We start from the raw sequence: 144179 nt of genomic DNA, 5'->3' as shown, positions 1-144179 counted from the left end.
AAGGTTGGTAATCAAGGAGCAAATGATTTTTTTTAATAGCATTTATTAGGCTAACGATTGCCCCCGGGACTGGTGCCCAGCAAGGACTATGCCCTTCCCAAAGCTGATCAATGAATCTTGGTGATGACAATTATGATGATGATGATGTTAGGGGAGTAGCATGGCCTAATGGATAGAGCTTGGGCCTATCCAAGAGTCAGAAGGTCCTGGTTTCTCATCCTGGTTCCACCCCTTGTCTGCTGTGTGACCTTGGGCAAATTATTTCACTTCTCCTTGCCTCAGTTGCCCCATCTGTAAAATGGGATTAAGACCATGAGCCTAATGTGGAACAGTGATTGTGTCCCACCTGATTAGCTTATAGTTACCCCAGCACTTAAAACTGTGTGACACATAGTAAATGCTTAGCAAATACCATCGTCATTATTATTATGATCTCTCGACTGAAAGTTCATTGTGGGCAGGGCACGTGTCTACCGATTCTGTTAAATTGTACTCTCCCAAGTGCTTATATATTGCACTGCACACAGTAAGTGCTCAGTAAGTAAGATTGATGATGATGATGATGTGTCTGTTGTTATATTGTACTCTCCCAAGTGCCTAGTACAGTGCGTTACACACAGAAATGGTCAATAAATACAACTGAATGAATGAATGATGATGATCTCTTAACCGTAAATTTACTGTGGGCAGGGAACGTGTCTACTAACTGCTTTATTATACTCTCCCAAGCACTTAGTACAGTGCACTGCACACAGTAAATGCTCAATGAATATGATCAGCATGATGATGATGATGATGAAAACTCTTGTTATGAAAATAATGAGGATGATAACGATGAAAGGGGATGAAAAAGGCATAAATGCATTGAGCAGCAGGCAGACAAAGCACTGGCCTGCTGCAGGGGTAGCAAGCTAGAACAGTGCTAGTGCTTAGAACAGTGCTTTGCCCATAGTAAGCACTTAATAAGTGCCATCACTATTATTATTATTCCCCTCCCAGCCCCACAGGAATTTCTCAGCAGGCGGCTGGACTTGGATCAGCCCCAAGCTCCTAGGATCATCCCGACCACACCAGATGGATGGATGGACGGGTGGCCCTCGGATGGGGCTGCTTTCAGACGGGTTGGAGTCAATCTGACATTCCAGGGCGCTGAGCACATTCCTCATCGATCCCAATGCCTGAGCGACCTCGGGGAAGGAGGCCGGGCCAGCAGTAGGAGCCGAGGTGGCTGAGAAAGCTGAGTGGTGGCCTGTCGGATATAAAGGGGGACAGAGTTTCTGGACAGAGGCAGGACATAGGTGATGGGTCGGTGGGGAGAACGATGAGATCGGGGTACAATGAGTAGTTTGGCGTTAAAGGAGAGAAGTGTGCGGGCTGAGTTGTAGTAGGAGTTCAGCCCGGTAAAGTAGGAAGAAGAGAACTGATTGAGTGCCTTAAATCTGACAGGAAGGCATTTCTGTTTGTTGTGCAGGTGGAGGCATGGCGGAGTGGATAGAGCATGGGCTTGGTAGACAGAGGTCATGGGTTCTAATCCTGGCTTTGCCACTTGTCTGCTGTGTGACCTTGGGCAATTCATTTCACTTCTCTATGCCTCAGGTACCTCATCCGTAAAATGGGGATTGAAAGCTTGAGCCCCATGTGGGACAGGGACTGTGTCCAACCCGATTTGCTCGTATCCACCCCAGAGCTTAGTACGGTGCCTGGCACGCAGTAAGTGCTTAGCAAATACCACAGTTATTAATTATTAGGCTTTTTGAGGTGAAGGGATATTCATTCATTCAACTGTATTTATTGAGTGCTTTCTGTGTGCAGAGCACTGTACTAAGCGCTTGGAAAGTACAATTCGGCAACAGAAGAGACAATCCCTACCCAACAATGGGCTTGTGGACTGAATGGATTGTTAGCTAAATGATCGGGGCAGCAGAGTGAAGTATAGACTGGAGAGGGGAGAGGCTGGAGGATGCAAGAGAAGCAGCGTGGCTCAGTGGAAAGAGCACTGGCTTGGGAGTCAGAGGTCATGGGTTCTAATCCCTACTCTGCCACTTATCAGCTGTGTGACTTTGGGCAAGTCACTTAACTTCCCTGTGTCTGTTACCTCATCTGGAAAATGGGGATTGAGACTGTGAGCCCCATGTGGGTCAACCTAATGACCTTGTATCTCCCCCAGTGCTTAGAACAGTGCTTGGCATATAGTAAACACTTAACAAATACCAAAATAATAATAATAATAATAATTGTTATTATTATTATTATTATCATTATCATTTCCTACCCTTAAACAATCCAGCAGCTCTCCACCTCCTCCTTCCCTTCTCCCAAGTCCCAGGAGCAAGAAGAGGGGAACAAAGTGCAGGGCACCAAGTCAACCAGAAGGTTGGAAAACCAAACCAGATCAAAGATTGTGGCCTTGTTAAGAGAATGATTTGGGGACAAGAGAGAAGCAATTTACCCTATGGTGGAGGGGCAAAATCCAGACAAAGATTGTAAGATCCTCGAAGTACAGTCTATATTGTAAACTCCTCTCTAGATTGCAAACTCCTTGAGGGTGGGGATCATATCTAGCAACTCAGTTGTATTGTAGTCTCCTTAAGCACTTAGTACAGTTTTCTGCACAGTCAACACTTAGTAAATAACCCTGACTGTTCAACTGAGAAAGCAAAGCCAGCAGCTATGAGTGTAAGTAGGTTGGACAGGAAGGAAGGATGAAGAAGAGAGATTTAGGACACTTGGGATTGGCTTTCACCTCTCCCACAGTCTCCTCGGATGGGTCACTGTCACAGGAAACTTATTCCCACATTCTGGGATTAACTGACATTCCAGAGCACTGTGTCCATTCCCAGAGAAGCTAGCCAGTGTCCTTGACAACTAGAAGGGAGAAACCAGAAGATTTTACAAATGCTGAACTCAAAAATAATTTATAATAATAATAATAATAATTGCGGTATATATTGAGTGCTTATTATGTGCCAGCCACTGTACTACCAGTTGGGTGGATACAAGCAAGGTGGGTTGGACACAATCCCTGTCCCACGTGGGGCTCACAATCTCAATCCCCATTTTACAGATGAGATAACTGAGGCATAGAGAAGTGACTTGCCCTAGGTCACAGAGAAACAACTGATGGAGCAGGGATTAGAACCCGTGACCTTTTGACTTCCAAGCCCATGCTCTATCCACTATGCCGTGTTCCCAGCCATTTAGGCTTCATTTTCCCTGGGCGGTGGATGGCGATGAGGATTAGGGGCCAGCCAGAAGTCACTCTGTCTCCTGAGCAAGACTTCTAGGGACCATCCTGCAGAAAGACAAACGCTTTTTTATGGTATTTGTTAAGCACTTACTATGTGTCAGGCACTGTACTAAGCACTAGGGTAGATACAAGCAAATCTGGTTGGACACAGTCCCTGCCTCACATGGGGCTCACAGTCTTAATCCCCATTTTACAGATGAGGAACTGAGGGACAGAAAATTGAATTGACTTGACCAAGTGGCAAGTGGCAAGATGAAGCAGTGTGGCTCAGTGGAGAAGAGCACGGGCTTTGGAGTCAGAGGTCATGGGTTCAAACCCCGGCTCCGCCAATTGTCAGCTGTGTGACTTTGGGCAAGTCACTTCACTTCTCTGGGCCTCAGTTACCTCATCTGTAAAATGGGGATTGAGACTGTGAGCCCCACGTGGGACAATCTGATCACCTTGTAACCTCCCCAGCGCTTAGAACAGTGCTTTGCACATAGTAAGCGCTTAATAAATGCCATCATTATTATTATTATTAAGTGGCAGAGGGAGGATTAGAACACAGGTCCTTCCGATTTCCAGGCCTGTGTTCCCTCCACTAGGCCATGTTGCTCCTCTGCAGTCTCTGACGCTTAGTACAAGGCTCTGCACACAGTAAGCCCTCAATAAATTCATTCATTCAATCGTATTTATTGAGCACTTATATGATTGAATGAATGAATGACAGCCTGGCAGTCCAGGCGGTTTTGTAGCAGACAGTCCGGTTTTCAGCTGAACTGTCCCCTGACCTGAGACATGACACATGACACATTTACCCCCTACTTTTTCCCCCCACCTGCTCTCTTTGTCCTAACCCATCCCTGTTCAGACATCCCATTCATTCATTCATTCAATCATATTTATTGAGTGCTCACTCTGTGCAGAGCACTGTACTAAATGCTCGGGAAGTACAAGTTGGCAACATATAGAGACGGTCCCTACCCAACAGTGGGCTCACAGTCTAGAAGACGGAGACAGACAACAAAACAAAACATATTAACAAAATTAAATAAATAGAATAAATATGTACAAATAAAATAAATAGAGTAATAAATCTGTACAAACATACATATACACAGGTGCTGTGGGGAGGGGAAGGAGGTAAGGCAGTGGGGACCATACTGAACCTGTGTCTTTTCACCTCATCTTTCTGTTACTTTCATTTGCACCTTTTTCTGCTTTCCTTGTTATTGTCAGGCTCTCCCAAAAGCTTATTACAGTGCTTACCACTCAGCAGATGCTCCATTAATGCTATTGTTTAATTGATTGGATAGTTCTCTCCTTTGTCCTTCCATTTGTGCTTACAGCCTAATTCTAATGTTCTTGTGTCCTGTTCCCTTACTGTTTCCTCTTGTCCTCTGTCTCTCTCCCTTTTCTTCCGTCTTTTTTTCCATCATTATCATCTTGGGATTCTCATCATTCACTGTTAGTCGTATGATATTCATCACCAAGAATCATTGTGGCTTAGTGGAGAGAGCACCAATCTGTGAATCAGAAGGACCTGGATTCTAATGCTGGCTCTGTCAATTGCTTGCTGTGTGACCTTGGGCAAGTAGCTTAACATCTCTGTGATTGTTTCCTCAACTGTAAAAATGGGGATACCTGTTCTCTCCCCTACCTAGACTGTGAGCCCCAAGTGGGACAGGGACTGTGTGACCTAATTAATTTGTACCCATCCCAGCTGTTAGAACGGTGTTTGACACATAGTAAGCGCTTAACAAATACCATAAAAAATCTCTTACTAGGTGAGAAGAACTGTCCTAAGCACAGGGGTAGGTACAAAGTAATCTGATTGGTTATAGTCTCAGTCCCACCCTATCTCAGGGTTAAGGACACCAGGTATCTTAACCCATTTTACAGACGAGGAAACTGAGGCCCAGAGAGGTTATGTGACATCGGCAATTACACAGCAGGCTAAAAGTAGAGTGGGGATTAGAACCCAGGTTTCCTGACTTCCAGCCTAGAGCTTTTTCCATTAGGTCATGCGTTGGATGTTGTCAAGGCCAGAGCTGTTCCACAGGACTCTGACTTGTTGCCTGCAATGACACCTTTTGGCTTTCAGCCATCTACAGCCTGATGACACAGAGCAGCTGCTTTCTCTGCTCTTGGGTTTTCCCTGGTTTGACCCTGGGAGTTTCATGCTGTAGCGTTCTCTAAATGTGAATGCATATCCGTTCAGAGAACAGCTCTCATACTCTTCTCTGGATCTGGTGTCATCTTATCTGGCGGCAGTGAGGCAGAATTTTCTTATCCTGGTTGGAGGTCGGCCTGTCCTATGTAACATATATCCTAAAAGTAACCCTTGGACCTGCAAAGCAGAGCTTTGTGGGTTTTTGTCAAGTCAAATTCTTCATCGCGCTCCAGTTTGATACTTTGGCCATGGCCGTATGGAATCCTGCCATATCATTCCCGTATGGGCCTGAGATGAATATCTGGAGGAGTTGGAGAGGTCAGGATGTCCATGCTAAAGGATGTGCTTTTTCAAAATTATACACTTAGACCACAGGGTGGTTGTAATGATGTCCTTTTTGCTCTCTGATTATATTGTTTGTTCAAATCATAAAAATGAAGCAGTTTAAGTAAAAATAAATCATGCTAAAACTGAGCCCCAGAGGCAATGGAATGTGATATAAATAAGCAGAATGGCTGAAACAATGCCACCGGGAAGGGGTGAGAAAAGTTTAGGAAAACACCCGAGAATTTTTGCCCTTTTGTTCCTGCAATTGCTACTTATGTGGTTAAGCTACTTCTGCTTTCATCGGTGCAATTCCCAGGAAAGAGGCTCCAGTGTTGGCACCGAGGGCAGCCCGGTGAGGACCGGAAGGAATGAGCTGAGATTCTAAAAGGAAAAGTTCCTTAAAAAAATGTTTGCAGCAAAAAAAAAAACAACGAAAAGCTGAATGAAAAGCTGTTCAAGACCTGGAAAGGGTTTCACTTTCATTTGAGGTCAATCAGTGGTATTTTTTGAGCACTTACTGTGTGCACAACACTATACTAAGTGCCTGGGGGACAACAGAACAATAGAGTTGGAAGAATATGGTTCCTGTCCTCAAGGAGCGTACCATCTAGGAGGAGGAACTTATAATTTGTAGTTGGTATGATGGGCTGCCGAAGAGTTCATTCATTCAGTCATATTTATTGAACACTTAACTGTGTGCAGAGCACTGTACTAAGTGCTTGGTAAGTACAAGTTGGCAACATATAAAGACGGTCCCTACCCAACAACAGGCTCACAGTCTAGAAGGGGGAGACAGAAAACAAAACAAAACAATTGGGCAGGTGTCAAGATGTCAGAACAAATAGAATTAAAACTAAATGCACATCATTAACAAAATAAATAGAATAGTAAATATGTACAAGAAATTTGGGACACATAATAATGGTATTTACTTACTGATTACTACTACTAATAATGATTATGGTATTTGTCAAGCAATGGGCTTTTGTGAATACCATGGACTGCCCAAAACACCAACAACTGGATTTTGGAGCAAATTAAACCAAAGTGGTCTTTGAAGGGCCAAAAGACTCAACTTAGCATATTTTGGACACATAATCAGGAGGACTAATTCTCTGGAGTAGACACTAATGCTAGGAAAAGTTCAGAGGAAACGTGGAAAAGGCAGACCAGACGCGAGATGGATAGAGACCATAACAATGATAACGGAAGAACCGTTATGTTGCGGATAATGGCAGAGGACAGGACGTTCTGGAGAAACTCTATCCATGGAGTCACTATGAATCGGAAACAATTCAACAGCACTTAATAATAATAGCTAGATGTTAAGCTATTTATTAAGCCCTGAGGTAGATTCAAGATAATTAGATCTAGCACAGTCCTTGTTCCGCGTTGGACTCACAGTTTAAGGGAGAAGAAGCATTTAATCCCCATTTTACAGGTATGGATAAAGGCCCAATGATGTTAAGTGACTTGCCCAAGGTCACACAGTTTAGTATGTACTGAACCAGTGGGATAAATGTTGAGGTAGATACAAGATAATCAGATAGGACATAGTTCCGGTTCCATCCAGAGCTCTCGATCTAAGAGATAGAGAAGGGAGGTATTTTATCCTTCATTCATTCATTCATTCAATTGTATTTATTGAGCGCTTACTGTGTGAAGAGCATGGTACTAAGCGCTTGGGAAGTACAATGGGCTCACAGTCTAGAAACGGGCTCACAGTCCTAATTTCTCCAAGGAGGAAACTGAGGCCCAGAAAGATTTCATAACTGGTCCAAATCACTTAGGCCACTGGCAGAGCCAGGATTACAATCTGGACCTTTGGATCCCAAGACTCATGTTCTTTCCACTAGGCCATGCTGCACACTTTTTAAATATTTGTTGAGCACATACTATGTGCCAGGCACTGTTCTAAGTGTCGGGGTAGATACAAGATAATCAGGCTGGATACAGTCCGTGTCCCACATAGGACTCACAATCTTAATCCCCATTTTACGGATGAGGTAACTGAGGCACAGGTAAATTAAGTAATTTACCCAAGGTCACTCAGCAGACTTGTGGCATGACTGGGATTAGAACCCAGGTCCTTAATGACTCCCGGCCTGTGCTCTAGACTGTGAGCCCATTTTCGGGTAGGGACCATCTCTATATGTTGACAACTTGTACTTCCCAAGTGCTTAGTACAGTGCTCTGCACACAGTAAGCGCTCAATAAATACGATTGATTGATTGATCGATTGCTCTATCCACTCAGCCATGCTGTCTGCACATCTTTCAAAATTGGTGTTAGTGTTTGTGAAGCGCTGGTATAGTCTAAATCAATCCATCAGTCAACCAACTGATGGTGTTTTTTGAGCACTTATAAGAGCCCGGGCCTTGGAGTCAGAAGTCATGGGTTCAAATACTGGCTCCCCCGCTTGTCAGCTGTGTGATTTAGGGCAAGTCACTTAACTTCTCTGCGCCTCAGTTACCTCATCTGTAAAATAGGGATTAAGACTGTGAGTGCCCCCGTGGGTCAACCTGATCACCTTGTAACCTCCCCAGCACTTAGAACAGTGCTTTGCACATAGTAAGTGCTTAATAAATGCGATTATTATTATTATTATTATTATTATTATTATTATTATTATATGCAGAGTACTGTATGAAGTGCTCCGGCTTCACTATTTGGAGTGTGAAAATGCTTCTGTGAACATATTCTAACAAACAGCCATTTACCCTTTTACAAGCATGCTCTCAGCCTCACTTTCAACTACACACCTAGCCACCCTCTTTCTCTCATGCTTTTTTTTGTGTGTGACTTAGCCCATGTCAGGCACATCACTTTAGGAATTTTAAGGGAAGAATCTTACATTTTTTTTGGTCAATCCCACAGACTGCAAATTTGGTACTGTACAGTGAGAAGCAGTGTGGCTCAGTGGAAAGAGCACGGGCTTTGGAGTCAGAGGTCATGGGTTCAAATCCCTGCTCTGCCAATTGTCAGCTGTGTGACTTTGGGCAAGTCACTTCACTTCTCTGGGCCTCAGTTCCCTCATCTGTAAAATGTGAGCCCCCGGTGGAACAACCTGATCACGTTGTAACCTCCCCAGTGCTTAGAACAGTGCTTTGCACATAGTAAGTGCTTAATAAATGCCATCATTATTATTACCTGAAAATTAGTGGTGATTGTCCAGGGTTGACAAGGTTGCTGCTTCTGAAGCTACATTCTGCCTACCAGCTCACCCCTGGCACCCTGATGCCCATGCTTAGAACAGTGCGTCACACATTGTAAGTGCTTAACAAATGCCATCATTATTATTATATCTGCCTTGCTGCGAGATAGTGTTTCCGGCTTTTTAATCCACATATTCATCTTCATCAACCTCACCGTCTTTCTAGATGGCCTTGATATTGTCCCCTAGTGCAGTGCAGGCAGTGTAGAAGATGATTCATTGTGTGGTCTGTGGGGGAAAGAGGAGGCAGAAAGGTATCAGTATGAAGTCACCTGCACAGTTGCCCATCAGGGAGATTTTCTGGTCGATTTAAAAGACATATAGGGACATAATTAAAATAAAAATCTCTGAATGCCTCAAGGCCCTATTGTGTTCTATCAACACTTGAACTGTACTCGCCCATGCACTTAGTACAGTGCTCTGTACACAGTTCAGTAAATACCACTGATCGCCATGTTCAAACATAACCAAAAGAAACAGTGCCTATTTCTCTAAGTGTAAGGCTTCCTAATGTGGGAAAGACCAATAAGAAACCTGCTGTTGCTGGGGGCTTTTCCCCATGCAGGCACTGCTAATGTGAAAATCTCCAGTCTCTAGGCCACAAAAAATTTCTCCACCCCCTTTCTTTTCCTCATTACAAGCATCAGCCATCTTGGCTGTTTTGAGAAAGAAAGCCTAGAACCATTCTCACATACCTAGTGGATTCCCTATCAAATTATTCAGTACTCAGTGGTATTTACTGAGCACTTTCTGTTTACAGAGCAGTCTACTAGGCGCTTGGGAGAGTACAGTACAATAGAGTTAAAAGTTGGTAGAAACAATCCCTGTTTTTGAGTAATTTTCTGTCTAGTGGGGGAAACATGAAAATAAATTACAGATAGAGAGAAGTGGCAGATTGGGACATATACATAAATGCTGTGGGTCTGGAAGTGGGGCAAATATCAAAGGGCTTAAGGGGAACAGACTCAAGCACAAAGGAAATGCGAAGGAGGACAAATGACAGGGGGAGGAGGGGCAGGAAGGAAAGGGGAGATTAGTCAGGGAAGACTTCTTCAGGGAGATATGATTTTAGTAGGGTTTTGAAGATGGAGACAGTCATAGACAATCAGATATGAAAGAGAATTCCAGGCCAGAGGGTGGATGTGGGCAATAGAGACAAGATCAAAGTGCAGTATATATGTTGGTGTTAGAGGATCAAAATGTGTGAGCTGGGTTTTTCGTGGGGGAGGATCGTGATAATGATGGCATTTATTAAGCGCTTACTATGTGCAAAGCACTGTTCTAAGTGCTGGGGAGGTTACAAAGTGATCAGGTTGTCCCACGGGTGGTTCACAGTATTAATCCCCATTTTACAGATGAGGTAACAGAGGCACAGAGAAGTTAAGTGACTTGCCCAGTCACACAGCTGACAATTGGTGGAGCCGGGATTTGAACCCAAGACCTCTGACTCCAAAGGCCATGTTCTTTCCGTTGAGCCACACTGATGTGGACGTAAGCCACGTCAGCCCAGCCAGGAGGGCTTTCTCTATCCTCTGGCCCAGTTTTGGGTGGGTGGCAGAGTGTCTTTAATCTTTAATTGGCAAGGTGGCATCCCCGCTTCCTTTCACCTGCCCCAGACCAGTGCCAGCCCCCTGTGGTAATGATAATATAATAATAATCTTGGTATGTGTTAAACGCTCACTATGTGCCAATCACCGTTCCAAGCGCCAGGGTAGACACAAGGTAATCAGGTTGTCCCACGTGGGGCCCACAGTCTTCATCCCCATTTTACAGATGAGGCCACTGAGGCCCAGAGAAGTTAAGTGACTTGCCCAAAGTTGCCCAGCTGACAAGTGGCAGAGCCGGGAGCATGGTGAGGTTGGAGAGGGAAAGCTCGTCTGTCTCACCACCGACCTCTTGCCCATGTCCTACCTCTAACCTGCAATGCTCTCCCTCCTTGTACCCAGCAGACAGTTACTCTCTCCTCCTTCAAAGCCTTAAGGAAGGCACATCTCCTTCCTTAAGCAGAAGAAAAGCAGCGTGGCTCAGGAAAAGCAGTGTGGCTCAGTGGAAAGAGCCTGGGCTTTGGAGTCAGAAGTCATGGGTTCAAATCCCGGGTCTGCCAATTGTCAGCTGTGTGACTTTGGGCAAGTCACTTAACTTCTCTGTGCCTGTTACCTCAACTGTAAAATGGGGATTAAGACTGTGAGCCCCCTGTGGGACAACCTGATCACCTTGTAACCTCCCCAGCAGTGATTTGCACATAGTAAGTACTTAATAAATGCCATTATTCTGTATATATGTATATATGTTTGTACATATTTATTACTCTATTTTACTTGTACATATCTATTCTATTTATTTTATTTTGTTAGTATGTGTGGTTTTGTTGTCTGTCTCCCCCTTTTAGACTGTGAGCCCACTGTTGGGTAGGGACTGTCTCTATATGTTGCCAACTTGTACTTCCCAAGTGCTTAGTACAGTGCTCTGCACACAGTAAGCGCTCAATAAATACGATTGATTGATTGATTGATCTCCTCCAAGAGGCCTCCCTTGACTAAGCCCTCCTTTATTCTTCTCCCTCTCCCTTCTGCATCTCCCTGACTTGCTTCCTTCATCCATCCCCTCCCAGTATCACTAGACTTTTGTACATATTCATAATTTATTTATATTTATGTCTGTCTCCCCCTTTAGACTGTAAGCTTGTTGTGGGCAGGGAAAGTGTCTATTATTGTATTGTACTTTCCCAAGAGCTTAGTACCACGCTCTGCACACTGTAAGCACTCAATAATAATAATGATGGTATTTGTTAAGTGCTTACTATGTGCCAAGCACTGTTCTAAGCTCTGGGGTAGATAGAAGGTAATCAGGTTGTCCCCCAAGAGGCTCACAGTCTTAATCCCCATTTTACAGATGAGGTAACTGAGGAACAGAAACGTTAAGTGACTTGTCCAAAGTCACACAGCTGACAAGTGGTGGAGCTGGAATTAGAATCCAGGACCTCTAACTCCCAAGCCCGTGCTTGAATGAACTCATGAATTAATGAATGAAAGAGGATTGAATGCCTTAAGGCTAATTGTAAGGAGTTTCTGTTTGATATGAAGATGGATGAGCAACCATTGGAGGTTTTTGAGGAGTGGGGAGATATGCACAGAATGATTTTGAAGAATTGATCCAGGCAGCTGAGTGAAGTAAGGGCTAGAGTAGACTGTGAGCCCATTTTTGGGTAGGGACCACCTCTGTATGTTGCCAAATTGTACTTTCCAAGCACTTAGTATAGTGCTGTGCACACAGTAAGTGCTCAATAAATACGATTGAATGAATGAATGAATGAATGAGTAGGGAGAGAGACAGGAGGTAGGGAGGTCAGTAAGGAGACTGACGCAAGGCAAGATATGAAAAAGACTTAAATCGATATGATAACAATTTGGATGTAGAGGAAGGGGCAGATTCTAGAGATGTTTTGAAGGTAGACCTGAAAGAATTTGGTTTAGGCAATGTCTCAAGACATTGCCTACATTCTGTCTTGCCACTCCATCCTGATGTCTTCTTTACTTTATCCATTTTACTAGAACAATTTTGTTCATTGCTACACTCTGTTATTGCCCTTCTTCTGGCAAAAGAATTGATATTGAGAGGCAGTGTGACCTTAGGCCCTGGGAATCAGAGGAACTGGGTTCTAATCCCGGATCCACATCATTCCTGTTATATGACCTTGGACAAGTCACTAACTTCTCTGTACCTTGGTTACCTCATCTGTAAAATGGGGACTTAATATCCATTGCCTCCTACTTAGATTGTGAACCCTGTATGGGATAGGCATTGTGTCCGATGTGAATATTTTGTATCCTCCTCAGCGCTTAGAACAGTGCTTGACACATAGCAAACCCTTAACAAATACTGAAATGCTTATTATTATCATTATTATTATGGTTATTATTTCATTGGACTAACTTGTCTATTTAATCATTAATCATCACAAACATTCCTGAACATGTATCTCCCCTGAGCTCCTTGAGGACATGAGATTGCTTCACTCCATTGTTTCGTATTTCCCAAGTGCTTAGGGCATTGCACAGCACCTAGTTTTCATGTTTCTAGGCTGTAAGCCCGCTGTTGGGTAGGGAATGTCTCTATATGTTGCCAACTTGTACTTCCCAAATGCTTAGTACAGTGCTCTGCACACAGTAAGCGCTCAACAAACGGTGCTTTGCACATAGTAAGCACTTAATAAATGCCATTAAAAAAAAACAAATATGATTGAATGAATGAATGAATGTTCACTGAATATAATATCATTACCACTACAATTACTTCAGCATCTACTGCTGCTAATGTATATGCTCTCTGGGGCCGGGGCGGGGGGGGGAGTGTGTGTGTGTGTGTGTGTGTGTGTGTGTGTGTGTGTGTGTGTGTTGGGGGGAGAAGGGTGGAATGTATCACTTCCCAGCCTCCTTTCAGTCATTCAATTCAATCATACTTATTGAGTGCTTACTGTGTGCACAGTACTGTACTAAGTGCTTGGAAGAATACAACAACAAACAGTCACATTCCCTACCCACAAGGAGCTTACAGTCTAGAGGGGGAGATAGACATTAATATAGATAAATAAATAAATAAATTTCAGATATATGCATATGTGCTCTGGGGATGGGAGGGAAGAGGGATGAAGGGAGCAAGTCAGAGCAATGCAGAAGGGAGTGGGTAAAGAGTAGAAAAGGGTTTAGTCAGGGAAGCCTTCTTGGAAGAGATGTGCCTTCAATAAGGCTTTGAAGTGGGGGAGAGCAATTATCTGATATGAGGAGGGAGAGTGTCCCAGGCAAAGAGGTAAGATGTAGATGAGAGGTCATCGGCGAGATAAATAAGATCGAGGTACAGTGAGAAGGTTAGTATTAGAGGAATGAACTGTGCTGACTGGGTTGTAGCAGGAGAGTAGCAAGGTGAGGTAGGAGGGAGCAAGGTGACTGAGTGCTTCAATAAATACGATTGATTGATTGATTGCTTTAAAGCCAATGGTGAAGAGTTTTTGTTTGAGAATCTGTAGCAATTCTCAATCTCCTGCAGAGAATCCAGAGCAATGATGGTTTAGAAAGCTTTCATTTGTTTGTTTACTGTTTTTAAAACACTGTTCTAAGCACTGGGTAAGTACAAGTTAATTAGGTCACACACGGTCCCTGTCCCACACAGGGTTCACGGTCTAAGTAGGAAGGAGAACAGATATTTAATCCCTATTTTACTGTTGAAAATGAGGCACAGAGAAGAGAAGTGACTTGCCCAGGGTCACCCAGCAAGCAGTTGTCAGAGCCAAGATTACAACTCAGGCCCTCCAACTCCAAAGCCCATGCTCCTTCTACTAGGCCATGTAGCTTCTCAATAACGGTCCAAGATCCTCAAGGCCAAGAGGATAAGTCTGCCCCATTGAGGAAACTAAAAGTGCACTCATGTCTCCCCAGCTTAATCTATCCAGGTGTAAATGAAGACAGCTGTTCAGGAACTTGCAAAGAACAGGCGTGGGAGAACGTAACCTGGAAGCTTTTTGAATTTCACTGTACGTAGTTCCAGGGTTTTACACTTCAAATAATAATAATGGAAACTGTGGAATTCGTTGAGTGCTTATTTCTAGACTGTGAGCCCGTTGTTGGGTAGGAACTGTCTCTATATGTTACCGACTTGTATTTCCCAAGCGCTTAGTACAGTGCTCCGCACACAGTAAAGGCTCAATAAATACGATTGAATGAATGTGCCAAGCACTGTACTAAGTGCTGGAGCAGGTACAACGTGGGCAGATCAGGCAGAGTCTCGTGTCCCACATGAGGATCACAGTCTAAGGTGAAAGGAGAATAGTTATCTTATTCCCATGTCATAGATGAGGACACCGAGGCAAAGAGAAGTTAAGTGACTTGCCCAAAATCACACAGGAGTCAAGTGGTGAAGCCAGGATTAGAACCCAGGTCTCCTGAGTCCCAGACCTGTAGTCTTTCCAACCGAGGAACCAAGTGCTCAAAAATATCATTTCTAGATTGACATCTCCCTTGAAGGAAGTTACAGAGAAGAAAGCGGTCCACTACTGGGCAAACAGGTCTTGTATAAATTCATTGTTCAGTCGCCTTGGCCCCGATCTTTCTACGGTACATTTTTAACTGCCCAAGATGAAACTATGCTGTTGACCATTCTTCTGCCCTGGCATTTCAGAATGTGGGAGGCTCAATCCTGAGCAGCTGCTTGATCTTCTCGAAGGCATTTTTTAAGCTTGTCTTGGCACAATTTAGTCCACGAGACTGACCAAAGCACTTGGCCCCATGCTAAGCAGAAAAGAGCAACAACTGCCCTGCGTTGCTCCCAACCTATCATTTCTCACCACCCTTGGTTCAGTTGACCTCTGCTTTGATGAGCAACTGGACATAACCAGTTCTGCCAAGGGCCAAGGAGATTACCTCACCCCCAGAGCCACCCCTGAGTATCCCCTCACCCAGTCCCCATATCCCTACCCTCACCAAAATTCACTCTCAACTGTGGTTGAGTCTCTTTTGGCAGCTGGCTGAATGTCAGCTTTTTTACGGTATTTGTTAAGAGCTTACTATGTGCCAGGCATTGTTCTAAGTACTTGCAGTTGGGGAGCAGGGAGGTTGGGGTAGGAGGCAGATTCCAACTGAGGGGCTGTCTTGCATCTCCACACTCCCACTCTTCCACTGTCGAGCCATCTACTTCCTGTCATCAATGGACTGACTGTGCCTTGCCTGGGAATAACAGCAACAGCTTGTGGTCCTGTTCATTTCACTTTCTGCTTGCTCTATTTCCTTCTCCTCACTGATCTTTGGCTCCAAATCAGTCCCTTAGCCTGAAAAATGTCTGCTGGCTCCAAGGAGGGAGGAAATGGAGAGGAAAGTGAAAGGGAACAGCAGGAGCAACTGCAGCTACTCCGTGTTCCAGATTCTTTCCCTGCCAGCAGAAGGCCTTGCCTTTCCCTTGTGGAATTTGGGACATTTCCCTTCTTCCATGTGAGGGTGTTATTAATGAAAAGTTACCCCCCTACCCAATACCAGTCACATGACAACTTTTCACTGGGATTGTACTCTCCCGGGAGAGTACAACAGAGTTGGTAGACACATTCGCTATCCACAAGAAACTTACAGTCTAGAGAGGGAGACAGACATCAAAATAAATAGTGGCTAGGCACATCCGTGCAATGGGGTTGATGGTGGAATGAGTAGCAAATGCTTGAAGGGTACAAACCCAAGTGCAAAGGTGATTCAGGAGAGAGTGGAAATAGGGAAAAGATGGATCCAAGTGCATAGGATCAATTTGACCTAGCCTGACCCTCAGTTGACTGTTGGTTCATCCCTATCCACTCTGCACTTGGCCATAGGGAAACCTCAGAACCAAATAGGGGTATAGGAGACTCCCATCTCTCAGCAACCCCAGCAAGTGGTGGACTCACCATCCCTCCCACCTCATTGCACTCAGTCTGAAGATGTGGAGGAATGTGGCAGAGAGGGTAATTCAGCTGACTGCCCCAGGTAAAGAAAATTTTTGAAAAGGTTCGTATTTGAAACAAAGTCCTTTGTGAACTTGAGATGAATCTCTTCCATGTAAATTCCTAGCTTTTATTTGGGTGACTGGGATGCCTTTTGAGGAGGTTGAAGTACCATTTCAATCAACTCTTTGTAGCGGTCTTCCCTGCTATTGTATTATTGCTGTTTTGTTGGTTTTTTTTACCGTAGGTAATTTGAGCTCATCACCTCTTGTTGCTGAACAATCTCTAACCACACCAACTCTGAAATTACACTTTCAGACCACAACCTCCAGACCTGCCCCCTCTTCCACACACCCACTCCCCACACTTCTGTCCTACTCCCCCACAGAGACCTCAGTTCTTTTGACCTCCTCCAATTTTCCAATCATCATGCCCCATTTGGCCTCCATATACAACATACCTCTTGACGGGCAAAATCCAAGCACTCAACTCCGTCCTCTCCACTGAACTCAACTCCCTTACTCCTCTGCCACTTTGTCAATCTTGTACCACGACCCCACGGCCCTGAATCACATCCAAGGTATGCTTACTCCACACTTGAATACGAGCAGACACAAAGCAGACCTCATCCATCTAAACCTCATCCTCACCTGCTTTAACTCTGTCTTCTCTCTGCTCGGCAACAATACTGCTCCATCCTTGAGTCTTATGCCCATAGCCCATGAGAGCTGTTTCAGACTTTAAACTCCCTCCTCAAACACCTTGTCCTCCAGCCCCCCTCACACCGAGTTCTTGCCTCTAATAAGCTTGCCACATACTTCACTGGTAAAATTGAAATCATCAGGCATGATTTCCCTAAAATCGCCCCCATTCCTCTCCAGTCCTACCCTCGTTCTGCCCACTTTTTCTCTCCCATCCTCCCAACAGTATCTCAAGAGATGACCCACCTCCTCTCAAAATGTATGCCTCCACCTTCATCTCCTACCCCTCCCTTCACATCTTGTCACCTGCCTTTTTACTTTGCTGACTGCAATCTTCAACTGTTAACTTTCATTCATTCATTCAATTATATTTTTGAGCACTCACTGTGTGCAAAGCACTGTACTAAGCACTTGGAAAGTACAATACAGCAATAAAGACATATTCTCCAATGATTTCTTCCCTACTGGTTTCAAACATGCTCGTGTCTCCCCATCCTAAAAAAAACAACACTCTTGATCCCATGGCTTCCTCCAGTTATCATCTGCCCTCCCTCCTACCATTCATCTCCAGACTCTTTGAGTGAGTTGTCTATACCCATTGCCTCCACTTCCTCTCCTCCAATTCTCTTCTTGATCCCCCTATAATCTGGCTTTTGCCCCCTTTGATCCATTGAAACTTCCCTCTTAAAGATCACCAATGATCTCTCTTGCCAAATCCAACGTCTTTTACTCCATATTATTCCTCCTAAACCTCTCAGCTGTTTTCAACATTTTGAATCACCCTGTTCTCCTGAAAACATTATCTAACCTTGTCTTCGCTGATAATGTCCTCTCCTGGTTCTCCTCCTATTGCTCTAACTGCTCTTTCTCAGTGTCTTTCATACACGCCTCCTCTGCTTCCCATCTCCTAAGTGTGGGGTCCTTCAAGGCTCAGATCTGGGTTCCCTTCTATTGTCTGTTTACTACCATTCCCTTGGAGAACTCATTTGCTGTCATGGCTTCAACTTCCATCTCCATGCAGATGATTCCCAAATCTACCTCTCCAGCCCTGACTGCTCTCCTTCTCTACAGCCTCACATTTTCTCCTGCCTTCAGGACTTCTTGACTTGGATATCCCATGACATCTCTAGCTTAACTTGTCCAAAACAACTCCTCAAATTCCCACCCAAAACCTGTCCTTCCCCTGAATTCCCCATCACTATAGACAACTTTTTTATCCTCCTGTCTCCCAAAGCCATAATTTTGGCATTACCCCTGACTCATGTCTCTAATTCAACCCACATTGTCAATCTGGATCTCCCCCTTCATATCCTACAGACCTCCACTCTTCCCACCTTCAGAGCCCTCTTACAATCACATCTCCTCCAAGAGGTCTTCCCAGATTAAGCCCTCATTTTTTCCCATTCACTCTCATTCATTCATTCATTCATTCATTCATTCATATTTATTGCATGCTTACTGTGTGCAGAGCATTGTACTAAGCACTTGGAAAGTACAATTCAGCAATAAAAAGAGACAATCCCAGCCCACAACTGGCACACAGTCTAAAGGGGAGGAGACAGACATCAGTACAAGTAAACAGGCATTAATATAAATAAATAGAATTATAGATATATACAAATATATTTAATGGCTGTGGGGCAGGTGGGGGAAGAGCAAAGGGAGCGAGTCATGATGACACAGAAGGGAGGAGGAGCTGAGGAAAAGAGGAGCTTAGTCTGGGAAGACCTCCGGGAAGAGGTACGCCTTCAGCAGGGATTTGAAAGGGGGAAGAGTGATTGTTTTGCAGATTTGAGGAGGGAAGGTATTCCAGGACAGAGGCAGGATGTGAGCCAGGGGTTATGGTGAGACAGGTGAGATGGGAGCACAGTGAGAAGGTTAGCACCAGAAGAGCTGAGTGTGCTGGCTGGGATGTAGAAGAAGAGAAGGGAGGAGAGGAAGGAGGGGCAAGGTGATGGACAGCTTTAAGGGAGGAGGTGGTAAGGAGTTTTTGTTTGATATGGAGGTGGATAGGCAACTAACTACTGGAGGTTTTTGAGGAGGGGGGTTACATGCCCTGAACCTTTCTGAAGAAAGATAATCCGGACAGCAGAGTGAAGTATGGACTGAAGTGGGAAGAGACAGGAGATTGGGAGGTCAGAAAGGAGGCAGTTGCAGTAATCCAGTCAGGATAGGATAAATGATTTTACTAATGTGGTAGTGGTTTGAATGGAGCAGAAAGGGTGGATCTTGGTGATGTTGTGAAGGTGAGACTGACAGGTTTTGGTGACAGATTGCATATGTTGGTTGAATGAGAGAGCGGAGTCAAGGATGACAACAAGGTTATGGACTTGTGAGTTGGTAAGGATGGTTGTCCGTTTCTTTCTATTTACTTGGATCTATACCTTTAAGCAGTTGATTCTCACCCCACCTCCAGGCCTACAGCATTTATATACATATCCTTATTCCCTCTCATTTCCCCTACCTGTAATTTATTCTAATTTCTGTCTCCCCCTCTAAAGTGTAAACTCCCGGTGGAAAGGGACTGTGTCTACCAACTCTGTTGTACTGTATTCTCCCAAGCACTTAGTACAATGCTCTTAACACAATAAATACTCAATAAATACTATGGATTGATTTTTTAAAAATATCTATGTGCAAAGCACTTAGTCTCTGTTTCCTCCCTCTCTCTCTTTCTCTCCTGCTTCCTCTCCAAGATCATTTTTCCCCTCTCTGTCCCATCCCCTCCCCTAAACCTTCTCCCTCTCTCTCCCATCCCCTCTTCTGTTTCTGCTTCATCTCACTCTGTCTTACACCCTTTCTCCCACTCACTGTTCAGAAACAAACAAAAAAAACCCCTCAGGGCCTGGAATACCACCGATTGATTGATTGCAATTAAGATATTTCCCATGGCAGATGGAGTTTACAGCCTGAACACAGGCACAGGGAAGGCTTCTGTCCATAAGGCTTGGTCAGTTAGCACACTGATCCCTTCACTTTCCCCTCCCATTTTCCCACTCCTCCGAGCTGGCAAAGGGGTGATGTTGGCAGAGTTTGCCACTTCACTGACTAAATGTGTTCAAGTCGGAGAGAGGCAAAGAACTACATTGGGAGAGAGCTACTGAGATGCTCTCCTCTTTCTGGAATTCTGGGCCCTTCTATGATCAATGAATCATCAGTCGATGGTATTCTTTGAGTGCTTACTGTGTGCAGAGCACTGGGCTAAACACTTGAGAGAGTTCATTACAGTCAGTAGGCAAGATCCCTGCTCTCCAGGAGCTTGAAGTCCAACGACAGAGGACGGGCACAGTGGCTGCAAGACATTGCGCAAATTTTCCATTTACGCCTCCGTTAACCGCTGAAGTCCATATCCATTATTTATTTATTTCTATTAATGTCTGCCTCCCCTCTAGCAACAATAATAATAATGAGTGTGGTATTTGTTAAGCACTTAGTATGTGGTCTAAGCGCTGGAGTAGCTACAAGGTAATCAGCTCAGGCACTGTCCCTGTCCCACTTGGGGCTCTCAATCTTAATCCCTATCTTACAGGTGAGGTAACTGAGGCCCAGAGAATTTAAGTGACTTGCCCAAGCACAGCAGATGCGTAGTGGAGCCAGGATGATAACACACATCCACCGACTTCCAGACCTGTGCTCTTCCCACTAGGCCACATTGCTTCTTTCTGCTTCCCTCTAGACAGCAAGCTCCTTGTGGACAAGGAACATGTCTACCAACTTCATCATATTTTATTCTCCCAGGCACTTAGTACAGTGCTCTGCAATCAGTGAGCATTCAGTAAATACCATTGATCGATTGATCCCATTGTTCTTTTTCCCCCTTTTTAAGCCAGTAGAAACTGTAGTGTCCAAAGGACTCAATTCACAACGGGATCAGCGAGAGGAAGGAAATAGAGTCTAGGGTATGCGAAATAAACAGGACCGTTTGTCGTTGCTGAGATCTTTGATGTGTTCGCTTTTTTTTTTTGAAAGAGCCTTTTTTATTTTTTTCACTCGCAGGTGACACCCACACATATCCTTCATGATTGGTAGAGATGTTGGCTGAGATAACCACTGGAGTTCAAGCAGCCCAATTTCATCTTTGTGTGTCATCACCATGTAAAACCACAACTATAGGAAAACAACGCTGTTTGCTGCTCTTCTGTTTCAACTGACATTTCCACGTAACACTCACAATTCTTGTAAGTTAGGGAGTGGAGTGTTTGAACTTGACTTTGAGACAGTGCTACTCACTGTTCATGCTGCCCGGGCAGTGTGAGACACACTCATCTTCTGAGACAGACACACTTTTTACAGAGGCTATACCCTCCCCCAGACCTCTCCCTCTTCATAAATCCTCTTCATCTCTCTGCTTCTAAATGTTTACACAGCACCCCAGTGACAAAATAAGATTAATGGAGAGATGCATTTTTGAAAGCATCTTTTGGCCTTCAATTAGATTGGGCTAAAAAACAGGGTCAGCAGGAAAATGTTTAGGACTTCCTGCATCCATCCCAATAAACATCCTGAGAGCGTCCAGTATTTTTGGCACCATGCACATGCCTTGCTAATGAGGGAAGTGCAAACCGAAGACACACTCCCAAGGTCAATAATCTTCACTGGACAACAGCCCAAGTTTTCTGAACCCAGGAGCCAGTGGCCTTTGAGGTAGCAAAAGTCTCTTTGCTCCATAGTCAAGGGACACATAAGCAGGAAAGGTGGCAAAGTCTGTAAATTCAGGTCCTTTCTTGATCAACTCTCTAAATGAAAATGCGGCTCTCGGCCTGATTGTCGGCGTCGGGAATTAAAGGAATGCCGGAGCTGTGAGGATGCCACAGGTCAACAGGAAACCTCTGTTCTGAACTGCCTTTTGAGCAGCCTTGTTGAATCAGGTGCTGGGGAACATTAAACCTGGCTAGTCCCTTTGGGTTGGTAAGAAGCTGAGGGTCACTATGGCGTCTGCAAACTCTGGCCCGTCCGTCATTTCTGCTCCAGGCCTGTGAGCTGGTGACAGAAAATGAAATAAGTAAAAATCTTGCTCTCTGAAATTTCGTCATCTTATCAGCACCCGAGAAAGACGAAGGCTTACCGAGGATCATGTGTGGCATTTGTGACAGGATGGATGACGGTGGGAGGAGCGGATGCTATTATTCAGGCAGAACATCAAGCTGAGAAGCTTAAATTTTATCTCATTTTCAGCTTCGGCTTCAAAGCGCTGGAAAGTTTTTCAAGATCAGGGTTTCATTCCTTTCATTAACTCAGGAAGAAGGTATTTATAGAATAGGCTCAGTTTTTTAGCTTATTAACCCCCAGCTTGCCCTTTAAACTTGATCAACACCAACTCTCTCCTCGACCCCCTCCAGTCTGGCTTCCGTCCCCTACATTCCATGGAAACTGCCCTCTCAAAGGTCACCAATGACCTCCTGCTCGCCAAATCCAACGGCTCCTACTCTGTCCCTAATCCTCCTCGACCTCTCAACTGCCTTCGACACTGTGGACCACCCCCTTCTCCTCAACACGCTATCCAACCTTGGCTTAACAGACTCCGTCCTCTCCTGGTTCTCCTCTTATCTCTCCGGTCGTTCATTTTCAGTCTCTTTTGCAGGCTCCTCCTCCCCCTCCCATCCCCTTACTGTGGGGGTTCCCTAAGGTTCAGTTCTTGGTCCCCTTCTGTTCTTGATCTACATTCTCTCCCTTGGTGACCTCATTCGCTCCCACGTCTTCAACTATCATCTCTACGCTGATGACACCCAAATCTACATCTCTGCCCCTGCTCTCTCCCCCTCCCTCCAGGCTCGCATCTCCTCCTGCCTTCAGGACATCTCCATCTGGATGTCTGCCTGCTACCTAAAACTCAACATGTCCAAGACGGAACTCCTTGTCTTCCCTCCCAAACCCTGCCCTCTCCCTAACTTTCCCGTCACTGTTGACGGCACTACCATCCTTCCCATCTCACAAGCCCACAAACTTGGTGTCATCCTCGACTCCGCTCTCTCGTTCACCCCTCACATCCAAGCCGTCACCAAAACCTGCCGGTCTCAGCTCCACAACATCGCCAAGATCCACCCTTTCCTCTCCATCCAAACCGCTACCCTGCTCGTTCAAGCTCTCATCCTATCCCGTCTGGACTACTGCATCAGGCTTCTCTCTGATCTCCCATCCTCGTGTCTCTCCCCACTTCAATCCATACTTCATGCTGCTGCCCGGATTGTCTTTGTCCAGAAACGCTCTGGGCATGTTACTCCCCTCCTCAAAAATCTCCAGTGGCTACCAATCAATCTGCGCATCAGGCAGAAACTCCTCACCCTGGGCTTCAAGGCTGTCCATCACCTCGCCCCCTCCTACTCCCCTCCCTTCTCTCCTTCTCCAGCCCAGCCCACACCCTCCGCTCCTCTGCCGCTAATCTCCTCACCGTGCCTCGTTCTCACCTGTCCCGCCGTCGACCCCCGGCCCATGTCATCCCCCTGGCCTGGAATGCCCTCCCTCCCAACGTCCGCCAAGCTAGCTCTCTTCCTCGCTTCAAGGCCCTACTGAGAGCTCACCTCCTCCAGGAGGCCTTCCCAGACTGAGACCCCTCCTTCCTCTCCCCCTTGTCTCTCTCTTCATCCCCCTGTCTTACCTCCTTCCCTTCCCCACAGCACCTGTATATATGTATATATGCTTGTACATATTTATTACTCTATTTATTTTACTTGTACATATCTATTCTATTTATTTTATTTTGTTAATATGTTTGGTTTTGTTCTCTGTCTCCCCCTTCTAGACTGTGAGCCCACTGTTGGGTAAGGACTGTCTCTATATGTTGCCAACTTGTACTTCCCAAGTGCTTACTACAGTGCTCTGCACACAGTAAGCACTCAATAAATACGATTAATTGATTGACTGATTGGACTCAGCCAGTAGTTGATCCATCTAAGATGTCAATAACCCCTAGAATATTCTTTCTTGTGGTCTGAGACCCGAGAGCCTAGATGGGGTTACGTTGTCTGTTTTCTGATTTAATAAGTTCCATGGCAAAGAGGAAGAAGAGTTAGGTTGGGGACGGCTTCATGTTGCTTCTCCATCTATCGGAACACATGATACCCTCATCTATTTGCCAGAGAGGACTGAGCAAGAGAATTTGAGCCTGGAGTCCCAAGAGGATCTTCTCCTGCTAAATGGATAATTGTATTCTCATTTGGTTATGCTGTTTTACGGGCCCGTGTGATTCTGGGATAGAAAATGATCATCCCAAACTATTACCTCAGCACTTAAACACCCAAAATCTCCAAGCCCACTCCTGAATGTATCTATTTACTTGTCTAACGTAATGGATAGAGCATGGGCCTAGGAGTTAGAAGGTCATGGGTTCTAATCCCAGCCCCGTCACTTGTCTGCTGTGTGACCTTGGGAAAGTCATTTCACTTCTCTGGACCTCAGTTACCTAGTCTGTAAAATGGGGATTGAGACTGTGAGTCCCACATGGGACAGGGACTACGTCCAACTCAATTTTCTTGTATCCACCCCAATGCTTAGTACATGCCTAGTACATAGTAAGCACTTCACAAATACCATCATCACCATTCATTCATTTTCATTCAGTTGTATTTATTGAGCACTTACTGTGTGCAGAGGACTGTACTAAGTGCTTGGGAAGTACAAGTTGGCAAGATATAGAGACGGTCTCATCTTTCTACTCGCTGGAAATTATTTCATGTCCATCTCCCACCCTAGACTGTAAACTCCTTGAGGGAAAATATAATATCTTCTGTCTCTTTTGTTCTCTTTGAGTGCAAGGCTCAGTACAAAGTAGGAGCTCAGTTAAATATAATTGATTGAGAGAGAAAAAAAATTCCCTCCTTCAGTCCGTAAATATGATTTTTTGGTTATCTCCATAGAGAGGTTTGAGCTATGGTGTCGCTCCATTATGAAATGACTGTAGCAGGTGGAGGAACAGGAGTAGACTTCAGTGAACATCCCTGTTTCTGGGTCTGTCAAAATCAGATCCAAAACTATTTGTAGGTTAGACAGAAATCACAACAGCGAAAAGTGCTGTTCAGCATCTGGAAGAGGTGGCAGTGACAGAAGCCGCTATTTCCAAAGGTTCAATTTAAAGAAAAACTTAAAAGTAACTGATTTTTTGTAACTGTTTATGGGAGAATTTGTGACTGTAAGTGAATTTAGTTTGGTTGCATGAAATCCTCTTTGACCAGATTATGGCAAACTGTTTTGCCTCATTTACCCATGATAAAGTGGATTTGGGATTGTGTTGATGGAAAAGTATTAATCAATCAATGGCATATACTAGGCATCTGTTGTATACAGAGTAGTGTACTAAGCAGTGTAGCCTAGTGGAAAGAGCAACGGCCTGGGAGTCGGAGGACCTGGGTTCTAATCCCAGCTCTGCTATTTGTCTGCTGTGCAACCTTGGGAAAGTCACTTAAATTCTCCAAGCCTCCGTTTCCTCATCTGCAAAATGGGGATTAAATCTTACTTCCGCTAACCTAAACGGCAAACACCATGTGTGATAGGGACGGTATCCAACCTGATTATCTTGCATCTACCCCAACGCTAAGTACAGTGAATGAGACATAGCAAGGACTTAACGAACACTATAAAAATAATATTAATAAATATAGTAAGTGCCTGGGAGTTTGCAATGAAAGTGAAAAACACAGTTTCCACCATAAAGGAGCTTATTATCTAATACGGAATAGTAGCCTTAGGCTGGGCAATATAATGGTCATGTTAATATCATTTGGGCATTACGGTCTGGACTTCCATTGAAGAGCTACCTATGAGGAGAATTTGGATGACAGTTAAAGATTCCTAATGGGCTAAACTCATCTTGGGTCTTGTCTTATGCCGTCGTGTTGCCTCCGACCCATAGCAACGCCATAGACACATCTCTCCCAGAACACCCCATTCTCCATCTGCAATCATTCCAGTAGTGTGTCCATAGAGTTTTCTTGGTAAAAATACAGAAGTGGTTTTCCATTGCCTCCTTCACAGTAAACTTGAGTCTCCACCCTCGACTCTCTCCCGTGCCTAGGGATGGCTTCTGCAGCTTTGTTTTCTGGTCCTCAGGATAATATAAAGAAAAGGAAAAGACCAGTTTTCTCAAAGAGCATAGAAGATCTCCTATGTGTTTCATCAGACCTTTCTGAATGAAGATAGACTTTCTGAAGCTCTGCATCAGAGGCTTGAGGAATGTAGGGGAAAGAGGCATAAGTGTGAGAAGGGAAGGAGAGGTTCAGATCCTTACTGCTATCATTAAAATGTGGCCCTCTTCTCCCATGCATCTTGCACTGTTGGAGACTGGGATGGGGAGAAGGAGAAGGGGCACCTGAAATAAGGGAGGGAAATGAACGCGCACGAGTAGAAGAGCAAACAGGCTTTCCCCTGTGCACATGTGCAAGACCTCTATGCTATGTTCTCACTGCCCAGCTGGATTTCAGAAAAAACCCTGTCTCGCAATCAAACCAGAAAAATTAAAAAAAGGAGATCCTAGGAGTAGCACAGAAGTGGCACACTGTCAACCCCCTTAGAGTGGCCTAGTGCAGTTCTTTACCCTGAGTGCGAGCTCAGTATATTCTGTTGACTGATGAACTGATTGACTAACTGTCTGACTGATTGATTGACAGGAAGATCAAGTCTTCAAAGGACAATCTAATGTTTGAAGAAAAGAAAAATCCTGAGCCCACAATTTTTTTTCCTGACATAAACATTCTCTATCTCAGTATCAGTAAAAACAAATGGACATTCACCAATAGCCCTAATTTAGCTACATCACTTAAAAGTCACTTAGTCCCATTAGACTTGGCTTTGCCGGGCAATTGACTCTGTGCTCGGGCACTGTTTGGTTTAGAGATTAATCTGATTGACAGCTGCTGCCCAGGAATGCAGCTCTGAGAAGGAAACTCAAGACTTCCCTTACCCCCACCTGTAAGCTTGACTGGACTTTGAAAACTGAGGCATGGCTTCCTAGACTACCAAAGACTAACTTGGCCTAGTCCTAGACTAGCTGGCCCTCTAGCAAGCTGGACCTAAGAAACACATGCTGCTTCATGCCTTACGCATACAGGCAGACAGATGTGATGGTGTCACAAGGATTCCATTTTGCTGGAGTCTGCTCAATTAGGCCTGATTTGGGTCAGTGCATTCTGCTCTCTGGTTTTGTGACCTCAGACATCGTAACTGAGCTGCAGAACTGGGAGGCAGTGGTCACAGCAAAGGAAGGTTGTGTGTTGGAAATCTAAATAATGGACACTAAATTGTCCAGTACTAAATCTGTTCCCAGTGGAAGGTAGGCTAGCTAAAAAACGAACTGCCCATTATAAAACTGGAAGAATTGCACCCCTAATGGAAAGTCAGGATTGGGGGTGGGAAAATCCAAACATCATGTTGGGAGAAACAGTGTTGCCAATTGGGTACTGCGCAGGCCTGGGACCCAGAAGGACCTGGGCTCTAGTCCTGGCTCTGCCAATTGTCTGCTTGTGACCTTGGGCAAGTCACTTAACTACTCTGTACTCAGTTACCTTATTTGTAAAGAATGAGGATTAAGACTGTGAGCCCCTTGTGGAGCAGGGACTGTATCCAACCTGATTAGTAATTCACTCCTATATTCACTGTATTCACCAAGTGTCCCAGACATTTAACTCACTTATTTAACTTTGTCTCCCCTCCCCCACCATCTCTTTCTTCTAATGACGTGGCTACCCACTTCACCAACAAAATTGAAACCATCAGGTGTGACCTCCTTAAAATCTTCCCTGCTCCTCTCCAATCCCCACCCCCTTCAACTCTCTCTGTGTTCCCTGCTGTAACTCACGATGAAATCTCTCACCTCCGCTCTAAATCTAGCCCCTCCACATCTACTTATGACCCCATCCCTTCATACCATTTTAAAACATTCCCTTCTTCCCTTCTTAGAGAAGCAGTATGGTGTAGTGAATAGACCACAGGCCTGGGAGTCAGAAGTTCATCGCTTCTAATCCTGGCTCTACCACTTGTCTGCTGTGTGACCTTGGGCAAATCACTTAACTTCTCTGGGCTTCAGTTACCACACCTGTAAAAAATGGGGATTCAGACTGTGAGCCCCATGTGGAACATGGACTGTGTCCAACCAGGTTAACTCATATCTACACCAGTGCTTAGAACAGTGCTTGCCACATAATAAGTGCTTAACAAGTACCATAATTATTATTATTTCCTCCTCAACTGCCACCTTCAATTGTTCATTTTCTAATGGCTTCTTCCCAATTGCTTTCTAACATAACTGTGTATTACCTATCCTAAAAATAACCGCCTCCCTTTACCCCTTGTCTCCCTCCAGTTATCACCCCATCTCTCTCCTATCATTTCTGTCCAAATTGCTTGAGAGTGTTGTTTGCATGCATTGTCTCCACTTCCTATCCTCCAATTCTCTCCTAGACCCCCTCCAATCTGGTTTCCATCCCCTTCACTTTACAGAAACAGTCCTCTCTTGCCAAATCAGACAGCCTCCACTCCATCCTAATCCTCTTGGACCTCTCAGCCACCTTTGTCACTGTAGAACATGCCCTTCTTGAAATGCTTTCCAACTTTGGATTCACTGACACTGTCTTTTCTTGATTCTTCTCCTATCTCCCTTACTGATTCTTCTCAGTCTCTTTTGCTAGGTTCTCCTCTGCCTCCCACATTCTGATAGTGGGGGCCCCTCAAGGCTCAATTCTAAGTCCCTTCCTTTCTCCCTCTACACCCACTCCCTTGGAGAACTCATTTGTTCCCATGGTTTCAATTACCATCTCTATGCAGATGATTTCCAAATCTACATCTCCAGCCCTGACCTCTCTCCTTCCCTGCAATCTCGCATTTCCTCCTACCTTCAAGATATATCTTCTTTGATGTCCCACCGACACCTCAAATTAAACATGTCCCAAACTGAACTCCTTATCTTCCCACCCAAACCCTATCCTCCAGGCTGTCTTTCATATCACCATAGACAACACCACTATCATCCCTACCTCACAAGTCTGTAATCTTGGCATTGTCCTCACCTCATCTTTCTCATTCCACCCACTTGTTCAATCTGTCACCAAATCCTGTCAGTTTTATATTTACGACATTGCTAAGATCCGCTCCTTCCTCTCCACCCAAACTGCTAGCATGCTGATCCAAGCACTTTTCTTATCCCACCTTGATTACCGCACCTGCCCCCTCACTGACCTCCCAGCCTTCTGTCTTTCCCCACTCCAATCCACACCTCACTCTGCTGCACAAATCAGTTATCAACAAAAACGGTTGATAAGTCTCCTTCGGTTCATGTCTCTTCACTCCTCAAGAACCTCCAATAGCTGCCCATCCACCTCTGCATCAGAGAGAAAGTCCTTGGCTTTAAAGCACTCAATCAGCTCCCCCAGCCCTAGCTCGCCTCACTAATCTCCTACTGCAACTCAGCCCACACACTCTGCTCTCCTAAAGCCAGTTTACTCACTCTGGCCCGATTTCGTCTACCCTGCTGCTGACTCCTTTCCCACATCCTCCCAGTGGCCTGGAACTCCCTCCCCCTCCATATACACCAGACCACTAATCTCTCCACCCTTTTTCAATAGCATTTATTAAGTACTTACTATGTGCAAAGCACTGTTCTAAGCACTGGGGAGGTTACAAGGTGATCAGGTTGTCCCGTGGGGGGCTCACTATCTTAATCCCCATTTTACAGATGAGGGAACTGAGGCGCAGAGAAGTTAAGTGACTTGCCCAAAGTCACACAGCTGACAACTGGCAGAAATGGAACTTGAACCCATGACCTCTGACTCCAAAGCCCGTGCTCTTTCCACTGAGACATGCTGCTTCTCCTTCTAAGGTCACACCTCCTCCAAGAGGCCTTCCCTAGTTTAGCCCTCTTTTCCCCAGCTCACTCTCCCTTCTGCGCCAACTATGCATTCAGTTTTTCACCTTTAGACCCTTGATATTCTCCCCTCCCCTGGCACTTGCGTACAGTTGTCCATCCTGATTAGATTGAATCTACCCCAGCACTAAGAACAGTGCTTGGAACATAGTAAGAGCTTAACAAGTACTGTAATAATAATCTTTAAATTATATAATGTAAATTACTTATTTAGTCATATTCAAGTCTGTCTTCCCACCTACACCAGACTGTAAGATCATTATGGGTAGGAAACGTATCTGCTAAGTCTATTGTATTGTACTCTCCTATCTGCTTAGTATAGTGCTCTACACATAGTAAGTGCTCCATAGATATGATTGATTGATTGATTATCTTGTATCTACTCCAGCACTTAGAACAGTGCCTGACACATAGCACTTAACAAATATCATTTAAAAAAAAACGTCAGTAAGGCAGGCACTTAATGTCCTGGTCCCCTGGAAGGGCTCTGGGAGGGTAAGTAGCCTGGAGACCAGTAAGTATTTTTTTCTGCTGTCCAACATTCTCCTGGTAGCAGAGAAGCAGTGTGGCTTAGTAGAAAGAGCACGGGCTTGGGAGTCATAGGAAGCGAGTTCTAATCCTGGCTCCGCCACTTGTCAGCTGTATGACTTTGGGCAATTCACCTAACTTCTCTGGGCTTCATTTACCTGTGAGTCCCACGTTGGGACAAACTGATAACCTTGCATCTCTCCCAGTGCTTAGAACAGTGCTTGGCACATAGTAAGCACTTAACAAATACCATCATTTCCATTATTTATTACTATTAAATGCTTTTTTCTTTTTTTAATGACATATGTTAAGCACTTATTATGTGCCAGAAACTGTTCTAAATTCTGGGGTAGATAGAAGCTAATAAGTTGGGCACAGTCCACATCCCACATGGGTTCACGGTCTTAATCCCCCTTTTATAGGTGAGGTAACTGAGGTCTAGAGAAGTTAAGTGATTGTCTAAGGTAATGCAGCAAACAAGTGGAGGAGCTGGGATTGGAACTCAGGTCCTCTGACTCCAAGGCCTGTGCTCTTTCCTCTAAGCCATGTTGCTTCTCATTAGGCAACAGATGTGAGATATGTCTGAGGCACGTTCCCATCTGAAATCTAATTTTCCTCAGGATAAAAGTTGAGAGAAACTTTCTCATCCATGAAAAGGAGGCCAGAGGGAGTGAGGCCTTCCCAGGGAATGTGGCAGTTTCCCCCGCTTCCCATCCTGTCAGCACTAGGGCCTGTGGCTTAGAAGTGGGAGATTCCTGCTCAAAGGTACCTTGTTACAACAGGTACCTGGTTCCTGTTCCGAGTTGTACTATCATCATCATCATCATCAATCGTATTTATTGAGCGCTTACTATGTGCAGAGCACTGTACTAAGCGCTTGGAAAGTACAAATTGGCAACATATAGAGACAGTCCCTACCCAACAGTGGGCTCACAGTCTAAAAGGGGGAGACAGAGAACAAAACCAAACATACTAACAAAATAAAAATAAAATAAAATGAATAAAATAAATACTAGTATCGCCTACCCGGAGAAGGGGGTTGGCAGGTCAGGCAGCTTTCCAAAGCTTCAGTTTTTCAGTAGGAATGCCAGGGGAGAGGGTTTGTGGGTGTGCATTCCCCCAATAGAGTAGCCCAGTCCTTGGCCCTGGAAATTTTCAGCCTAAATCAATCAATCAATCAATCAATCAATCGTATCTATTGAGCGCTTACTGTGTGCAGAGTAAAATGATGCAGGAGATAGAAACCTATCATCAGGATCAGTTGGTACCCATTGAAGTATTCCGAGAGGAAATTACAGACTTCCTGGCAAAACAGCAGAACCTATTGTTACAGATGGTCACCACTCTGAGGCCTGGCAGTGTTAATTTGTGCAAAGGCCAGTGTAATTTACATCTATAAGGAGGGTTTTACCTGAGATCTTGGGAAATAGAGAAGCAGTGTGGCCTAGTGGAAAGAACACGGCCCCGGAGGCAGAGGAACCTGGGCTCTAACCCTAGCTCTGCCATTTGTCTGCTGTTTGACCTTGGGCAAGTCACTTCACTTCTCTGTGCCTCAGTTATCTCATCTGTAAAATGGGGATTAAGAATGTGAGTCCCATGTGGGAAAGGGACAGTCTCCAACCTGACTGTTTCGTATCTTCCACAGAACTTAGTATAGTGGCTGGCACATAATAAGCCTTTAACGAGTACCATTTAAAAAAAATCGAAAAAGAAAATCCCATTCCCAAATTTCACTTGCCTGTTCACTGGTGATTGGAAATCAGCTGGATTCCTGTGAGAAACAGCTTTATGAACAAAACGGGTCAGGGGAATATATTCAGCATGCAGTTTGAGAAGTTATAAATAAAAACTGCCAGGCTATGAGGAAATATAATCAATTTGCCATCAAACGATCAGCTATCAGTGCTTTTTCCATCAGGGGAACACTTATTCGCTCGTTTCAATGCTTTGAAGTGTTTCCCAAACACCCTGTGCGCAGGCTAATATTGACTTCCTCCTAAAACTGTTCTAATGTGTTCCTGGTTACAGTGAGTAAGAAAATCTCGTGTGATTCATCTTTAATGAACCTTTTCCAGTCGAGCTAAAGTGGAAAGAGCTGATCTTTGGCAATGAACAAATTTATTTTTCTATTGCTGCCCTTTCTAAAAATTCTCACCCAGCTTTCAGTGATGAAAAGTATCTGGTGGACTGAGAAGACAAATCCAAGCTGCCAAGGGACTGGCAGTTGGACATGTTTGCCAACAAAAATTCAGCTTTCCTTCCAAGTTCAAGTGCCTAGGCCATATCTATTTTGGGTCAACTCAATCAACGAGATGGTGTCACTGTGAGTCCGTTGTTGGGTAGGGACCATCTCTATATGTTGCCGATTTGTACTTCCCAAGCACTCAGTACACTGCTCTGCACACAATAAGTGCTCAACAAATATGATTGAAAGAATGAATATTAAAAATTAAAAGAGATTATTTCCTTTCTGTCATCCTGAATGTGCTTTCCTTCCACCAAATATCATTCTACATGAATGATTTCCCTGTATTAAAAAATAAAAAAAAATACCCTGCATTTTATTAGTATAATAATACACTCCAGGAATGGGGACACGGAGAAACACCAGAACTTCTCAGATACTGGAAATGTCTGTAAACATCCTTCCCTTGGTGGATGATTCTGGCTCTTTCTCACCTCTCTTTGGACCTGTGCTGCATTACCATATTTAGCATCTGGGTTGTTTTCCAGTTCATTCTTGGTAGGCGTAATTTACCCAGATCGTGGTAGATAATTAGCAGTTCATACAGGCAGCGGGGCATGGACCTGTCCAACTGTAAAACGAGATGAGGCCATAGAATCAGCCATCTGGAGACAGAGCAACCTGCAGGGCCACACCTGAGCGATTCCACGCTGGGAAATCTTAGGTGTCTAGTCAGCTAATGGAAGAGGACAGAAGTCCGAATTCTTCATCCTTCAAACAGACTGGTGGGCCTCTGAAATAGGCTTCATCGCCGGCTCTTGGTGGCTCTCCTGAGGCTCCGTCAACTTGTCTTTCTGCTCCAACATTTTTCCAGTTGGGTACCAGTGCAGGACTCCAAACAAGACTCACCATTCCCTAAATCATCCCCTGATGTCCTCCTCCTTCTTCTTCTCCTACAGAATGACCCCTTCCTTCTCGCTTTTCACATTTCCACAGTTTAAGCATTTATCCTTGATGGTTTTCCCAAATCCCTCACCAGCCAGATCCCCTTACTGATTCTACTATATTCTGCAAAATTGAAGTAAAAGAAAAATAACTCTGTGGTTCGATTCAGGACAGCTAGACAACTCTCACTCTCATACCTGTAACATAAATGGTTCTCAGGGTCTGGAACAGGTCTTTTCAGGGAGATGGAAAATTATGAAATTCAGTGTAAATTTTTCAATGGATTCCCCTCTCTCTGGATTGCACAAAACAAATCAATTGCCTGGAACTAGGGTCTGGGGGTCACATTTCCTGGGTTCTGGTCCCAGCTCTGCCACCAGCCTGCTGTATGACCTTGGCACATCACTTCATCTCTCTTTACCTCGGCTTCCTCACCTGTAAAAATTGGGGAATATTACTGCCTGATGTTGAGAGGATAAACCAAGATCGTTGATAGGAAAGCGCTTTGGAAAAATAAAAGCACTCTACAAATTCAAGGTATTAATAGTAGTATTTTTCTATTTATAATGTCCTTCTAATCTAATGATAAAAAGGTGTGGCCCTCAGGGGCAGAGTCCATTTCTTCTACTTTGATTATATGCGCTCCAAGTATCTAGTATAGTGCTCTGTACATAGTAGGTGCTCAATAAATATTGATGGTGATGAAGAAGGTGATCAAATGGAAGCCTTCATCAGAGTCAGGTCTTCACTAAAAAATATTCAAAAATTACAATGTCTTCTTTGCCCTGAAGAAAACACTTGAAAGCCTAGTCTTTTTCCCTTAAATCAACTTATAAAAGTCAATGCCTATGACATACTACTTGATTTAGACAGGAGGTTTAAAGAAAAGAGGGGAAGGTTGTGTGGGAGGTGAAAGTGGAAAACCTGGGCTGAACCAACAGTTCAGGGTGAATTGAGGGTTACTGGTGAAATCAGTAGAAAGTCTATACCATTTTTTTCCTTTTCCCCCACTGAAGCCCAATCACATCATTAACTTGAGAACAGTACTTGCTGTCATCAAAAAAATAAGAAAAAAAGAAAAAACCCCAACTTTTTCATGCCAAAAATGTCCTGTGAGTTTGGGCCTGTCAACACGAGCAAAGAGCTATTGGGCTCTGCAGGAGAGCAGGCGGAACCAGCTAATGTGAATTGAAAATCGTCCTTCTTATTTGGTGAGCAGTGCTAGGTTGTAGGAGGGATGTTGGCTGCTTTGTATCTGTTTAGAGGTCTGTGTCAGGAGCGATAGGCAGCGTAGTCTCGGGATGGAGCGTAGGGCTGGTACTGCTTTTTGGTCGGTCCAGGCCGGCGGGGAGTCATGTTCATATAGTCACTCTGGAGGATCCTATTCTTCTTGTTCCTCAGCTAGAGAAAAAGAGCAGAGTGCAAACATTCAATTAAGAGCTTTTTTTTTACCTGCTGAAATAACAACAAATAAACAAAGGCTTTAGGGGAATTATTGAGAACCTCTGAGGAGCCTGCATATTGATCATCACACCTAGAATGGATCTCGCTTGATTAGTTAATTATTCAGATCACATTTTCTCATCAATCAATCAATCAATGGCATTTATTGAATGCTCACTGTGTGCAGACCACTGTACTAAGTGCTCGGGAGAGTACAGTACAACATATATATTGTAAGCTGAAAGCTCATTGTGGACAGGGAACATTTCCGTCAACTCTGTTGTACTGTACTCTCCCAAGCGCTTAGTTCAGTGCTCTGCATACAGTAAACACTCAGTAAATACCGTTTGATATGTGCTGCTTATTTTCTACAGTGCCACCCAACTGCTTATATTATCTCAGGTCCAGTCTTTTCTAGTCTTAACATTCTACTGACATTTTACTAGTTCCCTTTCCAGAATGGTTAAGGTTAATGGTAGATTGTACTCAGTAAATAGTTTGGGGAAGGGTAGTTAAATATACAATTGGGATGACAATTATTGGGTTTTAGCCTTTAGATTGTAATCTGTTCAAGGACATTGACAAAATATCTTGCACTTGGATCCGTGACTTTTGGACATTTGATATTCACCCTACTCCCAACCCCGCAGCACTTATATATAAAAAAGTGTTATATTATTATTTATATTATTTATTGTAAATTATTCATTCATAGTAATGTTTATCTCCCTCTCTAGACCATGAGCTCATTATGGACAGGGAATGTGTCTGCTAATTTCTCTTGTATTGTACTCTCCCAAGTGCTTAGAAAAGTCTCTGCACCTAGTAAGTACTCAATAAATACCACTGATTGATTGATCTTTTCTTTCTAGAATATATTACCCAAATCAATCAACCAAAAGTGCTTATAGAGTGCTCATTATTATTGAGTGCTGTTGAGTCTTTTCCAATTCATAGTGACTCATGGATATACTTTCTCCAGAACATCTTGTCCTCTGCCATAATCCACAACCTTTCTAACAGTTCTTCCATTATCGTGTTATGGTCTCTATCCAACTAGTTGACTGTCTGCCTCCTCCACAATTTCCCTGGACTTTTCCTAGCATTAGTATTGAATGCTTACTCTATGCAAAACACTGCACTAAGAGTTTAAGAGAGTTCAGTAAAGTTCATTCATTTATTCAATCATATTTATTGAGTGCTTACTGTGTGCAGAACACTGTACTAAGCACTTAGGAAGTACAAGTCGGCGAGTTAGTAGGCACAATCCCTACCCTCCAAGGGGCTTATATTGTAATAGGAGAAATAGATACTAAAATAAATCTGAAGCAGGGTGAAAGAACATAGTTTAAAGAAGTGGTGTGGGGGCTAGTGGAAAGAGCACAAGCCTGAAAGTCCATGCACCTGGGCTCTAATCCCAGTTCTACCACTTGACCTGGCTTCTAATCCCAGCTCCTGTGGTGTGGTTTTAGGCAAGTCCCCTTAACTTATCGATACCTCAGTTACCTCATCTTTAAACTGGGGGTTGAATACTCCTCCTTCCAATTCAGACTGTGAGTCCCATGTGGGACAAGGACTGTGTCCAACCTAATTATCTTGTATTTACAACAGCTCTCATTACTTCAGTGCTTGGCAGATCATACCATAACAAAAATGTGCTACCAGATGAGGAGGAATCAGAGAGTGAATACCCAAATCTTTAGGAGATGAGGAAGTGCTGAAGTGAGGGGGAAATAGGGTGGGGAGATGAGATATTAATCAGGGAAGGCTTCCTATAAGAGAAACACCAGGACTGTGTCCGATCTGCATGTACTGTATCTAACCCAGTGCTCAGTAGAGTTCTTGGCACATAGTAAGTGCTTGACAAATCCCACAGTCATTAAATTGGCCTTGAAAACAGGAAAGCAGTGAGAAAACATGGGCAAATTGATGTTCTAGAAAAATTATCTTTAAAGCAGAGTGAATTGAGGACTGCACGGGGGAGAAAATGGAGACATGGAGTCTGATGGAAAGAGTCATATGCAGCAGTCGAGTTGGGATATGACAAGTGCTTTGACCAACATTGCGGCAGTTTGGATGGAAAGGAAGGAGTAGATTTTGGAGATATTGTGAAGAAAGAACCAGCAGGATTGGTGACTGTTGGAATAAAGGGGATGAGAGAGAAAGAGATGAAGGTAATGCCAGAGCTGAGGTTTGAGAAACAGGAAGGATGGTGGTGTTGTAAAAGTTAAGAGGAGAGGATTTAGGAGAGAAGATATGGAGTTTATTTATTCATTTATGTCAATGTCTCTCTCCCCCTCTAGATTATGAGCTCGTTGTGAGCAGGGAATGTGTCTGTTGCTACATTGTACTCTACCAAGTGCTTAGTTCCATGCTTTCCACACAGTTAGTGCTCAATAAATATGATTGAATGAATGAATGAAAGGAGTTCATATTTGGACATATATTGAACATCCATGGAGAGCCATCCTGTCGGTCAATAGTATTTATTGAGCACTTACTATGTGAAGAACACTGTTCTAAGTGCTTGGTGAGGACAATATAGCAATATAGTAGACACATTCCCTGCCCACTTTGACCTTGAGGACATTTATTCAATCATATTAATTGAGCGCTTACTCTGTGCAGAGCACAGTACTAAACACTTGGAAAGTACAATTCAGCAATAAAGAGAAAATCCCTGCCCACACCGGGTTTACAGTCAAGAGGACATGTGAGATTGTAGAGGTGAGAGATCAGGGCTACTGAAGTAGATTTTGGAGACATCCTTATAGAGGTGCTAATTGAAGCCAGGAAAGCTGATGAGATCCCCAAGTGAGTATATATTGAGAATGGAAGGGGATCCACTGCTGAGCCTTAAGGGCTACTGTCTGATAAGGAGTTGGAAGTAGAGGAAGTGCTGATAAAAGAGAGTGAGAAGGAATGCCCAAAGATGGAGAAGAAAGAGAAGAGGAAAGGATCAGTGAAGCAAAGGTTTGATAGTGTTCCCAGGAGAAGGAGGTGGTCCATCCTACTTAGAGTTCTTTACATAATAGACTTTTTTCAGAGTTAAGTCAAATTTTCAAAGAGCTATTTAGGAAGTATAAGTGGTTTAGGGTGACATCCTAAAGCTCTACATCGTAGTTATGTGCTGCCATGAAACGGGAGATGGATTTTGGTGAGATTTAGGTTTAGGCTATATGGCCTGAATTGTGGGGCTTGCCAGTCAGTCAGTCATTCCATCATTTTTATTGAGCGCTTACTCTGTGCGGAGCACTGAACTAAGCACTTGGGAGTGTACAATATAACACTATAACAGACACACTCCCTGCCCACACTTGATCTTACGGCCTAGAGATGGTCATAATATAAATGAATAAATTACAGATATATACATGAATGCTGTGGGGCTGGGAGAGGGGAATAAATAAAGGGGGCAAGTCAGGGTGACTCAGAAGGGATTGTGAGAAGAGGAAAGGAAGGCTTAGGGAAGGCCTCTATGTCTAATATAGATGCAACGATGGAATGATATTTGTTTAGAAAGCAGCATTTTTCCCAAGTGTTAAGAACTGTTTTAAAATATAAACCCCTGGAGGCCAAAGATCATGATTTTAACTTACTTAGACAAAAGTCTTGGCTATATACTATGAACCTGATGGCGCTTTGTCGATGTTATACAGTGAAAGGCATTAAAAGATGGAAATGTGTTTTATGTAGTTGTGACTATGGCTCTAAACCCATTTGTGTCAATACATTTAAAAATCTCATGCTTATGCATAATAGTTTGTGTTGAGAAAATATAGCTTATCAGCTGTCCTTTTCCATTATTCTATAAAGGCAGGCAGGTTTTCTCTCAAAAGAATCCCCAAATCCACTCCAGCCTGGCTTAGAGGATAGAGCTCAGGCCTGTGAGTCAGAAGGACCTGGATCCTAATCCCGGCTCCACCACGTGCTTGCTGTGTGACCTTGGGCACATCACTTAACTTCTCTGTGCCTCAGTAAACTCATCTGTGAAATGGAGATAAAAGTGTGAGCCCCATATGGGACAGAGGTTCATTCAGAGAAGCAGCATGGCTTAGTGGAAACAGCCTGGGCTTGGGAGTCAGAAGTCACGAGTCTTAATTCCGGCTCCGCCACTTGTCAGCTGCGTGACTTTGGGCGAGTCATTTAACTTCTCTGTGCCTCATTTACCTCATCTGTAAAATGGGGGTTAAGACTGTGAGCCCCATGTGGGACAATCTGATTACCTTGTATCTACCCCAGCGCTTAGAACAGTGCTTGGCACATAGTAAGCACTTAACAAATAGCATTATTATTATTATTATCATTATTATTATTATTATTATTATTAAATCATTCAATTAGAAGCAGTGTGGCTAAGTGGAAAGAGCACGGGCTTGGGAGTCAGAGGTCATGGGTTCTAATCCCAGCTCCGCCACCTGTCTGCTGTGTGACCTTGGGCAAGTCACTTAACTTCTCTGAGTCTCAGTTACCTCATCTGTAAAATGGGGATTGAGGCTGTGAGCCCCATCTGGGACAACTTGATCACCTTGCATCCCCCCACCAGCAGTTAGAACAGTGCTTCACACATAGTAAGCACTTAACAAGTGCCATTATCATCATCATCATTCAGTAGTATTTATTGAGTGCTTACTATGTGAAAAGCATTGTACTTAGCACTTGGGAGAATACAATATAACAATAAACAGACATGTTCTTTGCCTAGAAGGAGCTGTGTCTAACTTGATGAACTTGTATCTACCCAATGCTTAGAACAGTGCTTGGCACATACTAAGTGCTTATATGGGAAGCAGCTTGGCTTAGTGGATAGAGCACAGGCTTGGGAGTCAGAAAATCATGAATTCCAATCCCAGCTCTGCCACTTATCTGCTTTGTGGCCTTGGAAAAGTCACTTTGCTTCTCTGTCTCAGTTACCTCGTCTGTAAAATGGGGATTGAGACTGTGAGCCCCATCTGGGACGGGGGCTACCCAATTTTCTTCTATCCATCCCAGCAGCCTGGCACACAGTAAGTGCTTAATAGAAACCACAATTGTATTATTATTATTAATAATAATAATAACCAGTATCATTATAGTTAGTATTATTTCCCACATAGACGGTAGGGACTGTCTCTCCATGTTGCCAGTTTGTACTTCCCAAGCGCTTAGTACAGTGCTCTGCACATAGTAAGCGCTCAATAAATACGAATGATGATGATGATGATGATGCAGTTTTACCTCAAAGTCGGTGAAACTACTCTATTGTGGAGTCCTAAAATGTAGGTCACAGGGCACCAAGGGAAGCACTCTAAGACTGCTCTAAAGCAGTTGCAGCAATAGCTGCTCTGTAGGTTTGCAGGGTGTGGATAGGAACCCAGCTCTTTTTCAGCCTCACCACCTCACAGGACTAAGGTCTTGTCGCCAGAAGTGCCATCTTTAGGAAGCATGACTCGATGAAGGTTGCAAACATACAGACACAAGTGTGCGTTCATGCCAGTTTCAGAAATGTTGGAAATGAGCTCATCAATGTCCAGATGCTGTTTTGGTTCCCAGCTGCTTTCTTCTGGCCACTGATATCAACGGCTGTATTTATGGCCATGGCAGGAAAATGAACATTTGTGTAAGGCACAGTCTGGTGGCCCTCAGTCCTGTGCTTGTGAAAGTGGAGTGTTGCTCTGACTCATTTTGTTTTCCCCAAGTCACACCCTCCCACCTACCACCTCAGGATCAATGTATGCTGTCATAAATACCCATTTACATACCCTACTATTTAAGCACTTATTTATTCACCTCTCTGTCTTTCCATTCTCTTTTCCTTCCTAATTTGTTTCTATCTTCCCCATTGGATTGTAATCTCCTTGAGGCCAAAAATGATATCTTCTACCTCAATTGTATGACCCCTTGTCCAATGCACTGAGCACAGTAAGGGATCGATAAAAGCCATTGATTGAGCCTTAAACAAAAGGATAAGAATGCACATTCCTAGGCATCACCTGGCTAGACCCACCTCTACCTGTGTGGAATTATAATAATCACTGTGGCATTTGTAAAGTGCTTACTATGAGTCAAGCATTGCTCTAAGTATTGGAATTGCTGGGGAGAGTCGTATTCACTCCCCAGAGTTCCTGCAGGAGTTTATCATAGTAATAATAATAATAGTATTTGTTAAGTGCTTATTATGTGCCAAGCATTTATTCATTCATTCAATACTATTGTGCATTTACTGTGTGCAGAGCACTGTACTAAGCCTTGGGAAGTACAAATCGGCAACATACAGAGATGGTCCCTACCCAACAAAGGGGAGATACAAGTTAATCAGTTTGTCCCGCATGAGGCTCACAGTCTCAATCCCCATTTTACAGGTGAGGTAACTGAGGCACAGAGAAGTGAAGTGACTTGCCTAAGGTTACACAGCAGACAAGAGGCGGAGCCAGAATTAGAGCCCACATCCTCTGACTCCCAAGATAGTGCTCTTGCTACTAGGCCATGTTGCAGTAATAGTAGAAATGGGACTTATTAAGCACTTACTTTGTACAGAGCAATCAATCAATCAATCGTATTTATTGAGCGCTTACTGTGTGCAGAGCACTGTACTAAGCGCTTGGGAAGTACAAGCTGGCAACATATAGAGACAGTCCTTACCCAACAGTGGGCTCACAGTCTAGAATAGCACTGTAGTAAACACTGGGAAAAAATACACAGGGGGAAAATTAGGCATAGTCTCTAGGGTTCACAATCTAACAGTGTTCTTCCAAATGGAGAAAGAGCATTTTCTAGGGGATTTAGGAGGGGCCTGGGATTAGAGGACATGGGTTCTAATTCTGAATCAGCCACTTACTTGCTCTGTGACCCTGGGCAAGTCACTTAACTTCTCAGTGCCTCAGTTTCCTCATTAATAAATTGGGAATTCAATACCTGTTCTTCCTCCTTCTTGGACTGTGAGCGCATATAGGACAGGGACTATGTGTCCAAATTGTTTTTCTCATATGTACTACAGGGCTATAGTAAGCATTAGCCTTAACTGTGTCCCAACGGATTATCTTGTATCCACCCCAGTGCTTAGTACAATGCCTGGCATGTAAAAGAGAAGCAGCGTGGCTCAGTGGCGAGAGCACGGGCTTGGGACCAGAGGTCATGGGTTCTAATCCCGGCTCTGCCACTTATCAGCTGTGTGACTTTGGGCAAGTCACTTCACTTCTCTGTGCCTCAGTTACCTCATCTGGAAAATAGGGATTAAGACTGTGAGCGCCATATGGGACAACCTGATTACCTTGTATCTCCCCCAGCACTTAGAGCAGTGCTTGGCACACTGTAAGCACTTAACAAATACCAAAATTATTATTATTATTACATAGTAAGGGCTTAACAAGTACACAGTCCCTGTTCCACACGGGGCTCACAGGCTGCATCCCCATTTTATAGGTGAGGTAATTAAGTCACAGAGAAGTTAACTGACTTGCCTAAAGTCATGCAGCAGAGAAGTGGTGGAACTAGGATGAGAACTTAGGTCCTTCATCCTCTATCCACTATAGGTACCTCAGTACACACAGAGCCCCTAGCACATTCCAGGTGTAGATTGGCTCGCCCTTACCTGTGAGCCTGTTGTTGGGTAGGGACTGTCTCTTTATGTCACCAACTTGTACTTCCCAAGCGCTTAGTACAGTGCTCTGCACACAGTAAGCACTCAATAAAAATGATTGAATGAATGTTTACTTCCCAAGCACTTAGTACAGTGCTCTGCACACAGTAAGCACTCAATAAAAATGATTGAATGAATGTTTACTTCCCAAGCACTTAGTACAGTGCTCTGCACACAGTAAGTGCTCAATAAATATGATTGAATGAATGAATGAATGAATGAATCAGGTGGAGCCCAGCAGCATCTACATTTCCTTATCTTCTTTCAGGCCTCCAGTTAGAAAGCTACTTCTATGAGAGGACATATCTATTCTATTTATTTTATTTTGTTAGTATGTTTGGTTTTGTTCTCTGTCTCCCCCTTTTAGACTGTGAGCCCACTGTTGGGTAGGGACTGTCTCTATATGTTGCCAATTTGTACTTCCCAAGCGCTTAGTACAGTGCTCTGCACATAGTAAGTGCTCAATAAATACGATTGATGATGATGAGGAGGACAGGCTTGAGGAGTGCGGCTGACTGTGAGCCCACTGTTGGGTAGGGACTGTCTCTATATGTTGCCAACTTGTACTTCCCAAGCGCTTAGTACAGTGCTCTGCACACAGTAAGCGCTCAATAAATATGATTGATGATGACGATGATGATGAGTAAGTGACAGTCACAGGTGTAGGCCCGCTGCACTGTGGCAGGGAAAAATGCTCTATTTTTTCAAAGGTCAGGAACGGGCCGAGAGCTCAGAATGAATACGCAGCTGTGGCCTGCTGACAAGCCATCACATCACAGATGCTCAATAAATATCAGACGACAACTACTTCCTCTAGGGTAACATTCCCTCTGATCACGAGCTTTCACCCACAGAAGCATCCTCTGTAGTGGACAGCAGGCCAAGGGATTAGAAAACAGCTGCAGTAGCGGTAGCAGGCCTGCCTGGCTCTGTCTGCTGTGCCTTTGCTGCCCTGTACACTACTGAGGTTTACCATTGGTGAAAAAAGAAAACTTTTTGCTCAAAGCAAAGCCCAGAAACAGAACCTTGTACTGTTATTCCCTGAGATTCCCTGGACAGGGAATGTGTTTAATGTGTCTGTCGCGACTTCCTAAACTCTTAGGATGGTGAATTGTATTTATTAGACTGTGAGCTCACTGTGGGCAGGGAACATGTCAGTCAATCGTATTTATTGAGCACTTACTGTGTGCAGAAGCACTGTACTAAGTACTTGGGAGAGTATAATGTAACAATAAACTGACACATTCCCTGCCCACAGGGAGCTGTAACAACCCTATTTTATTGTATTCTCCCAAGTGTTTCCCAAGTGTCTCTCAAGGCCCTACTGAGAGCTCACCTCCTCCAGGAGGCCTTCCCAGACTGAGCCCCCTCCTTACTCTCCCCCTTGCGCCCCTCTCCATCCCCCTGTCTTACCTCCTTCCCTTCCCCACAGCACCTGTATATATGTATATATGTTTGTACATATTTATTACTCTATTTATTTATTTATTTATTTTACTTGTACATATCTATTCTATTTATTTCATTTTGTTAATATGTTTGGTTTTGTTCTCTGTCTCCCCCTTCTAGACTGTGAGCCCACTGTTGGGTAGGGACTGTCTCTATATGTTGCCAACTTGTACTTCCCAAGCACTTAGTACAGTGCTCTGCACACAGTAAGCGCTCAATAAATATGATTGACTGACTGATTGATTGATCTAATACAATGCTCTGCAAGCACTCAGAAGTTACCGTTGATTGATTAGACACAAGATAAATACCATGAATACTACTACAATGATTGAGAAATTGGTGTATTTTTACAGTTATGATCATTTGTATGGCAATGCAGAATTGCTCATTCCGCATTACCTCATGATATATTCCCATTCTCCTTCCTGCTTTCAGAATCCGAAATATAAATTTGTCTGTCTCCCATATGATTGTAAATTCCTTAAGGGTAGGGAATTTGTGCCTTGCTTCAGTCTGCCACTTGTCAGCTGTGTGACCTTGAGCAAGTCACTTCACTTCTCTGTGCCTCAGTTACTTCATCTGTAAAATGGGGATTGAGACTGTGAGCCCCACATGGGACAGGGACTGTGTCCAACCCGATTGGCTTGTATCCACCCCAGCGCTTAGAACAGTGCGTGGCACATAGTAAACACTTAAGAAGTACCATAATTATAATTATTATTATTATTCAGTTGAACTCTCCAAGGGTTTAGCATAGTGCTTAGCACTCAGTAGATGCACAATAATTCATTGCAAATGAGGGAGAATAGGTAATGGGATAAAGGGGAGGGCTAGATCTCTGTCATCATATCAGTGAAATGGTGATCTTTAGGGTTTCCCAGGATATAGTACAGTCATAGGGTACTATCGAGCAACTGAGACCTACACGCGCTTTTAGGTTTTTCCAAGGCAGAGTTTCTTTTCCCAATCAGTCGATTAATCAATCAATGGAATTCATTTATTTAGCACTTACTGTGTGCAGAGCATTGTACTAAGAGCTTGAAAGTACAATGCCATAGAGGTGGTTAGATATGCTCTGCCCTCAATCAATCGTCGTATTTATTGAGCGCTCAAGCAGTTCACAGTAGTGGGGGAGACAGATGAAAATATATCACAGGATAAGGGAAATGGCAGTTTAAAATGATGCTTATGTAAGTGCTGTGAGGCTGGGGGTGGGGTGAGTATCAAAGCGTTTAAGGGGTGCAGTCCCGAGTTCATAGGTGATGGGGAAAGGATGGAGAATAAGAAGGGGAAATAAGAATTTAGACAGGGAAGGCTTCTGGATTTTAATATAGTGTTGAAATTGAGGAGAGGGGTGGTCTGACAGATTTGAAGGACAAGAGATTTCCAGGCCAGGGGGAGGATATGAGCAAGGGGTAGGTGTCAATAGAGATGAGCATAGGGTGGAGTAAACAGGTTGGCATTAGAGAAGCAAAGACTGTGGGTTTGGGGATAGTGGGAGGTGAGAGAGCAGGAACATTACTGTACTAGGCTTTTCCAGCCCCTAAGCTACTCCTCATTAGTAGTAAAAATGTTGGTTGGCTGAACAATCTTTCTCTGGCCAGCCAGGAAGCTTTCTCCCCTGGAATCCCTCTTTCAATCTAGAGCTCATATAGTATCCCAGGATAGATTGTTCCTCTAGGACTCCAGTTCACTCAGTGTTTGGGCCAAAGGTTCATTCATTCATTCTTTCAATCGTACTTAGTGGGCACTTACTATGTGTAAAGCACTGTACTAAGAGCTTGGAGGAGTACAGTATAGAAACAGACACTTTCCTGCCCACTATGAGCTCAAAGTTTAGGAGGGGAGACGGACTTTAATATAAATAAATAAATAAATAAATAGAACTTCCCAAGCGCTTGGTACAGTGCTCTGTACACAGTAAGCGCTCATAAATACAATTGAATAAATGAATAAATAAATAAATAAATTACAAATATATAAATATGTGCTGTGGGGATGGGAGGGAGGGTGAATGAAGAAGCAAGTAAGAGCAGCGCAGAAAGGAGTGGGAGAAGAGGAGAGGAGGGCTTAGGGAAGGCTTCTTAGAAGAGATGAACCTTTGATGAGGATTTGAAGTAGGATAAGGTTTTGAAGTGGTTGGCAGCCCCTCAACCACAAACCACAGGATAATAGGGAATCAGCATGGTCTAGTGGAAAGAGCTTGGGCCTGGGAGTACGAGGACCTGGATAATAATAATAATGATGGTATTTGTTAAACACTTCCCATGTGTCAAGCACTGTTCTAAGCGTTGGGATAGATACAAGCTAATCAGGTTGGACACAATTCCTTTCCCATATGGAACTCACAGTCTTAAGCCCCATTTTTCTAATCTCATTTCTACCAATTCCTGCTATGTGAATTTGGGGAAGTCATTTAACTTCTCTGTGCCTCAGTTTCCTCAACTGTAAAATGGGGATTGAATCCTACTTCCTCCTACTTGGACTATGAGCCCCATGGGGGACAGGGACTGTGTCCAACCTGATAATCCTGTATCTACCCCAGTGCTTGACAGCATAGTACACTTTTAACAAATATCATTAAAAAAAGGTAATGCCATCCCCTAGAAGCCTGCACCACCCTTGTTGATCAATCAGTAGTATTTATTGAGTTCCTACCATGTGCAGGGCACTGTACTGAGCACTTGAGGGAGGATGAAAGAAATTGGTTCCTTGTCAACAAGAGGCTTCCTATTAAGGAAGCTTAATGGGTTCTAATCCCAGCTCTGCCACTTGTCAGCTGTGTGACTATGGGGAAGTCACTTCACTTCTCTGTGCCTCAGTTCCCTCATCTGTAAAATGGGGATTAAGATTGTGAGCCCCACGTGGGACCACCTGATCACCTTGTATCCCCCCAGTGCTTAGAACAGTGCTTTGCACATGGTAAGCACTTCACAAATGTGATTATTGGTTGTTTGTTTTAGAGAAGCAGTGTGGCTCAATGGAAAGAGCATGGGCTTTGGAGTCAGAGGTCATGGGTTCAAATACCAGCTCTGCCGCTTGTCAGCTGTGTGACTTTGGGCAAGTCACTTAACTTCTCTGTGCCTCAGTTACCTTATCTGTAAAATGGGGATTAAGACTGTGAACCTCCTGTGGGACAACCTGATCACCTTGTAACATCCCCAGCATTTAGAGCAGTGCTTTGCACATAGTAAGTGAATGCCATAAAAAAATGCCTCATCCATCCCAGACATCGACTCTTTTTCCCCACCTCTATTCATTCATTCATTCATTCAATTGCATCTATTGAGCGCTTACTGTGTGCAGAGCACTGTACTCAGTGCTTGGTAAGTACAAGTCGGCTCTATCAGACTTCTGTCCCCCCTCTTCCTGCTGCCCCACATCTCAACCTTTGAAGAACACTGGGCAGTGCCAAGTAAAATCTAATTTAGGTGACTAAGCCCAGAGCATGTGAAGATCTTGTCAGTTCTCATAACTGTTAAGATCCCAAGCCAGTGAAATATCCCTGAAAGAGACAATCAATAGGGTAGAATCGCACATTGTTGGGGGAGGGAAGGGGGGCTGCTGTGAGAATATTGGGAAAGTTTCTCTCAAGAAGCAAGTAGGAAAAGTCCTCAGTTCCTTACCCAGCAGTTGCAAAAAGCCACTGTAATTAGCATACTGTAGAAAGCAAGTACTCCAACAACTGCTACAACAGCCCAAAAGGGTTTTGGGGGTTGATGGTTCATATCTGGGCATTTCAGCTTTTCTGAAAGAGAAAAAAAAAAGGAAAACACACAGTGAGGTAAACTCACAATCATCCTCCTCATCATCAATCAGTCATATTTATTGAGGGAACGGGTCTGTTAATTCTGTTGTACTCTCCCAAATGCTTCGTACAGTACTCTACACATAGTAAGCGCTCAATAAATACGATTGAATGATTGAGAGCTTACTTTGTGGAGAACACTGTACTTAGCAGTTGGGAGAGTATTCTATAATAATATAACAGAGTTGGTAGATACATTTCCTGCCTACAATGAGTTTACAGTCACCATCATCAATGGTATTTATTGCGTGCTTACTATGTGCAGAGCACTGTTCTAACTGTTTCAGAGAGTACAATGCAACAAAGTTGGCAGCCACATCCTCTGCCCACAATGAGAAGCAGTGTAGCCTAGTGGACAGAGCAAGGGCTGGGAATCAGAAAGACCTGGGTACTAATGCCAGCTCTGACACTTGTCTACTTTGTGACCTTGGGAAAGTTACTTAACTTTTCTGTGCCTCAGTTACCTCATCTGTAAAATGGGGATTAAGACTATGAGCCCCATGTGAGACATGTACTGTGTCCAGCCTAATTATTTTATATCTATTCCAGCCCTTATAACAATGTCTGGCACATAGCAAGCACTTAACAAATACCTTAAGAAAAAATGACCTTACAGTTTAGAGGGGGAGACAGGCATTAATATAAATATAAACATGAATATAAATTTGCAATGGCACTCAGATTCCGTGGGCTTTCCGTGGAATGGTTTGGTTTGGTTTTGTTCTCTGTCTCCCCCTTCTAGACTGTGAGCCCACTGTTGGGTAGGGACCATCTCTATATGTTGCCAACTTGTACTTCTCAAGCGCTTAGTACAGTGCTCTGCACACAGTAAGTGCTCTATAAATACAATTGATTGATTGATTGAATGTGAGCCCCATGTGGGACATGAACTGGGTCCAACCTGATTGGTTTGTATCGACCCCAGCCTTTAGTACAGTGCCTGGCACATAGTAAGTACTTAACAAATACCATTTTAAAAAAAAAGAATGTGGAAGATGTTGGAAAATGTGTGAAAATCTATAGAAATCAGCTTGACGAGTTGGCCTTCCTCTTTTGCATCCGCTCCCGGGCCCTGCTAAATCATGGGATAGAAGATTAGTAACTGTAGAGTCAGTCAGATTGAAAAGCAGTGTGGCTCAGTGGAAAGAGCACGGGCCTGGGAGTAGAAGGTCATTGGTTCTAATCCCGGCTCCACCACTTACCAGCTGTGTGACTTTGGGCAAGTCACTTAACTTCTCTGGGCCTCAGTTACCTCATCTGTAAAATGGGGATTTAGATTGTGAGCCCCACGTGGGGAAACCTGATCACCTTGTATCCCCCCCCAGCGCATAGAATAGTGCCTTGCACATAGTAACCACTTAACAAATACCATCATTATTATTATTATTTCCCTAGTTGCTAAACTCAACATCAGTTAGGCTTCCTTCAGAATTGAGTTGTCTTTCAGACCACTCAGGGCGTTAAGCAGTAGGGCACTGAATCTGCTCAGGGCTAGTTTCAAATGACCAGGAGTCTGGCTTTGCGTGGTGCTGCCCAAATTTCGAGGCCCAGGTCAGCCAGCCTTAAGTCCCAATCAACTAATCAACGGTATTTATTGAGTGCTTATTTTGTGCAAAGCACCATAGTGAGTGCTTAGGAGACTACAATACAATAGAAGCAGCATGACCTAATGGAATAGAATGGGAGTCAGAGGACCCAGGTTCCAAACCCACTCTGCTACTTTTCAGCTGTGTGACCTTGGGGAAGTCACTTCACTTCTCTGGGCCTCAGTTATCTCATCTGTAGAATGGGGATTGAGATTGTCAGCCCCTTGTGGGACTTGGACTGAACCCAAGCTGATTATCTTCTATTTACCACAGTGCTTCGTATAGGGTCTGGCACATAGTAAGCATTTATATGCCATTAAAAAAGAGAAGGAAACCGGATTCCTGCCCACAAGAAACTTACATCATCATCATCATCATCAATCGCATTTATTGAGCGCTTACTATGTGCAGAGCACTGTACTAAGCACTTGGGTAGTACAAATTGGCAACATATAGAGACAGTCCCTACCCAACAGTGGGCTCACAGTCTAAAAGGGGAAGACAGAGAACAAAACCAAACATACAAACAAAATAAAATAAATAGAATAGATATGTACAAGTAAAATAAATAAATAAATAAGTAGAGTAATAAATATGTACAAACATATATGCATATATACAAGGAGAGGAGAGCCTGTCAGGTCTCCACGGCTGCCTTCAGTGCCGAACTGCGTTTCGTGCTCGTTGACCTTTCCGGGTTTTTTTTTGATGGCATTTATTAAGTGCTTGCTATGTGCAAAGCCCCACCCTTCTGCCATCCTCAGTTTTCTCAGAATCCTCAGGGAGGGAAAAGGGAGGAGAGAGCCCAGAGCTGTCAACAACCCCAGGAAACAGCTGTCAACTGGCAGACCCCCAAGCCAACCGGGGGCATGGCAAAGACATACTCACCCAGCAAAAACATGCTGCCTCCAGGACAACCAGCTGTCTCTTTTGAACCCTTACTGGGTGAATCCCAACAAAGTACCAAACACATTGCTTGAAAATCACCTTCTTGTTAGCCGGGTGACAAGCCAGATAGTGTCAGCCCCAGAAGGACATGGGGAGCCCCCTTGACATTTTTTGTGACCTGTAGAAGCACTTTGGCCTAATGGATAGAGCACGGGCTTGGGTGTCAGAAGGACCTGTGTTCTAATGCCGGCCCCAGCACTTTCATTCATTCAATCGTATTTATTGAGCGCTTACTGTGTGCAGAGCACTGTACTAAGCACTTGGGAAGTACAAGTTGGCAACACATAGAGACGGTCCCTACCCAACAACGGGCTCACAGTCTAGAAGCACACTTGTCTGCTGTGTGATCTTAGATAAGTCAGTTGACTTCTCTAGGCCTCAGTTACCTCATCTGTAAAATGGGGATTCAGTCTGGGAGAATCGTGTGGGACAAGGACTGTGTCCATCCTGATTAATTCTAGACGTCTAGACTGTGAGCCCGTTGTTGGGTAGGGACCGTCTCTATATGTTGCCAACTTGTACTTCCCAAGTGCTTAGTACAGTGCTCTGCTCCCAGTAAGCACTCAATAAGTACGATTGAATGAATGAATGAATTAATTAATTTTCATCTACCCCAGCACTTAGAACAGTGCTCAACTCATAGTAAGCACTTAACAAATACCATCATTTTAATCATCATCATTATTATTATTATCAATATTAGATGTGACCAATATGTTCCCAGTTGACATCCCAAGGTGACTTTAGTTCTAGGGGACTGGGTTCATTCAGCTCAATTTTCCTTCTTGTGTACCCAAATGCAGGGAGAGGGAAGAAAAATGGCTTGTCCCCTTTGATTGCTCACCCCACTACACATGGTGAAGGTGAAAATCTGCACAGTCTTCTGAGGTGACATTATCCGGAAGAGCAGGGAAGACTAATTGCAGTATAGTGCCATGATTCTCCTGTTGGGAAGCTATGCTGCCGTTGGCTCCTTAAAAGATGAAAGCCAAAGGTGGATTTAAAGGAAATGTCAACTTCCCCCTGAGAGATATTCAGCTTGCTCCTCCCTTTAGTCATGAGAGAAGCTCTTGGTGGGCAGGGAACATTTCTGCCAATTCTGCTATATTCTACCCTCCCACGCACTTAGTTCAGTGCTCTGCACACAGTAAATGCTCAGTAAATACCACCGAATTATTCATTCATTCAATCGTGTTTATTAAGTGCTTACTGTGATTTTATTGAGAAAAAGCTTGTCATTCTCCCTCTAATGTGTGGCTGCGAGATGAGCTACTTGTGTCCTCTCCTCACGGTAATCTGAATCAATGAATGATATTTACTAAGTGCTAGCCATGGGCAGAGCACTGTGATGATGATGGCATTTATTAAGTGCTTACTATGTGCAAAGCACTGTTCTAAGCACCTGGGAGGTTACAAGGTGATCAGGTTGTCCCACAGAGGGCTCACAGTCTTAATCCCCATTTTACAGATGAGGGAACTGAGGCCCAGAGAAGTGAAGTGACTTGCCCAAAGTCACACAGCTGACAAGTGGTGGAGCTGGGATTTGAACCCATGACCTCTGACTCCAAAGCCCGGGCTCTTTCCACTGAGCCACGCTGCTTCACTGTACTAAGCCCTTGGGAGAGTACGATAAAACAGAATTAGCAGGCAGCAGTCTGCCCATAATGAGTTTGCATTCTCCCCTTCAGGTAATATAAGTCTGCCTGGAGAGGAGAATATGGAACCACTAACCCATTAATTGCTTCCTCCATCCTCGAAGGACTATAGCTGGACCTAAAGGACAGAGATATGCTGAAAAGCTTACAACCTCTTCCTATCAATTAGAATAATGCATAGCAATGCTCCCCATCATAGTTGGCATTAATTCTTCCACCTGGTCAGCAGATCCACCCAGAGAATTGACCAGACATAGAAGCTGAATGCAGTGTTACGGTGCACTGCTGAATTTATTGTATTCACTCCACCTGCTCTAGCGATTAAATAAAGGTTAAGTTCTTGCCAAGGTTGGCAATCTGTGCAATTTTAGAAATTTTTCACAACATGTCTTTAAATTATATATTATAAATGATTTATTTATAACAATGTCCATCTCCCCCTCTAGACTGTAAGCTTGTAATGGACAGGGAATGAGTTGTTAATTCTGAGATATTGTACTCTCTTGAGAATTTAGTGCCGTGCTCTGCACATAGTAAGCACTCAATAAATGTCACTGATTGATGGACTGATTGATTTCTTCCCTGAATTTGATCTGCCTCACTCAGTTCTATAAGGCAGGTTTCACATTCCTGATAAACCCCTCATTAAGGAAAACTCCCACTAATACCGTGGCTCAGTGGAAGGAGCACAGGCTTGGGAGTCAGAGGTCATGGGTTCAAATCCCGGCTCCCCCACTTGTCAGCTGTGTTATTTTGGGTAAGCCACCTAACTTCTCTGTGACTCAGTTACCTCATCTGTAAAATGGGGATTAAGACTGTGAGCCCCCCATGGGACAACCTGATCACCTTGTAACCTCCCCAGCGCTTAGAACAGTGCTTTGCACATAGTAAGCACTTAATAAATGCTATCATCATTATTATTATTATAGAATGTGGACTATTAGCAGTCACCACTCTCCTGGCCAGAGCCGCGTCTTTCAATAGTCCAGTGCCTTGCACAAAATAAGTGCTGAACAAATACCATAATTATTGCAGTGTGTTCTATGCAGATCGACATGTGTTGTCTTAAAAAGTCTCTTAATTTCCCAACATCATTTTAGCCAAAACACAGATTAAAAATGTTTGCTGTGGAAAAACTAGGTGTAATGTATCTCAGGCTATTCTTAGGTTCAGCTTCTAAAAATTTCCATGTCAACCAGTCAGTGGTATTTATTGAGTGCTTACTTGGTGCAGAGCACATCCCGACAATTCATGTTGCAAACAGATGATGGAATTTTGTAAACTCACTGTGGGCAGGGAACATGACTACCATCTCTGGTATTTTTTGTTTCATTTTTTCAATGGTATTTATTCAGTCATTCATTCATTCAATTGTATTCATTGACCACTTACTGTGTGCAGAACACTGTACTAAGCACTTGGAAAGTATTATTCAGCAATAAAATTGAAATTGTCAAGTGCTTACACTTGCCATGCACTGTTCTAAGCCTTGGGTAGGTACAAGGTAATCAGGTTGGACACAGTCCAAATCCCAAATGGGACTCACAGTCGTTTTACAGATGGTGTAACTGAGACACAGAGAAGTTAAGTGGCTTGCCCAAGGTCACACAGCAGACAAGTGGTGGAGACGGGACTTGAGTCAGGTTCTTCTGACTCCCAGTCTCGTGCTGTACCCACTAGGCCACACTGCTCCTCTTTGCTCTACACTGCTATATTGCAGTCTCCCAAGCACTTAGTACAGTGCACACCCATATGGTAAGTGTTCAATAAGTCTGATTGATAGATTGATCGAATGATCTGACTCACTATCTCATAACATTTTGCATTGGCATCCTAATCGAGAAAGATGTGATAAACAAATTATTCATGAATTACTTGTTTCTCTTCTAGACTGGAAGCTTCTTGTGGGCAGTGATCAGTTCTACCAACTCTATTATACTGACTCTCCCAAGCACTTATCACAGTAATAATAATAATGGCATTTATTAAGCGTTTACTCTGCACACAGTAAGCACTAAAATACCAGGGATTAATTGATTCCCTCACCTACTTTTCTCAGAACATTGGCATTTCTACACCAGATCAAGTTGAGTTCCTTTTGTGTCCAGATCTAAGCAGTAGCTTAGACCAGTGCTTGGTATATAGTAAGCGCTTAACGAATACCAAAATTATTATTATTATCATCTATCTGATGCTTAAAATAATCACCACGAAGATTATGGAAAGAAGAGTTTAGATAAACTCCTTATGGAGAGCGATAGTGTGTTTTGCTTCTACTGTACTTTTCCAAACACACTCAGACAGAGCTCAATAAATACCATTGATTGACACGATGAAATATGAAAATGTGGAACAAATTGTTTGGCCATTCCAGAAAATGTATGACAAATTCACACTTTTATTTAAAACAGCCAAGTGGTGGTAGAAACTCCCCCTCTAAACTTTTTCCCTAACCCAGAAAATGAGCTTTTTGAGTATTACTCTTCACTGATATTGTTGAGAAATACTTATCTAACAAAGGGGTCTGGGAGTTTATAGGATGAATAGATTTATTCTAACTAATACTGAGAAAATCTCTGAGAGCGGGATAGGTATTTATATTAATGGAGAAGCAGAGGCATCAGGCAGCTAACGGTTGGCATTCAAAACATGATCCATATGTCTGGAATTCCAATCAGTGTTTTCTCTCCAGAAGAGAGAGGGAGGTGGTCTATCCTAAATGGATTCCAATAAACGTTTCCAGTATGGAGTTTTACCTTTCACGTGAATGATGGTTCCATTGCTCTTATCATTGTGGTAGTAGGGAGGAGGATACATGACCTCAATTTTGCAGAAGTAAATATCTGTTTGGTTAGCAAGCAGGTCCCAAAGATGAAATGTCATTGTTGTTTCATTAAATATGCCGTGGCAGTTGAATTCTTTATTTGACGGAGAATTTTCCTGGTGGGAAACATTCCCATATAGCGAGCAGGTCTCGACCGCACTGTCTACTCCTTTCTGGAGGGAAGCTCGGAATTCTGTCCTGGATCCGTTATAGATGTAGTTGCAAATGAGTTTTACTTCATTATTGGTTGCTACAAGCAAGGGAGGCTGTTTTACCAAAATCTTGACTTCTGAGGAGAGAAAAGGTCAAGTGTTAGAAAGTTTATGAAAGTCAGAACCCATAGGGTTATTTTCCAATTCTGAATCGGACACTGATTTATTTCCAACTCCTAAGTAAGGACTTATCCGCCTCTTGGCTAATATATTGGGTCAGGGAGGCTGTGCGTGCTAAGATTTTTGAATCTGCATGGAATTCCTAATAATGATAATATAATGGTTATAATATATAATCATTATCATTATTAGGAATTCCATTCATACCCAAAAATTTGAATATAAAATTATTATTATTGTTGTTGTTATGATTATTATCATTTCATTTCTTAAAAGCCCTTACAAGGGACTCAAATCATATGATAAGTCCTGGGATAGATTGCTCTACCCCTCTCTCCCCGCCCCACAGCACTTATGTATATATGTACGTATCTATAATTCTATTTATCATCAATCGTATTTATTGAGTGCTTACTGTGTGCAGAGCACTGTACTAAGTGCTTATTTATTTATATTGATGCCTGTTTACTTGTTTTGATGCCTGTCTCCCACCTTCTAGACTGTAAGCGGGGTGTGGGCAGGGATTCTCTCTCTTTATTGCTGAATTGTACTTTCCAAGTGCTTGGTACAGTGCTCTGCGCACAGTGGGTGCTCAATCAATGAAAAGCAGCGTGGCTCAGTGGAAAGAGCACGGGCTTGGGAGTCAGAGGTCATGGGTTCGAATCCCAGCTCCGCCACCTGTCAGCTGTGTGACCTTGGGCAAGTCACTTAACTACTCCGGGCCTCAGTTCCCTCATCTGTAAAATGGGGATTATGACTGTGAGCCCCACGTGGGACAACCTTGATCACCATGTATCCCCCCCTAGCGCTTAGAACAGTGCTTGGCACATAGTAAGCGCTTAACAAAAACCACCATTATTATTATTAATAAATACGACTGGATGAATGAATACAAGCTGATCAGATCAGACTCAGTCCTTCTCCCACCTGAGGCTCAAAATCTAAGAGGGAGCGAGACAGACATATCCCCATTTTACAGATGAGAAAACTGAGGCTCAGAGAGATGTTAAATGACTTGCCCAAGATCACCCATCCGGTCAGTGGCAAGAGCTGGGATAAGAATGTTTTTCTTAGGTTGGAGAATTACCTGACTGACTCACTTTTTAAAATTTCCTCTGACTGTACCTTTAAAGGGTGCCATAGATATAAGAATAGATCTGTGGCATCCTGGTTGGCAGCTGAAGTTCAACTTTAGTATTCTAAAATGTGTTGGTCTCCTATGCATCAGTTGTGGGTGGGGGTGTTTATGATATTTGTTAAGTGCTTAGTCTGTGCCAGGCATAGTATTAAGCACTGGGGTAGATACAAGCTAATCAGGTTGGACACAGTCCCTGTCCCACATGGGGCTTGCACTTTTAATCAAAATTTTAATCAAAATATTTTAATCAAAATAGTTCTGGGTTCACTCCAGGAAAAACTCAGGTAAGTGCCCATGTTCACACAAAGAAGCAGGTATCAGAGTAAAAGCTGGATTGAAGTTTTCAGCTGGACTTTAAACTTCCAGCTAGATTGTAAGAGAAGATTGTAGAGAAGACTGTGGATTGTATACAAGCAGCGTAGGGACCGTCTCTATATGTTGCCAACTTGTACTTCCCAAGCGCTTAGTACAGTGCTCTGCACACAGTAAGCGCTCAATAAATACGACTGAATGAATGAATGAATGAACTTAGTGGAAAGAGCACCGGCTTGGGAGTCAGGGGTCGTGAGTTCTACCGACTCCGTCATCATCATCATCATCAATCGTATTTATTGAGCGCTTACTATGTGCAGAGCACTGTTCTAAGCGCTTGGGAAGTACAAATTGGCAACATATAGAGACAGTCCCTACCCAGCAGTGGGCTCACAGTCTAAAAGGGGGAGACGGAGAACAAAACCAAACATACTAACAAAATAAAATAAATAGAATAGATATGTACAAATAAAATAAATAAATAAATAGAGTAATAAATATGTACAAACATATATACATATATACAGGTGCTGTGGGGAAGGGAAGGAGGTAAGATGGGGGGATGGAGAGGGGGACGAGGGGGAGAGGAAGGCAAGTCACACTTGTCAGCTGTGTGACTTTGGCCAAGTCACTTCACATCTCTGGGCCTCAGTTACCTCATCTGGAAAATGGGGATTAAGACTGCCAGCTCCATGTGGGACACCCTGATCACCTTGTATCTACCCCAGTGTTTATGACAGTGCTTGGAACATAGTAAACTCTTAACAAATGCCATTATTGTTATTATTATTAAGATCTTTGATCATCTCTACAAGTTCTATGCTATTCTCCTGAGTTCTTAGTACAGTGTTCTGCACACAGTAAGGGCTCAGTAAAGAAGCACCTTGGCCTAGTGGAAAGAACACCAACCTGGGAAGACAGAGGGCCTGGATTCTCATCCTGACTCTGCCACTTGCCTACCGGGTGACCTTGGGCAAGTTGCTTAACTTCTCTATGCCTCAGTTTCCTCCTCTATAAAATGGAGCTTCATTACCTGTTCTTCCTCCCTTCTAGACTGTGAGTCCCATGTGTACATTAGAGCTGATAGATTTGTATCCATCCCCCAGAATTTAGTACAGTGCCTGGCACATAGTATGTGCTTAACAAATATAATGATCAATTATTAGTAAATATGATTGATTGATCGCCAAGACACACTTAGGATGTCACAAAGACTGTAGCCCCTCAGTGGACTGTGGCTGGGAAATATTAATATAAATGACAATGATAATGCAAGTAAGTGCTCACAATATGCTAAACATCTGGAAAAATATGAGATCATCAAATAAGACATTGTCTCTGACCCACATGGGGCTCACGGTTTAAGAGAGAGGAAGAGCAAGTATTTTATCCTCATTTCACAGATGAGGAAAGTGAGGCCCAGAGAATTTAAGTGAGTTGCCCAAGGTTACCCAGCAAGCAAGTGGCAGAGCTGGGACTATAAATTGGATCTCCTGACTAGGCTAATCCATCTCCCTGCTTCCAGACATTTAACAAACACCATCATCATCACCATGACCTAAATTATCCCCTAGAGACCAGGGTCTAACCATGTGATAAGGCTATCAGGGAGAAAGAGCTCTCATTCAATGAGCAACTCTGGTCACCTCCTCTTAGGAAGCATATGGTAGTCAGAGAAGATATTTGTTCTGACAATTTTGACACCTGTCTACATGTTTTGTGTTGTTATCTGTCTCCACCTTCTAGACTGTGAGCCCGTTGTTGGGTAGGGACCGTCTCTATATGTTGCAGACTTGTACTTTCCAAGGGCTTAGTACAGTGCTCTGCACACAGTGAGCCCTCAGTAAATGCAATTGAATGAATGAATGAATAGAAAAGATCCACCACCACGATAGGGGGGATGGAGCATCTGGAAAGAGGAAATCCTTGCGGGATAAGAGGAATAGCATGGCTTAGTGGCAAGAGCACGGGCTTAGGAGTCAGAGGTTGTGGACTCCCAGTTTTCCACTTGTCTGCTGTGTGACCTTGGGTAAGTCACCAGCGTGGCTCAGTGGAAAGAGCACAGGCTTTGGAGTCAGAGGTCATGGGTTCAAATCCCGGCTCCACTACTTGTCAGCTGTGTGACTTTGGGCAAGTTACTAAACTTCTCTGCGCCTAAGTTACCTCATCTATAAAATGGGGATTAAGACTGTGAGTCCCCCGTGGGATAACCTGACCACCTTGTAACCTCCCCAGCACTTAGAACAGTGCTTTGCACATAGTACGTGCTTAATAAATGACATCATCATCATCATTATTATTATTATCATTATTATTATTCTCTGTGCCTCAGTTACCTCATCTGTAAAATGGGGATTGAGATTGTAAACCCTGTGTGGGACAATCTGATTACCTTGTATTTACCTCAGCACTTAGAGCAGTGCTTGGCACATAGTAAGCGCTTAACAAATGCAGTCATTATTATTATTGAAGTTTACAAACTCATGACGGCACCTTGGCTTAGTGGAAAAAGCACAGGACTGGGAGTTAAGAGACCTTGGTTCTAATTCTTGCTCTGTCATTTTCCTGCTGGGTGACCTTGGACAAGTCCTTAACTCCTATGTGCCTCAGTTCCCTCCTCTGCAAAATAGTCATTAAATATTTGTTCTCCCTCCTCCTTAGATTGTGATCCCCATATGGCACAAGGACCAGGTCTCATCTGATTGTCTTCTATCTGCTTGGCCCATGGCAAATGCTTAACAGATATCAGTGAAGGATGCAGGTAGGGGAAAAACAGAGTTGCTGTTTACCGCAGTTCACAACATTAGGACCAGGAGACACCCACTGAGACTAGAGGGTGATCGGTTGGAAAAAAACAAAAGCGGGAGTACACCGATGAAATTTGTAAAAACAGGAAGCTGTGCAGGCTAGAGGTGTCCACAGCTTCTGAATTGTTTCTAAAATGGCCTTGTAGGGAAGAGAGGGAAAGACAGTGCTGTTAAAGGAAGAGACGTTAGATGTTATATCCATAATTATTAAGATAGAGGTCAATAAGAAAACCATCATCCTGTTCCCACAAGCAGACTCTTATTCCTATTGATGATAGAATATTGGTCCATTGATCTGACCTAGGGAAGATATTTCTTTTGTTCATAAATTCTAATTTTCTCTGATAAGGTGATCTGGTATTTAGCCCTCACCTTCACAGAAATATTTAAGGTGACCTAGAAAAGGCATTAGATTTGTATTTCTGGTCTCTATTGAAGGAGGAACTATTTGCATAAAATGTTGTGACTTTTATAAATCAATCTATCAATCATATTTATTGAGTGCTTCCTATATACAGAACCCTGTACTTAAGAACTTGGGAGAGTACAATGCAACAGAATTGGTAGACATATTCTCTGCCTTTGAGGAACTTGCAGACTTTCCTACTACCATCCAGCCCACACATCTCATTCCTCTAATGCTAACCTTCTCATTCATTCATTCAATAGTATTTATTGAGCGTTTACTGTGTGCAGAGCACTGTACTAAGTGCTTGGGAAGTACAAGTTGGCGACATATAGAGACAGTCCCTACCCAACAGTGGGCTCACAGTCTAGAAGGGGGAGGCAGACAACATAAAACATATTAACAAAATAAAATAAATAGAATAGTAAATATGTACAAGTAAAATAAATCGAGTAATAAATCTGTACAAACATATATACAGGTGCTGTGGGGAGGGGAAGGAGGTCGGGTGGGGGGGGGATGGGGAAGGGGAGAGGAAAAAGGGGGCTCAGTTCTCACTGTACCTCCATCCCGTCTCTCTCACTGCCAACCTCTGGACCTCATCCTGCCTCTTGCCTGGAACCCCCTCCGTCCTCATATCAGATAGATAATTTCTCTCCCCCATTTCAAAGCCTTTTGAAGGTACATCTTCTCCAAGAAGATTTTCCTATCTAAGCCCTCCTCTCCTCTTCTCCTACTCTCTTCTGTGTCACCCGACTTGCTCCCTTCATTCATCCTCCCTCTCAACCCCACAGTGCGTATGTATACATCTGTAATTTATTTGTTTATTTATGAATATTAATGCCTGTCTCCTTCCCCAGACTGTGAGCTCATTGTGGGCCGGGAATGTGTCTGTTGTTGTATTGTTACTCTCCCGAGCGCTTAGTACAGTGCTTTGCATACAGTGAGCACTCAATAAAAGCAAGTGAATTTATGAGTGACTAGAGGTAATTGGTGGGTAATGTCAGGGATTTGATTGAGCAATTTAAAAAGTTTACTCTTACCACGAAACTAGCTCTCCTCAATGAGACACACCCTGGGATGTCAGAAACAGACAGTCTTGATCCTACTAGATTCTGAGCCCCCACAAGGGGTAGAGACTGTGACTAATTCCCACCTTTATAGTCTTTCCAAGAGCTTAGTTCAATGCTCTGCGCACAGAAAGCACATAATAATAATAATAATAATAATAATAATAATGGCATTTGTTAAGCGCTTACTATGTGCAAAGCACTGTTCTAAGCGCTGGGGGGATACAAGGCGATCAGGTTGTCCCACGTGGGGCTCACAGTCTTAATCCCCATTTTGCAGATGAGGTAACTAAGGCTCAGAGAAGTTAAGTGACTTGCCCAAGGTCAAGCTTTCTGTATTTCTGGAAAGAGTCCAGAAATATCTTTTTGAAATTCACTATTTCATAGTTTTATTAAAACAACAAGATCAATCTGTGGGCTCGTTCAAATTTCAATAGGAAGGATTTGTAGCTTTTTTGGCATGAGGCAAAAATTTGTCTCCTAGAATTAGAATGTTTTCTCTTTATGTCCTCTTCTTTCCCATCCCCTACACTCCGTCATTCCCTCATTGAAAATCTAAAGGTCTAGACTTTGTTTAAAAAAAAACACACACACACAACCATGAAGCATAAGTAATAAAATGAATCTTGGGTCCTTTTGTTCCCTGGCCTATGGATTTCTGTCTTTAGTTGGGGTATCTACCTTCAGAACATGTACTGCCTTGGCTCTCCAAAAAAAGGTGCGTCTTTGAGGAATTTTCTTAACGCAAATAACTCTCAGATTGCATATCCAGCTTCCTTTTTATCTAGGCCACTTATTACTTCTCCTCCTCCTTCCTGCTGTCTGACTTTGGACTGTTTCATTGCCTACTAACATATATTTCATGTGAAATGCTAAGTAAGATACTCTACTCATTAAGCAGCTAGTAAAGAGAAAGCAGGGGAAGGGCAAAAATGGAAAATTTGGGAACATGGTTGTTTTTTCAATTCATGGGCTCCCTCTTCCCATTACTTCAAGAATTTGTAAAGTAGCTACATTTCATCAGTGAATCAATCAATCAATCCTAGAGCACCATACTAAGCTCTTCGAAGAGTACGATATAACAGAGTTGTTAGACACATTCCCTGCCTACATGAGCTCACCATCTGAAGGGGAGACACACATTAATATAAATAAATAAATTATGGATATGTATATATGTGCTGTGGGGTTGAGAAGGCGAGTGGATAAAGGGAGTAAATCGGATGCAGAGGAAGTGGGAAAAAGAGGAAATGAGGGTTTAGTCAGGGAAAGCCTCTTGGAGAAGATGCAACTTCAGTAAAGGCTTTGAAAGTAGAGAGAATCATTGTCTGTAGGATATAAAGAGAGAGGGCATTTCAGCTCAGAGGCAGGACATGGGTAAGAGACTAGGTGATAATGCCGTGAGTGCAAGATAAGAGCAGAAAAGTGTAAGCGCTGCTTCTTGTCATTGCATTTAGCCTATGGGACTTCCTGCACATATTCTGACTGGCTTTCTGGGAACAATAATTAAGCTCTCAGAAACGATCAAATCATGGCTTGAGTTTGCTAGACCCAAGAAGAGGAGCACGGCGGTTTGGGAATGGGGCCACAACGGTTGGGGCTGGAAAGTAGTAAAGGGGAGATGGAGAAGAAGGGAGAAGAAAAAGAATGGAATGCAGAAAGAGAAATGGAAGAAAAGAGGCAGATGGGGAAATTAAGGGAAAAAAAGAGAAAATTAAGGAGAGGATAGAGAATAAAATGGTGAAGGGAAGAGGGTTCCAGGAAAGGTGAGGGAGAGGGGGAAAATAAAATAGGAAAAGGGGGAAAGGGAGAAGATGGGGAAATTTCCCTTCATTGAGTGGCTCAGAATTTCAACCCCTGCTTTCTCCCTAGAGGCAACATTGGCAGAGAACAGCCAGCTGCCTTGGATGAAATGGCTTATCCAAGGCAGTGATCCTGGGGGTTTCCGTAATAATAATAATAATAATAACGATGGTACTTGTGAATAATAATAATAAAATGTTGGCCTTTGTTAAGCGCTTACTATGTGCAAAGCACTGTTCTAAGCGCTGAGGGGATACAAAGTGATCAGGTTGTCCCACGTGGGGCTCACAGTCTTAATCCCCATTTTACAGATGAGGTAACTGAGGTTCAGAGAAGTCAAGTGACTTGCCCAAGGTCACACAGCAGACATGTGGTGGAGCCGGGATTCGAACCCATGACCTCTGACTCCAAAGCCCGTGCTCTTTCCACTGTGAAGGGCTTACTATGTGCCAAGCTCTGTTCTAAGTGTTAGGGTAGACACAAGTTATTCAGGTTGGACACAGTCCCTGTCCCACATAGGGCTCACACTCTTAATCCCCATTGTACAGATGAGGTAACTGAGGCCCAGAGAAGTAAAGTGATTGCCCAAGGTCACATAAAAGACACTTGGTGGAGCCGGGATTAAAATCAATCAATAGAACTCTCAACCTTCTGACTCCGAGGCCTGTGCTCTAATCCACTAAACCACGCTCCTTCTCCAAGGGGACTTCCTGCTGTCATCAACTAGTCACTCAATTAATGATATTTATTGAGCACCTACTGTATGCAGAACACTTTACTAGGCACTTGAGGAGTTACAAAGATGTAGGAGAGTTGATCCCTTCCCGCTCAGAGTTTAAAAATCTAGACATGATGATTTACAGACAGGAGGAAAAAGAGTGCTTTAATATTAGGAGGAGAAAAAGAAAAGAAGGAAGAGGAGGATAAGGAGGAGAAGAGGGAGGGGCAGAGGGAGGAATAACATTTATTGAGCACTCATTGGGTGCAATACACTGTACTAAGCACTTGGATAGCACAAAACAAATAAGTGTTACATCCCCTGCCCACAAGGAGCCTAGTCTCTAATAATGGGGAAGACAAGTATAAAAATAATTTCCAAACAATTAAAATAAAAATTGAATGTACAAGTGAATATACACACACACATAAATGCTGAGGTTGACCAGAAATAAGTTCCTTAGTGCTAGAGATAGCTAATAGGTTTGTACAATTTAGGGTACTAGGTTACTTAAACAGCAGCGAGTATGTAAAAGTGCACTTGGAGACTGTGAGGGCTATAATAATAATAATGATAGCATTTATTAAGCACTTACTGTGTGCAAAGCACTGTTCTAAGCACTGGGGAGGTTACAAGGTGATCTGTTGTCCCATGGGGGGCTCACAGTCTTCATCCCCATTTTACAGATGAGGGAACTGAGGCCCAGAGAAGTGAAGTGACTTGCCCCAAGTCACATAGGTGGCAATTGGCAGAGCCAGGATTTGAACCCATGACCTCTGACTCCAGAGCCCGTGTTCTTTCCACTGAGCCACGCTGCTGTGTTTGAGAGGCTCCCTCCCACCACGTGGGTCAAAAGTAGGTTCTGTTGGATGGAAAGAACTGCCACCTTCATGACTCTCCCATCTAATGAAAAGCAGCATGGCCTAGTGAAAAGAGCGTGGAAGTCAGAGGACATGGGCTCTAATCCCAGCTCAGCCATTTGTCTGCTGCGTGACCTTGGTTAAGTCATTTCTCTTCTCTGGGCCTTAGTTTTCTCACCTGTAAAATGGGTGTTCAATAGCTGTTGCCCTTTCTTCTGAGACTGTGAGCCCCATGTGGACAAGGACTGTGTCCACTCCTATTGTCTTATATCTACCCCAAAGCTTAGTACAGTGCTTGGCACACAGTAAGCATTCAATACCAACATTTAATGTGGGACATCTGATCACTGACCTCTGGCTAGCAATACCCCTGCAGAACATTTCAGGCGGTCGCATAAAATAATTGTGTTCTTGTGGTAGAGTCTATTACAGTAATGTTTATTTTCAAACCCAAGATAACCATCAAAAGCATTCTAAATGCTTTGATGAAAGGAAGTTAAACAATAAAGAAAAGTTTGTTATTTTGTTTTTTTATAAGCTCTCCATTTCCTTTATTAGAAAAATAGAAAGGCAACCACAATGCCCGGCTGCAGCTTCTGTTTTCAGCCCCTTATCATCAGAGGTTTTGCCTTCAAGCCAGGCCTTAGACACAAAAACACCGCCTGGGTGCATCCAATTGCCTCTAAGGAGGTTTTGTAAATTCAAGGAGAAGGTATTGATTCAGTTTTCCTAGAAATTCTGAGTTCATTAATTTGGAGATAATTTCCCCCAACTTTTTTTTTCCATACAAGTCCTCCAGATAGAGTTGTTCTTGATTTGAGAGCTTAATCAAGAAACTTCAATTTGTATTACAGACCCATAAGGACTTGCTCGTGGGATTCTTTCTTCTAGTTCTTCACTTCCCTGAGTAAGCCCTCTTTTCCCTGACTCCCTCTCCCTTCTGCATCATCTATGCACTTAAATCTGTACCCTTTGGGCATTTGGTATTTACCCCCCCAACTCAGCCCCACAGCACTTAAATACATATCTGTAAATTAGTTATAGTATTGTCTCTCTCCCCCTTAAAGCTGTAAGCTCATTGTAAGCAGGGAACATGTCTACCAACTGTTGTATTGCACTCTCCCTAGCTCTTAGTGCAGTGCTCTGCCCCCATTAAGTACTCAATACATACCCCTGATTAACTTACTGATTGCCATGAGCAGACAATATGGAACGAATGCTTAAATCAGCACTCAGATATGCTGATTAAATGTGTTCATTTACTTTGACCCCTCTGGTTGTAAATATTTTCTATTCTTGTCTCCATCACTGAAATGTAAACTCTCTGTAGAAAGAGATCATGTCAATTCCTTATTCTGCACTTCTCGAGTGTTTAGTACAGTTCATTGCACCAAGCGAGCACTAGAGAAATACTATCAGTCAATAATTGTATTCATTGAGTACTTACTGTGTGCAGAGCACTGTACTAAGCGCTTGGGCGAGTACAACACAGCAATATAATAGATGCATTCCCTGTCCATCCCACTACTACTTTACTACTACTACTTCTTCTACTACTACTACTATTAGTCATCTCTACGGGTTTACTGCACTTTTCCCTTTAGGTCCATCCAAAACCTCACCCATACTGAAGTGTGCATTGCCCCTTCCTAATGTCAGGACCGAGGAAGATGAAAAGAAACAGACCGTGGCAAAATATAATGGTAATTTGTGGATTTGTTTTTGTTTGTTTTGTATCCTTGGGAATTGAAGACCCCAGCAGAACATTCAAATTTGTATCACCTATATAAAGTTAAACCCCTCTGCCCTACCTCCTTCCCCTCCCCACAGCACTTGTATATGTTTGTACAGATTTATTACTCTATTTTACTTGTACATATTTACTACTCTATGTCTTTTGTTAATGATGTGCATATAGCTATAATTCTATTTATTCTGACAGTTTTGACACCTGTCTACAGGTTTTGTTTCATTGTCTGTCTCCCCCTCCTAGACTGTGAGCCCGTTGTTGGGTAGAGACCATCTCTATATGTTGCCAACTTGTACTTCCCAAGCGCTTAGTACAGTGCTCTGCACCCAGTAAGCACTCAATAAATACAATTGAATGAATGAATGAATGAATGAATGAAATGCTAAGATTGGTCTTGTAGTTGCCATAGAAGTCACTGTTACCCCGGCCGCTGATTGATTGGATCTTGTGGTTGCTATGCAAGTCACGGTCTCCCTGAGTGCTTAATGGTTGGTACATCAGAGGATATCCTGTTTTCAGTAGTTGATTTTCAGTAGTGGTGATGGATAGCACTGAGCCATTCACACTCCCTCACCCAATCCCTGGTTAGCCAGCAGCAAGCACTATAAGATGGATGGTTTTAGCCATGGAGTAGTAGCATATGTCAGCGCGGCCTTTCAGCAGAAGACCCTGTTATGTTCTCAGGCAGCTGTTGAAGCATTGTTGAGTGAGATCAGAGACAAGAAGTATGGGAATACAGGTACCAAAAGAGAGGTTAAATAAACTGAGAGACCAATATAAGTTGGAAGATTGGAGGGACCACAGAAATGTCGGTGGATTTACTGAAAAGAAGGGAATAGTCAGGTGAGAATTACAGGAGGAGGGGAAACAAATACAGACAGTAAGAGAGTAGAGGAAAAGTAAGGCAGCTAATTCTGCCCGACGTGCCAATGGGGCTGGAGAAGACAATGACTAAAGCCACCCATTTTCTTACCTACTCCAGAGAGGGAAAAATAAAGAGAGCAGAATCACATAATTGTGCTAGTAGATGTCTTGACTGACTCAGGCAAGTAGAAAGCTGCCTTGAGGGCTGTATTACATTGAAAAATACAGATTATTTCTTAAAACTGTGCATAGTTAACATTATATAATTTTTCTGAATTTCACCAGGATTTGAAATGGAGTAAAAATTTTTGTTAAGCATCGTGTATCGTCCTAGAGAAATTATGTTTGTAGATCCTTGCACACTGTACTGCATAGCAGTGGAGGATAATGCGCTTTATCAATAAAAATGAACAAATCACGGTCCACTATACCACTCTATTGTACTTTCCCAAGAGCTTAAAACAGTGCTGTACCTACAGTCAACGCTCAATAAATTTCACTGACTGATTAACTGTTCTGCTGGAACACTAAAGAAAAATTTCCTCCAAGCCCTTAGACTGTGAGATTGAAAAACAAGTCCCAGCACAGAACGAAGTCTTTATTAAGGTGGAAGTGTTTTTAAGCATTCGTGAGCCAGAAAAGGGAGAGAGGTGGCCTCCCCTCCTCATAGCATGAGGATCACTACTCATATAGAGATAGTTTTGAGTCACTGAAGACATCACTACTGTGATGCCGTGAACCAAAACCTCTGTCTCAATTCCCAGCAAACTAAGGTGACGTTAAATTGGACCAAAAGCCCTGACAAAGCGTTTACATGCCTCCCCCGGCTTGGCCCTTATTTCCTCTTCTCCCACTCCCTTTGGTGTCACCCTTGCACTGTGATATATACCCTTTATTCACCCCTCCCTCAGCCCCACAGCATTTATGTATATATCCATAAGTTTTGATTTATATTAATGTCTTTCTCCCCCTCTAGATTGTAAGCTTGTTTTGGGCAGGAAACATATCTACCAACTCTGCTGTACTGTACTATCCCAAGAGCTTAATGCAGTGCTCTGCACAGAGTAAGTCAATCATCCAGTCAGTCAATTTTATTTATTGAGCGCTTAGTGTTTGCAGAACACTGTACTAAGCGATTGAGAGTACAATATAACAATAGAACAGACACATTCCCTGCCCACAACAAGCTTACAGTCTAAAGGGGGAGACAGACATTAATATAAATAAATCAAATTACAGCTATGTACATGAGCAGCAGCGTGGCTCAGTGGAAAGAGCACAGACTTTGGAGTCAGAGGTCATGGGTTCAAATCCTGGCTCCGCCAATTGTCAGCTGTGTGACTTTGGGCAAGTCACTTAACTTCTCTGTGCCTCAGTACCTCATCTGTAAAATGGGGCTTAAGACTGTGAGTCCCCCATGGGGCAACCTGATCACCTTGTAACCTCCCCAGCGCTTAGAACAGTGCTTTGCACATAGTAAGCACTTAATAAATGGCATCATTATTATTATTATTATTATTATTATGAGCATTGTGGGGCTGGGAGGAGGAATGAGTAAAGAGAGCAAGTCAATCAATCAATCAATCATATTTATTGAGCGCTTACTATGTGCAGAGCACTGTACTAAGTGCTTGGGAAGTACAAGTTGGCAACATATAGAGACGGTCCCTACCCAACAGTGGGCTCACAGTCTAGAAGGGGGAGACAGAGAACAAAATAAAACATATTAACAAAATAAAATAAATAGAATAGATATGTACAAGTAAAGTAAATAAATAAATAGAGTAATAGATATGTACAAACATACATACATATATACAGGTGCTGTGGGGAAGGGAAGGAGGTAAGGCGGGAGAATGGAGAGGGGGATGAGGGGGAGAGGAAGGAGGGGGTTCAGTCTGGGAAGGCCTCCTAAGTCGAGGCAAAAGAGAAGGGAGTGGGAGAAGAGGAAAGGACAGCTTAAGGAAGCCCTCTTGGAAGAGATGTGCTTTCAATAAGCACTCAAAAATATGATTGAATGATTGATTGATAGAGTGGAGAGCAGATTTCCCCAAGTTCAAGCTGAAGCAGGTCCAGAGATAGCACTGGGATGGTTGGCAAGCACATGTCTTCCCAAAGGGGACATGGAGGTAAATTGGATTTGTCCCCAAGAGTTGAGTTAATTCAGGCTCTTCCCCACCACTCTCACTCCCCAGTTCCCCCACACCGCGTTCTGGGATTTGGCTTCCGGCCCCTGGAGGTGCCAGATTTTCCTCCTGAACTTGACTGGGGGAAGGTGGGGAGAAGCAGCGTGGCTCAGTGGAAAGATCACGGGCTTTGGAGTCAGAGGTCATGGGTTCGAATCCCTACTCCGCCACATGTCTGCTGTGTGATCTTGGGCAAGTCACTTAACTTCTCTGGGCCTCAGTTACCTCATCTGTAAAATGGGGATTAAGACTGTGAGCCCCACGTGGGACAACCTGATCACCCTGTATCCTCCCCAGCGCTTAGAACAGTGCTTTGCACATAGTAAGCGCTTAATAAATGCCAATTATTATTATTATTATTATTATTCTTAGCTTTGAGGGGGAGGAGTGTCGAAGGGGTGTGGCATCCTAAGAGTGTGGCTTCTTGGGAATGTGGCTTCCAGGTGCAGACACTCCCTTCCACCTTTGGCCTCCAGATAGCCCTAGCTAGTCCAACTAGCCTTGGGAGAGCCTCTGAGCCCAGAGAAACTGAGAGGATGCTTTGGCTTATCCTAGAGCTTCTGCTAGGCTCTTGGTCTGGGGTGTGGGGAGACCCCAGCTGAGATACAGTGTGGCTCAGTGGAAAGAGCACGGTCTTTGGAGTCAGAGGTCATGGGTTCAAATCCCAGCTCCGCCACATGTCTGCTGTGTGACCTTGGGCAAGTCACTTAACTTCTCTGAGCCTCAGTTACCTAATCTGTAAAAATGGGGATTAAGCCTGTGAGCCCCACGTGGGACAACTTGATCACATTGTATCCCGAACAGTGCTTTGCACGTAGTAGGCGCTTAACAAGTATATGAGCCCACTGTTGGGTAGGGACTGTCTCTATATGTTGCCAATTTGTACTTCCCAAGTGCTTAGTACAGTGCTCTGCACATAGTAAGCGCTCAATAAATACGATTGATGATGATGATGAAGTACCATCTTTATTATTATTATTATGAGAGAAGCCACAAATTCCCATCCACTGCCCATAAAGTCCTGACCAGGTTCATTCAATTCATTCATTCATTTAATTGTATTTTTTGAGCACTTACTGCATGCAAAGCACTGTACTAAGTGCTTGGGAGAGTACAATATAACAATGAACAGACACATTCCCTGCCTATAGTGAGCTTACAATCTAGAAGATCATTATTGTTATCGTTAATAATAATAGTAATAATAACAATAATGATGATAGTATGTGTAAAGCATTTACTGTGTACCAGGCACTGTACTAACTGCTGGAGTAGATGCCAGCAAATCGTGTTGGACACAGTCCATGTCCCATGTGGGACTGACACGCTTAATCCCCATTTTACAGATGAGGCAACTGTGGCACAGAGAAGTGAAGTAACTTGCCCGAGGTCCCACAGAGGACGAGTGGTGGAACTAGGATTAGAACCCATGACCTTCTGACTCCCGGGTCTGTGCTCTATCCACTAGGCCATACTGCTTCCTGGCAGAGTGTTATCTAAGTTTGGGTATCCCTGTTCACCCAGAGAGTCCCCAGAGTCCAACAAGAGTCATCCCACTGGTTCTGAGTCCAGGACAGAGAGCCAAAGTCTTCCAGGAAGGGGTCAGAAGGGAAGCCACCATCTTGGCCCAAAACCTGGCCCTCATCTGGCCCCAAGAGGTTGGGTGGACTAGCTAGTCGGTCAGTCAGTTGTATTGATTAAGCACTTAATAATAATAATAATAATAATAATAATGGCATTTATTAAGCACTTACTATGTGCAAATCTATTCTATTTATTTATTTATTTTATTTTGCTAGTATGTTTGGTTTTGTTCTCTGTCTCCCCCTTATAGGCTGTGAGCCCACTGTTGGGTAGGGACTGTCTCTATATGTTGCCAGTTTGTAAAAAAAAAAAAAAAAAAAAAAAAAATGATAGCATTTATTAAGCGCTTACTATGTGCAAAGCACTGTTCTAAGCGCTAGGGGAGGTTACAAGGTGATCAGGTTGTCCCACAGGGGGCTCACAGTCTTAATCCCCATTTTACAGATGAGGGAACTGAGGCCCAGAGAAGTGAAGTGACTTGCCCAAAGTCACACAGCGGACAAGTGGAGGAGCCGGGATTTGAACCCATGACCTCTGGCTCCAAAGCCTGTTCTCTTCCCACTGAGCCACACTGCTTCTTTGTACTTCCCAAGCGCTTAGTACAGTGCTGTGCACATAGTAAGCGCTCAATAAATACGATTGATGATGATGATGCAAAGCACTGTTCTAAGTGCAAGGGAGGTTACAAGCTGATCAGGTTGTCCCCCAGGGGGCTCACAGTCTTCATCCCCATTTTACAGTGGAGGTAACTGAGGCCCAGAGAAGTGAAGTGACTTGCCCAAGGTCACACAGCTGACAATTGGCAGAGCGGGGATTTGAACCCATGACCTCTGACTCCAAAGCCCGGGCTCTTGCCACTGAGCCACGCTGCTTCTCTGCGTGGGCACTTACTGTGTGCAGAGCACTGTACTGAGTGCTTGGGAGAGTACAGTAGAACAATAAACAGACACATCCCCTGCTCACAACAAGCTCACTGTCTAGAGGGGGGAACTGCTCTAAAGGCAATCCCAGTGAGGCAACAGCCTTCCTGTCTCCTCCCTCATTTCCTCATGGAGCTGGTGCCGCTTTCTGAAAAACTCGGGAAGATTTCTCAGGCTTAGAAGTTGCACCCAATGCAACGTACAGGGCTCTCTTGGTCCTCTTGGCTGCATTGTCCATTCTAATAATTCCCCCTTTTAGACTGTGAGCCCACTGCTGGGTAAGGACTGTCTCTATATGTTGCCAACTTGTACTTCCCAAGCGCTTAGTACAGTGCTCTGCACATAGTAAGCGCTCAATAAATATGATTGATTGATTGATTGATTGATTTTAGACTGTGAGTCCACTGCTGGGTAGGGACTATCTCTATATGTTGCCAACTTGTACTTCCCAAGCGCTTAGTACAGTGCTCTGCACACAGTAAGCACTCAATAAATACGATTGATGATGATGATGATGATGATGATAATAATGATGGCATTTTTAAGCCATTACTATGTGCAAAGCACTGTTCTAAGCGCTGGGGAGGTTACAAGGTGATCAGGTTGGCCCATGGGGGGTTCACAGTCTTCATCCCCATTTTACAGATGAGGTAACTGAGGCACAGAGAAGTTAAGTGACTTGCCCGAAGTCACACAGCTGACAATTGGCAGAGCTGGGATTTGAACCCATGACCTTTGACCCCAAAGCCCGTGCTCTTTCCACTGAGCCACGCTGCTTCTCTAATTGGTACCTCTCTGGGAGATAGCACGAGGTTCTGATCCTAGCTTGGGTTCTTAATCCTCACTCAGTCATTTGTCTGCTGTGTGACTTTGGGTGAGTCATTTCACTTCTCTGTACCTCAGTTACCTCATCTGTAAAATGGGGATGAAGACTGTGAGTCCTATGTGGGACACAGGCTGTGCCAAACCGGATTAGCTTGTATTTATCCCAGCACTTAGTACAGTGGCTGGCCCATAGTAAATCCTTAACAAATACCATTATAAAGTGAAAGAAGCAAAGATTTGCTCTCATCCCCTACTGCTCCTCTGAATTACGCTGCTGACACTGCATTCCTGAGGGCAGAACCTCAGAGATGGCATTCAATCTATTAACTAACCGGTGGTATTATTGAGCACTTGCTTCATGGAGAGGAGTGTACTAAACACCTGGGGTGATACAATAGAGAAGGTAGATATGATCCCTGCCCTCGAGGGAGCTTACAGTCCAGGTCAGGGGATCGAATTCTTCAATATTTTCTGTGCGGCAAGTCCCAGAAGATACACACATTTTTGCTCTTTCTCACCAGCCAAGCCGCAAAATGGAAAGCACCGTCACTGGAGGGTGCCCTGTTTATTTCCGGCGACAGAAGGTGGGCCTTTCGTAAGCGATTTGCCAAAGACAAGAAGAAACACATCAATTCCTCCCATCCTCTCTAACACAGGGGATTCAAGTCTGAAGTGGAGAGCCATGATCTTTTGAGCTCTAAGGGTACATATCATTGCCCCAGGAAATGCGGAGTGCTGAGTTTCTTACATTCTGGTTCTATAAAGGGCTCTGAATCGAAGAGGAGGTCCATACCAGCTGTGGAGATTTAAACTGGCTACCTAGCACTCCAAATTGTGTATTTCTGGGAAATACTGGCAAATGTCTAAAAGAAGCACCCATTGAAATTCCCAAATTTCCCCACTTTAACAAAAGGTTGCTAGACTTTTGCTCATGAAGGCCCGAAACCATTACCCTCCCCGATTCTACTGCTTGCTGGCACCTGAATCTGCTCTCAGGACCCCATTGCAACTGTAATTTGGCAGCAAAAAAAGGTGGGTTCCGTCAGATCCCTTGAACTCTTTCAACCTTGTGAAACATCACAACTGCTACTGCATATTTTCGTTTTTGTTACTGCTTTCTAGTGCTTTTGCATTTTCTGCTTGTGTTCTGTCCCAAAAGCTATTTCCTCGTAAGTTTTGATCCGAAAGTAGTTTTCTGAGCATCCATTATAGTGTAGACAAAGAAGAAGAAATGCAAATTTCTGGTTTGGGCCTTAAGGTTTTCACTTCACCAAAGCTCCTTGGAGGTAGGGACCGTGTCTGCCAACTCCATTGTACTGAACTTTCCCGAGCACTAAGAACAGTGCTTTGCACACAGTAAGTGCTCACTGAAAACCACTGATTGATTCAACCAAGGTGGTCCTATTAAGGAGCAATCATCGTGACCAACAGGCCCAGAGTGCAAAGCACTGAACCACACCTTTATGGATGTACAATAGAAGTAAAAGCTACGGGCTCTACCTTACTCTGGTCTCCTTCTGGCACTGGAGAGGACCTCCTGGTTGTCTAAGCCCGGCTTCGATCTTCCGATGGAGTGTAAGTTCCTTACAGAAAGGAACGGTGACTTGTGCTTCTGCCATATTTTCCCAAGAGCTTATGACAGTGTACTGCACCCAGGGGATACTCAGTTAAAATCATTTTTACTGCCACTGCAGCAGCTCTTAGTTAACCCAGAGACAGACCTAGAAGGATGCCCAGATGACAAGGACAACACGGAGAGAAGGAACAACAGCCGCCCTGCTAAACTCACTGGTCACGCTTCCTTCCTCCTCTTTCACACAGCTGTTCTGGAACCCCTGAGGGCAGTCTCCACCTGGGCCCCCACCAGAGTCAAAGGACAGCCCTCACAGCGATGCCTGTGTCCTGGTGCAGGAAATGGACTGGAAGGTCTCTCCAAGATAAACATTTTCCCTCTGTGTCTCCTATGCACTTAGATCTGTACCACTTGATAATAATAATAATATTTGTTAAGTGCTTACTATGTGTCAAGCACTGTTCTAAGCGCTGGGGTAGATACAAACTGATCAGGTTGGACACAGTCCCTGTCATTCATTCATTCATTCAATCGAATTTATTGAGTGCTTACTCTGTGCAGAGCACTGTACTAAGCGCTTGGGAAGTACAAGTTGGCAACATATAGAGATGGTCCCTACCCAACAGCGGGCTCACAGTCTAGAAGGGGGAGACAGACAACAAAACAAAACATGTTAACAAAATAAAATAAATAGAATCAATATGTACAAATAAAATAAATAATAGAGTAATAAATACGTACAAACATATATACATATATACAGGTGCTGTGGGGAGGGGAAGGAGGTAAGGTGAGGGGGTGGGGGGGGGAGGTAGGACGGGGCTCAGTCTGGGAAGGTCGCCTGGAGGAGGTGACGTCTCAGTAGGGCTTTGAAGTGCCACATAGGGCTCACATTCTTAATCTCTATTTTACAGGTGAGATAACTGAGGCACAGAGAAGTTAAGTGACTGGCCCAAGGTCACACAGCAGACAAATGGTGGAGCTGAGATTAGAACCCAGATCTTTCTGATTTGTAACATTCACCTCACCCTCAACCCTTATGTACATATCTTTACACTCAACCCTCTCCCTGGTCTCACTGTGGCCAGGAAACGTGTATACCAACTCTGTTATATTGTAGACTCCCAAGTGCTTAGTACAGTGTTCTGCACACAGTAAGCCCTCAATAAATATGATTTATTGATTGATTGCAACATGAAGTAGAGGCCCAAGAGGATTGGTCTCTTGGTTTGTTGGGGTAACAAGCATTGTAACGGTAAAAACTGTGGTATACGTTAAGCACTTACAAATTGCCAAGCATTATACTAAGCACTGTTGTAGATATGAGATAATCAGGTCAGACATAGCCCCTGTCCTATGTTCACAGTAATCAAAATGTGCTGCCTTCCATCTACAACCTTCACAAGAAGAGCAAAGCATGACTGATGGAGCCAAATCAGACCAATGATATTTCACTGAACACTTTATTAATGAAAAAGCAGGACACAGAGAATATTCAGTTCACTGTAACTCTGTGTAGCAGAGAAGTTGCCATGTGCTCCTATACTCAAAAGCCTTATTCCCAAAAGAATAAGGGCCTTAAATAATAGCAGTTCTCAGCTGCAAGCTCTTTGGGAGCAGGAAATGTGTCTATTGTTGTATTGTACTCTCCCAAGAGCTTAGGACAGTGCTCTGCACACAGTAAGTGCTCAATAAATACAGTCGAATGAATGAATTCTAAACGAGAGCATTTGCATTTCCACAATGTGGATAGACCTGTCTTTTTGGCTCCACTGTTCATGCAATTCGCATTTCACCATTTCAAATATAAAGAATGAATAGGTAAAGATAGAGAACAAACTCAATGTGAAAACCCTGTAGCAAGGGGACACCTGTGAAGAGCTTGGCTATATCAGAAAAGTCCTTTTAGAAAGTGAGTTTCGATGATTATGCCCATGAAGGTAGCCAACATCACCTTGGGCTCCGGGAGCTGCTATCATCCGGGCTATCTAATGAAAATGGTAGTCAACAAGGAGCTACTCAGTATGTTATAAACCCACTCCTTGATGCTCCTTGCCCACAGTAAAAAATGTAGCACTTAAATCCCCATGCCAAGGCCTGCCAATTAATTCAAGAGCCATGCCTGAATGCCATTGTCCGGGAAATTCAGAGAGATGCACCCCACAGCCAATCAAAAGTGGATATTTCATTAAGGGCCCACATTTTCTGTACAATTCTGTGGTAGAGTTTGGAGTCAAACCAACTCTGAGAAAAAAGAGCTCGTTACAGCTCCTGAAAAGTTTTTATCTAGGATGTGTGAGCAAAAACGTCATCCTGACCACTGTCAATTCTTAACCTTCCTGCTACTTTCTCATTTTTATATCACACCCTGAGACAAAATAGTCATATGCTAACATGCAATACTTAGTAAATGAATAAACATCTGCACCTCTACACAAACAGAATGAAGAGTGGCATGATCAATCTTCAAGCGTATGAACTCTCCCTCTTGCGAAAACAAAATTATTTCCTCATTGAATTGAAAACTATGGAGTCAATTAAAAATTGAGGCTTACGATCAAAATTACGTAAAATTCACTCTAACCTAGTTAATAAATGACCATTTGCTTCTCACATGAGAAGCAGCAGAGCCTAGTGGAAAGAGACCCGACCTGGGGGTCGTTCGACAGGTTCTAATCCCCGGCTCCGCCACTTGTCTGCTGTGTGACTTTGGGCAAGTCACTTAACTCCTCTGGCTTCAGTTCTCTCATCAATCAGTGGTATTTATTTAATGCTTACTGTATACAGAGCAGTATACTCAGCATTTGGGAGAGTATAGTACAAGAAGGTTGGTCGACACTCGTCCTGCCCAAAACGATCTTATGGTCTCATCAGTAAAATGGAGATCATCATCATCATCATCAATCGTATTTATTGAGCGCTCACTATGTGCAGAGCACTGTACTAAGTGCTTGGGAAGTACAAATTGGCAACATATAGAGACAGTCCCTACCCAACAGTGGGCTCACAGTCTAAAAGGGGGAGACAGAGAACAAAACCAAACATACTAACAAAATAAAAGAAATAGAATAGATATGTACAAATAAAATAAATAAATAAATAAATAAATAGAGTAATAAATATGTACAAACATATATACATATATACAGGTGCTGTGGGGAAGGGAAGGAGGTAAGATGGGGGGATGGAGAGGGGGACGAGGGGGAGAGGAAGGAAGGGGCTCAGTCTGGGAAGGCCTCCTGGAGGAGGTGAGCTCTCAGCAGGGCCTTGAAGGGAGGAAGAGAGCTAGCTTGGCGGATGGGCAGAGGGAGGGCATTCCAGGCCCGGGGGATGACGTGGGCCGGGGGTCGATGGCGGGACAGGCGAGAACTAGGTACGGTGAGGAGATTAGCGGTGGAGGAGCGGAGGGTGCGGGCTGGGCTGGAGAAGGAGAGAAGGGAGGTGAGGTAGGAAGGGGCGAGGTGATGGACAGCCTTGAAGCCCAGGGTGAAGAGTTTCTGCCTGAGAGATTAAATCCTACTTCCTCTGATTTAGACTTGTGTCTACACCAGTGCTTAATATGGTGCTTGGCACTTAGTAAGCGCTTAACGAGTACCATAATAAAAGGAAACTCTCTGAGGGCAGGGACCATGTGGATGAAACCCAAATCTACATCTCCAGCCCTGATCCCTCTCCCTCTCTGCAGTCTTGCATTCCCTCCTGCCTTCAAGATATCGCTACTTGGATGTCCTCCCATCACCTCGAGCTTAACATGTCCAAAATGGAGCTCCTTATTTTCCCAACCAAACCCTGCCTTCTCTGTGACTTTCCCATCACTGTAGATGGCACCACCATCCTTCCTGTCTCACAAACCCATAACCTTGGCATTACCCTAGACTCTTCTCTTTCATTCAGCCCACATATTCAATCTGTCATGAAATCCTGTCCGTTCCACTTTCATGACGTCACTAAAATCCTCCATCTTCTTCATCCAAACTGCTACCATGTTAATGCAATCATTTATCCAATTTCACCCTGATTATTCATTTGTTCATTCAATTGTATTTATTGAGTGCTTACTGTGTGTAGAGCACTGTACTAAGCGCTTGGGAAATACAAGTCAGCAACATATAGAGACGGTCCCTACCCAACAACGGGCTCATGGTCTAGAAGGGGGAGACAGACAACAAAACAAAACATGTAGACAGGTGTCAAAATCACTAGAACAAATAGAATTAAAGCTATATGCACATCATTAACAAAATAAATAGAATACTAAATATGTACAAGTAAAATAGAGTAATAAATCTGTACAAATATATACAGGTGCTGTGGGGAGGGGAAGGAGGTAGGGCGGAGGGGATGGAGAGGAGGAGAGGAAAAAGGGGGCTCAGTCTGGGAAGGCCTCCTGGAGTAGGTGAGCTCTCAGTAGGGCTTTGATTACTGTATCAGTCTCCTTGCTGACGTCCCAGCCGCCTGTCTCTCCCCATTCCAGTCCATACTTCACTCTGCTGCCCAGATCATCTTTCTACAGAAGCGTTCAGGACGAAATTTCTCCACTCCTTAAGAAACTCCAGGGGTTGTCCATCCACCTCCACATCAAACAAAAACTCCTAACCATTTGCTTTAAAGCACTAAAACAACTTTACCCCTCCTACCTCACCCCGCTAATCTCCTACTACGACCCAGCCTGCACACTTTACTCCTCATCTATCTCACCACCGACCCCTCGCCCACATCCTGCCTCTGGCCGGAAAGGCCCTCCCTCCTCAAATCTGACCAAAATCTGACTGACTGACTGAAAATTACTCTCGCCCACTTCAAAGCCTTATTGAAGGCACATCTCCTCCGAGAGGCCTTCCCTTACCAAATCCCTCCTCTCCTCTTCTCCTTCTCCTCTCTGAGCCACCTGACTTGCTCCCTTTATTCTTCCCCCCTCCCAGCCCACAGCACTCATGTACATATCCATATCCATATCTTAATTTATTTATGTATATTAATGTCTGTCTCCCCCTCTAGGATGTAAGCTTGCTTGTGGCAGGGAATGTGTCTGTTCATTGTTGTAGTGTACTCTCCGAAGCGCTTAGTACACTGCTCTGCACACAGCAAGCACTCAGTAAATACAATAGAATGAATGAAGGAATACTACTTTTGTTATGCTCTGAACAAAGTAAGAATGCAATAAAGTGATTGGTTGACATTTGTTGATAATCCAACATTTTCCATTAGACAAGTTAAATGTTAGTATAAGGTATGTGATAATAATAATAATGGTGGTATTTGTTAAGTGTTTACTATAAACACTTAGTACAGTGCTCTGCGCACAGTAAGCGCTCAATAAATACAATTGAAAGAATATGCCAAGCACTGTTCTAAACAATGGGATAGATACAAGGTAATCAGGGTGCCCCACGTGGGGCTCACAGTCATAATCCCCATTTTACAGATGAGGTAACTGAGGCACAGAGAAGTTAAGTGACTTGCCCAAAGTCACACAGCTGATGAGTGGCAGAGCTGGGATTAGAACTCATGACCTCTGAATCCCAAGTCCATGCTAAAGAGTGTAGCTCAGAGCACAGTCAGTTCTACTCTAACGTAGGAGGTACATTCCTGATGAACCCCATATAAAGGAAAACTCGTGGCTCAGTGGAAAGAGCACGGGCTTTGGAGTCAGAGGTCATGGGTTCAAACCCCAGCTGGGTGACTTTGGGAAAGTCACTTAACTTCTCTGTGCCTTGTAACCTCGTGGGACAACCTCATCACCTTGTAACCTCCCCAGCGCTTAGAACAGTGCTCTGCACATAGTAATCACTTAATAAATGCCATTATTATTATTATTATTATGCCTTGACCAACACCATGCACATGCACATAACCAACATCACAATCACATTCTATCCAGAAAAACATTGTGGGAAAAACATTCCTTAAAATTAATAGCACTTATTAAGCTTTCACTGTATGCAGGACATTGTACTAAGTGCGGGGAGATAATACCCAGTTGGGAATTCGACACAGTGCCTGTTCCTCTGGGCTCACAGCATTCTATCTAAGATGCAGAGTAAAAACACATGTTTTGAAAAAACTGGGTCAGTCACTCTATCGTATTTATGGAGCGCTTACTCTGTGCAGAACACTGTACTAAGCACAGGAGAGAATACAATATAACAATATAACAGATACATTCCCTGCCCACAACATGTTTACAGTCTACTATGTGGATTTTATCACTGAGAAAAATATCAGATTTAAAAAAATTCCATCTATAGATAGTCCAAGATCTATGGAGAAATGAAATATATTATGCATGCGGTTAATATCCAATTGTAGTAATATTTATTCATTCATTCATTTATTGAGTGCTTACTGTGTGCAGAGCACTGTACTAAGCGCTTGGGAAGTCCAAGTTGGCAACATATAGCGACGGTCCCTACCCAACAGTGGGCTCACAGTCTAGAAGGGGGAGAAGACAACAAAACAAAACATATTAATAAAATAAAATAAATAGAATAAATATGTACAAATAAAATAAATAGAGTAATAAATACATACAAACATATATGCATATATACAGGTGCTGTGGGGAGGGGAAGGAGGTAAGGCAGGGGGGATGGGGAGGGGGAGATGAAGGAGGGGGCTCAGTGTGGGAAGGCCTCCTGGAGGAGGTGAGCTCTCAGTAGGGCTTTGAAGGGAGGAAGAGAGCTAGCTTGGCGGATGGGCAGAGGGAGGGCATTCCAGGCCCGGGGGATGACGTGGGCCGGGGGTCGACGGCGGAACAGGCGAGAACGAGGCATGGTGAGGAGATTAGAAGCAGAGGAGCAGAGGGTGCGGGCTGGGCTGTAGAAGGAGAGAAGGGAGATGAGGTAGGAGGGGGCGAGGTGATGGACAGCCTTGAAGCCGAGGGTGAGGAGTTACTGATTGAAAACCAGTAGTTTTTAATGAGCTCTTACTATGTTCAGAGCACTGTGCTAAATGCTTAGAAGGGTACAACAAAGTTAGCCGATACGATCTCTACCCTCGAGGAGTTACAACCTAGCCAGCCAAATTGGGCGACAAGTTTAGTTTACCCCGTATGTATGTGAAATGGGGAGTTAAAAATAAATTCACCTATAGTTTACAGCATTCATTGATGAATGATACTGAGATAAAAATTATTTCTAGCTGCCCTTGGGAGAGAGGAGAAAGGCAGTCAGCGCAGATAATATTCATCAATAATCCATAGAGGGTGACCTTGTATTTGAAGATGACGCTCCTGAATGAATTTTTATTCATGTGTGCAAGTGTGACTGAAAGGCCAATGAAGAATAAAACAACCAATGATTCATGGAAGACTTTGAACTACTGGAATAGAATGAATCCTTCTGTCAGTCTGTGTTTAACTTATCGATGCAATTTTTTTCTCTTAGTCTTCATTGCAAAACCTGTTCTGCTCACCGATTCTTTTTTGGTTATATTACCCTTCTGCTTTAAAAACCCATTCTGTTCCTAAATTCCATCACCAAATTTTCATGTTTGGCTAGTTATTGAGAATATCCGCATTACAGAAATTTGGTTTTGATTTTATGAGAAGATGAATTATTAAACAATAAGGCATAACTTTTAGCTCTGAACTTCTGTAAACTCCTTAAAGGCAGGGATTGTGTTCACCAACTCTCTTGAGCTCTTCCAATCATTTATTACAGTGCTTTGCACACACTGTTTAATAAATGTCATCATTTGATTAAAAAAATGGATAAGATAGAATATCTAATCATTTGAGCATAAAAAAGTCTTCTAAAATGTCTATTTCCCAGTTTCTCCAAAGCAACTTCTTAAGACTGCCATTTCAGGAAAGGAAGAAAAAAAGCAAGTTCAGTTTCTCCAAATGTATTCACCGTCAATGTGGGCTTTCTTTTCCACCCATGACTACCCTTTCTCTTCTAAAAAAAAATCAGAAATAAAGTTAATTTTGTACCCTTAACCCTGCAGTTGAAGACTACGAGTTCTTGAAATTGGAAGAGTTCAATTATTCAGTCCATCAATCAGTGATATTAACCGAGCGTTACTGTGAGCAGAGGACTGTACTAAGCTCTTGGGAGAGTACAGTACAATAGATTTGGCAGACACAATCCCTGCCCTCATAGAGTTTACAATCTAGGCTCCAAAATCATTCTGTTGACCCAACCTCCAAGTTTTATCGCTGGCAACATCTCTCAATTTCAGAAGATTCACCTAAGGACAGCTTCAGGGATTAAGTCCACTAGCTTAACTTTCCTAGCACCCAAATTTGCACCTCTGATCTTTGCACAATTAAATGAATTATTGCAGTCATGATCCACATGCAAGCTGGAAAAGTGCAACAAGTCCAAGAAAATTGTGAGTGAAGATGTGACCCGCAAATCCCCATCAGAGAGGGCACGTGGAGGAAAAAAGCTGCTTAAGGAATTTGGCCTTTTAATTTCAAGTAAAAATGAACGGCCAATTAAATACCATCTGAACTTCAGCAGAATTTCTATTGAGTGTTATCAAACCTACAGTAAGGCAATACAAGTTTTTCATCATTGAAGGGTAATTTAGGAAGTTTTGCTTGAGAAAGTAGCTTTAAAGTAAGATGAAACCATGACCATGTTTACATGGACCATCTAATCTTTATCTTTCAAGACATTTTCAGGATTGCTTAGGCTTACACCAAATCAAGTTTGATAGCTGACCCACACTGGCCACCTTCTGGAATTTTCCTATAACTGTCTTTTTAGTTTCAAATTTATGGTGTTCCCAACCACCCGGGTCTCCATACAAGCAGAAAAATTCCTTTGGCAAAGAGAAAATAAAAAAAGTAAAAGAACAAAATGGAAACAGCAATCACTGGGTGAACGAGGTTGAAAAATTGGTCGTGTTCTAAGTTGATTGCATTCTTTAACGATCTTATTGAAACGCAAATGCAGTCCGATTCCTAAATCCTTTTATAAAAATGAATTGAGGCTGGTAGCAAAACCCTGAAAAAGGAAGAGACAGAGAGAGAAAACCAAAATGATCTACCTGTTACTTGAACCAACGGGAAGAAGCCAAGTGTGAACAGCATCTTGACAATCATTGTGGTGGTGGACTTGGATGCGGTCCTTCCTTAACCGGAGAGATCTGAAGGCAGGACAGCAAGTTAGACTTTCTTGGCTCAGTCATTCACGATCTAACTTACCCTCGTCAGAGCACACGCTATACGAAGCACTAAAACCACACGCTTTGTGACGGTGATATTCAAACAGGAAGTTAGATTGTTTTGATGACTTCAGCTTTTTCTATTCTTTTAAAGGTGCCTTTTCTGGTTAGAGGGGTTCCATGACTATCTGGAATCTTTTACTTCTGACCCTGGGGACCCGTGATGCATAACGCTACCTTGTACGCTGAGCCATTGCCCGGATAAGCCGTCGATCAATCGGTGGTATTAATTGAGCAACTTCTAAGTTCCAGGTGCTTTACTACATGCCTGGAGAAGTATGACAATCACAAGGCATGTGTCCCCTGTCCTCGAGGAGCTCACCATTGAATTGGTGAGATGGAGAAATTTTCTTTACAGAGAGGAGAAGAGATGAAACAGGAAATGGTGTTGTCTATCTCCCCCTTCTAGACTGTGAGCCCATTGTTGGGTAGGGACCGTCTCTTTATGTTGCCAACTTGTACTTCCCAAGCGCTTAGTACAGTGCTCTGCACACAGTAAGTGCTCAATAAATATGATTGAATGAATGAATGAATGAAAACCCAACGGGATGAAATAGCTGAAAAAATAATTGCTTGAACAAATAAATACGTTAGATTTGGGGTGATGCAACTGAAAGGTTGTGGAATAATCAGAGAAGACTTCCTGAAGGTGGTGGGGTATTAGGAGGACTTCAAAGATTGGGAAAAAGACAGTTTAGTGAATTTAGGGGGGAAGGGAATTCCAGACTGTGGAACCAGCAGTTACAGGAATGACTCATCCGTTCCCACCTCTTCAATTACCATCTCTACGCAGACGATTCCCAAATCTACTTCTCCAGCCCTGATCTCTCTCCTTCCCTCAAGTCTCACATTTCCTCCTGCTTTCAGGATATCTCTACTTGGATATCCCACTGATGCCTCAAACTTAACATGGTCAAAACAGAACACCTCATCTGCCTACTCAAATCTTATCACCCCCCTGGCTTTCCAATCACTGTAGACAACACCACTATCCTTCTTTTCTCACAGGCCCATAATCTTGGTGTTCTCCTGGATTCATCTCTCTTATTCAGCCCTTATTCAGCCTCTCATTCTTATTCAACGCCAAAAAATTATGTTGGTTTTACCTTTAAAAACATCACTAAAATCTGCCCTTTCCTCTCTATCCAAACTGCTACTATGCTGATACAAGCATTTATCATATCCCACTTTGATTACTGCATCATCCTCCTTATCTCCCTGTCTCCTGCCTCTCTCCACTCCAGTCCATACTTCACTTTGCTACCCAAATCATTTTCTAAAAAAACATTCAGTCCACCTCTCCCCACTCCTCAATAACCTCCGATGGTTACCCATCCAGCTCCACATCAACAGAAACTCCTTGCCATTAGCTTTGAAGCACTCAATCAGCTCACCCTTCATAACAGCTGATTTTAAGTGCTGATTATGTGTCAGAAACTGTACTAAACATTGGGATAGATATAAAATAATCTGATTGGACAAAATCCTTGTCCACATAAGGCTCAGAGAAGCAGCGTGGCTCAGTGGAAAGAGCATGGGCTTTGGAGTCAGAGGTCATGGGTTCAAATCCCAGCTCCGCCAATTGTCAGCTGTGTGACTTTGGGCAAATCACTTAACTTCTCTGTGCCTCAGTTACCTCACCTGTAAAATGGGGGTTAAGACTGTGAGCCCCACATGGGACAACCTGATCTCCTTGAGCTTAGAACAGTGCTTTGCACATAGTAAGCGCTTAATAAATGCCATTATTATTATTATTAATCCCCAATTTACAGATGAGGTAACTGAGGCACAGAGAATCAATCAATCAATCAATGGTATTTATTGAGCACTTACTATGTGAAGAGCACTGTACTAAGTGCTTTAAAAAGTGCAATACAATGGAATTAGCAGAGACATTCCCTGCCCTTAATGAGTTTACTGTCTAGAGAAGTTGAGTGACTCAACTTGCCCAAGGTCACACAGAACACAAGTAGCAAAACCAAGATTACAACGTAAGTCCTCTGACTCCGAGGCCTAAGCTCTTTCCACTAGGCCATGCTGCTTCTCAAGATGATTTCCTGTGATAACCCAGGGCACACACATTGCTCTTCTCAAGCCAACCTACTCACTGTACCTCGATGTCTTCTAGATCACAAGCATCATCATCATCAATCATATTTATTGAGCGCTTACTATGTGCAGAGCACTGTACTAAGCGCTTGGGAAGTACAAATTGGCAATGTATAGAGACAGTCCCTACCCAACAGTGGGCTCACAGTCTAAAAGGGGGAGACAGAGAACAAAACCAAACATACTAACAAAATAAAATAAATAGAATAGATATGTACAAGTAAAATAAATAAATAAATAAATAAATAGCGTAATAAATATGTACAAACATATATACATATATACAGGTGCTGTGGGGAAGGGAAAGAGGTAAGATGAGGGGGAATGGAGAGAGGGACGAGGGGGAGAGGAAGGGAGGGGCTCAGTCTGGGAAGGCCTCCTGGAGGAGGTGAGCTCTCAGTAGGGCCTTGAAGGGAGGAAGAGAGCTAGCTCAGCGGATGGGCAGAGGGAAGGCATTCCAGGCCCGGGGGATGACGTGGGCCAGGGTCGATGGCGGGACAGGCGAGAATGAGGTACGGTGAGGAGATTAACAGCGGAGGAGCGGAGGGTGTGGGCTGGGCTGTAGAAGGAGAAAAGGGAGGTGAGGTAGGAGGGGGCAAGGTGATGGACAGCCTTGAAGCCCAGGGTGAGGAGTTTCTGCCTGATGCACAGATTGATTGGTAGCCACTGGAGATTTTTGAGGAGGGGAGTAATATGCCCAGAGCGTTTCTGGACAAAGATAATCCGGGCAGCAGCATGAAGTATGGATTGAAGTGGCGAGAGACACGAGGATGAGAGATCAGAGAGAAGGCTGGTGCAGTAGTCCAGACGGAATAGGATGAGAGCCTGAATGAGCAGGGTAGTGGTAAGGATGGAGAGGAAAGAGCGGATCTTGGCAATGTTGCGGAGCTGAGACTGGCAGGTTTTGGTGACGGCTTGGATGTGACACAATCAATCCCTTGCCCACGTCCTACCTCTGATCTGGAACTCTGGCCAGTTGAAGAGAGCCGAGACAGTGAGAAGCCAGAAATAGCACTGTGATTACAGTTTCCTATATAATCACAGTGATATATGCATACCCCCTCTCAGTGTTGCGCCTGGAGAGTTTCCAGTACTCTACCAGTCTCGGCTATGGAAGGAATAGTCAAGCAGAGGCTTTACCCAATCCATTCCTAGCTTGGGCAGTGGCTAGCGGGTGGAAGGCAATCTGCTACAAGTCAAAGCTCCCCCATGCTGGGCAGCAGCAGCACTGAACCTTGGGGAAGTCACTTAACTTCTCTGTGCCTCAGTTCCCCAAAATGTGGATTAAGACTGTGAGCCCTAGGTGGAACAGGGACTGTGTCCAACTGGATTATCTTGTGGATACCCCAGTGCTTAGTACAATGCCTGGCACATAGTAAACACTTAACAAATACCATTAAAAAAAGAGAGAGGAGGAGGTGACAGAAGAATGATGGGGTGATTAAAGAAAATGAAATTATTAATAAAATAACTAGACTGTGAGCCTGTTGTTGGATAGGGATTGTCTCTATTTGTTGCCAAATTGTACTTTCCAAGCACTTAGTACAGTGCTCTGCACACAGTAAGTGCTCAATAAATACGATTGAATGAATGAATAAAGAACTTTCCTTGATACCAGGTGGAGGTAACTTCAACCCTAGAACATGAAATTTTGGTACATATTTGTAATTTATTTATTCATATTAATGTCTGTCTCCCCCTGTCTCCCCCTCTAGATTGTAAGCATGTGTGAGTAGGAAATGTGTCTGTTTATTGTGATAGTGGTTAGTGCAGTGTTTTACACACAGTAAGTGCTCAATCAGAGGCTGAATAAATGAATGACTGAATGACTAAATGAGCCACCACAGTCAGAGCCAGCTGCAGGCAGTAAGCAAGAGAGGTAGCTCCTCAGGGTGCACTATCACAGGGGGAGAAAGCCAGCTTGCCAGTGGAGTAGCCTTCCAACTTTATGAGGATTTTTCTATTCAGAAGTTTTGAATCAGGGCAATCTTGAGATCTGCTAATGGTAAGATCATTTTTAGCAATATATTCCTGCCATAGGTTCTGTCAGATTCCTAAAATGTTCCATATCTATCACTCAATTAATATAGAATTGTTGAGCACTTCCTGCCTGTAGACCACAGTACTAAGTGCTTGGAAGAGTAAAATGTGACAGAACTGGTAGACACAGTCCCTGCTCACAATACGTTTACAGGCTAGAAAGGTAGACAGAGATTAATATAAATAAATAAATTTTGGCTATGTAATTATTATGTCATAAATAGGTTATCATCATCATTATCATCAATCGTATTTATTGAGCGCTTACTGTGTGCAGAGCACTGTACTAAGCGCTTGGGAAGTACAAATTGGCAACATCATCATCATCAATCATATTTATTGAGTGCTTACTATGTGCAGAGCACTGTACTAAGCGCTTGGGAAGTACAAATTGGCAACATATAGAGACAGTCCCTACCCAACAGTGGGCTCACAGTCTAAAAGGGGAAGACAGAGAACAAAACCAAACTTATGGCTATCTCTATACTGTAAGTTTGTTCTGGGCAGGGAATGTGTCTGCTTTTGTTATATTGTACTCTCCCAAGCTCTCAGTACAGCGCTTTGCGCACAGTAAGTGCTCAATAAATGATTGAATGAATGAATGTATAAATGAATATGTATTTAAGTGGCGTGGGGCTGAGGGTGGGATGAATACCAGATCCAAGTGTGTAGGTGATGCAGAAAGGGAGAGGGAGTTGAGGAAAAGAGGACCTAATGTGGGAAGATCTTCTGATGGGGAAGTGACATTAATAAGACTTTGAAGGTAGGGAGAGTGCTGATCTGTCATATATGGTGAGGAAGAAGAACCTGGCCAGAGGGAGGACATGGGAAAGGAATTGGAGTTAATAATAATGTTAATGATGGCATTTGTTGAGCGCTTACTATGTGCAAAACACTGTTCTAAGTGCTGGGGGGATACAATGGGATCAAGTTGTCCCACGTGGGGCTCACAGTCTTAATCCTCATTTTACAGATGAGGTAACTGAGGCTCAGAGAAGTTAAGTGACTTGACCAAGGTCACACAGCAGACATGTGGCGGAGCTGGGATTCGAACCCATGACCTCTGACTCCAAAGCCCGGGCTCTTTCCACTGAGCCGCGCTGCTTCTCTAGTTATCTCTAGTTGAGATAGATGCGCTGGGAACACTTTAAACTGGTGCTAGAAGGGTAAAGTGTTCAGGCTGGGCCCCATTGTTGAGTAGGGACTGTCTCTATATGTTGCCAACTTGTACTTCCCAAGTGCTTAGTACAGTGCTCTGCAAACAGTAGTGCTCAATAAATACAATTGAATGAATTGTTGAGGGCTTACTATGTACCAGATACAGTTCTAATCACTGGGGTAGATACAATGTAAGCAGACACAGTCCCTGTCCTACACAGAGAAGCAGTACACTACTATAAGCTGTCCATCTCTTGGACATTTGGACACAGAGGCAGGAAAGAATTCATTATTTCTTCCCTAGGGTGGCCATCCTGACTCATGTGCACACAGGGGCATGTGTCAATGTCATCTGGATAAGTCGTAGTTTCATTCATTTATGAACCTACAATGAAGGAATAGGCACAGCTTAGCGGCAAGAATCTGGGCTTGGGAATCAGAGGACATAGGTTCTAATCCCGGCTCCATCACTTGTCTGCTGTATGACCTTGGGCAATCCACTTAATAATAATAATTATGGTATTTATTAAGTGCTTTCTATGTGCCAGGCACTGTTCTAAACCCTGGGGTGTATATAAGCAAATGAGGGTGGATACAGTCCCTGTCCCATGATGGGCTCACAATCTCAATCCCCATTTTACACATGAGGTAACTGAGGCCCAGAGAAATGAAGTGACTTGCCCAAGGTCACACAGCAGACAAGTGACAGAACTGGGATTAGACCTTCTGACTCCCAGGTTCGTGCTCTATCCACTAGGCCATGCTGCTTTTCACTTAGCTTCTCTGTACCTCAGTTCCTTCATCTGTAAAATGGGGATGAGGACTGTGAGCCCCATGTGGGACAGCCTGATTACCTTGTGTCTACTCCAGCACATAGAACAAAGTAAGCATCATCATTATCATCATCAATCATATTTATTGAGCGCTTACTGTGTGCAGAGCACTGTACTGAGCGCTTGGGAAGTACAAGTTGGCAACATATAGAGACAGTCCCTACCCAACAGTGGGCTCACAGTCTAAAAGAGGGAGACAGAGAACAAAACCAAGCATACTAACAAAATAAAATAAATAGAATAGATATGTACAAGTAAGATAAATAAATAAATAAATAAGCGCTTAACAAATACCATAATTATTAATCAGCTCTTAGAACAGTGCTTGGCACTTAGTAAGCACTTAACAAATATCATCATTATTAGTAGTAGTAGTAGGAATCTGCAGCCCAAATGACATCGACACATGACCCTGTGTGCACATGAGTCAGGATGGCCACCCTAGGGAAGAAATGATGAATTCTTTCCTGCCTCTCTGTCCAAATGTCCAAGAGAGGGACGGCTTATAGTAGTGTACTACTTCTATGTGTAGGACAGGGACTGTGTCTGTTTACATTGTATCTACTCCAGTGATTAGAACTGTATCTGGCACATAGTAAGCTCTTAACAAATGCAATAATAATAATAATAGTAATGTGTCTAGAAACACTGGAGTGCTCAATAAATACCACTGATTGATTGATTGATGGACAGTAGGAACTATGCAAAGGAAGGCATTTCTGAAGTAAGAGCAAGCAGAGGCTGAGATATAAATAATAATAATGATGGCATTTATTAAGTGCTTACTCTGTACCAAGCACTGTTCTAAGCGCTGGGGAGGTTACAAGGTGATCAGGTCGTCCCACGGAGGGCTCACAGTCTTCATCCTCATTTTACAGATGAGGGAACTGAGGCACAGAGAAGTGAAGTGACTTGCCCAGAGTCACACAGCTGACAAGTGGTGGAGCTGGGATTTATAATAATAATAATAATAATGGCATTTATTAAGCACTTACTATGTGCAAAGCACTGTTCTAAGCACTGGGAGGTTACAAGGTGATCAGGCTGTCCCACGGGGGAGGCTCACAGTCTTAATCCCCATTTTCCAGATGAGGTAACTGAGGCACGGAGAAGTTAAGTGACTTGCCCAAAGTCACACAGCTGACAATTGGCAGAGCTGGGATTTGAACCCATGACCTCTGACTCCAAAGCCGGTGCTCTTTCCACTGAGCCACGCTGCTTCTCTGTCCTACAGCCTGTATTGAAGAGACTCTTTTTTTTTATTTATGGTATTTGTTAAGCACTTACTATTTGCCAAAAACTGTACTAAGTGCTGGGGTAGATACAAGCTAATTGGGTTGGACAAAGGCCCTGTCCCACCTGGAGCTCACAGTCTTGATCCCCATTTTACAGATGAGGTAACTGAGACACAGAAAGGTTAAGTGACTTGCCCAAGGATTAGAAACCAAGTACTCTGTCTCTCAGGCCCGGGTTCTTTCCACTAAGCCACACTGCTTCTCGAACAAGTTGACTGGAGATCGACCTCTGTCAGACAATTGGTGGATCTGGCAGGATCCTTGGCCTTAGACCTTAAGATCTAAGATGTCAGTGTTTTCCTGTCCAGGAATTGCTCCACCAGCAACTGAAATGAACATAGATCATCATAAATCAATCACTCATATTTATTGAGCACTTACTGTGTGCAGAGCACTATACTAAGTGCTTGAGCGAGTCCAATTAAACAGGTGGTAGACACATTCACTGCCCACCATGAGCTTCCATCTTAGAGGGATGGTCCATGTATTCCCAGATGCTTCCTGCTGCTGCTGAGTTGAGGGGCAGCCTATAGCACTGATAAAGATAGATTAAGATTAAGACTGTGAGCCCCATGTGGGACAACCTGATCACCTTGTATCCCCCCCAGCACTTAGAACAGTGTTTTGCACATAGTAAGCGCTTAACAAATGCCATCATTATTATTATTATTTTATAAAGAACCAGCAAATTCAGCATGGGCAAGACTAATTTTCCCAGGTATTTAAGCACTTAATAATAATCATAATAATAATAGTAATTGTGGTATTTGTTAAGAGCTTACTATGTATCAGGCACTGTACTAAGCACTGGGGTGCACACAAGCAAATCAAGTTGGACACAGTCACTGTCCCACATGGGACTCACAGTCTCAATCCTCATTTTATAAATGAGGTAACTGCGGCCCAGAGAAATGAAGTGACCTGCCCAAGGTCACACAGCAGACAAGTGGCAGGGTCAGGATTAGAGCTCATATCCTTCTACCTCCCAGACTCAAGCTCTATTTACAACATCACGCTCCTTCTCTTATTCATCTAGATGTCCATATTACCTTTCTCGTCTTCTGTCTGTAAATGATTGCCAACCTGTCTCCTCTGCTAGAAGTTCAGCTCCTTGAGAGCAGGGATTGTGTCTTCTATCCCTACTGTACCCTCAAAGCACTTAGGACTGTGCTCCACCCAGAGTAGGAGCTCAGTACATATAGTTGATTTATTGGTAACCTTCTCATTGAACCTCGATCTCACCCATCTCACCACCGACCCCTCGCCCACATCCTGCCTCTGGCCTGGTCCGCCCTCTCTCTCTTTAGCTCTGACACAATTACTCTCCCCTCCTTCAAAGCCTTGTTGAAGGCACATCTCCTCCAAGATGCTTTCCCTGATAAGCCCCCCTTTCCTCTTTTCCCACTCCCTTCTGTGTCACCCTGACTTGCTCCCTTTATTCTTCCCCCTTCCCAGCCCCACAACACTTAGGTGCATAACTGAAATTTATTTATTTTCGTCAACATCCTCCCCCCCACGACCCCGACCCCCAGACTGTAAGGTCATTATGGGCAGGGAATCTGTGTGTTTATTGTTGTACTCTCTCAAGCGCTTAATACAGTGCTTTGCACACAGTAAGCACTCAATAAATATGAGTGAACAAATGAATGAAAAAGACAACTTGAAGGGTAAGTCTTATTCAGAGAGCCTGTTGCAAGTGGGAGGCAATGCCAAAATCCTACCTATTTATAAAAATTGAACGTTTTCCTTCAAAATATGAACTGGAGAATATACTGTATTAAAGATCTTCCGCCACCTCAAGTCCCAGCTGCCAGGCCGCGTCTGTATCATTACCACTCCCCTTCCCCAAACACCTGCAGTGTGCCATTCGCTGCCACCCCACACCGCCCCACCCATCCCCTGACCCCGGAATGTCTCCTGACAATTTTGATCTGAGTTTCTCGCAATTATTACGCTTTCGGTTTGTGGTTCTTCGGTTTCTCAGGCTAGAAAGTCATTCAGATGTGCCAGCATGGAGCATATTACTCTTTCCTGCCCTGGAGTGCCCTCTGCACACAGAAAGTGCTCAATCAATCAACCAATCAATCGTATTTATTGAGCGCTTACTGTGTGCAGAGCACTGTACTAAGCGCTTGGGAAGTACAAGTTGGTAACATATAGAGACAGTCCCTACCCAACAGTGGGCTCACAGTGCTCAATAAATTCATTCATTTGTTCAATCGTATTTATTGAGTGCTTACTGTATGCAGAGCTCTGTACTAAACACTTGGGAAGTACAAGTCGGCAACATATAGGGACGGTCCCTACCCAATAATGGGCCCAAATAAATATGATTGATTGATTGGTGGCTTCTCTCTGTTCTAGAAAGAAGCTAAGGTGTGCTTTTTGAATGTCCTCGCAATGTAATTTCTGGTTACCATGGAAGCCATCTCTCCCTCAGTCTTCCCTCAGCAGAGGAAAGGAAGGGGAGGTAGCCCTTTCTGGAAACTCTTTTTTCAGTCTCAGAGGATTAGGAGTGAAGCGACAGTCCTGACCCTGGGGGCTGAGCTGTGGCAGGAGTCTGGGGTGAATTGGAAAAGGAAGCAGCCATCTTGCATTCTGAGGTAGGGTCTGCTTCACCCCCCATAGCCCCTGCAGGCACTCGGAGCCTCTAGATGGTAAGCTCGTTGTGGGCAGGGAATTGTGTCTGTTTATTGTTATATTGTACTCTTCCAAGCACTTGACTGCACACTGTAAGTGCTCAATAAATACAAATGAATGAATGAATTAGGGTAGAGCATTTTCTGTGTGGAGCTCACTGTACTAGAATTCACGTATTCTACGGGCGCCAGGTAAGCCAATATTTTGAAAGTTACCTTGGTGACTTTCCCTAATTGATGGAGGGGAATAACTTGGCCAGTGGCAGACATTCACTCTTTCCTTAAGGCTGGTGTGAACATAACTGAAGTCCCAAGAAGTGAAGAAGTATTTTAAATGGAAAAAAAAAGAGGAAATGCATTCATGACTCATATTTATTGACTATCCTACACAGCAGAAATGAAATACCGAAAGTGTCAAGTAAAAAAAAAAAAATGATTTTCTTTTGGGGACTCTAGAAACCATAATTCACTGTGCCGGATCATTTCTGTCCCTTTAAGGATATATGTGAAAAGGCTGACAGCCTAGCCCGGGAAACACAATGGAACATTTTTCTTGGGATGACTTCATTCCCAGTGACCCGAAGAGGAAGTCATTATTTTGGTAGTCGCCAGTAAACACTGAACACGCTTACTCGGAAAATATACCCCCTTTGACCTTGAAGGCTGCGGCTTCCCAAGCCTCATGAACCTAATCTCTATCCAAGTATAACAACTTGTTTGCAATTGCCACCTAGTTTTGGACAGAGGTGTTGCCCAGAGCCAGGCCACATAGCATAAATCCGCCAAAACACCAGGAAAATCAAGAGTTTCATTTGTGTTTGTGCTATTACAATGAAGACCCTGAATATGAGAGGCTTCGCTTCAGGGCCTATAGGCTTAGTGGGCCAGGGTTTGTCAGGGCTCAGCTCAGGTATATGCCCTGGAAGTTGGTGATTACCATGTCTAAGAAAGAAAAAGAAGATTACCATGTCTAAGAAAAGCCCTAGAATCCTTTGGGAGCTCTGGGAGCTGAGATGGGAGGGAGGAACTGACCAGGTTCCCAGTCACGGAGGATGAATTGCAGTAACTAAATCTATTAAAGAACTATGTGAGAGGAGCCACTAGAACAGTTCCTCAAACTCTTCCCCTCCCAGCCCTTCTTGCAGGGGAAGACTGATCCAGGATTGAGAAAAATGTCCGTTTTTATCTTCCCTGCACCTTTCCCAGTACAAATGAAGAGCACGTGTTGTCTAATGGAAAGATCACAAGCCTGGGAGTCAGATCACCCGGACTCTAATTCTGGCTCTGCCCTCTGCCCTGCTGTGTGACTTTGGGAAAGTCACTTAACTTCTCTGTGCTTCAGTTTCCTCAACTATAAAATACCTGTTCTCCCTTCTACTGAGATGGTGAGCCTCCTAAGGGACTGGATCCATCCTGATTATCTTGTATTTACCTTTTAATAAGGCTTGGCATATAAAAAGCAGCATGGCATAGTGAGTAGAGAAATGGGCCTGGGAATCAGAAGGTCATGGGCTCTAATCCTGGTTCCACCACTCATCTGCTGCGTGACCTTGGGCAAATCACTTCACTCTTCTGGTCCTCAGTTACCTCATCTGTAAATGGGGATTGATACTGTGAGTTCCCCATAGGACAGGGACTGCAGCTAACTAGATTTGCTTGGATCCACCCCAGGGCTTAGTACAGTGCCTGGCCCATAGTAAGTGCTTAACAAATACCATAAAAAATATAGTTGGTGCTTAATGAATACCACAGTTATTATTATTAGACCAAGATTGGTGTTTGGCGATTTCTTTGCCCTTGACAAGGTCAAAGAGGGTGGTCTGCTCCTCCTGCAGAGCCCAGAAGACTAGCAATCCCCCTTCATGGTACCAAAAGCCAGGCATGAAAACCTAACTGTTGTGTGGGGAAGGAGCTTAGGGGGCAGAGATGGAAGCTAAACCATCATGTCCAAGGCATCATCAGGCTCAAAAGGTGAGAGGTCATGGGTTCAAATCCCAGCTCCACCACTTGTCAGCTGTGTGACTTCGGGCAAGTCACTTAACTTCTCTGTGCCTCAGTTACCTCATTGGTAAAATGGGGATTAAGACTGTGAGCCCCATGTGGGACAAACTGATCACCTTGTACCTCCCCAATCAATCAATCAATCAATCAATCATATTTATTGAGCGCTTACTATGTGCAGAGCACTGTACTAAGCGCTTGGGAAGTACAAATTGGCAACACATAGAGACAGTCCCTACCCAACAGTGGGCTCACAGTCTAAAAGGGGGAGACAGAGAACAGAACCAAACATACCAACAAAATAAAATAAATAGGATAGAAATGTACAAGTAAAATAAATAAATAAATAAATAAATAGAGTAATAAATATGTACAACCATATATACATATATACAGGTGCTGTGGGGAAGGGAAGGAGGTAAGATGGGGGGATGGAGAGGGGGACGAGGGGGAGAGGAAGGAAGGGGCTCAGTCTGGGAAGGCCTCCTGGAGGAGGTGAGCTCTCAGCAGGGCCTTGAAGGGAGGAAGAGAGCTAGCTTGGCGGTGGGGCAGAGGGAGGGCATTCCAGGCCCAATGCTTAGAACAGTGCTTTGCACATAATAAGTGCTTAATAAATGTCATTATTATTATCTGCCTGCCATGCCCCAAACATCATGAAGGCAAAGCTACTGCTTGGACCCTACAGTTATAAGATCAACAGGAGAGACCCATCATATTGCCCCACCTAAACTATTGCCTCCTTAAATTGCTATGGGTAAACCACTGTACTAATCTCTGGAAGCACAGTACTTTCAGGGAATGAATTCTTTCATTCTACTTGGGCATTCCTGATTTGTTGATGGCCATGCCGTGGTGATTTGTTAAGTAGAACCTTTCTTTGAACATTTCTTGTCTTCCTACATTTCCTGTCCAGGGAAGGCCCAGCGATTCCTATGAGGGGGTTTTGGGTGGAGGAGTTCCCCACCCTGCTGAGAAGTAAAACTATGGCCCCTGAGTTTCAATGAAGAAATAAAAATCCTCTCTGACTGCCAGAGGGAGAGGGGATTGTAGATTTACCTTTCCTGGAAATACACTGGTGTAGAAAAGGAGCTGCTCCTAAAGTGAATTAGACAGCAGATAGAGAGGGAAGTCTTATCTTGCTCTGATTCCTCATTAGTCCAGAACATCATTCACTCAGAACCCAGAAGTTTGCCCATCAATCAGTCAATAGTATTTATTGAAGGATTATCACCTCCCCCATGATAGATTTCCCCAGTACTGCCTTCTCTAACGTTTGCTTGAATCCACCCCAAGTTGTGATTCCTGGAATCTGGGCATTAATTCATGACCCACCCCAACCCTGTAATCACTAAGGCCTTTCAGAGCACAGAAGATTAAGATTAGAATTAATGATGAAAAGAAACAGTTGGCCTAATGGATAGGACACAGGCCTGCTCTAATCCCTACTCTACCATTTATTAATAATAATAATGGCATTTATTAAGCACTTACTATGTGCAAAGCACTGTTCTAAGCGCTGGCACTGACCATTTGTCTGCTATGTGACCTTGGACAACTCACTTGGCTGCTAATGATGTGCATATAGCTGTAATTCTATTTATTCTGATGGTTTTGATACCTGTCTACGTGTTTTGTTTTGTTATCTGTCTCCCCTTTCTAGAATGTGAGCCCATTGTTGGGTAGGGACCATCTCTATATGTTGCCAACCTGCGGACTTGTACTTCCCAATCGCTTAGTACAGTGCTCTGCACACAGTAAGTGCTCAATAAATACGATTGAATGAATGAATGAATAATTGTCTCAACTGTAAAATGGGGATTAAGACTGTGAATCCCATGTGGAACAAGGTTTGTGCCCAATCTGGTTAACTTGTATACTCTCTCAAGCTTTCAAAGAGTGCTCTTTGCTCTGTAGGCAGCCAATAAATAGCATTGATTGATTCTAAGGGTATATCATTCATTCAGTCAGTCATATTATCAATGCATATGACACTTCTTTGGGAAAGGTAACCAGTACTTTACTTTGTGGGTAAGGATCAGAATTCAAAGCAACTATGATAAATTAAAAATGCTTAATAAATTGAAAATGGCTTAATAAATACCAGAATTACTATTATTCAAATGAAATTCAATAGGAACATTTTCAGGGATAGTCACATAAGAAGGAAAGAAACTACAAAAGTAATGTAGAAAGTGATCAAAGGGTCCTAGTGGACCAGAAGCAGAACATGACTCAGTAGTGTTTTGTTGTTTTAAAAAAATACTAGCATGGAATAGAAAATGTATAAACGGGAACATAGCATACGTAAATACTATATGTAGGTACCTTAATGTAACTCTTCCATGGTATTTGTTGTTGTTCAAGTCCTTATTACAGTAGTAGGTCTAAGAGTCAACTCCTAAGGTGACATTAGGAGAATTTAGAGACTATTAAAAGGAAGCCCATCAAGATAAATGAAGGATTGGAAGAAAATCAAAGGGAGAAGCAATATGACCTAATACAATGACCATCGATCTGAGTTCTACTCATGGCTCCTCCACTTGCCTTTTTTGTGACCTTGGTCATGTCACTTAACTTCCCCTAGCCTCAGTTTCTTCAGCTATAAAATGAGGATAAAATATCTGTTCTACCTTCCATTTAGATTCTAAGCCCCATGTCAGGCAGGCACTGTGTCCTACCTCATCATCTTGTATCTATCCCAGTAATGAGTACAGTGCTTAGCATTTTAAAAGTGCATAACAAATGTCATTATTATCATTATTATTGCTATTATTATCATTATTATTATTCAGCATAATGAAGATAATAAGGGCTATGGTCTTCAGGGTTATGGAAAAGACAAAAGGATTTAGAAAAGTGTTTTGAAAGGGTGATTAAACACTGACATGGCCCATGAAGGGTAGTTCTGGATTTTTTTTTCATTGAAGGCTTTGAAAGCATGGAGAGTTCTCATCTATTTGGGAAGGTATCCCAACTGCCCAGCTTCATCCATGATTTCTTCCAGGATTGTGATTCAAAGATTCTAAATAAGAATTAGATTTAAACAAATAGTTGGGACACAACTGTTAATTCTTTAGAGAATGAATTCATTTCCCCCCAGCCCCAGGATGATAGAGAATAAGGTTTACTAATAAATAAAATTCCATTTTAGGGCTAAAACAGCAAGTTTCTCTCCCCTCCCAACCTCTAATCATCCCACTTTTTTATGGCATTTGTTTAGCACCTATTATGTGCCAGGCACTGTTCCAAGAGCCCCTTATTTGACTGGCAGATTAGGAATTCCGGATAAGGTGAAGAAACAATATGGAGCTGATTTGGGGAAATGACTGATTAATAGCTGAGAAATGACAATTTTTCAAGAAAATTTGTTTTTTCTCCTTTCATTTTTTTCTTCCTTTCCCAATTTTCCCATTTTTTCCAGCTTTCTGTAAGAGGAAGCAATCTATTGAGCAATGCTTTATTATTTACAATGCTAAAAACAGGCAAACTGAGTTTAGAAGCAATACTAACCTGTGTTTCCAGTTAGTAATAATAATAATGATAATACTTGTCAAGCACATACTGTGTGCCAAGCACTGTTCTAAGGGCTAGGGTAGATACAAGTTAATCAGTTTGGACATAATCCCTGTCCCACATGGAGCTCGAAGTCTCCATAGGAGGGAGTAGGATTCAATTCTCAGTTTACAGAGGAGATAACTGAAGCACAGAAAAGTTAAGTGACTTACCCGAAGTCACACAGCAGACACATGGCATAGTAGGAATTAGAACCCAAGTTCTCTGACTCCTCATCTTGTGCTCTTTCCCCTAGGCCATGCTATTTCCTTACATCATTAGGACCAGGCCTGAGAAAGGATCTAAAAAAAAAATCACAAAAATGATGGTTTCTACTTATATCCACTAGATTACAACTTCATACAAGCCCACCATTGCCGAAAAGTGCAAGACTTCCTATTGGGCAATCAAAACATGTTTCCTTTGTAGGTTCCGCAGTGACCTAAAGTCCAAAATGAAATCATTCCGAGAAAAAGGATGCTGTTCTTTTCTGATTTGTAACCACAATTTCTAAGAGTGGATAGTCATCAGTATGACTTTAGCAGGAAGTCTCTGCCCTTTATTAGGCAAGAATACAGTTTTTTTTTTCCCCTGGAATCATCTAATAGAGCCATAATATTACTTTCTTATAATATTTTTTTCTTACTTTTGAGAATAGAAAACTCCCAAGGGGAGAGAGAGGCTAAGGAAAGATAAAACAAAACCCTAAATCAATCAATCAATCAATCACATTTATTGAGCACTTACTTTGTACAGAGCACTGTACTAAGCACTTGGGAAGTACAAGTTGGCAACATATAGGGACAGTCCCTACCCAACAGTGGGCTCACAGTCTAAAAGGGGGAGACAGAGAACAAAACAAAACATACTAACAAAATAAAATTAATAGAATAGACATGTACAAGTAAAATAAACAAATAGAGTAATAAATATGTACAAACATACATACATATATACAGGTGCTGTGGGGAAGGGAAGGAGGTAAGATGGGGGGATGGAGAGGGTGGGATGGGGGGAAGGAGGGGGAGACAATGTAAAGACAAACAATGTAAAGACAAAACAATATAAAGACAAAAACCAAGAATCAGTTAAGGTTCTTTGTCTGGGGGAGCAGAATTCCAGACTCCTAGGGGCTCAGAGTACACAGTCACACCGCAGCTACAGTGACCACCACCGCAGCAGGCGACACAGTCTTCCCAAGGTTTCGTTAGGGTGGTGCTGGGCTGTGGCTGCTTTTCTCTGGCTCCCCAGGGTGTGAGATAGGTCAGAACAGAGAATTCCTCAATGATTCAGGGAAGATCCCGGCTGGCGCAAAGTAGGTCAGGATGGAGCTTCCTCAGTGACACATAAGGGAGGTGGGGTGGGAGCCCAAGGAGACAGTGTGGCAGTCCAGTAGAGGAGCCACTGAGAGTCCTAGGAGCCAGGATTTTGGAGTCTCATGGCCTCCCGGTGGAGCAATCTAGGGAAATATCAGCACCAGATTAATACATAGGCAGCCCTAGGGCACGGGGCATACTGGAAGAAGAGCTCTGGGAGCTCATTCTCATTTTTTAAATAATAATAATAAGAATGACATTTGTTAAATGCTTACTGGGGTACTGAGGTGCATACAAGAAGAGCAGATTGGGCCAAGTCCCTATCCCACCTGGAGCTCATCATGTTTTTAAATCCCCAATATTTTTCTCTTCCAAATGGTGTCTTTTTTCATTTTATTTTTTCCTGTAATTTCACAATTCACGTTCTTCATTCCAGGCAGAAAGAAAGATGGATTTCCAAACATTCCCAACAAGGCTGTCTAAGATTGAGTCAGACCCAGCTGGACCCATCTTACTTCCTCCTTTTCTTTGTGAACCTTGGAAAGATGCTCTCTCCTAGTTATCCTCCAAGAGCAAGGAGTCCTCAGAGCAGGGCTCCTTCCTAATAATAATAATGATGGCATTTGTTAAGTGCTTACTATGTGCCAACCACTGTTGCAAGTGCTGGGGGCAGGGGGGACACAAGGTAATCAGGTTGTCCCCCAAAGGGCTCACCGTTTTAATCCCCATTTTACAGATGAGGGAACTGAAGCACAAAGAAATGAAGTGATTTGCCCAAAGTCACACTGCTGACAAGTGGCGGGGCTGGGATTAGAACCCACAACCTCTGATTCCCAAGCCCAGGTCTTGCCACTGAACCATGCTGCTTCTCTAGCCACGCTGCTTCACCTAATACCCTACACCCCAATCAATCAATCAGTCATATTTACTGAGCACTTACTGTGTGCAGAGCACTATACTAAGTGCTCTGTAACAAAGCACTTACAGAGTTGGTAGTCATATTACCTTCCCACAATGAACTTAATAATAATAATGGCATTTATTAAGCGCTTACTATGTGCCAAGCACTGTTCTAAGCACTGGGGAGGTTACAAGGAGATCAAATTATCCCACGGGGGGCTCACAGTGTTAATCCCCATTTTACAGATGAGGTAACTGAGGCACAGAGAAGTTAAGTGACTTGCCCAAAGTCACACAGCTGACAATGGGTGGAGCCGGGATTTGAACCCATGACCTCTGACTCCAAAGCCCGTGTTCTTTCCACTGAGCCACTCTGCTTCTTGAGAACTTCTCTAGAACTTCTCTAGAACTTACGGCCTAGAGGGGAGACAGTTATTAATATTAATTAATACATTACAAATACATACATAAGTGCTTTGGGGCTGAGGGAGGGGTGAATAAAGTGTCCGAAACCAAGTGCAAAGGCAACACAGAAGGGAGTGGGAGAAGAGGAAATGATGGCTTAATCAGGGAAGGCCTCTTGGAGGAGATGAGGTTTTAATAAGGCTTTGTAAGGTGAGGAGAGGAATCTTCTCTCGGAAATGAAGAGGAAGGGTGTTCCAGGCCAGAGGCAGAACATGGGTGTGAGATAGGCAGGGAGATAGATGGGAGGGAAGTACAGTGAGTAGTGTAGTATTAGAGGAGCGAAGTGTAATAGGAAATCAGAGAGGTAAGGTAGGAGGGGGCAAAGTGATTAAGTGTATTACAGCCTATGGTAAGGAGTTTCTTTTGGATTGTGTGGTAAGTGGGCAACTACTGAAGATTCTTAAGGAGTGGGGAAATATTGACTGAATGGCTTTGTAGAAAAATGATCCGGACAGCAGAGTGAAACACGGACTGGAGTGGGGAGAGACAGGAAGCAGGGAGGTCAGCAAAGAGGCAGAAGCAGTAATACAAGGCGGGATAGATAAAGTGCTTGGATTAATGTGGTAGCAGTTTGGATGGAGAGGAAAGGAAGGATTTTAGCAATGTTGTGAAGGTTGAACTGACAGTATTTAGTGACAGATTGAATAAGTGAGTTGAATGAGAGAGATGAGTCAAGGATAACACCAAGTTTTCTGGCTCGTGAGACAGGGAGGATGATTGTGCTGTCGACAGTGATGGGAAAGTCAGGCGGAGGACAGGGTTCTGGGTGGGAAGATAAGAAGTTCAGTTTTGGACGTGTTTCGGAGGTGTCAGTGGGACATCCAAGTAGAGATGTTGTGAAGGCAGGAGGAAATGTGAGACTGCTGAGAGGGAGAGAGATCAGGCTGGAGATGTAGATTTTGTTCTTGTTCACAAAGAGATGGAAGTTGAAGCCATGGGAGCAAATGAGTTCTCCAAGGGAGTAGATGGAAGGGGACCCAGAACTGAACTCTGAGGGATTCAAGCCTAGTGAAGTTCTTCTAATCTTGACTAACTTCACTGTGATGGAAGGCCATCCATTCACTCCAAATGTACAGTTGCTCCACTAATGAAGAATCAGTCAGTCAATCTGGGATATTTAGTGGATGCCTTCTCAGTGGACAAAACTACTTTGGCTTAGTTTGAAAAAGCACTACAGAACCAAGCCTTCTAGTCATTCATAGACCAGTGAGAAAGTCAGACAAGAAAAAACTATTTACAAACAATGGGAACCAGAGGGACAACAAGCATACAATAATAATTATTATTATTATGGTATTTTTTAAGTGCATGTGCCAGACACTGTACTAAGCGTAGGGGTGGATACTAGCAAATCAGGTTGGACACAGTCCCTGTTCCCTGTGGGGCTCACAGTCTCAATCCTAATTTTACAGATGAGGTAACTGAGGCCCAGAGAAGTGAAGTGGCTTGCCCAAGGTCACACAGCAGACAATTGGTGGAGCCAGGATTAGAGCCCATGACCTTCTGACTCCAGGCCTGTACTCTATCCACTATGCCGTGAAGTAGTTTTTTTATCATTATTATCATATGAAATCGAACAATAAGTAATCGAATATATATTTTAAAATCCTAATATAGATAGACATATGTGCATAAGGGCTGAGGCTAGGAATAAAATACTTATAAGGAAAGGCCTTGAAACACACTAACGTTTTGATCTTAATACTGTCAATTGAACAGAGTGGGAACTCAATAAATACCCCTATTGCTACTATTCATTCATTCATTCATTTGATTGTATTTATTGAGCGCTTACTGTATATAGAGCACTGTATTACGCTCTTGGAAAGTACAATTCGGCAACAAAAAGAGACAATCCCTACCCAACAATGGGCTCACAGTCTTGAAGGGGAGAATAATGATGGTATTTTTTAAGTACTTACTATGTTCCAAGCACTGTTCTAAGCGCTCGGGTAGATACAAGGTAATCAGGTTGTCCCACGTGGGGCTCACAGTCTTCATCCCCATTTTACAGATGAGGCAGCTGAGGCACAGAGAAGTGAAATGACTTGCCCAAAGTCACACAGTCACGTGGCAGACAAGTGGCGGAGCCGGGATTAGAACCCATGACCTCTGACTCCCAACCCTGTGCTGTGCCACTAAGCCATGCTGCTTCTCCAGCCACTACTGGAGAAGGGGACAAGTGGAAAGAAGGCATTTCCACTGTGGCATAGGAAATACCATTATTTAGGTCAAATCAGTGCTCCATACAGCCTTGGATTCTGCCTCCACCAGTAGTAACGGATAGCTTAGAAGAGCAGCATAATTCTATATTGTGCATGTCCATAATCTGATTAATTTCATGTCTACATTTTACTACTAATTATCCCAAGCCTTTTTCTGCACAGTGTTCAATATAATGTTCTCACTGTGAGTCCCTAGTAATAAACTCCATTCAATGTTTCCCTTTAATAAGTAGAATTAAATTGATAAGCAAATGCTAAATCGATTAAGTTAATTGCTTTTCTTCCATCTGACTTCTGGCTGACACTTCCAAAGATTTTGTCATTGTTGAAGGTGCAAAATGTTTACCATTTTTATTCCTAAGTATGATGTTCTGAGTGAAGGAAAATACACCCCAATAGAGCCCCCTGAACTGGAGGACTGTTATACTTTTCCAAGGTCTTGAATAGTGCTGGCACTCTGTATGTGAAGAGAAGAGAAGAGAAGAGAAGGGAAGCAGCATGGCTCAGTGGAAAGAGCCCGGGCTTGGGAGTCAGAGGTCATGGGTTCAAATCCTGGCTCTGCCACTTATCAGCTGTGTGACTTTGGGCAAGTCACTTAACTTCTCTGTGCCTCAGTTACCTCATCTGTAAAATGGGGATTAAGACTGTGAGCCCCACATGAGACAACCTGATTACCTTGTGTCTACCTCAGTGCTTAGAACAGTGCCTGGCAGATAGTAAGCACTTAACAAATGCCATTATTATTATTATTATTATTATTATTAATAATGGCAGGGGATATGTTATATTGTACTCTCCTAAGTGCTTAGCACAGTGCTCTGTACACAGTAAGTACTCAATAAATACAACTGATTGTTTGAGCACATAATAATAATAATAATGGCATTTATTAAGTGCTTAATTCCACTGAAGGGTGGGTGGGAAAGGGAATGGGCTCAGTTTAAATCCACAAGAACATGATCACACTCTCCCTTCCACTACCTAGAGCTGACACCTGAATCTCCAAGAAAGTCTAAGGATGTTAAGCTAACTATGGTTTGTTATCATTGCTTGTGACATTTCTCTCATGCATCAGGTCCTTCTCTGAAACAAATCCTAAGATTTGTGTGGTAAATGGGCAACTACTGAAGATTTTTAAGGAGTGGGTAATAAGAACCTAAGGAAGAAGGCAGGCCACAATGCCTATCCCTTCTGTATCGCCTTTACCCTTGGATTTGCCCCCTTCAAGCACTTAATAGTCACCTCATCCTCAGCCACATAGCATTTATGTACATGTTCATAGTTTTTTTTTTAATTCTTGTCTCCCTCTCTAGACTGGAAGCTCCTTATGATCAGGGAACATGTCTATGAACATGTCTGCTAACTCCATTGTATTCTCCCAGGTGCTTACTACAGAGTTCTGCCCACAGTAAGCACTCAATAAATGCCTTTGATTGATTGACTGCAGCAGTGGGGGGAATGGAGTTGTCAGGAAACCACCCCGCAAGAGAAAATTTTCAGTGTGGGTAGCACAAGAGCATACTTTCGTTAAAGAGCAGCAGAGAGGAACTTATAGCTAAAAGTGACGGTTTGGTTCTGCTCAGCATCTGCGATTTATTCATTCATTCAATCCTATTTACTGAATGCTTACTGTGTTCAAATACTGTACTAAGCTCTTGAGAGAGTACCATATAACAGTAAACAGATACATTCCCTGTCCACAATGAGCTTACAGTCTAGAGATGAGTTTACAGTCTAGAGGTCTTCAGCCCTCAGTGGGCAGGTGGAGATGAAGGGAAGAGCATTCACTAACCTTCTAACAGTACAGCGTGGTCTATTGACAAGATCCTGGGCTTGGGAGTCAGAAGACGTGGGTTCTAATCCTGCCTCCACCACTTGTCTGCCACGTGATGTTGGGCAAGTCACTTCACTTATCTGTGCCTCAGTTACCTCATCTGTAAAATGGGGATTAAGACTGTGAGCCCCAAGTGGGACAGGAGGCCAACCTGATTAGCTTGTATCTACCCCAGCACTTAGTATAGTGCCTGGTACATAGTAAGCACCTAACAAATACCATTTAAAAAAAAGCTGCTAACGAGTATAGTCATTATAATAATGTTTGTCTCCCCCTCTAGGGTGTAAACTCATGTCTGGGAAAGTGTCTACCAACTCTGTTGCATTGTACTCTCCCAAGTGCTTAGAACAGAGCTCTACACAAAGTAAGTTCTCAGTAAATACCACTGGTTGACTGATTGATGTGTAATAGTAATGCTAGTAGAAGTAGTAGCACTAGTGGAAGTAGTAGTAGTAATAACAGGGTAATCAGAAAAACTGACTTTACAAATGAATATACATATATACATAAGTGTCGAGGGAAGATACAAGTAAATAATATGTGTTAGAGGTGACAGGATAGTTAAGGTGTGGGTAGTATTAGCTGTTGAAGAATGAAGGGTATTAACTGTCCTAGAATGAAGTCCTGTCTCACTAGACACCTTCTCCTAAAGACATGCATTTGCCATATTCAAAAACCTTCCCCAGTCACACAGCTTTTAAAATGTTGAGCAGGAAGAGTTCAACAAAGGCAGTCTAGTCCCTCGGGCAAATTTTGATTCTCCAAGGCTGAAATTCTCATAAATATCTAAGCGTTTCTCTTAGATAAAACAGAATTTAGCCAAGAAAATTTTGGTGTGCACCTCCAGTTCCAGGGCATTCAAGTGAAGCGAGGGATAAATCGTCATCCAGGGCTTAGAAGGGAGTGCATTCTGCGGGAATCCAATTCTGAATGGAACAATCCATGTAGAATGGGCAAAGAGATCTTATATCCTCACTGCCCCCTCCACTCTTTCTTGATTAGTAGATTTCTAAATTACAAACGGTGTCAGGATCTAAATGACAGTTCCACCTTGTATGCAGCATTAATTTTTTCATAGCATCATGACTTTCATTAATGGCTTGGAGGGAAGGATCACTGGCTTATTTAACCAGTAATTTTAAGAAACAGCATTAATCATTTTGGAATTTACTGAGAGGTCAGTGAGATGAATTAAGGGTACGTGGCCTACCATAAATATTTCTTGCAACAGATCTTTTCCAGTTTCCGTTGAGTAGTCTCTTGAGGGTCCAAAAATTGTAGGGTTTCAATGCATAACAGCTCTGAGTAACATTGAGATAAGTGATGGGAAAGAACTGATTATATGAGAAGTACGTTTTCCTCCTGCATTCTTTTCATTACTATAACCTGACCAAGTTCAATCCCACAACCCAGCAATCTGATTTGTAGTCAGCAACTGAATGTCAAGGGCCAAGAGTTAATCAGCGTTTACATAACTAAAGTATGAGTAAAAGAGAACATATAACTGTGTATTATTTCAAACCATCAGTTGTATGTGTTGAATGGCTCCTGAATGAAGATCCTTGTATTAAACGTTTGAGAGAGTACAATTGCATTAGAAGACACAATTCTTTCCCTCAAGGAATTTACAATCTAGCTAATTGTAATTCCCTGCTATTTTGGTGAAGTATCTATTTCCTGTAATCTCAATCCAATTTCCTGCTCCTGTAAATAATCTCTAAATCACGGTACTATGCTCTAATAAAAGATAGAGGAAGAGAATTATCCACGATCCCTTGCTCACAATCTAAGAATAAAGAGGAAAGAAAGAATTAGTGACGGACACAGATGAAACAATAAAAAGAGAAAGACTATATAAAAAGACAAGGACAATGATAAATCCAGTAAGAGCAAAATGGAAATGTGGCTAAGAGGAGCAGAGTTTCAGGCCTCTCGTGATTTGGGTTGGCTAAGTCGGAGTTCAGAAGCCAAACAAATCACAACCCCAGTCCCAACCACAGCTTTCCCAGGATTATAGAGATTGAGAAGGTTTCCTGTGGCCACTTATTCTTCTTGGAGAAGAGGCTGATGAAAATTAGTGATGTCAAAACTGGGCAGTCTCTCTTCCGGGCCTCAGGCCTCAGGGATCCAGTGTTAACGAACCTGTTGAGCATGGGCCTGGGAGTTGGAAAGACCTGGGTTCTAATCCTTCTCTGCTGCATTTCTGCTGTGTGACCTTAGACACGTCACTTTATTTCTCTGGACCTCGGTTACCTCATCTGCAAAATGGGGATTAAGAGAGTGAGCCCTATGTGGAACAGGGATCGTGTCCAACCTGATGACCTTGTATCTACCCCAGTGTTTAGAAGAGTGGCTGGCACATAGTAAGCACTTAACAAATACCATAAAAAAGCTCCCTCATCTGCAAAATGGGGATTAAATCCTTGCCCCTCCGACTTAGACTGTGAGCTCCACGTGGAACAGGGACTATATTTAACCTGATTATCCCAATTCTATCTCAGTGCTTAGAATGTGTCTGTCTACTGTTGTATTGTACTCTCCCAAGTGCTTAGTACAGTATTCTGTGCACAGTAACAGCTCAATAAATATGAATGAGTGAATGAATGAATCTTGCCTCCTTCCCTTCCCCACAGCACCTGTATATATATGTATGTATGTTTGTACATATTTATTATTCTATTTGTTTATTTATTTATTTATTTTACTTGTACATATCTATTCTATTTATTTTATTTTGTTAGTATGTTTGGTTTTGTTCTCTGTCTCCCCCTTTTAGACTGTGAGCCCACTGTTGGGTAGGGACTGTATATGTTGCCAACTTGTACTTCCCAAGCGCTTAGTACAGTGCTCTGCAGTAAGCGCTCAATAAATACGATTGATTGATTGATTGAATGAATGAATAAACAGTGCTTGACATATAGTAGTAAGGGCTTAACAAATAACATAACAAACCTGTTGGGGCCTCAGGATGCTGTTGCTACTGCTAAACCCTGACTAAACCCTCCTTTCCTCTTCTCCCACTCCCTTCTACATTGCTCTGACTTGCTACCTTAATTCATCCTCCCTGCCAGCCCCATCTGTAATTTATTTATAGCAATGTCTGTCTCTCCCTCTAGACTTTAAGATCGATGTTGGAAGGAATGTGTCTGTTTATTATTATATTGTGTTCTCCCAAGTGCTTAGTACAGGACTCTGCCCACAGTAGGCACTCAATAAACATGATTGAATGACTAAGTATATACTCTCCATCCTCATCTTGGTCAAGGTGGCCTGTGGAACAGCCTTACAGTAATAGTTTCCAGATTGGAATTTCTTTCCATAGAGATTCCATGTCATTTCTCTTACCCACTAAAATATCTATGTTATCATCATTTATACTTTCCCACACCCTTGCCTGTGCAGCCAATCCTGTTTTCTCCAAAGAGTGAATGACCTGACAGCAGCACTGCACCTCAGTGGTCCTCTACCCTCCCCCACAAGAGTAGCAGAGTGAAGCAGAGTATGAAGCATGGGCTTGGGAGTAAGAAGGACCTAGGTTCTAATCCTGCCTCTGACATTTGTCTGCTGTGTGACCTTGGGCAAGGCACTTCACTTCTCTGTGCTTCAGTTACCTCATCTGTAAAATGGGGATTAATGGAGAAGCAGCGTGGCTCAGTGGAAAGAGCCCGGGCTTTGGAGTCAGAGGTCATGGGTTCAAATCCCAGCCCCGCCACTTGTCAGCCATGTGACTCTGGGCAAGTCACTTCACTTCTCTGCGTCTCAGTTACCTCATCTGTAAAATGGGGATTAAGACTGTGAGCCCCACATGGGACAACCTGATCACCTTGTATCCTCCCCAGAGCTTAGAACAGTGCTTTGCACATAGTAACTTCTTAATAAATGCCATTGTTATTATTAAGATGGTCCCCATGTAGAACTGGACTGTGCCTAACCTAATTAGCTTGTGTCTACTCCAGTGCTTAGAACAGTGCCTGGCACATAGTAAACACTTAACAAATACCATTAAAAAGAAACACATCTCAGAGATGCCAATTATAACAAAGGGCCTCAATAGCTGTCAAGGATTCCAACTCATGCATTTTATTTTCTTGGCTTCTATCATCAATGTAGAATCATTTGGATATTTTTACTTGCCTCCTTTGCCAATTCCTACATGCAGCTGCCAGCATCCCTATTTGATGACAAGTCTATTCTGTCCATATCATCTTTCTTTGAAGACTTGCTACATTTTCCTTAGCAGAACCAGGATGTGGATCCACGGAGTGCTGTAAAGGCAGATGGAGTATGGTTTTGGGTAAGCCAAACTTTTGTCTTGTCTTAGGTTATCGAGTCATCTCTGACCCATAGCGACTCCAAAGACACAAATCTCCCAAATGTGAGGAGGAGATATCCCCACCTCCATTTGCAATCATTCTGGTAGAGTTTTCTTCATAAAAATATGGAAGTGGTTTACCATTACCTTTTTCCGGGCAGTAAACTTGAGTGTCCACCCTGGAATCTCTCTCCCATGACGCTTCTGCCCAACACAGATGAGTTTTGACTTGCAGCAGATTGCCTTCCACTCGATAGCCACTGGCCAAGCTAGGAATGGAATGGGTATGCCTCTCCCTCCCATAGCCAAGACTGACAGAATACTGGAAACTCTCCAGGTGCCATCCTGAGAGGGAAATCTAAACTCTGGGAGATGGCAAATAATGGATGGAGCTGCCCCTTAGCCTCTTTCCAATCAATCCGTCTTATTTATTGAGTGCTTACTGTGTGCAGAGCACCAAACTAAGCACTTGGAAAATACAGTATAATAGAGTTGGTAGACACGTTCCACGCCCACAGCAAGCCTGCAGTCTTACTAGCTATTGAGCTAAACTACCCAACTCAATATTTCCATAAGGCCTGTTTCTCATCCCTTTTTTCATTTTGCTCTTCTTATCCCTGAAGCCTCTTTCTGAATTTGCAGAGACCAAGAACTGAATGGAATGCAGTAATCAGGAGCGGGTCGATGCCAAGAATAGCAGAAGGATTGCATCTCACCCTTAAATGTCATGAACATATTAATACACTTGAGTAAAACACTAATAAGGTCCCACATATTTAGCTTGTGGTCCTCTCTGATCCCCAGATTTTCCCCTATTTCCCTGAACCTACTTATTCTTTTTCCATGCTGGATTCGTGTAATTTGCTTTTTGTCCTGTCATGTACTATTTTATATTTTTCTCTAACAACTCCATATTGATTTTTGTCAATTGTTGGTCCCTTCAGGAATTTTTCAACTGGACCTGAGGTTAGAGAGACAACACACCCCCAGTTTTCAGTCCAGCAGAGAAAGTAGCAGCAAGGGCAGGGTCCAGCTGGTTCTTTCCTCCTTTCCTCCTTTCCTCCCTTCCTCTCTTCTTCCTTCCTCCTTCCTTCTTTTATTCCTTCCTTCCTTTCTTCCTTCATGCATTCTTCTGCCTTCCTTTCTCTTTCTTCACTTCTCCTCCATCCTTCCTCCCTTCCTCATTTCCTTCATTTCCCCTCCTTGTCTTCCTCCCTTCCTTTCTCTTTCTTCTCTCTCCCTCCCTCCTTCCCTTCCACCATTCCTTCATTTCCTCTCCTTCTCTTCCTTCCTTCATTTCTCTTTCTTCACTTCTCCTCCCTCCTTCCTTCCCTTCCTCCCTCCCTTCATTTCCTCTCCCTAGTTTCCCTCCTTTCTCCCTCTCTTTTCCTTCCTTCCTTTCTCCTTCCTTACTTATTTCTGTCCTTTCTTCCTCCCTTCCTTCCTTCTCTCCTTCCTCTGTCTCTCCCTTCCTCTCTTCCTTCTTTTTATCCTTCCTCCACTCTTTCCTTCATTCTTCTTCCCTTCCTTTCTCCCTCCCTTCCTTCCTCCTTTCCTTCCTCCCTTCTCTCCTTACTTCCTTTCTCCTTCCATCCTTCCATTCCACTTTTTTCATGGTACTTATTAAGCTTCTATAATGTGCCAGGCACTCTACTACTCTACTAGGGTAGATACAAGTTAATATCAGGTTGGACACAATCCATGTCCTATATTAGGCTCACAGTCTTAATTCCCACTTTACAAATGAGATAACTGAGGCTTGCCCGTGGTAACACAGCAGCTCAATGGTGAAGCCAGAATTAGAACCCAGGGCCTTCTAACTCCCTGTCCCATACTCCATCCACTGAGCCATGCTGCTACTCAGATTTAACATGTCCAAAACAGAATTCCCCATCTTGCCACCCAAATTCTATCCTCCCCATGACTTTCCTGTCACTGTAGACAACACCACTGTCTTCCCTGTAACTTGACCTTTTCCTCGACTCATCTCTCTTATCCTCCTTCTTTCTCTCCTTCCTTCCTCTTCCTCCTTCTCCCTTTCCTTCTAATCTTTCCTCCCTCTCTTCTTTCCTCCTTTCTTTCCTTCATTCTTCTTTCCTTCCTTTCTCCCTCCCTTCCTTCCTCCTTTCCTTCCTTCCTTTCTTCCTCTATTCTCTCCTTCCTTCCTTTTCTACAAAACTGCTCTACCACTTCCTGAGGTCTCAGTGGAAGCAGTACCTGTAAGAGGGATGGTTTCTGTTCTTCCCTGACCCACTGAAGCTTTTTCCTCTTCTCTTCTTGCAGATGTCTTGTGGGGCAGAATTAACCTTACTAAAGTCTACATAGATTACATCCATTTCTTCTTACTTGGGAAAGTACAAAACAGTTGGTAGATATAATCCCAGACCACAAAAAACTTACAATCTTGTAAGGAAAATGGAATGCATTAAATGGGATGGATATTAATATTATTATTGTGGTTATTATTATTTTATATTTGTAAAGCTTTTACTATGTGCCAAGAACTGCAGTAAACATGGGGTAGATACAAGTAAATCAGGTCAGACATAGACTTTGTACCAAATTTATGTGATCAGACATAGTCTCTATCCTATATAGGGCTTACAATATATTGTTACCCCATTATATAGATTAGGAAACTGAGGTCCAGAAAGGTTAAGTGACTTGCCCAAGGACAAATAGAATGTGATTGTCAGAGTTGGAACTTGAACCCAGGTCTCCTGACTCCCACTCTCATGCCCTTCCCACTAGGCCATGCTGCCTCCTTAGAATCTTTCATCATGAATGCACCATGACATATATTCTTGTGGAACTGACAAAGTGAAAAAACTCATAAGACGGTTCTCAAACCTAAACCCTATCACTGCACTGGAGCAAATATTTATCTTCTACATAAATGTATTCACTTTATATCAAAAGCAAGATGTTTGCAAAATGTTTCCAGAATGAAATCTGCTCACATCGTTCCTCCCCTTTGTTGCATAAAAAATTAGTCTCTGTTTCAATCACTTTGGGTCCAAAGTTGAAACTTAGAAACAAACAAAGCAGTCAGTCAGTAGATTGATATGCTGATGCAGTAAAACGAAACTACCACGCTCCAGAGGTCATCTTGCTGCATAACGCTTACAAAAGCAGCAAGGAAATGAATCTTCAAAACTACCCAACTAGCCTAATGGATTATGAAGATGAAAAAAACTGTCAATCAATCAATCAATCAATCGTATTTATTGAGCGCTTACTGTGTGCAGAGCACTGTACTAAGCGCTTGGGAAGTACAAGTTGGCAACATATAGAGACGGTCCCTACCCAACAGTGGGCTCACAGTCTAAAAGGGGGAGACAGAGAACAAAACCAAACATACTAACAAAATAAAATAAATAGAATAAATATGTACAGGTAAAATAAATAAATAGAGTCATAAATATGTACAAACATATATACATATATACAGGTGCTGTGGGGAAGGGAAGGAGGTAAGATGGGGGGATAAAGAGGGGGACGAGGGGGAGAGGAAGGAAGGGGCTCAGTCTGGGAAGGCCTCCTGGAGGAGGTGAGCTCTCAGTAGGGCCTTGAAGAGAGGAAGAGAGTTAGCTTGGCAGATGGGTGGAGGGAGGGCTTTTCAGGCCCGGGGGATGACGTGGGCCGGGGGTCGATGGCGGAACAGGCGAGAACGAGGTACGGTGAGGAGATTAGCGGCAGAGGAGTGGAGGGTGCGGGCTGGGCTGGAGAATGAGAGAAGGGAGGTGAGGTAGGAGGGGGCGAGGGGATGGAGAGTCTTGAAGCCCAGGGTGAGGAGTTTTTGCCTGATACGCAGATTGGTTGGTAGCCACCGGAGATTTTTGAGGAGGGGAGTAACATGCCCAGAGCGTTTCTGAACAAAGACAATCCGGGCAGCAGCATGAAGTATGGATTGAAGTGGGGAGAGACACGAGGATGGAAGATCAGAGAGAAGGCTCATTCAGTAGAAAACTGCAGTTGAAAACTGTCATCTTTCAACTGTTCACTCTCAAATTGCTTTTTCCCCATTGCTTTCAAACATGCTCATGTCTCCACTATCCTTAAAAAAAACCTCCCCTTGACCCCATGGCTCCCTCCAGTTATTGCCCCATCTCCCCACTACCATTCATCTCCAAACTCCTTGAGCAAGTTGTCTATACCCACTGACTCCACTTCCTCTCCTCTAATTCTCTCCTTGACCCCCTCTAATCTGGCTTCTGCCCCCTTTACTCTGCCAAAATTGCCCTCTCAATGGCTACCAATGTTCTCTTTCCTGCCAAATCAAAATGGCCTGTACTCCATCTTAATCCTCCTCAACCTTTCAGCTGCCTTTGACACAGTGGACTGTACCCTCTTCTCCTGGAAACATTATCCAACCTTGGCTTCACTGACACTGTCCTCTCCCAGTTCTCCTCGTATCTCTCTGATCTGCTCATTCTCAGCCTTTTTCACGGGCTCCTCCTCTGCCTCGCACCCCCTAACTGTGGGAGTCCCTCAAATTTCAATTCTGGGCACCCCTCTATTCTCCATTTATGCACACTCCTTTAAAAGTCAGGGAACCTGGGTTCTAATCCCCTCTCTGCCAATTGCCTGTTGTGGGACCTTGAACAAGTCACTTGACTTTTCTGTGCCTCAGTTTCTTCTACTGTACAATGGGGATTCAAAGCTTGTTTATTCAATCGTATTTATTCAATTCAATCATATTTATTGAGTGCTTACTGTGTGCAAAGCACTGTACTAAACACTTGATAACAGATACTTTCCCTGCCCACAACAAGCTTACAGTCTACTCCCTCCTATCTAGACTGAGAGCCCCATGTCAGACAAGGACTGTGTCAGACCCGATTAGGTTTGTATCTACCCCAGTGCTTAGTACAGTGGCTGGAACATAGTAAGTGCTTAATAAATGCCATTAAATAAAAACAGTTCACTTTCGCAGGCTTTCAGGGAAAGCCATAGAAGAAGAAAAGAGAAGAGGTACATAACCTGGGTAAAAATCTGTTACTTCTTCTACCTCATTCTATAGGTGCCTCTAAAATAGGGGGATATTTGCCCTTCTTTTCTTCCAGGGGTCTTATTAGAATTAGTAGCTGTGTTTCTTGAAAGATGCTGAAATTAACTCACTGCCATTAACATTTTCTTTCTGAGTTTTCTCGAGTTTTCCTTTGGAAGGGCTGGATGGGGTGAGATATTAAAATAAAAGAAACAGAGAAACCACGGACATTAAAAACAGAAGGGGCTGCCAAGTTAAAATTGTTCTTTGCCCAATTTCATGGCCCCATTGAAAACCTTCTACAATTCAACTTTACCCTACAAGCAGCCTCTTAAAGAGGAATTCATTTTGATTTATTTAAACTGTGTCACGGGAATAATCATGACTTTTAATCAGGAAAAACTTCCATCCCATTCATGAAGCTGGCAGAAGGTCAACTGTTAACGCTACTTCACTTCCTCTCTGGTTCCATTGGGATTTCAGAGGGAATTCACTGAGAACTGAAGTTGGCTGGAGTTAGAGGGGATCTGGGATCTGGTTAATCAAATTAATCCACCAATGGCATTTAATGAGCACATACTGTGTGTAGAGCACTGTACAAAGCCCTTGGAAAAGTGCAATATACAGAATCAGTAGACATGATTCCTACTCTCAAGCACTTACAGTCTAGCTGGGCAGGCAGACAAAAAAATGACAGAGTTAGGAAGCAGTGTAGCCTAGTGTATAGAGCACAGACCTGAGAGACAGAAGGATCTGGGTTCTAATTTCAGCACTGCCACTTGTCTGCTGTGTGACCTTAAATAGTTTACCTAACTTCTCTGTGCCTCAGTTACCTCATTTGGAAAATGGGGATTAAGACTGAGCCTCATGTGGGTCATAGACTGGATCCAACCTGATTACTTTTCATCTACTTCAGTGCTTAGTACAGGCCTGGCACATAGTAATTGCTTAACAAATACCATTAAAAAAAAAATTCCAGATAAGTGGCAGAGGATAAGGATATGTACAAAAGCGCTGTGAGCCTGAGGGGCAGTAAGTGCTTAAAGTTGATGTAAGATTGGGGAGGGGAGGGAATCAAAGTGCTTACATGGTATGCTAAAGGCATAGGCAACATGGAGAATCCGCCCCATGCAGGAGGGAGCAGGTCCAATGTAGCAACTGGTTGCCCTTAAAATGTCCGTGTCGTTCTAGGAATCCCATAATCCCAAGAAATTTCCTGGCCAGGCTCCACTCAAAGAGAGAGTTGGGGGTGAGAGATGAGGAAAAGTCTTGGGGAACAGAACTCCCTCCCTGTGCATTGGGTCCTTGCTTTGAACAACTCCTCTGCCAAACTGAGACTGTGAGACATCAGTTCCAGGGATCCAGCCCACACTATAAAGTACTAAAAATACAAATTGTTGGAGTCCTCTGCTGAGGCACTCGGGAGAGGCAGCAGAATCTTTTCACACTGAACTTGGGCTCAACCTGAAAAACTTCACTTAATTATATTCCAGCCTGATATTCTCAGTATCCATTTCAAATTCCAGTCCTGCTCTTTTACGCCAATATTTCATCTCTGCCTGGGTTACAAAAGTTATCCCTGGTTATCCAAACAGACACTGAAAAATATGTTCTCCACATGGCCCAGAGATGATCGCTTTGACTCTGCAGGTCACTGTCTCTTTTCATAAGATTAGTTAGTAATTGGGGTATGATATGCCTTTCTTCAAATGTTGATGCAAATTCCATGTTTTATTCTTTCTCTTCCACTTTTAGAATGTTTTCATCTATCTGGTACCTTGTGGCCATAATAAAAGCATGCATTTTTAAAGTCAATCATTTTCCTACCCACACTGATTTTGAGAGAGTAGGTGGTAGTGGTAATAGTAGCCATGGTAGTAGTAGTTGAGAAGCAGCATCGTAATCAGGTTGTCCCATGTGGGGTTCACAGTCCTAATCCCCATTTTACAGACAGGGTAACTGAGGCACAGAGAAGTGACGTGGCTTTCCCAAGGTCACACAGCAGACAAGTGGTGGAGCTGGGATTAGAACCCATGTCCTCTGACTTCCAAGGCTGTGCTCTTTATACTAATCCTCAATAAAAGTTCCGATTTACTGTCTTACTCTGAGGGTGTGCTCTAGTGTACTTTTAAAATGTTTTTTTTAAGCCATTTGGGGAATGTGCTTTATGCTTTTGTTATACTTTTCCAAGGTCTTGAATAGTGCATGGCACTCTGTATGTGAAGAGAAGAGAAGGGAAGCAGCATGGCTCAGTGGAAAGAGCCCGGGCTTGGGAGTCAGAGGTCATGGGTTCAAATCCTGGCTCTGCCACTTATCAGCTGTGTGACTTTGGGCAAGTCACTTAACTTCTCTGTGCCTCAGTTACCTCATCTGTAAAATGGGGATTAAGACTGTGAGCCCCACATGAGACAACCTGATTACCTTGTGTCTACCTCAGTGCTTAGAACAGTGCCTGGCAGATAGTAAGCACTTAACAAATGCCATTATTATTATTATTATTATTATTATTATTATTATTATTATTATTATTATTAATGGCAGGGGATATGTTATATTGTACTCTCCTAAGTGCTTAGCACAGTGCTCTGTACACAGTAAGTACTCAATAAATACAACTGATTGTTTGAGCACATAATTATAATAATAATGGCATTTATTAAGTGCTTACTATGTGCAAAACACTGTTCTGAGCACTGGGGAGGTTACAAGGTGATCAGGTTGTCCCACGGGGGGCTCACAGTCTTCATCCCCATTTTACAATGAGGGAACTGAGGCCCAGAGAAGTTAAGTGACTTGCCCAAAGTCACACAGCTGATAAGTGGCAGAGCTGGGATTTGAACCCATGACCTCTGACTCCAAAGCCCAAGCTCTTTCCACTGAGCCATGCTGCTTTCCTTCTCTTCACATATAGAGTGTCATGCACTGTTCAAGACCTTGGAAAAGTATAACAAAAGCATAAAGCACATTCCCCAAATGGCTTAAAAAAATTTTTTTTAAGTACACTAGTGTACACCCTCAGAGTAAGACAGTGAATCGGAACTTTCACTGAGGATTAGTATAAAGAGCACTGCCTTGGAAGTCAGAGGATGTGGGTTCTAATCCCAGCTCCACCACTTGTCTGCTGTGTGACCTTGGGAAAGTCACTTCACTTCTCTGCACCTCAGTTACCTTGTCTGTAAAATGGGGATTAGGACTGTGAACCCCACATGGGACAACCCGATTACCTTGTATCTACCTAAGCACTTAGAACAGTGCTTGACACATTGCACTTAACAAATATCAAAAGTATTATTTGTTTATTTTTAATGGTCCTTGTTAATAATAATAGTAATAATGATAGCATTTATTAAGCACTTACTATGTGCCAAGCACTGTTCTAAGCATTTGGGGGGGGGGGGGGCAAAATCCAAGACTAAGGGTGTAAATCCAAGTGCAAGGGGGACACAGAAGGGAATGGGAGAAGAGAAAATGAGGGCTTTGTCGGGAAAGCCTCTTGGAGGGAATGTGCCTTCAGTAAGGTTTTGAAGTTGGGGCAAGTAACAGTCTGCAGCATATGAAGAGGGAAGGCCATTCCAGTCTAGAGGGAGAACTTGCTCAAGGGATCAGTGGCAAGATAAACAAGAATAAATACCATGAAAACATTGGCATTGGAGAAACAAAGTGGGTGGGCTGGCTTGCAGTATTCACTCATTCATTCGATCATATTTATTAAGAGCTTACTGTGTGTAGAGCACTCTACTAAGCATTTGGGAAAGTACAGTACAACAGTAAAGAGTGACAATCCCTGCCCACAACAAATTCACAGTCTAGAGCGGGGGAGATAGACATCAATTCAAATAAATTAAATTACAAATGTATAGAGAAGTGCTGTGGAGCAGGGAGGGGGGAAGAGCAAAGGGAGCAAGTCAGGGACACGCAGATAGGAGTGGGAGATGAGGAAAAGTGGGGCTCAGTCTGGGAAGGCCTCTTGGAGGAGATGGGCCTTCAGTAAGGCTTTGAAGGGCAGTAATTGTCAGATTTGAGGAGGGAGGGTGTTCCAGGCCAGAGGCAGGACGTGGGCCAAGTGTTGGTGGCGAGATAGGAGAGATGGAGGCACAGTGAGGAGGTTAGTACCAGAGGCACGAAGTATGCAGGCGGGGTTGTAGAAGGAGAGAAGCAAGGTGAGGTAGAAGGGGGCAAGGCGATGGAATGCTTTAAAGCCAATGGTGAGGAGTTTTTGTTGGATATGGAGGTGGATGAGCAACTACTGGAGGTTTTTGAGGAGTGGTGTGACATGTCCTGAATGTTTCTGTAGAAAAATGACCCGGGAAATAGAATGAAGTACACACTGGAGTGGGGAGAGGCAGGAGGTTGGGAGATCAGAAAGGAGGCCGATGCAGTAATCTAGGCAGGATAGGATGAGTGATTGTGTTAACATAGTAACAGTTTAGATGGAGAGGAAAAGATGGATTTTAGCGATGTTGTGAAGGTGCAACCAACAAGATTTCATGATGGATTGAATATGGGGTTGAATGAGAGAGGTAAATCAAGTATAACACCAAGGTTAAGGGCTTGTGAGACAGGGAGAATGGCGGTGCTGTCTACAGTGACGGGAAAGTCCGGGAAAGGACAAGGTTTAGGTGGGAAGGTAAGGAGCTCTGTTTTGGACATGTTAAGTTTGAGGTAACGTGAGGACATCCAAGTAGAGATGTCTTGAAGGCAGGAGGAGATGTGAGCCTGGAGAGAGGGAAAGAGATCAAGGGAGGAGATGTAGAGTTGGGTATCATCTGCATAGAGATGGTAGTTGAACCTGTGGGAGCGAATGAGTTCTCCAAGGGAATGAGTGTAGATGGAGAATTGAAGGGGACCGAGAACTGAACCTTGAGGGACCCCCACAGTTAGGAGGTGGGAGGGGGAGGAGAAGCCCACGAAGGAGACTGAGCATGAACAGGCAGAGAGATAAGAGGAGAACCAGGAGAGGACAGAGTCAATGAAGCCAAGGTTGGAGGAACTCAGGGAGGTAAGGTAGCAGTGGACAATGTGATTAAGTGTTTTAAAGCCTACAGTAAAGTGTTTACGTATATTAAGTGCTCGATAAATACCATTGTTTAAACATACAGGCTCTCATTCCAGGTTCTACTCTCTGAAGCAAGCATTGCTATATATGCAATATATATAATGTATATATATGTATACATATATATGTATATATGTCTGTACATATTTATTACTCTATTTATTTATTTATTTATTTTACTTGTACATATCTATTCTATTTATTTTATTTTGTTAGTATGTTTGGTTTTGTTCTCTGTCTCCCCCTTTTAGACTGTGAGCCCACTGTTGGGTAGGGACTGTCTCTATATGTTGCCAATTTGTACTTCCCAAGCGCTTAGTACAGTGCTCTGCACATAGTAAGCGCTCAATAAATACAATTGATGATGATGATGATGATGATTGCTAGAAAACAAGTGATGTCTGCAGTCAAAGATAATAGTAATAATGATGGTATTTGTTAAGCTCTTACTACTTACTTACTTACTGATCCCTTGACCAAAGATAGGCACTATCTATACCACCCTCTATTTACTGGGGCATAACCACCTCTACAAAAATCTGGGCAAGAACAGCTAACTCTAAGGGTCACTTTCCCTCGTGCTAAATTAAGAAATAAAACAACTTTGAAAAGATTGGGCAGAAGGGGCTGCTGTCCCAAGTTTAGGGCCCTTAGGGAGAAGACCACCAGGAAAATAACCTCCACAACCTCGCCCCTCAAAGCCTCCACCCTGCCAAAATGACTGCAAGTTTGAAACAAATTCCATAGCGTCAGGGAAGGGATTGTGCTGCTGTGATAGCTTGAGATGGGGAGGAAAGAGGCCCACCACCTCTAACGGGGACTCAGAGGCCTCTAAATCCCCCTTGTGTGCCTGCTACATTCTTTGATTATTAAATAATATGAGTGTCATCCAAGAACCCACATGTAGATTACTAATATAAGATTAAAACAAGCTTTATGTCATTTCACTCTTTCATAGCAGCATTGGTGAAAAAACATGTTGAAAGAATAAACATGGATTCAAAAATTCAGGGGAAAATACTTGAATATGTGAGTCTATGAACCAGATAGAGTGTGTCCTTAATTGTCAGATGTTGAATTGGACATAGGGTGGCACTGAGAAGCCTCATGGCTTTGTGGAAAGAGCTTGGGCTTGGGAGTCGGAAGACTAGGGTTCTAATTCTGACTCCGCCACTTGTCTGCTGTGTGACCTTGGGCAAGTCACTTAACTTATCTGTGCCTCAGTTACCTCATCTGTAAAATGGGGATTAAAAGTGTGAGCCTCACATGGGACAACCTGATTACGCTGTATCTACCCCAGCGCTTAGAACAGTGCTTGGCATATAGTAAGCCAAATACCAAATACCATAATCATTATTATTATTATCTGGTGTGAGCCCACTGTTGGGTAGGGACTGTCTCTATATGTTGCCAACTTGTACTTCCCAAGCGCTTAGTACAGTGCTCTGCACACAGTAAGCGCTCAATAAATGCGATTGATTGGTTAGCTCACTGTGGACAGGGAATGTGTCCATTGTCATAGTGTACTCTCCCAAGCATTCAGTCCAGCGCTCTGCAAACTATAAGCGCTCAATTAATAGGGTTGATTGAATGAATAAATGAAGTTATAAACAATCTATCAATCAATCCATGATATTTATTGAGCACTAACTATATGCAGAGCACCATACTAAGAGTTTGGGAGAATACAATATAGTAGATTTGGTAGGCATGTTCCCTGCCCATAAGGTGTTTATAGTCTAGAGGGCAGTTTGACTGGAAAATTGTCCAGTTTTCAGCTGGTCAATCCCATGTCCTGTCAGGTTCCTTCATTTCTGGTATCTGGGTATCTGGGAAGGAGGCCTTCCCAGACTGAGCCCCCTCCTTCCTCTCCCCCTCCTCTCCCTCCCCATCCCCCCCGCCTTACCTCCTTCCCCTCCCCACAGCACCTGTATATATGTATATATGTTTGTGCGTATTTATTACTCTATTAATTTTATCTGTACATATTCATTCTATTTATTTTATTTTGTTAAATGTTTTGTTTTGTTGTCTGTCTCCCCCTTCTAGACTGTGAGCCCGCTGTTGGGTAGGGATCGTCTCTATACAAGCCATCTTGTACTTTCCAAGCGCTTAGTACAGTGCTCAGCACACAGTAAGCGCTCAATAAATACAATTGAATGAATTTCTAGTGTGGAATCCTCTTCCCCCTCAGTCCAGCCACTGAGTTCTATGGCTCAATTGTGGCACCGGGTTCAGAGGGACCTGGGAGCGGAATGCAAAGGTTCTGGCACCTGTGGTGGAGTCGGATGGGTGAGTCCCCCCGGAAAATTGCTCTAAGCTTGGAGGGTGTTCAGCATACTGCCCCAAAAGGTAGGTAGAATGTGCTATGTGCTAGGACTAATGCAGAGAAGCAGCGTGGCTCAGTGGAAAGAGCCCGGGCTCTGGAGTCAGAGGTCATGGGTTTGAATCCCGGCTCCGTCAATTGTCAGCTGTGTGACTTTGGGCAAGTCACTTTGCTTCTCTGGGCCTCAGTTACCTCATCTGTAAAATGGGTATTAAGACTGTGAGCCCCCTGTGGGACAACCTGATCACCTTGTAACTTCCCCAGCGCTTAGAACAGTGCTTTGCACATAGTAAGTGCTTAATAAATGCCATTGTTATTATTATTATTGTTATGCATGTGATGCTTTGTACTGCTCACTGTCTCTTGCTTTTTAATGCAGTGAATGGCCACTCTACACTTGGGAGAAGACAAGTCTCTCCCCTATGTTAAATGAGCAGTGGAAGGAAGCCAGAGGACACTGTCACTATGGCTAGTGTCAGGGTCTCGCTTTTCTCCAAAATAGTGCCAGGGACCTGGGCCTTTCCATACTAAGCATAGTCCCATTGACCCAAGACACTACCTAGATTCATGCACAAAGCGGCGTGGTCACACTTGTCTGCTGTGTGACCTGGGGCAAGTCACTTCACTTCTCTGTGCTTCAGGTCCCTCATCTGTAAAATGGGGATGCAGACTGTGAGCCCCACGTGGGACAACCTGATTACCTTGTATCTACCCCAGGGCTTAGAATAGTGCTTGGCACATAGTAAGCGCCTAACAAATACCATAATTATTGTTATTAATTATTATTATTCTCCCAGAACCTGAGGAATCAAACCTTGTCTTGCCCCCACCAGCACCCCCTGGTGGCCTGCCCAGAAAATGCCTGAGGCTTTTATGAATCAAACCTGGGAGCCAAGGTCCAGAGTAATGATAATAATAATAATAATAATAATAATAATAATAATAATAATAATAATAATAATAGCATTTGTTAAGCGCTTACTATGTGCAAAGCACTGTTCGAAGCGCTGGGGGATACAAGGTGATCAGGTTGTCCCGCGTGGGGCTCGCAGTCATCATCCCCATTTTACAGATGAGGTAACTGAGGCTCCGAGAAGTTAAGTGACTTGCCCAAGGTCACACAGGAGACATGTGGTGGATCCGGGATTCGAACCCATGACCTCTGAGTCCAAAGCCCGTGCTCTTTCCGCTTAGCCACAATGCTTCTCAATCGCATTTATTAAGCGCTTACTATGTGCAAAGCACTGTTCTAAGCGCTGGGAAGGCTACAAGGTGATCACATTGCCCCACGGGGGGCTCAGAGTCTTAATCCCCATTTTACAGATGAGGTAACTGAGGCACAGAGAAGTTAAGTGACTTGCCCAAAGTCACACAGCTGACAGTTGGTGGAGCAGGAGGAGGAAGAATAGATAAGGGGTGAGGAAAGAAAGAGAAGGGCAGTGGATGAGTGGTGAGGAAGGAGGGCTGCCTTGTTTCTCTGTTGAACATGTGCCTTTCTCATGTGTGCATGACAGTCTCTTCCCATGCCTCCCGGAAATTATCTCTTGTATCTCTCCAACTCTTGGGCTCTCTCTCTTGGGCCAGCCCTCGTGTGGGTTAGGTTCTGTGTCCAAACCGACTATCTTATATCCTCCCAGGAGCTTAGCACATAATCCTTGACCATAGTAAGCACTTCATAAACACCATAATATAACAATTAAACCAGAACAGAACTTCATTTCTTGCCCTCATTCTATTTCATACTTCTCTAAAAACTCCCACAGTATGCAAATAGAAATATTTACTTCCTGTGAAAATACATTTCCTAGTCCTTGTCATCATTTACTTACTGGGGAAACAGAGCAGAGCAGTTGCCTGCCCAGAAATTCCCAGGGCTAGGTACTAAGGGATAGTCTTGCACTTAAAGAGACTCAAGGATTGCTTCAAAACCAGCTGGAAACCTTTCCAAAACTGTGTGGGAATTAATTCCCTTTGCTAATATCTATTTAACTTAGTGAGACTGCTAGTGCCAAGAGGTTTGTGGTTAGAAAAGTCCAGTCAATGTGTGTTCAAATGCTTAACAGAAAAAAAAATCCCTTCCATTGGAATTAAAATTAAAATGATGAATCATTTATCTGTGGACCGCTTAATGGGAAGCATTAAGCCACACACAATTCTTGGAATCATTTGTTATTTATGGACCAGATTTACAAAAGACTGTTTGGCCTTTCTATCAAATGTGTGTTCTCCAGAAGGCACCGGACTTTCCATTGTGATCAGTCAAGAGTATTTGTCAAACATTTACTGTGTGCAGAGCACTGTGCTGAGCCCCTGAATTGGGTCAAACTATCCTGTTCAATTCAGAAATTCTGTAATGTTCCTAATGGGAAAAATTAAATTAGTAAGAAATTGTTCCCTTGCAATCTGGCAGAAGGCCCAGAAATACATTCAGGATGACATGCGACAGATTTGTTTGATTGCATTCTTTCCCAATACACATCAGGTCCCTCCCAAATTAGTTTTGCCTTCGTTCCAAAGGCAAAGTCCTGGCATTAATTTTCGATTGATTGATAGGCCTATATTGTACTATTTACTTCCAGGTGATTTTATCCATGCTCACCGAAGAGAAAGATTAAAGATTCCTATGAATAAACTCCAGATAATAATAATAATGGCATTTGTTGAGTGCTGACTATGTGCGAAGCACTGTTCTAAGTGCTGGGGGGGATACAAGGTGATCAGGTTGTCCCATGTGGGGCTCGCAGTCTTAATCCCCACTTTACAGATGAGGGAACTGAGGCTCAGAGAAGTTAAGTGACTTGTCCAAGGTCACACAGCAGACACGTGGAGGAGTTGGGATTAGAACCCACGACCTCTGACTCCCAAACCCAGGCTCTTTCCACTGAGCCATGCTGCAGCAGTAATGGCATTTATTAAATCCATATTATGTGCAAAGAACTGTACTAATAGAACCTTTATCTGCAAGGCAATTGTCTTTGTTCAGTTTTATCCTTATTTTATTTTTAGTACCTTCGGTGCCTCCCAATTTCAGCTGAAATATGAAGGGGATGAGTAGGGAATGAGAAGTAAATGGCCTATTGAAAAGAACACGGGCCTGAGAGAAGGACCAGGTTTCTATTCCTGGCTCCGCCACTTGTCTGCTGTGTGACCTTGAGAAAGTCACTTAATTTCTCCGTGCCTCAGTTATCTCATCTGTAAAATGGAAATGAATACTGTGAGCCCCAAGTGGGACACGGACTCTGTCCAACTGATTAGCTTGTATTTACCCCATGTCTTAGTACAGTGCCTGATACATAGTAACCGCTTAACAAATACCATTTAAAAAAAACATGGGGATCCAAATTGGGGTGGGACCAGAAGAAAGCAGAGCTAGAATTGATGTGAAAGTCCTGGAATTGGGAGACAGAACTTCTTAATTATGTTTACTTGTGTAAATGAGGATGCAAGTACTCTGACTATATCTTATAATCAGCAGAAAACTTCTCCCAGCAATGAGAAGATTATGCCTGCAGCATCACAAGAAAATGATTTCCCGTGGCAGATGGTTAAAACCAGCCTGAGCCATTGAAGAGACTGGAGCAAAACTGTAGTAATAATAATGACGATGACATTTATTAAGCACTTACTATGTGTGAAACAGTGTTCTAGGCACTGGGGAGATTACAAGGTGATCAGGTTGTCCCAAGAGGGGTTCACAGTCAATCCCCATTTTACAGATGAGGTAACTGAGGCCCAGAGAAGTTAAGTGACTTGCCCAAAGTCACATGACAATTGGTGGAGCCGGGACTTGAATCCATGATGACTTGAACCCATGACCACTGACTCCAAAACCTCTGCTCTTTGCTTTTTTAGACTGTGAGCCCACTGTTGGGTAGGGACTGTCTCTATATGTTGCCAACTTGTACTTCCCAAGCGTTTAGTACAGTGCTCTGCACACAGTAAGCGCTCAATAAATATGATTGATTGATTGATTTCCATGGAGCCATGCTGCTTCGAGACTCCATCCTACCTAACAATCAATCAGTGGCAATTATTGGGCATTTAGTGTTTGGGAAAGTACAATACAATGAAGTTGAGAGATGCCATCCCTGCCCACAAGCAGCTTACCTAGAAAGGCAGCATAATGTAGTGGAAAGAGCATGATCTGGGAGTGAAAAGACCTGGCCCGCTGTGTGGCCTTGTGCAAGTCACTTAACTGCTTGGTGCCTCAGTTTCCTTATCTGTCAAATGGAACCGGATTCCTGCTCTACCTACTGCTTGGGTTGTGAGCCCAATGCGGCAGTGGGATTGTGACTCAATCAAATCAATCACTTGATGGCATTGATTGAGGGCTTACTGCATGCAGAGCACTGGGCTAAATGCTTGGGAGAGCACAATATAACCGAGTTTGTAGACAATTCAATCATTCATTCATTTCATTCAATCGTATTTATTGAGCACTTACTGTGTGCAGAACACTGTACTAAGTGCTTGGGAAGTACAAATCGGCAACATATAGAGACGGTCACTACCCAGTGGGTTCACAGTCTAGAAGGAGGAGACAGGCAACAAAACAAAACAAGTAGACATGTGTCAATACCATCAGAATAAATAAAATTATAGCTATGTACACATCATCAATAAAATAAATATAGTAAATATGTACAAATAAGATAGAGTAGTAGATATGTACAAATATATGCAAGTGCTGTGGGGAGGGGAAGGGTGTAGGGCAGAGGGAGGGAGGAGGAGGTGATGGGGAGGGGAGGAGGAGAGGAGAAAAGGGGGGTTCAATCTAGAAAGACCTCCTGGAGGAGGTGAGCTCTCAGTAGGGCTTTGAAGGGAGGAAGAGAGTGAGATTACAGTCTAGAGTTTATACCCCTAGTTTGGAAGAGCTAGGCCTGAGGGTCTATCCACCCCCCTGATTCAATTCCTGGGTGAAAGCTAGCAGGCCAGCGAGAGGGCCAAGAAGAGGTAGCTTCACTGTTCTGATTACTTTGTATCTACCTTAATGCTTAGATTGATACTTTATACATAGTAAGTACTTAATAAATAGCATAATGATGATTAGTTCTGGGAGGCTGGGCAAGAAGGGAGAGAGAATTTAGGGAGGATTTATCAGGAGAAGGGCAGCCAAAAGGCTCCTAAGGCAGGACTCGTCATCATCTGGACTGCCTTGAGCAAACATTTTTCAAATCTTTTCATCAGTTTTAGCTTTAATGTAGAAGTCATTGGCCCACGTCATCCCCCGGGCCTGGAATGCCCTCCCTCCCAACATCCGCCAAGCTAGCTCTCTTCCTCCCTTCAAGGCCCTACTGAGAGCTCACCTCCTCCAGGAGGCCTTCCCAGACTGAGCCCCTTCCTTCCTCTTCCCCTCTTCCCCCCTCCATCCCCCCATCTTACCTCCTTCCCTTCCCCACAGCACCTGTATATATGTATATATGTTTGTACATATTTATTACTCTATTTATTTATTTATTTATTTTGCTTGTACATATCTATTCTATTTATTTTATTTTGTTTGTATGTTTGGTTTTGTTCTCTGTCTCCCCCTTTTAGACTGTGAGCCCACTGTTGGGTAGGGACTGTCTCTATATGTTGCCAACTTGTACTTCCCAAGCACTTAGTACAGTGCTCTGCACACAGTAAGCGCTCAATAAATACAATTGATGATGCTGAAGTCACAAGTCACTTTTGGAACGGATTTCTGGATTTTTAAAAGTGGCTATATACTGCCAAAGCACACCTAAGCCTGTATCACCTCACTGATCTGATCCAATCCAGCCCCAGTATTAGCTGGGACTTCATTCAGCCTCTATCAGTTCCAGAGCCAGCCTGAAAATTCAACTGGGCTTGTTTTTGGGTTTGGTTTTTTTAAATGGCGTTTGTTAAGTGCTTACTATATGTTAAGCACTATTCTAAATGCTGGGTTAGATACAAGTTCATCAAGTCAGATACAGTCCCAGTCCCACGCAGTGTTCATAGTCTAAGTAGGAGGGCAGATATTGAATCATCATTTTGCAGTTGAGGAAACTGAAGCACAGAGAAGTTAAATGACTTACCCAAGGTCACACAGCAGGCAAATAATAATAATAATGGTGATATTTGTTAAGCGCTTACTATGTGGCGAGCACTGTTCTAAGCATTGGGGAGGATACAAGATTATCAGGTTGTCCAACGCGGGGCTCACAGTCCTCATCCCCAGTTTACAGATGAGGGAACTGAGGAGCAGAGAAGTCAAGTGACTTGCCCAAGGCCACACCTGACAAGCGGTGGATTAGAACCCACGACCGGGGCTCTTTCCACTGAGCCACGCTGCTTCTGCAGGCTGCTTTTGCACGCTGCTCGGCAAATGGCAGAGCTGGAATTAGACACCAGGTCCTCTGGGTCCCAGAATTGTGCTTTATCCACTAGTTCATGCTGCTTCTCATGCTGTTTTGGGTTAGGTCATTCATTTACTCATTCAATCATATTTATTGAGTGCTTACTGTATGCAAAGCACTGTACTAAGAGCTTGGAAAGTATAATTGAGCTATAAAGAGAGACAATCCCTGCCCATGGTGGGTTTACAGTCTAGAAGGGGGGAGAGAGATGTCAAAACAAGTAAACAGGCATTGATATAAATAAATAGAATTATAGATATGTACATATATATACAAGTGCTGTGGGGCGGGGGCGGGGATAGAGCAAAGGAAGCGAGTTGGAGTGATGTGGAGGGGAGGGGAAGCTGAGAAAAGGGGGGCTTAGTCTGGGAAGGCCTCTCGGAGGAGGTGAGTCTTCAGTAGGGCTTTGAAGGAGGGAAGTGTGATCGTTTGGCGGATTTGAGGAAGGAGGGCGTTCCAAGCCAGAGGTAGGACCCCACTGTTGGGTAGGGACTGTCTCTATATGTTGCCAACTTGTACTTCCCAAGTGCTTAGTACAGTGCTCTGCACACAGTAAGTGCTCAATAAATACGACTGATTGATTGATTGATTGACCTGGGCCAGGGGTCGATGGCAGGACAGGCGAGAACGAGGCCCAGTGAGAACATTAGTGACACCAGAAGAATGGAGTGTGTGGGCTGGGATGTAGAAGGAGAGAAGGGAGGCGAGGTAGGAGAGGGCCAGATGATGGAGGGCTTTGAAGCCAATAATGAGGAGGTTTTGCTTGTTACAGAGGTTGATAGGCAAACACAAGATTTTTGAGGACGGGGGTGACATGCCCAGAATGTTTTTGTAGAAAGATAATCCGGGCTTCAGAGTGAAGTATGGACTGAAGCAGGGAGAGACAGGAGGTTGGGAGGTCAGAAAGGAGGCTGATACAGTAATCCAGTCGGGATAGGATGAGTGATTGTACTAACTGGGATCCCAGACCAAAGCTCTGGACTAACCCCATCACCGGTCTGCTTTCACGGGAGTCCTTATTGTCATCAACATAATAGTAGCAGTAATTATGGTATTTGTTGAGTGCTTATTATGTGCCAGGCACTGTACTAAGCCCTGGGGTGTATACAAGTAAATTGGGTTGGACACAGTTCCTGTCCAACAGTCTCAATCCCCATTTTACAGATGAAGTAACTGAGGCATAGATAAGTTAGAGGACCTGTGTTCAGAGGTTTAGAGTTAGAGGTTAAAAGGACTTGGGTTCTGATCCCGACTCTACCCCATATCTGCTCTGTGACCTTAACTTCTCTGTGCCTCGGTTACCCCATCTGTAAAATGGGGATTCAATCCTATGCTCTCCTACTTAGAAGGTGGGACAGGGACTGTTTCTAACCTATTAACTTGTATCAACCCCAGCATTTGGAACAGTGCTTTGCACATAGTAAGTGCTTAGCAAGTACCACTATTATCATTAGTATCATTATTATTATTATTCACAAGACACTCACAGTTAGAGGATTAAGGAATGGGCAAGCAAGATGTAAATGAGCAGTTAAAGAGGCAGAAAGAAAACCACCCCATGGCATATGGTATCCAAAAGGACTCACACTGTCACAACAACAGGTCCCAATTCTGCTGTTGCGTTTCAGCCAAAGAACGGAGGTACGGCACATGTTCTGGCAGAACTGAGGGCTCATGGCATACAGCCACCTAAACCCATGTCTCCCTGTAATCCTTATTTCATGGATAGTTATTGTTATTATCACTTATCAACACCCAAAGAGAGCTAAAGAAAGAAGAGGGAAAGATTTCCTTTGGGATTCTTTTAAGCCAAAGATTATTGAAAGATTTTACGCTGTGGTTTCCTCGCTGTTCAGGAAAAATCCAGTAAATCAGTGTTGCATCATACAGAATTTTTTTTTTAATCTTTTGCCCAGATGTGAAATGAGGGGCCAATGAAGTGTTCACATTGCAAAGGGAATGGCATGGATTCAATCATTCCCTGGAATGATTCCACCAAACAGCCTGTTCTGTCCTCAAATAATTTCTAATCTCTCTCCACATCAGATCCCCTCAACTGCCTCGTCAGCCCTTCTACACTTCATAACTGCTTAAATACTCACAAAACTCTCATTCTACTTTTATCCATAACTCAGTGACTTTATTATTTCCTCCTATCTGTTATTTATTTGAGTATCTGTCTCTCCTGCTTGGTTGTCAACTCCTTGAATAATAATAATTTGATTGTACTCACCCAAGAGATTAATACAGTGCTCTGGGCACAGTAGGTGTTCAATAAATACTATCAATTAGTTGACTGAGTCCAGACTGATTCATCATCCAAATCCATTTGGGTTCCTCTGAATGATGGACTGAGTGATCAGTGGAAATGGGGAAGGAAAACAAAATGGGCAGAAAAAACAGTTTAGCAACACATTGAAACCAAACCTCAAACAATAATGGTGTATTGTGTACAGCTTGTGGCCCAAACAGAAGACAGATTTGCCTGGCCAACAGCGATTAGGAATGAGATGGTCACCTTAAAAGAGATGCTTCATTCATTCATTCATTCATTCAATCATATTTATTGAGCGCTTACTGTGTGCAGAGCACTGTACTAAGCACTTGGGAAGTACAAGTTGGATACATACAGAGATGGTCCCTATCCAACAATGGGCTCACAGTCTAGAAGGGGGAGACAGACAACGAAACAAAACATGTGGACAGGTGTCAAAAAAAATCAAGACCCAAGCAGAGAGAAACAAAAATGGTGCCAAGAGCTCCAGGTTACAAATGCAGATGTACAGCAAGGGACGATCTTTATCTGTAAATAATGTGGATTCATCACATTGGATTTATCACCTTCTCAGCCCTTAAAGTAGATTTGGAGCTCCTCGATTGTCAGGAACCATGTCTAGTTCCCAACTGAGTATTTTCTATTGTATTTGTTAAGTGTTTACTCTGTACCAGACACTGTACTAAGCACTGGGGCAGATACAACCTAATCAAGTTGGATGCAGTCCATATCTCAGTCTTAACCCCCATTTTACAGATGAGGTAACTGAGGCACAGAGAAGTTAAGTGACTTTCCCAAGATCACCCAGCAGACAAATGGCAGAGTTGGGATTAGAACCCAGGTCACTAGACCACGCTGCTTTCCCAGGGCTTAATATGGTGCAGGACAGGATAAGTACTTGGACCGGTGTGGTAGCAGTTTCAATGGAGAGGAAAGGGAGGATTTTAGCAATGTTGTGAAAATTGAACCCACAGGATTTGGTGACAGATTTTTCTGTGGGTTGAATGAAAGAGATGATTCAAGAATAACACCAAGTTTATGGGCTCATGAGTCAGGGAGGATGGCAGTGTTGTCTACAGTGAGGGGAAAATCACGGGGAGGACAGAGTTTGGGTGGGAAAACGAAGAATCTACTTTGAACAGGTTATGTTTGAGGTCTTGGCAAGACATCCAAGTAGAAATATCCTGAAGGTAGGAAATAGGAGATTGCAGAGAAGGATGAAGATCAGGGCTGGAGATGTAGATTTGGGAATTATCAGCATAGAGATGGTAGCTGAAGCCATGGGAGTAAATGAGTTTTCCAAGGTAGTGGATGGAGATGGAAAACAAAAAGACCCAATACAGAGACTTGAAGGACTATCGCAGTTAGATGGTGGGAGGCAGAGGAGAAGCCCACGAAAGAGAATGAGAATGAGTGGCCAGAAAAACAGGAGAACCAGGAGAGGACAGTGTCAGTGAAGCCAAGATTGGATAACGTCTCCAGGTCAACAGTGTCAAAGGCAGCTGAGAGGTCGAAGAAGATTAGGGTGGAGTAGAAACCATTGGATTTGGCAAGAAGGAGATCACTGGTGACCTTTGAGAGGGTATTTGCACCCACTGAGTGTCGACGACCATAAAAAGCACATGGGTGATTACAATAGAGTGAATAGATATGAGTCCTGCTCTCCAGTAGCTTACAGACTTGCAAGGGAGACATATACTCAAATACTTTACAGACAGGAGGAAGAAGGAAAAGGAGAGGCAAACATGAGTTAGTGCTTAACTAACTCATATAGGAGATATGCACATAAGTGGTTTGGGAGGTTAAGAAGGTAGACCAGTGTTGAGTTGGTTCAATCGATAGTATTTATTGAGCACTTAATAACAATAATAGTGGTATTTGTTAAGCGCTTACTAAGTGCCGGGCATCATACTAAGAGCTTGGGTGGATACGAGAAAAACAGGTTGAGAGTCCCTATCCCACACGGGGCTCATAGTCTTAATCCCCATTTTACAGATGAGGTAACAGAGCCACAGAAAAGTTAAAAGTTACTTGCCAAGGTCACACAGCGGACAGGTGGTGGATCTGGGATTAGGATCCAGGTCCTTCTGACTCCCAGAACATTCCTCTATCCAGCAGGTGACACTGCTTCTTTGTTCGCTGTGTGCCAAGCACTGCAATAAGTGCTTGAGTTCCCTGCCCACAAAGAGCTTTAAAGTTCCACCTACATCTTGTTTTATTCCATTATCATGTATTGGATCTTGGATGAAAAACAGGAGTGTATTGAGAACTATTCATGCTGGCTTCTAGACTGCAAGCTCCTTGTGGGCAGGGAACGTCCTTACCAACTCTGTTATGTTGTACTCTCCCAGGCACTTGATACAGTGCTCTGCACATAGTAATAATAATAAAATAATAATACTAATAATACTACTAATAATAATAATGGCATTTCTTAAGCGCTTACTATGTGCAAAGCACTGTTCTAAGCGCTGGGGGGGTTGCAAGGTGATCAGGTTGTCCCACGGGGGCCTCACAGTCTTCATCCCCATTTTACAGATGAGGGAACTGAGGCATAGAGAAATTGAGTTGCCCAAGGTCACACAGCAGACAAGTGGTGGAGCAGGAATTCGAACCCTTGACCTTTGACTCCCAAGCCCGGGCTCTTTCCACTAAGCCACGATGCTGAGTGCTCAATAAATACAATTGATTGATTCATTCTTTCTCATGTAAGGCGATAAGTTCTTTTCAATCCAGATTTATTTATGAGCCATTCATCTCCCAAAGGGCTGGATATTTACAAACAGATTCTTGACTGCAAACCGCCAAGGGAACCCCACTAGTTGCTCAGAATATTTTTATTTTTGTTAAATTTACACTATTTTGCAGTCTGAAAATAAAGCGACAGTCAGAGGATACCAATCTGTTCCATTACTCACCCACCATTGAAACTGAGTTTTCACATGCTTGGGAAGGATTGAAATTTTTCGGAGAGTGTGACGAGAATTGTGACAGAATATAAAATGCTTGGAAAGGATTGAAATTTTTTGGAGAGTGTGATGAGAATTCTGACAGAATTTAAAATGCTCAGGAAAACGCAAAGGAAAATGCTCGGAGTGGTGAGTTCATTTCTTCAGTTGTTCTAGTAGAGTAGAGGTAATGTGACATCCATCATGCATGACACAAGATAGACACAAACTGAAGTTCCTGTCTCCTTCAAGGAGAAGGGTGGCCTAGTGGAATGACCAAATTAATGACAAGGAAAAAGGAAAGTTTGTTTTTGTTTGTTTTGTTTGTTTTTCAAAACCTTGCACCATTATTTTTGCTAAGGATATTTTTCACAGCTCCAAATTTACCTGAATAACTGAAAAAAAAACACTCAAATAAGCACTGCTCTATCACAAGCTCAGGATAGTGCTTTCATTTCTTCAGTCTAGAATATAAATGTCTTTGGTATTCAAAGATGCCCCAGAAAGTGAAATTTGCCTCTGACTCTATGGACGGCATTGAAAAGACTAATATGGGACCCGCCGGCCTGGCCACCTAAAAAAGCTGTTCCAAGTTGTGTTACCCCATGTGACGTTCGCAGCACTTGACTTTGTTTTCTTTTTTGCATCCTCGTCTCTCATTCTTTATGAAGCTTTTCAAAGAACACCTTTCTTGATCGCAGTGTGCCCTGCTGGTGTCTCTTTGACAAATGATTGCCAGTTTTCTTCTGTCCAGAAGAGTAAATAAGAACTCCATCACTGCATTACACAGGAAGGATGCAAATTTCAGCCTTGTCTCGACCCCATCTCCCTACCAGACCATGGAATTCTCCAAAGCAGCATGATCTGGTGGAGAGAGCATGGATCTGGGAATCAGGAGACCTGGGTTCCAACACCTGCTCCTCTGCTTGTCTGCTGTGTGACCTTCAGCAAGTCACTTAACTTTTCTGTGGCTCAGTTACCTCATCTATAAAATGGGGATTAAGACTATGAGCCACACATGAGACATGGACTTAATCCAGAGTGCTCTGCACACAGTGGGCACTCAATAAATACAATTGAATGAATGAATACCCCCCTCCTCACCCCACAACACTTGTGTAAATATGTCAATATTTATTATTCTATTCATTTTCTTAATGACATGTATCTACCTATAATTCTATTTATTTATATTGATGCTATTGATGCCTGTCTACTTGTTTTGTTTTGTTTTGTTTCGTTGTCTGTCTCCCCCTTCTAGACTGTGAGCCCGTTGTTGGGGAGGAACTGTCTCTATCTGTTGCCGAATTGTACTTTCCAAGCACTTAGTACAGTGCTCTGCACACAGTAAGCGCTCAATAAATACAATTGAATGAATGAATGAATGAGAATCCCTAGAATCAGCCCCGAAAGTGGCAGCAGCAGCATGAGATGGCTCGAAAGACAAAGGGGGTGGCACAACTCGAGTGGTGGTGGAGTTAATCAGGGAAAGCCTCCTGGAGGAAATGGCCTTTTGGAAGGACTTTGAAGAACAGGGAGCTTGGCGTGGCTCTGGTGAGGCAGAGTAAGGGAGAGACTCCATTGGGAGGGGAAAGCGTGCAATTTGAGTCAGAAGTGCTCAAGCTTTCCCTTCAAAGCCCTACTGAGAGCTCACCTCCTCCAGGAGGCCTTCCCAGACTGAGCCCCCTCCTTCCTCTCCCCCTCCTCCTCCTTGCCATCCCCCCTGCCTTACCTCCTTTCCCTCCCCACAGCACCTGTATATATGTTTGTATGTATTTATTACTCTATTTTATTTGTACATATTTATTCTATTTATTTTATTTTGCTAATATGTTTTGTTTTGTTCTCTGCCTTCCCCTTCCAGACTGTGAACCCACTGCTGGGTAGGGACCGTCTCTATATGTTGCCAACTTGTACTTCCCAAGCGCTTAGTACAGTGCTCTGCACACAGTAAGCACTCAATAAATATGATTGAATGGATGAATGAATGAAAGTAAGAGAAATACGAACAGGGACCTGGGTACTCAGGCCTCAGGCCATTCCACAAATCCCCAAATTTGAGACAGAAAAATTCATCCATTCAGAATTGGAGGAATCATCTAGGGCAAATTTAGGCTCTCACCAAATCGAGGAAAGGATTGAAAGAGGAATGCAAACCTCATTGCAAGTGACCAGAATGTAACAGTATTCGTGATGAACAGGTAATCAATCAATCAATCAATCATATTTATTGAGCGCTTACTGTGTGCAGAGCACTGTACTAAGCGCTTGGGAAGTACAAGTTGGCAACATATAGAGATAGTCCCTACCAAACAGTGGGCTCACAGTCTAAAAGGGGGAGACAGAGAACAAAACCAATCATACTAACAAAACAAAATAAATAGAATAGATATGTACAAGTAAAATAAATAAATAAATAGAGTAGTAAATATGTACAAACATATATACATATATACAGGTCCTGTGGGGAAGGGAAGGAGGTAAGATGGGGGGATGGAGAGGGGGACAAGAGGGAGAGGAAGGAAGGGGCTCAGTCTGGGAAGACCTCCCAGAAGTGTTAGTCTTGTAGTAAATTTGCTGATGGTTTGTCCTTGGTATATACTTTCTCTGCCAGAGGGTGGTCGCTAGCCCACCCGAACCTCTCCAAAAGCTGGTCACTGATGTAGTCCATTCCCGGCCAGTGGTTGGTCACTAGCCTGCCCCTTTCCCCACCAGAAGCCTCTGTGAAAGTCACCAAGGGATCCAATTCACAGCCAGCAGCCAAGCTGGAGTTCCATGAAGCGCTCATTCATTCATTCATCCATCCATTCAATTGTATTTATTGAGTGCTTATTAATAATAATAATGTTGGTATTTGTTAAGCGCTTACTATGTGCCAAGCGCTGTTCTAAGCGCTGGGCTAAATACAAGGTAATCAGGTTGTCCCACATGGGGCTCACAGTCTTCATCCCCCAACAGTGTGGCTCAGTGGAAAGAGCCCGGGCTTTGGGTTCAAATCCCGGCTCCACCAATTGTCAGCTGTGTGATTTTGGGCAAGTCACCCCACTTCTCTGTGCCTCAGTTACCTCATCTGTAAAATGGGGATTAAGACTGTGAGCACCCTGTGGGACAACCTGGTCACCTTGTAACCTCCCCAGGGCTTAGAACAGTGCTTTGCACATAGTAAGCACTTAATAAATGTCATCATCATCATCATCCCCATTTTACAGATGAGGGAAATGAGGCCCAGAGAAGTTAAGTGACTGGCCCAAGGTCACACAGTTGACAAGTGGCGGAGCCAGGATTAGAACCCATGACCTCTGGCTCCCCAGCCCGGGCTCTTTCCACTAAGCCACGCTGTTATTGTATTCACAGCACAGTATTAAGAGGTTGGGAGAGTACAAGGTAAACAAGGAGGTAAGTGAGAGAGAGAAAGAAAATGAACTTTATAAAAGGAGATTTCTGCCACCTGAGGGCACCATTGGTGAAGACCCAATGGGAAGAAAGGCTAAGAGAATAAGAAAGCAGAATACTATTGAAATCACACCCATTCTAGGAATCAGGTTATGTGCCTCTAATTCTGCTCATGTCTCCACCCTGCAAAGCCTGAGAGCCCCTTCCCACATCAGGATCCCCCCATTTCCTTCCCCAACCCTCCAACGAAACGGCCCGACCCAGTTCTCACCTTTTAGACTGTGAGCCCACTGTTGGGTAGGGACTGTCTCTATATGTTGCCAACTTGTACTTCCCAAGCGCTTAGTACAGTGTTCTGCACACAGTAAGCGCTCAATAAATACGATTGATTGATTCTCACGGAACTAGAGACAACCACCCCTCGTGGGTAGGGAATGTGTCTGTTTATTGTTCTATTGTAATAATAATAATGACGATGGCATTTATTAAGCGCTATGTGCAAAGCACTGTTCTAATCAATCAATCAATCAATCGTATTTATTGAGCACTTACTGTGTGCAGAGCACTGTACTAAGTGCTTGGGAAGTACAAGCTGGCAACATATAGAGACAGTCCCTACCCAACAGTGGGCTCACAGTCTAGAAGGGGGAGACAGAGAACAAAACCAAACATATTAACAAAATAAAATCAATCAATCAATCGTGTTTATTGAGCGCTTACTGTGTGCAGAGCACTGTACTAAGCGCTTGGGAAATACAAGTTGGCAACATATAGAGACAGTCCCTACCCAACAGTGGGCTCACAGTCTGGAAGGGGGAGACAGAGAACAAAACCAAACATACTAACAAAATAAAATAAATAGAATAGATATGTACAAGTAAAATAAATAAATAAATGAATAGAGTAATAAATATGTACAAACATATATGCATATATACAGGTGCCGTGGGGAAGGGAAGGAGGTGAGATTGGGGGGGCGAGGGGGAGAGGAAGGGAGGGGCTCAGTCTGGGAAGGCCTCCTGGAGGAGGTGAGCTCTCAGTAGGGCCTTGAAGGGATGATGGCATTTATTAATTCCTATGTGCAAAGCACTGTTCTAATCAATCAATCAATCATATTTATTGAGCACTTACTGTGTACAGAGCACTGTACTAAGCGCTTGGGAAGTACAAGTTGGCAACATATAGAGACAGTCCCTACCCATCAGTGGGCTCACAGTCTAGAAGGGGGAGACAGAGAACAAAACCAAACATAATAACAAAATAAAATAAATAGAATAGATAGGTACAAGTAAAATAAATAAATAAATAGAGTAATAAATATGTACAAGCATATATACATATATACAGGTGCTCTGGGGAAGGGAAGGAGGGAGGTTACAAGGTGATCAGGTTGTCCCACGGGGGGCTCAGAGTCCTAATCTCCATTTTACAGATGAGGTAACTGGAGCACAGAGAAGTTATTGTACTCTCCCAAGCACTTAGTACAGTCCTCTGCACACAATAAGCACTCAATAAATATGATTGACTGACAGAAGATTAATCAATCATTCAATCCGTCATTGGTATTTAGAGTCCTTACTGTGTGCAGAGCACTGTACTAAGCGCTTGGGAGAGGACAATACAACAGAGTTGGTAGGCATGTTTCCTTTCCATAAGGATCTTACAGATTAGAGGGGGTAGACAACATTAAAATAAATTATGGATTTCTATGTATGTGCTCCTCTTCCTCCCCTCCCCATCATCCCAACTCCCTCCCTCTGCTCTACCTCCCTCCCCGTCCAACAGCACTTGTGTATATATGTATGTATTTATTATTTTATTGATTTTATTAATGATGTGTATACATCTATAATTCTATTTATCTATTTTGATGCTACCGATGCCTGTCTCCTTGTTTTGATGTCTGTCTCCCAGCTTATAGACTGTGAGCCCATTGTTGGGTAGGGATTGTCTCTATTTGTTGCTGAATTGTACTTTCTGAGGGCTTAGTACAGTGCTCTGAATACAGTAAGCACTCAATAAATACGATTGAATGAATGAATGAATAATAATGATGATGGCATTTGTTAAGCACTTACTATGTGCCAAGCACTATTCCTAACACTGGGGGAGATACAAGGTTATCAGGTTGTCCCAGGTGGGGCTCACAGTCTTAATCCCCATTTTCCAGATGAGATAACTGAGGCACAGAGAAGTTAAGTGACTGGCCCAAAGTCACACAGCTGCCAAGTGGCGGAGCGGGATTAGAACCCACAACCTCTGACTCCCAAGCCCGTGCACTTTCCGCTCAGCCACGTGAATGAAAATCGAGTGTTTAAAGGGCGTTCAGTCATTCATTCAATCATATTTATTGAGCGCTTACTGTGTGCAGAGCACTGGACTAAGCGCTTGGGAAGTACAAGTCGGCAACGTATGGAGACGGTCCCTACCCAACAGCTGGCTCACAGTCTAGAAGGGGGAGACAGACAACAAAACATATTAACAAAATAAAATAAATAGAATAAATATGTACCAGTAAAAGAAATAAAGAGTAATAAATATGCACAAACATAAATACATGTACACAGGTAATAATAATACTAATAATAATGTTGGTATTTGTTAAGCACTTACTATGTGCAAAGCGCTGTTCTAAGCACTGGGGAGGTTACAAGGTGATCAGGTTGTCCCACAGGGGGCTCACAGTCTTCATCCCCATTTTACAGATGAGGGAACTGAGGCCCAGAGAAGTGAAGTGACTTGCCCAAAGTCACCCAGCTGACAAGTGGCGGAGCCGGGATTTGAACCCACGACCTCTTGACTCCAAAGCCCGTGCTCTTTCCACTGAGCCACGCTGGGGTTCCTGGCCCACTGGCCCACATTCCCTTCCCTCCCTTTGCACAGGAGCTGAGACGACACCCCCTACCTCCCCCCAATCCCTGGCAGCAACTAATTTACACAGATTTGGTCATACACACATGCCCAACTCACACACCCTCTCTCTCTCTCTCTGATTCTCCCCATTCCTCCATTTTTAGTCTCGGACCCCTCCTCCAAACCTCTTGCATGCACATACAAACACACAACATCATCATCATCAACATCAATCGTATTTATTGAGTGCTTACTATGTGCAGAGCACTGTACTAAGCGCTTGGGAAGTACAAATTGGAAACATATAGAGACAGTCCCTACCCAACAGTGGGCTCACAGTCTAAAACAACATATTTACACAGACACCGTCACACGCAAGGACACTCACATGGACCCAGTCACATTATCTCTCTCTGATTCTCCCCCTTTCTCCCCCGGATAGCCTTCGCCCCTCTCTTTTTTCTGGTATTTCTTGCGTGCTTACTATGTGCCAGGCACTGTAGTAACCGCTGGGATAGATAGATCAAGTTGGACAGTCTTCAATTGCGCATTTACTGTGTGCAGAGCACTGCAGTGATGATAATGATGGCATTTAGTAAGTGCTTACTATGTGCAAAGCACTGTTCTAAGCGCTGGGGAGGTTACAAGGGGTAATGCCTTCCTCTTTCCCTGCTCCCTCTCAAAGCCCCAGAGAAGAGGAATTTCCAAGTGCATAGGTGACATGGACCTGGGCCTGCTGCATATTCCATGTTAAAGCCCGAGAGTAGCTTTTAAATCTTTTAAATCAAATGGTGTGTGATTGGTTTTGGCTAGGAGAGGGAATAGGGGAAATGAGAATTTAGCCAGGAAGACCTCTCGAAGGAGATGTGATTATAAACTCACAATGGGCAGGGTAAGTGTCTGCCCATGCTGTTGCACTGCACTCCCCCAAGTGCTTAATACAGTTCTCTGCACATAGTATGTTACCAACTTGTACTTCCCAAGCGCTTAGGACAGTGCTCTGCACACAGTAAGCGCTCAATAAATACGATTGATGATAATGACGATGATAGTAAGTGGAGAAACAGCGTGGTTCAGTGGAAAGAGCCCGGGCTTTGGAGTCGGAGGTCATCAATCAATCAATCAATCGTATTTATTGAGCGCTTACTGTGTGCAGAGCACTGTACTAAGCGCTTGGGAAGTACAAGTCGGCAACACATAGAGACAGTCCCTACCCAACAGAGGGCTCACAGTCTAGAAGGGGGAGACAGAGAACAAAATACTAACAAAATAAAATAAATAGAATAGATATGTACAAGTAAGATAAATAAATAAATAGAGTAATAAGTATGTACAAACATATATACAGGTGCTGTGGGGAAAGGAAGGAGGTAAGATGGGGGGGATGGAGAGGGGGACGAGGGGGAGAGGTCATGGGTTCAAATCTCAGCCCCACCAATTGTCAGCTGTGTGACTGTGGGCAAGTCACCTAACCTCTCTGCGCCTCAGTTCCCTCATCTGGAAAATGGGGATGAAGACTGTGAGCCCCCGCGGGAGAACCTGATCACCTTGTAACCTCCCCAGCGCTTAGAACAGTGCTTTGCACATAGTAAGCACTTAATAAATGCTATCATAAATAAATACCATTCATTGATTAATAAGGCTTTGAAGGTGGGAGGAGCACACTTGCCTGCTGTGTGACTTTGGGTAAGTCAGTTAACTTTCTGGTGCCTCTTTTTCCTCAGCTATAAAAGAGGGATTAAATATCTGTTCTCCCTTTTGCTGCATGGGAGCCCTGTGTGATCTGATTATACTGTAGACACGCAGCTTTTAGCATGTAGTTAGTGCTTAACAGATACCAAAATAATCTTTTATTATCTGTTCTCCCTTTTGCTGCATGGGAGCCCTGTGTGATCTGATTATACTGTATACTGTTCATGACAGGACACCTCCCTCTCCAGCTGCTTAAGTCCCAGCTTCCAAAATTTCCTTTTCTCTTTAAATCTCCAGTCCAGTCCCCAGCGCTTAGTACAGTGTCTGGCCCAAAGTAATATCGTACCCAGTGATGTTTCACGGCGTGACCAGCAGGGGGCGCCGAGTGGCGTGATGATGATGATGATGATGATGATGATGATGATGGCATTTATTAAGCGCTTACTATGTGCAAAGCACTACAGCCTGGAAATGTGCCCGCAATATTGTACATTTTGTCAAATAAAACATCCCGAGGCATACGAAAAGAGGAGAAGGGGGTCTCAATTTTGTGACAAGAACACCTTACAGGTGATGAGATCCCCTGGGGGTTCACATATGTTATTAATAACAATAATTGTGATATTTGTTAAGTGCTGAGCAATTTGCCATGCACACTACTAAGAGCTGGGATGGAGACAAGATACTCAGGTGAGACAGGCCCCACCCTACATGGAGCTCACAGAATGGGGGGAGAAGAAACAGCTATTTATTCCCTTTTTATCAGGTGAGAAAAATGAGGCACAGAGAAGTGACTCTCCCGAGGTGACCCAGCAGGTATGTGGCAGAGCAGGGATTAGAAATCGGGTAATTCACCCCAGCTGTCACTACAGTACCATCATCTGCTAAGCGCTTAGTACAGTGCTAAGCGCTTAGTACAGTGCTCTGCACACAGTAAGCGCTCAATAAATACGCTTGATTGATGATGATCATCTGTCTCCATCACAGCTGCTGCTGTGATAAAGGCCAAACTGGCAGACTCTGCCAGAGAGGGGGTGAATTGGGGCTGCAGCAGTGGCAGGGGAGGGGCCTGGGATTTCTCCCATCTACTTCCCTTCCTGCACTTTCCACCTGGTTGTACAGATTTTGGAGAAGTAGAGAAATAGCCCGGCCTAGTTGAAAGAATGCAGGTTTGGAAGTCAGAGGACTGGGGTTTTAATCCTATCTCTACCACTTGCCTGCTGTGTGACTTTGGGTAAGTCAGTTAACTTTTTGATGCCTCTTTGTCCTCAGCTATAAAAGAGGGATTAAATATCTGTTCTCCCTTTTGCTGCATGGGAGCCCTGTGTGATCTGATTATACTGTAGACATGCAGCTTTTAGCATATAGTTAGTGCTTAACAGATACCAACATAATCTTTTATTATCTGTTCTCCCTTTTGCTGCATGGGAGCCCTGTGTGATCTGATTATGCTGTAGACACACAGCTTTTAGCATATAGTTAGTGCTTAACAGATACCAAAATAATCTTTTATTATTAGAAAAGACATACACACTTTGCAGTATATGGAAGAATTGTTCCTTCCTTTTTCAGCTGAACTCTCTCAGTACCTCATCTTGACTGCCCTCTTGGGAGGTGGAGGGGGGCCTGCCTGTAGACACCAGAGATTGTGGTAATTTGGGAAACAGGATTCATAAATCAATCAGTCAAGCAATGGTATTTTTTTGAACACTTGAACATTTAAGCACTTGAGAGAGTACAACGCACAGAGTTGGTAGACATATTTCCCGCCAACAATGAGTTTACAGTCTAGAGGGGATAACAGACATTAATATAAATAAATAATTTATAAAAATGTATATATGTGCTGTGGGGCTGAGGGTGGGTGTGGTGAAAACCAAATGCCCAAAGACCATAGACAGATACAGAGGGCGGATGGAGTTGGAAAAACAGTGCTTAATCTTACTACATCCATTCAATTTTATTTATTGAGCACTCACTGTGTGCAGAACTCTGTACTAAGCACTTGGGAGAGTACAGTATAACAATAAACAGCACAAAATAACAGTGTGTCCTTAACACAGCCTAGCCCACTCCTGCTGTATCTGTTTAAAAAAGATCAGGCCCCAGAAATATTACATAACATTTAGAATTCAAGTGATTAATGGAACAAGCAGTTGGTTACCCGATTTCAGATTATTATTCTCCCCATCATCACCCACATTTTCCCCTTGCCAAATCGAATCCATTTCCAGAGACTTCCTCACTGGGAATAGTTGCTCCTGGGTGAAAATTTCCACCCGAGTCAGAAACCAAAGTTAGAAGGCCTTCATCTACCCAAGCAGACCAAACCCATCCAAAGCAAACAGTT

At 43.4% G+C, this 144179-nt stretch overlaps 1 protein-coding gene and 1 non-coding gene across 2 annotated transcripts; one reads left to right on the top strand and one right to left on the bottom strand.

Moving 5' to 3' along the window:
- Positions 1-34200: 34200 nt before the first annotated feature.
- Positions 34201-83148, bottom strand: CD28 (CD28 molecule). Its single transcript, XM_038749574.1, has 4 exons — positions 83079-83148; positions 54866-55222; positions 47739-47860; positions 34201-35000 (listed from the first exon to the last, which is right to left on the bottom strand). Exons 1-4 carry the CDS (start codon positions 83131-83133, stop codon positions 34872-34874), a joined length of 663 nt encoding a protein of 220 aa, XP_038605502.1. The 5' UTR covers positions 83134-83148; the 3' UTR covers positions 34201-34871.
- Positions 83149-86422: 3274 nt separating this feature from the next.
- On the top strand, positions 86423-86561 carry LOC119931115. The gene has a single exon (XR_005451976.1). It is a non-coding gene; the product is annotated as a small nucleolar RNA SNORA7 (small nucleolar RNA).
- The last annotated feature ends 57618 nt before the right edge of the window (positions 86562-144179 follow it).

Source organism: Tachyglossus aculeatus, chromosome 7 (assembly GCF_015852505.1).
Source record: "Tachyglossus aculeatus isolate mTacAcu1 chromosome 7, mTacAcu1.pri, whole genome shotgun sequence".
Classification (NCBI taxonomy): domain Eukaryota; kingdom Metazoa; phylum Chordata; class Mammalia; order Monotremata; family Tachyglossidae; genus Tachyglossus; species Tachyglossus aculeatus.
This window is presented reverse-complemented; position numbering and strand designations above follow the sequence as displayed.

What these genes read in the sequence shown, in the direction of transcription:
- CD28 (XM_038749574.1), bottom strand. Translation starts at nt 83,133, where the DNA reads ATGATTGTCAAGATGCTGTTCACACTTGGCTTCTTCCCGTTGGTTCAA. An exon ending in CCCGTTGGTTCAAGTAACAG is followed by an intron (nt 55,223 to 83,078) that starts GTAGATCATTTT and finishes TTCTCTCCTCAG; the next exon opens with AAGTCAAGATTTTGGTAAAA. An exon ending in TGGCTTTTTGCAACTGCTGG is followed by an intron (nt 35,001 to 47,738) that starts GTAAGGAACTGA and finishes CTTTTTCTCTAG; the next exon opens with CTGAGGAACAAGAAGAATAG.